This window comes from Engystomops pustulosus, chromosome 11 (genome assembly GCF_040894005.1).
Source record: "Engystomops pustulosus chromosome 11, aEngPut4.maternal, whole genome shotgun sequence".
In the NCBI taxonomy this organism is placed as follows: Eukaryota; Metazoa; Chordata; class Amphibia; order Anura; family Leptodactylidae; genus Engystomops; species Engystomops pustulosus.
In genome coordinates, this window is record NC_092421.1 from 20,043,507 (window position 1) to 20,187,685 (window position 144,179).

At 43.9% G+C, this 144,179-nt stretch overlaps 3 protein-coding genes across 6 annotated transcripts; 1 reads left to right on the forward strand and 2 right to left on the reverse strand.

The window, feature by feature from the left end:
* Positions 1-6,003: 6,003 nt before the first annotated feature.
* PANK1 (pantothenate kinase 1) lies at positions 6,004-36,507 on the reverse strand. 3 transcript variants are annotated; one of them, XM_072131127.1, is made up of 8 exons: positions 29,581-29,666; positions 28,907-29,019; positions 17,894-18,246; positions 13,643-13,896; positions 12,143-12,319; positions 11,545-11,668; positions 9,011-9,136; positions 6,004-8,005 (listed from the first exon to the last, which is right to left on the reverse strand). In XM_072131127.1, the coding sequence occupies exons 2-8, from the start codon at positions 28,932-28,934 to the stop codon at positions 7,946-7,948; spliced, it is 1,122 nt and encodes a 373-aa protein (XP_071987228.1). In that variant the 5' UTR covers positions 28,935-29,019; positions 29,581-29,666; the 3' UTR covers positions 6,004-7,945. The 3 variants fall into 3 exon arrangements, with proteins under 3 accessions (XP_071987228.1, XP_071987229.1, XP_071987227.1); XM_072131128.1 differs by lacking the exons at positions 28,907-29,019; positions 29,581-29,666 and adding an exon at positions 36,367-36,507; XM_072131126.1 differs by lacking the exon at positions 28,907-29,019 and having other exon boundaries at positions 29,581-29,957.
* A 3,648-nt stretch (positions 36,508-40,155) lies between these two features.
* LOC140105984 (uncharacterized) lies at positions 40,156-43,131 on the reverse strand. Its single transcript, XM_072130113.1, has 3 exons — positions 42,644-43,131; positions 41,218-41,395; positions 40,156-40,513 (listed from the first exon to the last, which is right to left on the reverse strand). Exons 1-3 carry the CDS (start codon positions 43,028-43,030, stop codon positions 40,227-40,229), a joined length of 852 nt encoding a protein of 283 aa, XP_071986214.1. The 5' UTR covers positions 43,031-43,131; the 3' UTR covers positions 40,156-40,226.
* An 11,938-nt stretch (positions 43,132-55,069) lies between these two features.
* KIF20B (kinesin family member 20B) lies at positions 55,070-120,440 on the forward strand. 2 transcript variants are annotated; one of them, XM_072131374.1, is made up of 34 exons: positions 55,070-55,285; positions 57,103-57,270; positions 66,307-66,396; positions 66,473-66,577; positions 66,663-66,801; positions 72,983-73,167; positions 73,736-73,805; positions 74,383-74,613; positions 75,117-75,228; positions 75,442-75,513; positions 75,623-75,769; positions 76,392-76,554; positions 76,664-76,978; positions 77,059-77,198; positions 77,804-77,954; positions 78,638-78,845; positions 80,512-80,552; positions 80,645-80,764; positions 88,343-88,454; positions 93,222-94,326; positions 95,873-96,011; positions 96,717-96,839; positions 97,254-97,311; positions 99,477-99,602; positions 101,079-101,212; positions 101,369-101,524; positions 102,986-103,165; positions 103,525-103,644; positions 105,174-105,263; positions 105,535-105,744; positions 113,316-113,411; positions 116,310-116,430; positions 116,525-116,661; positions 120,161-120,440. In XM_072131374.1, the coding sequence occupies exons 2-34, from the start codon at positions 57,109-57,111 to the stop codon at positions 120,236-120,238; spliced, it is 5,436 nt and encodes a 1,811-aa protein (XP_071987475.1). In that variant the 5' UTR covers positions 55,070-55,285; positions 57,103-57,108; the 3' UTR covers positions 120,239-120,440. The 2 variants fall into 2 exon arrangements, with proteins under 2 accessions (XP_071987475.1, XP_071987476.1); XM_072131375.1 differs by having other exon boundaries at positions 78,686-78,845.
* The last annotated feature ends 23,739 nt before the right edge of the window (positions 120,441-144,179 follow it).

Genomic DNA, 144,179 nt, shown 5'->3' on the forward strand with positions numbered 1-144,179 from the left:
AAAATAATCTATTATATTCAATATGTTAAAGAAACAGTAGTGTATATACAAGAAAGCATCTCGGGCGACCCCTTTTTAGCATTTCCATTAGAGCACAGGAGCTGAATCTTTCATTGTATATGCAGATACGATTAAATATAACACTGTGGGGCACATTTACTTACATGCCGGCTGGAGTTCACCCAAAGTGCATTGTCCGACGACTGTGCCGCGATTCGCTAAGATCGTGCGCCCAATATCCTGCATGTGTTGCTTCCCTGCTCAGGTCTGACAGCGTTCACCTTCTTCTTCCTGGTGCATGTAAGTCAGGATCGGGGACAGGACCGGGTAAGTAAATGTGCCCCATTATCTATCCAAGTTGTTCGGGATTAGGCTTCTCCATAGTGTAGAGCTGTAATACCAATGAAAGTTCCTTGATGTTGCCCAAAAACTTTCAGATCACATTCATCGGCCTATAGGCACTCTGGTAAAGCAGAGGTGAAAAATATATTATTTTTGGGGGGGACATTTAAAAAAAACTTGTTATTGAGCCCTTCATTTAGTTTTGGAGTGCAGTGGGCGGCTATTTTCAGTAATTCTCAGCCTTCCTGATAATAAGTGTGTCTGCAGACAGGAGTGTTTGATATCTGATTAAAGGGGATTACTAGAAATCCTGGAACACCCCTTGCAGGCCAGAGGGTTTATTTTCTCTGCTTCGGCCTCATGGTAATACTCCAGTCTTCCACCAATTATTGGATCCACTTCATCCTAAAACTATGTTATCTGTGACAAAATGTCCACCCCTATCCTATTAATGACCTCTATCGGTGTAAGACCACCACTATCACTGATCATTGTGGCAGTAACGTTACACCCCTGTCGGAGCTGGAAGTCGAACACAGGGGCACATGTATCATTTGTTTTCTTTTACGACTTTTTAAAGTTGTCTAAAGTCGGGGAAAACTTTATCAGTGATATGTGATTGGTCGTTAGTGGTACAGGGCTGTAAAAATCCCCCTAGGAAAAGTAAGAATTGTATTTCAAGTGACTGAACAGAATCCTCATGGTTATCATAGGTTAAACATTCAACATGGCAGCGATGAGCAATCGGTTGCTATAATTCATGTTTAAGCGACTAGCTCCCTCTAGTGGCGATACCAAGGCAAAACCAGGGAAATTGATCAGATACTGTAACTAGCGATGAGCGGGTTTGTCGAAATTCTGATTTGAAAAATCATGAAACAATTTGGTTCTGGACCCAAACCCTGAATTTTAACACCCAAAAATGGCTGTCAAATGGGAAAAGGGGTGGTAAGGGCTAGAGGGTTTCATGATGGGAGCAATAACAGGGCAGGTGCCCTGACAAAAATCGTGTGCTGAAAGTACTTCAAATAATAACAAAATATAAAAAATTTAAATAAGAAATAAAAATAATAGCAGTCTTGGGCCAAGCCAGGTGGATGAACATCACGTGCCTTGCACATGTGCTCAACTTGTACAAAGCTTCCTGGCCAATTATGACGGAGCTGCCCCTAAAAGTGTGTGTGCCATCTGTGCACACTTTCTGCTTCTGCTCACCACCCCACCCATAGCTTCATATGTCATGCGCCAACCTGGTGGAATTCCACTACTCCACATTTATAGATGATGGAAAGGGTGTGTGAGCAGCAGCAGCAGCCAATAGTGGAGTTCCAACTAAAGAACAAAGTTGAAGTACTGACCATCATCACTTAACCACTAACCAGTGGGCCTCCATGAGGGACATTTGTGTAATGCGGCCAATAGTGTAACTTGAAGCTGATGGGCCCCCTAAGCCTCTTGGGCCTGGTTGCGACTGCACCCTCTGCACCACGCCACCCTCAAGTTACGCCCCTGCATGCTGTACTGCATTCAATGTGCCACCAATATGTACAATGCTGATGACACCATCATCCGCACTACCATCCCCATCCTTTTCCTGATAGAAAAAACCTGATGGAGGATGTTATGGTGGAAACAGAAGAGAAAAAGGTGTCAGGCTATTCCACACATGCCTTGCAGGGTGGTCTGCTACTGCATTTTCCAACCAGGGAACCGTGTAAGAGCAGGAGGAAGAGGAGCAGGAGCTTTTCTCTCAGCAGGGTCAACCCAGCGCAGCTCATGGGTGTAAATGGAGCATGGCTGGGGGGTTGTGAAGGAGACTCCTCCAAACTAGAACAGCTTGTCTTTGCATCTGGGCAGTTAAAGGATGTGCCAGTGGTAATTACTAGGAAAACTTGGATACAGTGAATACAGACTCAAAAATTTATGAATGTATGGATTTAGAAACCCATGGGGCACTGGATTCAATGTGCCACCAATCTGGTCAGTTCTGATGATGCAACCATCAGCGTTACCATCCCCACCCATCCTTTTGATGATGGAAGATCTAATGGTGACTACTTTTTTTTTTTTTTTTTTATGGATGCAGTGAATATATACTAAATTTAGGAATGTTTGGATTTAGCAAACTATAGCACTGCTAGTTTGAAAAAAAAAAAAAAACAGATGAAGTGAATATGGACTCTGCAAAATAGGGCTAAACTGTTGTTGCAAGAGTGCTCCTATTTTTCTAATTGTTGATGATGCAGTAAATTCTTACCATGACACTGCCCTGAAAAGGGCAATTATTTCCGTCTCTCAGAGCCTTCTCTCCTGACCTGCACTCAAAAGGGAAATTATGAAATAATTGAAGATTTCTGCATTTCTTCACTGTTCCTCCAACTACAGTTTCTCCGGGACATTATACAGCAGAGTCCTATGTCCCACCTAGCCTATTACAGCAATGATCATACAGGGAATGGCTGTGGTTACTGTGGGCCTGAAAGCTGGTTGATTGGGTTTGGCTTTGGAAAAAAAAAGTGGCAAGCTGAGCAGCAAAACTTCCCAAACGCCCGTGGATGCCTAACCCGCCATGTTCAGTACCAACTCAAATTTGGGGGTTCCGGTTCGCTCGACACTTATTGAAACTAGAGATGAGCGAGTATACTCGTCCGAGCTTGATGCTGGTTCGAGTATTAGGGTACTCGAAACGGCTCCTTGCTCGGACGAGTATTTCGCCTGCTCGATAACGAGCTTTCACTTAACGAAACACAGTGAAGAACAGTGAAGAAAACAGTGAACACAGGATCATTAAGGATCATTTAAGTGAAGAACACAGTGAAGAACACATTGCAGATGTTTCCATACATCTGCTAACTTAGACATTTTATTGCAGAGCCTTGGTCCCCTTGAAAAATGCTCGAGTCTCCCATTGACTTCAATGGGGTTCGTTATTCGAAACGAGCACTCGAGCATCGGGAAAAGTTTGACTCGAGTAACGAGCACTCAAGCATTTTAGTGCTCGCTCATCTCTAATTGTAACCAATTGTTAGGCAATGCAAATTTACAGATCTGAGACAGGAATATTACAGGTTTTCCAACCAATGTGTAAAAGTGTTCAAAGCTGTTCAAGATATTCTGTGGATTTTCAAATCTCTTGGATTTACTTTGCGCGATTGCTTCACGGTTGAAAAATCTACAGGTTACTGCAGATCTCTCCTTTATTTGTGCAACTTCACATCCCACACTTCAAATTCACAGAACAAAACATATTTTAATATTATAAATTTTATTTAAAGCGAACAAACTGTTGGCAATTTTTATGTAAAGATGAAAACGATGACATAAAATATACATTTTTTTTTTCTACAATGTATCACATATTAACAGATTTATACAGGCAGTCCCCGGGTTACATACAAGATAGGTTCTGTAGGTTTGTTCTTATGTTGAGTTTGTATGTAAGTCGGAACTGTATAGTTTATAATTGTAACTCCAGACAAAATTTTTTTGGTCTCTGTGACAATTGGATTTTAAAAATGTTGGATTGTCATAAGAACCAGGATTAACACTAAATCTTAAATTACAGGCACCTCTGATAACTGTTATAGTTGATTATTGTAGCCTAGGACTAAATTACAGTAAATTGCCAACATCCAGAGGTCCGTTTGTAACTAGGAGTCGTATGTAAGTCAGGTGTTCTTAAGTAGGGGACCGCCTGTATATAGATAGGACACACAAAGAACATCTGTAAAGTAATAAGCAATTTATTCCCAACATAAAAAGATGGATCACGCTTCATCCTATAGAATCTTTAACTTAAAGAAATTACAGAATATTTGAAACATATTATTCTATGATAAAACCTTCGGCTCCAGTTTTCTAGGGAAAAACAGTTTCCTTTCTACATATAAAATATGGCAAAATATTTTTTGATGATCTACAGACATGTAAAAAACAATTGACATAGAATTTACATAATCGCACAATTAGGAATTCTGTAAAATGTTGTAGAATTCAGACAAAAAAAAAAAAAACTTTAGTGTTTTTCTGGCCTGCTCTACTTCAAGGGGAAAAAAAGCATCATGTCCTAAATTCTTAGCATATTCTGCTATAATTATTGGGTTTGCAAGTCTGAAACCGTTTTACACACAGTATTTTTAGGGTACATCATCACTGCATTTTTTGGAACAAGTCATAAATGGATACAGCATAAAGAATATTTTTTATTTTTTGCAGCTTGTTTTTTCATTTATCACATATAGTCCCTTAAAGGGGTTTGCCACCACTATTTTTTAATTTATTTTTTTTGCAATGTGTGGGGCAGGATTTTAGGTAATTTACTAATAATAAATCTATTAAAAGTTCTCTACTTTTTTGAAATGTAAAGTGAAGCCCCTGCTGACCTCATTAGTGGTCATTCTGTCCATACAATGGAGGATCATGTCATCCAGAACCTTATGACAGTATTTATGAAAACAAGCTTAAAGGAAATCTTCCACCAGGATAAAGAATTGTAAACCAAGCATACCGAAATACTGGCGAGTGCCCCCTCTGGCAGGTTCAGCTTTTCTTTAAGCTTCTAAAGGACCTTTTTTTTTTTTTTTTTCAATAAAAAGGTTTCACAGTATGCAAACGAGCCTCCGGGGCTTCAGACTCTATAGATGTCAAAGGAGCTTGGAAACCCCCAAAGGCTCATTTGCATAATTTTAAAACCGCTTTTTCTTAAAAACAAAGAGCAGCTTCTGCCGGAGTGGCAGACACCAGTATGTCCGTGAGCTTGGTTTACAATCCTTCATCCTGGTGGTAAATTTACAATGTATGAGGGGTAGCTGATTAGATAAAATATATTTCTGAATCAGGAACTTTACATATCTAGAAAGCGATGGAGAATTACCAATAGATGTAGATCGAGGAAAAGTGGACAACCCCTAGTACCAGGGAGAAGACAGATGTTCCATAACGCTGCAGTGTTTTCCTGGCAGTTTTAGAAATCTCTGATTCCAAAGGAGACAAAAGACCTCATAGTCCCACCTTTCCTTCCATAAACTTACAGTGCTGTCATAATCTAAGATCATAAGGGACATACGGAAAGGGGGGGTCACATACTTTTTCGAAGCAGTGATTTATAGTTACAGTATGAATGTGCAGATATTTATTAATATCACTTTTATTTAAGATCTCCAGTCAGAAATTTCCATTATCTACATATTAAAAGGTTTGGACTTTTTAAAGGTCCTGAAAAAACAGGACCTTCTAGGTCTGTGAATTGTTCATTCTTGAGACGGCAATAAACAAGAGGCCAAGGTGTAAAGAGATGAAATATGAACCTGGGTGGTTTTTCTCTGATCCATGTTAATTTTCAGATTTCTTTAGTTTTGGTCAGCAAAGTAAAATTTCTCACATCCATCTAAGGTGAGACATGAGGTTTCTGCTATGGAGATGTGCAATTGCATAGGACGTGTTTTGATCTCCAATTTTGGCCACCGGTACATTGACTTTTAGTCTATTTTGGTTCCATTTTGAATCAAGGAAATGCCTAAAGTGCTACATAAGACACTAAAAGGAACCACGAAGATGGCCATAGCCATACACATTGACATGTTAAGTGGGGTGAAGAAATGGGCTGAAACTTTATTCCGTCCAACCTTTAGGTTCAGATGTCCCCCTTTTCCTAATTAGGGGGTTAGAGAGGGAGTTTGTTGAGATATTCAACAAAGCACTACGGAATTTGCGCTATATAAATAAAGTTTCTTCTTATTATTCAACAAGCTTGATCGGTCTAGTGGAATTGGTAATAAAAAAACCCAAAAAACTCTTGCGTCCACGATCACTACTAGTAATGAGAAACTATCTACTGCTTCCTGCGGCAAAAAATGTCTCCCATAAGAGCGGTTCACTTCGTGTTGGGGTCATGTGACCTGATCTCTAGATATATAGCAGCCTTTTCCATACGCATGACGCATATGACCCAGTAAGGATCGGCTCACTGAGACAATTGCGCATTTACACGCAGTGAAGATTCCAATAGCGATCCCCTATGGCACTATGGAAAGTAGTGTTATAATGACTCACAATGCCCAGGTTTTCAGCAATACTTCGGTTTTATACAAAAACATCAACAACAATCAACCAACAATATTAAAACTTAAAAAAAAGTAAAATATGCAAGGAAGTATTTTTCCATCTCCAGAACCACCGAATCCCTGTAGGTGCCATATTACGATCAGTCTCCGAGAACGTGTCCTATATTCTCATTCTGCCCAAATACCTTAAAATTTCACTAGTTCCATCAAATGTCAGATTAGTCGGGGGCCCAAAACCCAACACCACCATTGATAGAGATTGGAACAGAATCATTCTTGAGACCGCAATAAACAAGAGGCCAAAGTGTAAAGAGATAAGATATGAACCTGGGGGTTTTTTCTCTGATCCATATTAAATTTTCAGATTTCTTAGATTTGGTCAGCAAAGTAAAATTTCTCACATCCATCTAAGGGGAGACCAGACAGCTCCGCTCTATATGTAGTGGTCAAATCAGGCAACTACAAATAGGTTCCAATATTTTTGCTTCAGCCACAAGAATGAAAATTTCCTTCCTGTTCCTCTTAGTCTACATTCACACTGCCGTATGGGGGGGCGTATATACGGCCGATACACGTCCCCCCCCCATAGACGGAAATGGGCGCACGGCGCCCAACAGGAGCGGTACGGTGCAGCACACGTGCGGCAGCGTACCGCTCCATACCCCGGAAAAAGATAGGACCTGTCCTATCTTTCTCCGTAGTACAGCGCCGTGCGCCATGCATCTTTATGTAGAGGGGAGGGGGTGAGCTGTGCTCTCCTCCTCCTCCTCTCCCCGTGCGCTGCCATTGCCCGCTACGGTACGGTACGGCGGGCCACGGCAGTGTGCATGTAACCTTAGTCTGCATTTACACGGATGTATGCCCGCACAGCATGGCACGCCATGGAGAGGAGAGGAACAGTTTTCCATCAGACTCTTCTGATAACTCTCTACCCATGTCTCAGTGACCAGGGGGTCCTAAATCATTTATACATTTCCAGAAGGAATAACAGAGGAAATGCTCCGCAATCTCAAAGAATTTACAAAGAATTCAAGTATTTAGTAAAACGCTCCTGTCCAAAAAGCAGTCAGGACTATTTCTATGCTCACTGACACCGGATTAATGGACCGGAGGTGAGAGCAAATCAATATGTTGCATCGCATAGGCCTCATGGAAATCTCTCTACGTAAAGTCATTGCACCATCATGAACACATTGGATTATTTCACACTACGTCAGCAGATGTAGGAGGTTAAATCTGAGATTTTTACAGCAGCAGCCCGTCACACGGGACAGATTAAAAGGCTATATACAGAAATAAATAAAAAAAGAATTACTGCAATAAAAGTGTTTACCATCACTACAGTACATTTGGCCATGGCGCACCACTTTTTTTTTTTTTTTTTTTACAATAAAATGTACAGCTCTAAGCACAGTCTCTTAGTGTCCCTCTGGAGAAGTCTTCACTATATACAGGATATGACATGGAGATGTGAAATGGCTGGAAGAAGTCTCTCAGACAATGGCTTTCAGCAGCATAGACAAGGGATGTAGCGTCTTCTCTCAATGGTCGCCATTCATCTTGAAAAGCTCAAGCAGGGCACCGACCGCTCCAAAGTAACCCTAGAAGAGACCAATATACACAGGTCATTGAGGGACCTTACTATGAGTAAGTTAACGTGGTAGATTTCCTTTATACAGTTCTTTCAACCTGCAGCAGTGTTGGTCGACGCCCACATAGACATGCATGCTCAGCTGAGGAGTGCATGTGGTGTAAACTACAGAGAAAAGACACACTCAGCCATGAAGGACATGATTTGTATAAAGACCATGTATTTTGCTGTGAGCAAAAGTTAACTCTTGTGATTAAACCTCAGGTATTCTACCATGTTTGTCCCCGGTCTTAAAGGGGTTGTACCGACCTTGATTGTTCTCCAGACTATAGGGGATAACAATAGCATACAGGTGGGTAGGGGTGGGAATGAAGTGTCTTCTGGGCTTGCTCCATTCAATAGTACGAGACTGTTTGAAAAAGCTGAGCACAGTGCTTGCACATCTCAAAAGTTCCCATTTACCGTCTATGAGAGTACTGGAGACATCTGAGCGCTGTGCCCTGCAATTTTCTGATGGCCCAATAGTACTGAATGAAGCCACAAGATGCATACTAAACCCGCCGCTCCATCAATTAGCGAGATGTGCCCTTCATTCTCGGGATTTGTGAGAGAGGCAGAAACCCTCCAATAAAGTCCCCAATCCTACGGGTGGCAATAACAATCATAATAATATAAATAATAATAATTCCTTTATTTATATAGTGCACACAGCGCTGCACAAAGCATGACAAATTGGTCCCTGTCCCCATGGGGCTCACAATCTAAACAACCTAACAGTATGTTTTGGAGTGTGGGAGAAAACCGGAGGAAACCCACGCAAACACTGAGAAAACATACAAACTCTTTGCAGATGTTGACCTGGGTGGGATTCGAACCCTGGACCCCAGCGCTGCAAGGCAGAAGTGCTACTCAGCTACTTAGTACAACCCCCTCTGTGTTCTCGCAATAAATGCTCCCATTAAAGAGCCCTAAAATTTTATGGACCCCCCCCCCAGGAAACTCCTCTTCCTCTCACCTCATGTTCCAGAAATAGGGCTTTCAGTTGACCTTTGGACCAGTAATCCATGGCATAAGATAGCAGCTTCATCGAGATCATGTTGATTCGCAGAAAGTTCCCAACAAACAAAACTCTGTCAATGTTCTACAAAAGGGACGAATAGAAAAATATCAATGTAGAAAGATCTTCGCCATCAGCGATTGACCATCTAAAAAGGAATTCACTGTTCTAATAAGCTCCGATCAAGTTGTAGTTTTTGAGTTAAGATGTGAGCGGAGAAGAAAGCGGCGCAATCTTTAATAGTCGCCAGTCTCTACATACAACACTTAGTATGAACTGTCAGTGGACTCCAGGACACTCCAGCATAGATCCATGGACTGTGACTGCAGTCATCTTATTACCGTATTTTTCGGACTATAAGGCGCACAAAAAATCCTTTGATTTTCTCAGAAATCAAAGGTGCGCCTTATAGTAAAGTGCGCCTTATAGATGAACCGTACTTACAGACAACAGCTGCCTTGATTTGTGCACAGGTCTGCCCCCTGCTGGTCATTCATCCTTCTAATCCGGTGCAACTCATATATGAACCCAGACGTTTTAGCAGGCATTTATTGATTGTGCGCATTATAATCTGGTGCGCCTTATAGTCCGAAAAATATGGTATGAGTTATTCATGGCCTTCTTCTAAAATGTATGTGTAAAATTATGCTAATGAAGAACTGTGGAGGTGTTACCAGAGCGCCTACATGCTGTAGTTTCACAGGCTGTTACATTGTACATGAGCACTCCCCCTGCCACTGTGAAAGATTACATCAAGAAGGGGAAGGTAGTGTAACAGCCTGTGGAGCTGCAGCACAGAGGGGCTCTGGTAATCCCAGAAGTTTCCTTCATTGTTGATGACTAATTAAAATGTAAAAAATGTAATAGAGTGGATGCAGGATGGAATGATACTAGGATAGCTAGTACACATACAGACAAAGAAATGATCCGCAAATCCCAACTAAAGCTGAACCTTAAGTATAATATGCAGCAGCCGCGGCAGAACAGGTCGTGGAACCCGCAGGACAAGTCGCTGGATGTGTAGAAGGTTCTCCATGCTTTGATAGCCCTGTACAATGCTGCTTGAACTCCATGCCACAAGGCAACACTGTAAAGAAGCTGAAAGCAGAAAGACGATATCCTGTCCAAGAGTGTAGGAGGCTTCCAGATACAGAATTTCTATGTTCTCTCCCAAAATATGTGTCATCCATCAACAGGACACTCGAAGTTTGATCATATAGGCTGCAACACTATATCATTTGAATTGGGGGTTGCTAGTTCCCCCCACATTGGATGATGTTGGTCAAAAAGTTGCTCTAATCAATGTGTATGGATGGGCTCCAGGAATGGCAACATTTCGGGTCCATAGAAATCTGTATTGAGCCAAGCTGCAATTTTAAATAAGACCATTTTAAGACGTGGGGGCAGATCAAGTGGTCTTAAAGTCAGAATATTATTAGTTCCCCATGGCAACCAATCACAGCTCCGCTTTCATTTTACCAGTGCTCATGAATATTTTAAAGGGGAGCTGTGATTGAATATTTCTAGTTCCGCAACCAAACTTTCAGACCGCTTGATAAATCGGCCCCATGGTTTCTTATTTGTTAAAGGAAATCTACCATTTTGTTTTTATGTATTGTGAACCAAACATACCTTGAGAATGTTGTAGCAACACTGATGCATAAACACATCTTGTTTAATCCCTGATCAGAGTGGTGTTGCTCAAAAAAACAAATTATAAAATTCAGGACCTTGGGAAAGCTGGGTGCCCTGGCTTCTGTGCATAAACACATTACTTCCACATACACAGTCCATACAGGACTAATCAACCTGAGCCAGATGACTCATACACAGCAGCTGGCAGATGGTGCAGTGATTGATTACTTCTGCCTGTCAGGGACAACACAGCGTTCTCTGGAGCAGTGCATAATTAGGGTGAGAGGTGGGCACCAGGGCAGCCACAGGAGTGACAGAGCCTCATTATCATAATTTTATAAATGTTGTTTAAGCAAAACCACTCAGTTTAGGGATTAAACAAGATATGTTTCTGCATCAGTGTCGCTACAGCATTCTCAAGGCATGTTTGGTTCATAATGCATAAAAACAAATGGTAGATTTCCTTTAAAGCCTATTTCCAATGTGATTTACTCTCATCCTAAGCTTGCCTTAATATCCGTCCTGAGCGCTCCGAGACCAAAAATGACCTGACATGCAGTACCGTCTCTAAGCCGTAAGGGCGGGACATTCAAGCAAGCTTATGATGCGAGTAAATAAAATCTCACTCTCTCGTGGGCAATGGGCTTAATAATCACAGAAAAGTGTGCAATTACCAGGAGGTATAACAGAGGGACAAATAAGACAACAAGCTACAAGATTCTACTAAATCTGAACAATTATAACAACTCACTGGGAAGGTTTTATAAGAGCTTAGAATCAGTGGATAACGAAACCCAGTTGTCGACAAACCAGTTTCTAAATCCCCTCTCAATAGATGTAAAACACGTGAGCATTACCTCATTGAGGGCGCACATACGAGCAATAGATCCAATGTTGTTTGTAATGGTGACCAGTGTCGCTCTCGCCAAGTCCTCCTTACTTATGGAGTCTCTCTTCTCTTTGCTCATCATATGCCCAAAGCTTTTAAAGGGACAGAAAGCACAAACGTGTTATATATAATATATACACACACAAACCCAGTGGCGTAACTAGGAGAGACAGGGCCCCCTAGCAGGCTACTGCATGGGGCCCCCCTTCCCACTTAAAAAATATACATATTAGTATACTCACACATGCAAGTTACAATCACATAAATACACTCATGTGCATATACACACACATACAGTGCCATCTGCAACATACTCACATACAGTGTATACAGACACCATATACACATCACAGATACTGCATATATACATCACAGTATATGTTATATACATATTATACTGGACAATGTGCAGTACAATATAGATATAATGGTGCACATCTTCCATTGTTTATTGTGTCAGGTCGGATGACAGGGCCCCCTGACGCTGCGGGCCCCATAGCGCCTGCTATGGCTGCTACCGCTGTAGTTACGCCACACATATCACATATAAAAAGGATAAAATATACCTGGAGGCAACAGCAGTGCCCTGGAGGCTGAAGCGTTCGTAGTCGCCGCCATAGATGTCTTTCACCAGTTTATCCACATTTGTGCTGTCTCCTTTCGCTGCCATTTCCAAAGCTTCCTCAAATGTTTCACACCCAGTCAGCAGACAGCACAGGCCAAGGAATGTTCCCCCTCCCAGACTGAAAACATCACAGCAAAAGTGAGCACAAGTGATCAAAAAAATTATAATAATATTACTTTATTTACAAATCTTTCGATTTTATTTTTCCTTATAGATAAATGCTTTTTTTTTTTGTTTGCATCTTTTTAGAACCGTATTTTCCGGACCATAAGGCGCACCAAAAAATACTTTGATTTTCTCAGAAATCAGTGCGCCTTATAGATGAACCGTACTTACAGACAACAGCTGCCTTGAACTGTGCACAGGTCTGCCACCTGCTGGTCATTCATCCTTATAATCCGGTGCACCTTATATATGAACCTAGACATTTTAACAGGCTTTTATTGATGGTGCGACTTATAGTCCGAAAAATACGGTACATTAGCAGTATTGGCAGATCAGGGTCACCATAAATTGAAAAAAAAAAAAAAATGCATTGCAGTGTAGGTTTAATACAATGGAGCTCAAAAGGGAACTTGTCCCCAGATTTTACCTCTCGAAACTAACAGGGAGGGTATGAAATGTCCTTTCTAGATTTCCCTCTGTTACATGAAGTCTCTATTTTTTTTTAGAAAATTAAAAATCTCCTCCAATCATGTTAAAATGAGTGCCTAAGAAGAGTCACGGCAAGAGTGAGAATCACTTCGGACACTGTTTTTTGCTTAATATTAAAGAATCTTATCCATCACATCAAGCTGGTGGGTCTGTGATTTACAGAACAGGAGACAAAGGTTTTTAGCTAAAGCTTTCATTTCCAAATCGGTATTTAACATTGCATCTATGGTCCTGTAGATCACAGGACCGATATCTTAATGCAATCTGAAGGATTAAGAAAATTTTTGTTTCTAGGCATTCTAGAACTGGCATGACCCTTCCCCTGTAGCCTCTAAAAGGGACTCCTCTTACGCAAAATATGACTCTTCTCTGCTAATTTTCATGTGGATTTAGACTTTTAGGGAAGCAGGAGAGATTTCATAGAAAGGATATTTCATGCCCTACCGGAGGGGGCTGGAAATTTAATAGGGTACATGTAGGTTCAAAATAAAAAGCTAACATTATATATATGGTTTATTTTAGCTCCGAATATTGAATAATAATTTAGTTGGACTCTTGTCCGGAGCCCATGAGTCATTGGTGGGTGACCGCTGCTATAATATAAGGCGACTGCCAGAGCTGCAAACTGGGGCTGGAATTGGACTCTATTATTACGGGTCTGGCAGTGTGTATGAGCCCATAGAAATACATGGGGGGACCTGTGCTAGCCATTGCAACAACAGTCTAATACCAAAATCTGTGTGCAGGAGGCCTAACTCCTAGAAATGTGAATAAGAAGGAGATTCACCTGGTCCCAGTTACTCTTTTATAGTTGTCTTTCGAATACACGGCGAGAATACTGACTCCTGAACCTATGTTAACCAGCAACATGGGATACGGATTATCAAGGCAATACGGCTTCTTCTGACATTGTTCTGGGTCCGTCGGGCTGTCAAAGTAATAGCATTCGGGACGGCCATTAAAGCCGACAGAATCCACATAGAGCAAGCCCCGGATCAAGCAATCGAGTTCATCAAGTTTATGGAGCTGGAGGTCGGCGATCTAGAAAAGAGAGAAAAACCTAAAGGTTAATGAATAAGCAGGTAGAAGTAGAGCAGAGGATAGCGTCTCCAAAACACAAGGGCAAAGAGCTAGCAGGCGGCACTTTGCTCCCCTGGATATATTAGATATTGCATAAGAAACCCGGATAAACAAGTACAGAAGGCAATTTATTCCTACGCTGCACTTTGACTGGGACACTAGGACAAAAGCCACCGGGAGGTCCATAGATGTGATCAGAACGTGCAGGGTCTATGTGCTGTCCTAGGGTATATAACCTGCTGCTCTATAACATGCTGCTGGAAATGCTGTATTATATGCGCAATGTCTCATGTACAGGCGGTCCCCAACTTAAGAACACCCGATTTACAGATGACCCCTAGTTACAAATGGACCACTGGATTTTGGTAATTTTCTGTACTTTAGCCCCAGGTTACAATAAACAGCTATAACTATTATTAAATGTGTCTGTAATGAAGCTTTAGTGTTAATCCTGGTTCTGATGACAATCCAACATTAGAGAATTCTAATACATATTTATAATATGTAGACTGCATGTATGTGTTTTTCATTTATCTATTTGGATTCTTAGAGATCAATCCTGGAGTGCGCTGTGTTGCTCCATGGTGACTTTTTTTTTAATTGATTTTGAATTGGACCCAAGACGGCGGACGATAACTGATCAGAGTTCATACTGTATATTTACAGAGGTATTAATGTGGAATTAACGTTACAACAAGAGTAACAAGCTCTAAGGCCGTGTTCATGTTTGCCACAAGGTTGGGCAGTAATAAAGAAGTTTACCAAAGTAAGTACAAAGCCCTTAGAGGTTCATCCGTATAATACTTATTCTGGTAAACTTGCCCTCCTGGTCTATAACATGCCACCTGAAGATAGGACACGATGTACAATGTGTTCAGCTCCCCCTGCTCTGTAACATGCTGCTTGCAGATAAGTTACTATATACAATCCGTTTAGCTCCCCCTGCTCTGTAACAGGCTGTCTGCAGATAGGACACGGTGTACAGTCTAACATTCATACTGCAGATTTTGCTTGGTGTCCTATCTCTCCCTGCTCTGAACCTTGCGGCTTTAGACCGGTCCAGCATTAAACGAAACCTGCCATGAGGAATCTATGAGAAGTAGATGTGATGGTAGATTCCTCCTACCCGTCTCTGCCCTAATATGTAATTTAATAATCCTGGAACTTAACCAAACTTGTTAATTTACATATTACTAAAATAAAGTTTTTAACTGTAGAGCCTGCTGGGGCGTCTACCTGCCTTAGCTCCTAGTGCCCGGCCAGGCTAGGACACGCCCCAGTAGCCTCTGCAGGTAATTTACATATTACTAAAATAAAGTTTTTAACAAGTTAGGTTATGTTCCAGGATTATTATATTACAGATTAGAGAAGAGGCAGCAGGAGGAATCTACCATCACATCTACTTCTGATAGTAGATTTCTCATGGTAGATTTCCTTTTAAGGGGCGGCAAACTTGGCATTTGCCCAAGAGCCCTCTGCATGTGGACTTTTGTGGGCAGAGGATGTATTACTCTTAGCAATCCTTTGGTTGAATGCTCGGGTACAGATGCTTATCATCCATCTCCTGTCTATATACACATCCATCTCTGTTATAATTTGTCTATTTCCCATCTATATAGCCGTCTAACCATTTGTCTCGCAAACTTTTTGTCTGTCATATCCATCCTCTATCTAGCTAGCTATATCCATCAATCGATCTTCTTTAGATTTATGCATTTATAAATCTATATAATCTTTCATATTTATCTTCTATCATCCATCTAACTCATCTGTCCATCTCCTATAACATTCTCCTACAGTCCCATATTATAGATCCTTACCTACTACTGTGTGTAGCTATAAAGTGTCATCATTGTGCGGGGATAAAGGAGCTTCTTGCTGAATGTGATTGTTAGTAAATAATTTTATTATGGGGCCCCACCTTTAGTTTTGCCCCAGGTCCCACTGTCCAAAAGTGTCCCATTCTGTAGACAGGACACTGTACAATCTGCACAGCTCCTCCTGCTTTATAACTTGCTGCCTGCAGATTATACTGTATCTTTATGGCTACAAATTCCCTTTGAGTTTTACATGGGGATAAGGGGTTCTCACTGAAGGGAGAAGTCATATACATTAAATGGGTTGTTCACTTTATGCTAATAAATGATATGGTTTGTGTAAAGTAAAAGTTATCTAATTTTCCAATATACTTTTTGTATCAAATTCCTCAGATTTCTAGATCTCTGCTTGCTGTCCTACTATAGAAAGCTTCTATGTTTACTTCTTCCAGTCAATAGAAACCTGTCCATAGTCATGTGATGTCACACAGGTGCACAAGCCGCTATCACACTGCTCTAATTGCTCTGTATGATACAACGGCTTCTACACCTGCATGTCCATCACAAGACCAGGGATAGGTTTCTATTCAGTAAAGTAAACCTAGAAACTTCTACAGAAGGACAACAAGCAGAGATCTAGAAAACTTTGGGGAATTGATCAAAGTATAGAAGAAAATTGTACAACTTTATTACACAAGCAATATCAAATAACTGCAGAAAGTGAACAACCCCTTTAATGACTGGAGAAGTGAAAGGCTATAGCTAAAAAAACACAACATGTTAAAAGACAGGAATTAAAATCAAAAGGGACAAAGAAAAAGAGACTAAGGGATTGATACCTGGATAAAGTCTTAGCAAGTGTAGGTTTTACCATTTGTATCTGCATTCACATGCCGTGTCCTGTTATACAACTGGAGATGTTTTCGCTTACTTTGCCCTTTGGTTTGTTTCCCTGTTATACCTGTGATCTAAAGTCAAGGACTGTACAAGTAGTGAGAGTAAACTGAGGTGTGACATTTATCTTGGATTAGAGGCCAGATTGTTACAAGATAGTTACAAGATTGTTACCAGACAGAATCCAGGGAAATTGGAAGGATCACCACATTCTATGGTTCGCACGCGGGCGAAAACAACATGAGGGTTAGACCTCTCCACATTCACATTCAAGGCGAATCTTGTTCCTATTGTATAAATGCAGCAATGGTCATAATGGGGCACATTTACTTACCCGGTCCTGTCATGATCCCCGATCCGGATGGTCCGACGAAGATTAAGTCCGGCGCGATTCACCAACATCGTGCGCCCGAAATCCTGCATGTGTCGCACCTTCTTCTTCCCGGTGCTTGTAAGTGCATGTCTTGCGACACAATTTACGATGCCAAATCCTGCACGTTGTCAGAATCCGTCGGATCGCCCAACGGCCACGACCCCCGATTTGTGTCGCGTGAAAGCCGGCGCGCCAAAAACCCATTAAATGCGGCGCTAATCGGAAAAATCGACGGGAAACCCGACGAAAATGCGGTCCGCGGACCCTTGGTAAACGAGCCCCAGTGTGTACAGCCTTCAGTCTCTTTGGAAATGAAGTGGCATATGGCTCCATTCGCAACCCCTTAACGAGGTGCAGAGTTCCCAGTGATCGGACCCCCCGTAGATCAGACACTTACCCCCCTGGTCTTGTTGATTCTTCACAACAGACCCATTACTGGAGCTCCAGACTCACAGGTGGTCTGACAAATTAACTCCATGCGCTTGCAGGATTTGCTGGACTGAACCTAGAACTACACTGAACTCAACCCAGCCCGTCTATACGATTCAGCGTTCCTCAATTCGGACCGGAAATCCTGCAAACTCATGAACCGACAAACTTGCTCTTGGGCAAGTGTAGGAAATCTAGATCTCCTATGATAAGCCTAATAACATCCCCTCCTACTTTGTTGCATGTATATTTTGGTCAAATTCTGTGTTGTTATGGACTTTATGATAATAAGTTTCTCGGGAAGACAAGCTTTACGTCACTAGATATCAGCTGTTCTTTATCACGTGTCGTAGGCTTATAAAACGGGTGTTTATTTGGAAATTAAGTTGGACTTTGAGACCTTTTCCTAAGCACTTGTGACACCGTGCCCTTTTAGTCTACATACCGTCCTGAAGTCGTCTTCAAACTTGTAGGCCCCCCCTCCGGTGGCGCATAGTGTAGTGTGCAGGCTGGAGAAGTTCTTCTCGCTCCCCATCTGGATGAAGCGGTGCATGGCACATGAGGGGAAACGAATGAAGTGCAGATTGCCCTTGCGGCCGCACATGGTCAAGTTTTTCAGTTCCAAATGGACATCTCGGATGCCAGTTTTACCGTACGCAGTGTTTGAAGTCAAGTATTTCCTAATGCTCTTCAGGTTCTCAACCTCCTCCTGTTCTTCTTCTGCAGTGATATCTTTAGGCTCGAAATAAACCAGTTTCACCAATGTTCCGCCAATGTCCATTCCAAACCATGGGAAGGCTGAAAGAAATGTGCAAAAAAAAAAATTAAAAAAAAATCTCTTTTAGACAAAGGCTTCAATTGTTATTATTTTATACAAGCAGTGACTTGTTATACAGCAACTCTAATCCTACCCTAACCAATCCAATGCATAAAACCCTGTTTGTTCAGGTGACTGCACTGCGGCATCACATGACCAGGACTGATTTTAATGCTCCAAAGTAATGAGAACAAAGAAAGCAAATGGATTTCCTAAAAACTGAACATTTGATACAAAAGTCACAATGGAAATCTATATAAAAAGTAATGACCCCATTTGCAGATGTTGTAATAGCCTTTTAACTGGGTTTGGAACAACCTACTATAGATTTATGGTCAGTGGTTTGGATCCCTAAAGCCCACGACATAACATATTTAGGTGCAGGTTTTAAGAATCTGACTGAGGGATCGGGCAGAGGAATGTTGGATCCCCCGATATATCAGTTTCTCATGCACAGCACTCGATCGAACAATGCATGCACATGGTGAAACATGTGATCGCTTGGATGCTGGTAGTGAACGATTGGTGCTGGTTCCATCTAGATCCAGCACAGCCCAAATCGTGTCAAATGTCACAGAGATACTTCATTTTAACTGTGGATGCACAGTAAAATGAAAAAAATTTTTTAAAAACTACTGGAGGGTACAGTACTTTTTTTTAAATTTATCTTTATTTATTACTAGCATCTACCTATCCTGTACATCAGTAGCCAGCCTAAAATAGTCTTAAGTTTTGCCAAAAAGCCAAACAGTATTAAAAATTCTGTACGGTTACTCATTGTTAGGGTGCATTCACACGCACATATGAGGGACATGCCATGGCATACTCCATGTTTGCCGAAAGAATGGACATGCGGCATTATTTTCTATGGAGAGGTGAGCAGCACGCCTGCCATATGCCCATCCGACTACAGCTACATCCACCTGAATGCGGCCCAACAGTAAAAAGAAAGAAAAAAAGTTAAAAATTGTCAAAATTTTTAACCGCTTTAAAAATTAGCTTTGAATGTAATATTATAGACTAAGAAAATTCTGGACGCTAACGCCCCAATTTCCCCCACCCCCACGTAAAAAAACGGAAATTGTGTCCTGGCGCAAATTACCAACCCTGGTCCTTAACCCTGTAGGTTTATAACAGAACGTACCCAAACCAGTCTGTAGTACAATATACTCAGTAATCTGGGCACAGAGGCATTCATATACTGGAGAGGATTTTGGCCTCTTTACAAAACTGGTTAACATGAGAAAAGCCTTCTGTGTTGGGAAAAAGCGAGAACAGGATCCTTATTACAGCTCCTACAGCAGCCAACCAGGGCGAGGAAACATCGGACGAGCCCTCCCCGCGCCTGAATGCCCTGATAACTTGGCAACTAAGACAAAACAGCCAAGTGTTGTGATCTGGCTCTAAATATAGCGGTGACGGTATAATCACCACATGTAGCTGCGAGCTGTTCTCTCCGCTAGGCATGGGGTGAAATAATCACCAGATCATCAGCACGGCACAGCAACTACATAGAGGTATATGGATAGAATGCAATTTCCCCAAAAATCACCCGTTCTCAACTATGACATCTATAGCATATCCAAAGAATGGACAGCTTCAATTTAAACACATATGCGATCGGACCAAGCTCCTCCGCACAGCTTCGAGTTGCGTTTCAAAAAGCAATTCAAATGCAGTGTGTGAACGTGACCTTGAACCTGTGTGATTGAGGAAATTTGAAATTTAATATAGAGTAACGACCTGCAAACCTCACCTATTGGTTTAGGGAACCTGTCACCAGGTACCTCATTTTTATTAGACAGGTTGCATTGCAAATATGCCGTTCTGCGCATTTCTATTACAAGTGTGTTTTAGCTTAACTTCCACCCTGACAGAGTTCCAGGTTTGTTTTGGTTTGTCTGCATTAAAAAAATAAATTAAAAAAATAATAATAATATATATGACTGGTCTGCGCTGCAGACTCCTCAGCTCTCACCTTTTGTGCTCCTGTACAGCTCCTCCCTCTCCCACTGATGTCAGCTCAGCACACTGTGAGCTCTGTCCTTGTGTGAGGGAACAGCAGCACAAAGGTGGGGGCTGAGAGCTGAGGAGTGAGTGAGCAACACAGACAAGTCACTTTTGTTTTTTTAATGCAGCCAAACCAAAAACAAACCTGGGACTCCGAAAATTATTCTGTCAGGGTGCACGGTAAGTTATAACACAGTTATATTTTAATGCAAATGCAAAGAAAAGACATCTTTACAAAATCAGCTGTTATGGGCTTCTACAACCTATCCTTAGTGAAAATGAGGTGTATCCAGTATTTTCAGTGTCTGGCTTATGAAATGGACTTCTGAAGCACTAATAATAGCACAGATGTGAAAAGAGTTTAACCCCTTAAGGCAGGAGTACACAATAAAATGGGAAAAAAAAAAAAAAAAACACGGGTGTATGAGTCTGTATAGAGAATCCGCAGCAAATACATGAATGTGTGGATGTAGATGCAAGGTGATAGTATAGTTAAAAGTTTGTTGTGCTACGCACCTACAGGTCATTGTCAGTCACACGGCTAAGCAGGCAGGTGGTAACTGGAAGGGTGAAACGTGATCTGGGCTCCAGCCGATAGCTATCTGGGGGAAAGGTCTGGAGACATGAGGCACGAGCAGCAGGAATATAACCATTAGCAGAGCTCACGTTATCCGTACATGACAGCTAACGGCGTATTTACACTGCAAGATTATCTGCAAACAATGTGCGCTGTTCTAAAGTCGCAGACAGATCTGTGGTCCGTTTTTGCAAACCTTCAAACGATAACACAGTGTGTGTGACCCAAAATCCTAATGTGTCTACCTTGTATGGGCACAGGAGTGTTTCAAGGGCAGTGCTAAATAAAATTGCCTTTACAGAACTTTTCAGATCACATTGGACGGTCAGCAAGTCATGCATGAGACAATGGAGCTTATTTACTAATGTCCCGCGGCCGCATTTGCGTTGGGTTTTCCAACGTTTTTGGGGATGGCGCCAGGGATTGCGTCGCATGCGATCGGATTGTGCCGGCTTTCACGCAACACAAATCGGGGGCAGGTCGTCAGACGATCCGGACAATGCGAGGGAATTAACATTTAAAATTGTGTCGCAAGCACTTAAATGGACCGGGAAGAAGAAGGTGAACTCCAACGGACCTGATCGGGGAAGTGAAGGAAATCAAGCGCACGCTCACAGTGAATCACGGCAGACTTCATCCTCGTTGGACATTCTGGATCGGGGATCGCGCAGGGACCGGGTAAGTAAAATGTGCCCCAATGTGACCCGATGCCAGACTGGAATAACGTGTGCATAGTCACGATGTCATCACTGTACATCATCAACGGCTGTTCCCAATGTGTACTGCCATCGCTCATGGAGATTAATGAGAATGTACTCACGTCATTGCCACTTACCAAATGTATATTATAGCAGACTGTACCCAGCTTCTAGCTGAATCTGCAGGTTTATTTCTGTTCTCTACTCAAAGCCTAAAAAAATTCAACTGTTAAGGCACAGAACTCCAATAAGCCAAAGACTTAATATCAAGCCAACACAGAGTGAAAACGACATTGATATCACAAGTCTGTGCCACGACTGTGCCATGGATTAAAGATGTTCCTGTAGTAATTAACGTAGCAAGTCTTGTCACCACCTCTCCAAAAATTCTAAGGCCGTGTTCGCATGTTGTTTCAGATGCATTTGGGTACAAGCCCCTCCCACTTGAGTTTTGGATCCGAAACGCAACGTATGAGTGTGCTCCAACTACGCAGTTGATGCTGTGGCACCATAAGCTCTTAAGGGCGCGCTCACACGTTGCGTTTTGACCTGCGTTTTCATTGCGTTTGAAACGCATATACAACAGCTGAGGAGGGGTGATTTGCCTAATTACATCACTGTTTAACATTTCCGTTTACAAAACGCATCATAAACGCGATGTTAACGTATGTGTTAACATTGCATTTACAAACGTAAACAGTAATGTAATTAGGCAAATCACCTCTCATCAGCTGTTGTAAATGCGTTTCAAACGCAATGAAAACGTGACCAAAACTCAACGTGTGAACGCGCCCTAAGCCTTTTTGGAACCTAGGAAATGGCACATGGATTCACACGTGTCATTTTCATTGCATTTTAAAAAGGCTCCACCCCCAATCACACATAGTTAACATTATGTTTCCTGCACGTTTATTAAATGTTCAGGAAACGCAATGTTACCTCAGGCCGGTTTCCCACGTGGCTTTTTGTAGCGTTTTTAAACTCATCCAAAATGCAAGTGGGAGGGGTTTTGGCCAAAACGCTTATGTTTAAAAACCTGACTAAAACGGCACGTGGGAAATCGGCCTCCATGTGTTTTGGGAGGTGGCCAATCTGAGATAAAAGATAATTGGGATGGGAAGGGGTAGTGAATTGATATTAGGCTGTGTCCGCTTAAAGCTCGTTGGGGAGGAGTAACTCCCAATTGCAGATGCGTTTAGACGTAAACACTTGCTGGATAAAAAAGGCAAAACACCTGTTTGGTAGTTTTGGAAAGCAACACCCAGAGCAAAAAAATTAGGTTGAATGGAGCTTGAATCACGTTAGAAAACACAATTCAAGCAAAACTTATGGACATGGCTCTTGCAGCTTTGCAGAAGCCAACAACATACCCAAAGGTAGACGGAGGTGATGGCCACAAAATGCCCTTCTCCATTTCCATGGAAATGAATTAAGCGGTGATTAGGCATGCGTTTGAAGCCACATTTACATCTGGGTCTTAGAGACCTCTATTCCTCTTCCCTGAAATCAGACATTTAACTCCTGCTTGTGTAACAGTCCTATTTAAACGCTAAATGACAACTGTACTATGGTGAAAAGTTGTTCCAGGTTAAATCAAATCCAAATATGAGGGGGAATAAACAAGGTTTAATCTCCAGAGGCAACGGGGCTTTTTTTTTTTTTTACTGTGAGAACTGCAAATCTGTGGAACAGCCGAGCTCATGCGCTGTTCACAGTAGGGACAGCAGAGCGCTTTTAAGAAGGCTGTAGATACCATTTTACATCGAAAGAACATTGATGGTTATGTTATAATATAGAGTTCTTCCCTTAAATCCCTTCCTCACCCAATCCCTTCCTTTCCTTGGTTGAACTCGATGGACATGTGACTTTTTCAACGGTGTAAAAAATGTAACTATGGTTCCGTTTTTGGCCAAAGCTGCAAAAGGGTTTCCATTGAAGAGCATATCCTCTACTCTTCTGCACCTTGCAATATAATAATAATATTATATTATTATTATTATATTATAATGTATTTGTTACATCTGAAAAGTCATTGAAAATATTTGTAGTTCTACTACAAAGCATCTGAATTTCGTAGCAGGTGCACTGGTTTTGGTCCTCGATTAAACACTTTCCTGGTTTGTTATATTCACTCTGGGGATGGCGGTAATAACGTACCATCTTTGCACTATACTATCCCTTGTTAGAAACTGTCGCAGCTCATTCCACTTGAAGAAAGTTAAGCTCTTTCTACTTTGTTCTCCTGGTATACAGATCAAAATTTTCTGACGTGTCAAGTTTATCATTATGTGCCCTTTAATAACAAAGCATAGACTCAGTACATGTCCATGACTGATAACAGGACATCCCCCTAGGTCAGTGGTGGCTAACCTATGGCACGTGTGCCAGAGGTGGCACTCAGAGCCCTTTCTGTGGGCACTCAGGCCATCACCAGAGATGACTCCAGGTATCTTCCTGCAGTCCCAGACAGCCCAGGACTTGCTGTGCACAGAGATATATTAAAGTGACAGCTCTACCTGGGACTACCGGAGGAGTGGAAAGGTGTGGACAGATCTGGATTATCACTGTAGCTCCTGCTCCGGCCCTGACAATTCTTCCTGTTTATGGGACCGTGGGGGTAGGTACAATGATCATCCAAATTTCTTCTATTTTCTGCTTTATTGATGTCTTCAGGGGGCTAATATGAACTCACAAATAAAATTTTTGTGTTGGCACATTGCGATAAATAAGTGGGTCCTGGTTGTAGTTTGGGCACTCGGTCTCTAAAAGGTTCGCCATCACTGCCCTAGGTAGTCAACTTCAATCTTGGCAAATATCCATTGTAGAAGTTAACCAAGGGAAGGAGCTTATTTTATTAAGTGAATAGAGAAGTAATAAAATCCCTTTAATACATCAGGCCATGTTCACATTCATGTTTGATACAACACGAATAGAAAGGCAATAATAAAGGGGTTTTGTGTGCAATGGGAATAATATAACCTATTGTTCTGCCCTCTATGGCAGCCGGGTATTCCCATTTAGAGCATTTATAGCACATTCACAGTTGTACCATTTGAGGTGGTGGTTGTACTTGATGATCAATAAGGCAACAGGGCACATTCAACAGGGCACATTTCTTATAAAAACTTGCTTTTTTTTTCTTTATTTTTAACGTTCCCATGGACTTCTATGGGAGAACTCAAGCTGCAAACATAAGCAGGAATAGGACCTGCTCTAAGATTTCTACAGCCTACACACAGATAAGTGAAAAACAGGTGCATGTGTCCATTGAATAGCGCAGGTACATGTGGAGGTAGCCTAAGGTTAGAGGAAATCTACCACCAGGATGAAGGATTGTAAACCAAGCACACTGACATACTGGTGAGAGCCCCCTCTGGCAGGTTCTGCTTTCCTTTTAGCTTCTTAGGACCTTGTTTTTACAATAAAAAGGTTTCACAAATTAGCAAATGAGCCTCAGGGGCTTCAGACTCCATTGATATCAATGGAGCTTGGAGCCCCGAAGGCTCATCTGCATGATTTTTAAAACCTCTTTTTCTTAAAAACAAAAGCATACAAAGCTACAAGAAGAGCAGCTTCTGCCAGAGAGGGCACGCACCAGTATGTCAGTGTGCTTGGTTTACAAACCTTCATCCTGGTGGTAGATTTCCTTTAAGGCCACAGGGATCTAAAGGATCCTGCCTGTGAGGTGTCTGGATAGCGGATTAGTGAATACCGCTGTAGGCACCATACGACCAGAAAAAGGTGACTGCTACATGTTTTTACCATACATGTATCATAATCCTATAAAGCTATAATTACCACTATACAAAAGCATCTGTCACACATAAATTATGAGCTACTGCCTTTAGCACATTGCAAGATTTTCCCTCTCACGTGTCAGCCTGATAACCCGTTAGCTGCCCCAACCATGAGCTAGTAAGCCGGTGGCTGCCTCAACTACCGAACTAGTCAAGATGATGGGAAGGGGGGGGGGGGGTAGGTTGTAGCTGCCAAAACCACAGAGATAGTCAAGGGGGGGGGGGGGGGGGCTGTTGTGGATGTTTTTTTTCTGTTTAATAAACCTTAGATTAGATTAATCGTGTTATATTGGTGGAAGAGTTCAAATATTAAAACAGATAAAAAAGGTTGAACATAGACAGCCTGTATTCTGCAAAAGGGACTTTGGCAATGTGATTTTCCCAAGCCCACTCCATTCTATTGTGTGATAAATACTGCTTGTAAGGAGACTATAATTCCTATTGTATTCCACCCTGAGAATGTATTCAATACTCTGCTAAATATATCTCTGTAATTGGATGCATTGTAAGGCAACATTTACATCCAGGCGCAGGCAGAACCCAATAAGTCATTCTGTTACCATCCCCTGCAGACATGTAACTCAAGGGGTAAATATTCAATAATAGGTGGATGTAAGGGAATTGCCTGTCATGCAGTTTCATAATATTCCTGTGCAATTGCTTTGTTACCTATAAGCTTTTAACATCAGTTAACGGGTCAGACCGGGGATTTACAGTCTGGATCTACAATGCAATCACTGTATGTAATATAAACCAAGTTCCAACAAACACGGTTTATAGTCCAAGGACGAATGTGAAGTAGACTTTATTGCACTTTACAATCCAAGCCATTGTGAAAAAGTATTCGCCTATGTTCTGATCTATGTTTGCTTAACTGCTGCGTTAATGGCTTTCGACGGCAAAATCAGGATTTGCAATATGTTACTTAACTGCAGCAGCTTGCGGTGCAAAAATCACCCTGTGCAAAGCAAAGGCTGACCTTCAACCCCTCATCTCTGCAAAATCGCATCTGAAAATGCATTAGAATTTGGATGATATTGGTTGGTTTCTGGTGCCTGCGGAATGGTTGGATTCCCACTGGGGTCAATTTCATAAGCGGTTTATCTATGAAAGTTGCAAGTTATGATGTTTCAGGGCAACATTTTATTACAATGTTTGTAAATATCAAATTACTGTTGTTGTTTAGTACAACAAGTAGTTATATACAACAGCCTGCATGTGTGCCCATCGTACCTTAACAAGGCGGGCACACGTTGGCGCCAGGGAGAGGAGGAGGGGGTGAGCGCACGGTGCCGTATTCCGGGAAAAGATAGGACATGTCCCTTCTTTTCACGGGATACCAAATGGTACGTTGCCGCACTTGTGCAGCACCGTACCGTTCCCGTAGGGTGCCATGCGCCCATTGCCGTCTATGGGGGATGTATATATGTCACCCATACGGCTATGTGAATGCAGCCTTAGAGCTAACGGCCCAAAACGCCACGTGTGCCGCTGGCCTTAAGGGGGTTTTCCCACAAACACAAGGTAGGTCCTATCCACAGGATAGGGCCTAACTTGCTGAACAGTGGGGGGTCTCTGTGATGAGACCCCCACAGATCATAAAAACGAGGGGACCAATGGGGTCCCACACACACCTCCGTTGGACCCCTCATCACTCAGTCAGAGTAATGGAGAAGCCATTAATCTCTATGGAGCTGACCGGAGATCCAGGTAGTGCAGGATAAAGGCTCCTTTAAAAGGAATCTGCCCGTGCCCCAATAATCTGTTCTAAGAACCACAGGGCAAATGAGGAATTATATAGAGATTAGGGAATTATATAAACCATACCCCCCCCTTTATAGCCTATAGAACAGATGAGACAACATAAACTGAAAGTGACCGCACCTATTTACCGTTACCCATTGTCCTCACATTACCCGATACAAAGGGCCACTTAGCCCTCAGCTACATTGCTCATTCAGAACCAAAAGTTACCCCGCTGCTAATAACAAGTCACTCTGCAGTCACCAACACCATGTAAATATCCCACCAAACAAGAAAAACGTGCTTCACCCGTAGACAGGTCACAAGGACAACCTTCTTAATTAGGACTAATAACTGTGTGCGCTCCTTATAACTTGGCCTTAAAATCCTGAAGATATCTCAGCGACCCGCAAGTCCCATAATTTTTAAAATGATGTAAATGATTTATAAAAGTTATTTCTCAGCATTTACCCTCAACCCCCCCCCCAAAAAAAAAAAAAACATGAGCCTATATGCCAAACTGCACTTGAGCCCTGCATAGTAGAAGCGCTCATCCCTATGACAACTCTTCCAGTGCTGTGCTTCTATCAGTAGGAGTTATCATAGGGTCAAGATCACAGTGAATATTTTTGCAGTAGGAACACAAGACTCTGTATTTACCCAAATCTTTTTGAAGATCAAAATCCATCATGATAAACCAGGGGCACTTACTCATAGATCCAGGCACCGCAACTGTGGTAATCTTCTTATATTTGTTATCCATTGCCTCCTTCCTACTAAAATCAACTTTTAAGATTATGCTATTGAGCCAGAAGAGCCCCTCCATGCTGTAGCTTCACTGGCTTTTACACTGTCTCCCCTCCTGCTCCATCAGCACCTCACCCCTTCCTCTGCCTGATGTCATCTCACTGCAGAAGAGGAATGTACAGCACACTGTTAGGCCGCTGCACAGCGTTTTTGTTGCATTTTTAAATGCATCCAAAATGGAAGTGGGAGGGGCTTGGCCAAAACGCATAAGCGCTTCACATTTCATGTGGCCCTCCTGCTTTCATTTTGGATGCGTTTTATAAAACGGGACAAAAATGCCAAGTGGGAATTCAGCCCGAGTGGGAAAGTGCTCCTACCATGAAGCTCTAGCCCTTCTTGCTAATTAGCATAATTTTAAAAGGTGAGTTTAGAAGGAATGAGTCCCTGGATACAGGAGTGAATCTAAACTTTCTGCTGCCTGAGGCGAGCTGTAGAATGGCGCCTCACTCCACCCTAAAACTATATCAGTCTATAGTATGTGGGTTCTCTGTGCAGCATCTTAGACACCAGTATAGACGCTGGGTGAGCAGAGACACTGTTTTTAAGTGGCAGGTCCTGATGCTGCCCACTACCATGCTGCTGGTGTTGCTGCTGAAGGCGAGAGGCTCAACTCACCTCATGGCTGGTGCACCCCTAGTCCTCACAAGAAAAATATTGACAGTGATGTAAACTAGATAGGAGATTTGTTGAACCATATAGAAATCATTCCTTAACATAAGAAATAAGAATTTTAGGCAGAATTAAGAAGCAATGATTGTATATGTATGTAGAGATACCAGGAAAGTAGGTAGATACAATATACATCTATACAGTCTATAGGTGCTCATACACTTACACTATATACATCAGTGAACATCTTATCCAGAAATCCACATATACAGGACAAAAACTTCAGTTATCAGAGATGCTCATCATGATGCGATCTGATCTGCCCAATCAGTGCACGACTTTCCACAGTCCTGTATTAGATAGCAGGGTCTAGCTGCGCCCCTGCATCCTCACTACTTACAATGCCTCTTTCCGTCAGTCAGCTTCATGTTGAGCTCCGTTCAGACGCAGCGTTATCTGGCGGCAGTCTCGTCCCTACAGCTCCGCATCCCTGCACAGTCCCGTCTGGATTTACTAGGAACAAGGTCACAGATTTCTCTCCTGAACACAAATTGCGAAACGTCTCATGTTGTACTGCGCTCCATACAACTACAATAGCCGCGCTGCCCGCCTCCTGATTGGCTGAGCGCAAACCGGCCCCCCTGTGGTGTCAGTGGGTGTGTCCACGCCTCCGCTCTGCTGATTGGATGAGCCGGGCAGGCATTTAACTCGGCATTGATTGTAAGCAGTGCACTGAGCGATCTGTCACCAATCCATGCCCGACATGGGCAGTGCAGTGCGATCACCCCAAGCTCATCAGATCACGGATACTATTCATATTGTGATCATCAACTAGTGGGAATAAAATCGGCCTTTGTGCACACTAGGCCCTGTATTACAGCCCTGACTGTATCAGATGCGGCTTGCATACCGCACTGTGTGACCCGTCCCTAGCTGCTCTGCCTTTGATATGACTTTGATATTGCAGGCACAGAATGGGCACTGGATGTTACATGATGTGAGGTGTGGTGTGACACATGGGTACATGTATGGAGGATGGATACATGGCTGAGGACCACCATTGTAGCCACTTACGGGGTCTGCTCCTCCTGCCGGAGTCCAGTCTTCTCCTGATCCGGCTCTTCTTGGCCGGGGAGCCCTGCTGCAGGGAGTCCGGGGGTGAGCGCTGGTGGCCGGCTCCATGCTCGCTGGCGGCGGGTGTATGGAAGCCGTTCTGTGTGTACGGGGCTGAGGCCGCTGCAGGCTGCGCGGGATCTCCCATAACTGCAAGTAGAAGCCCGGGGAGGGGGCGTCAGCAGCCGCCCCTTCTCTGCTGCGTATAACCGGGCGCTGGGGACTATGAGACCGGAGACCGCCGAGGGGTCATGTCCCTGCTGCCAGTGCCCGAATGTAACCGCCAGTGCTGCAGCCCGCCGGTGACGTCACGCCCCGCCCCCTCGTGACAGCAGGAGCAGGCGCTGTATATATCACACTAGGGGAGCAATACCAGGATGATCGTGACGTCACTGGTCACATGTCACTCCAGATCATGTGACCGAGGTGATATAGGCGGGGGCGTGATTTCGTCACTTTTTCCAAGGTATAGTGGAGGGTCCTGGGAGCTGGGTGTAATGTGTGCGGGCGGCTGCAGGTGTGGAAAGGGTAAGATATGCAGAGAAGCCCGGGCTCCGAGGGGAACATAGAGGAGCCTTGGTAGGTGTGTGGTGAAATGTGAGGGCTCTAATGGCTACATACATTATAAATGGGTGGTACACGCTGTATGTGTGAGGGGTGCAGTCTATAACATGGGGGTACATGCTGTATGTGTGGGGGTGCAGTATATAACATGGGGGTACATGCTGTGTGTGTGGGGTGCAGTCTATAACATGGGGGTACATGCTGTATGTGTGAGGGGTGCAGTCTATAACATGGGGGTACATGCTGTATGTGTGGGGGTGCAGTCTATAACATGGGGGGTACATGCTGTATGTGTGGGGGTGCAGTCTATAACATGGGGGTACATGCTGTATGTGTGGGGGTGCAGTATATAACATGGGGGTACATGCTGTATGTGTGGGGGTGCAGTATATAACATGGGGGGTACATGCTGTATGTGTGAGGGGTGCAGTCTATAACATGGGGGTACATGCTGTATGTGTGGGGGTGCAGTATATAACATGGGGGTACATGCTGTGTGTGTGGGGTGCAGTCTATAACATGGGGGTACATGCTGTATGTGTGGGGGTGCAGTATATAACATGGGGGTACGTGCTGTATGTGTGGGGGTGCAGTATATAACATGGGGGTACATGCTGTATGTGTGTGGGGTGCAGTATATAACATGGGGGTACATGCTGTATGTGTGTGGGGTGCAGTCTATAACATGGGGGTACATGCTGTATGTGTGTGGGGTGCAGTGTATAACATGGGGTACATGCTGTATGTGTGGGGGTGCAGTCTATAACATGGGGGGTACATGCTGTATGTGTGGGGTGCAGTCTATAACATGGGGGTACATGCTGTATGTGTGTGTGGGGTGCAGTCTATAACATGGGGGGGGGGGTACATGCTGTATGTGTGGGAGTGTAGTCTATAACATGGGGGGTACATGCTGTATGTGTGGGGTGCAGTGTATAACATGGGGGTACATGCTGTATGTGTGTGGGGTGCAGTATATAACATGGGGGGTACATGCTGTATGTGGGGGGGCAGTCTATAACATGGGGGGTACATGCTGTATGTGTGGGGGTGCAGTCTATAACATGGGGGTACATGCTGTATGTGTGTGGGGGTGCAGTCTATAACATGGGGGTACATGCTGTATGTGTGTGGGGTGCAGTCTAACATGGGGGGTACATGCTGTATGTGTGTGGGTGCAGTCTGTAACATGGGTACATGCTGTATGTGTGTGTGGGGTGCAGTGTATAACAGGGGGGGGTACATGCTGTATGTGTGGGGGTGTAGTCTATAACATGGGGGGTACATGCTGTATGTGTGTGGGGTGCAGTGTATAACATGGGGGGTACATGCTGTATGTGTGTGGGGTGCAGTGTATAACATGGGGTACATGCTGTATGTGTGTGGAGGTGCAGTCTATAACATGGGGGGTACATGATGTGTGTGTGTGGGGTGCAGTGTATAACATGGGGGGTACATGCTGTATGTGTGTGGGGTGCAGTCTATAACATGGGGGTACATGCTGTATGTGTGTGTGGGGTGCAGTCTAACATGGGGGGTACATGCTGTATGTGTGTGGAGGTGCAGTCTATAACATGGGGGGTACATGCTGTATGTGTGTGGAGGTGCAGTCTATAACATGGGGGGTACATGATGTGTGTGTGTGTGGGGGTGCAGTGTATAACATGGGGGGTACATGCTGTATGTGTGTGGGGTGCAGTCTATAACATGGGGGTACATGCTGCATGTGTGTGTGGGGTGCAGTGTATAACATGGGGGTACATGCTGTATGTGTGTGTGGTGCAGTGTATAACATGGGGGTACATGCTGTATGTGTGTGGGGGTGCAGTCTATAACATGGGGGTACATGCTGTATGTGTGTGGGTGCAGTCTATAACATGGGGGTACATGCTGTATGTGTGTGGGTGCAGTCTATAACATGGGGGTACATGCTGTATGTGTGTGGGGTGCAGTCTATAACATGGGGGTACATGCTGTATGTGTGGGGGTGCAGTGTATAACATGGGGGTACATGCTGCATGTGTGTGTGGGGTGCAGTGTATAACATGGGGGTACATGCTGTATGTGTGTGTGGTGCAGTGTATAACATGGGGGTACATGCTGCATGTGTGTGGGGTGCAGTCTATAACATGGGAGTACATGCTGTATGTGTGGGGGTGCAGTATATAACATGGGGGTACATGCTGTATGTGTGTGGGGTGCAGTCTATAACATGGGGGGTACATGCTGTATGTGTGTGTGGGGGTGCAGTATATAACATGGGGGGTACATGCTGCATGTGTGTGTGGGGTGCAGTGTATAACATGGGGGTACATGCTGTATGTGTGTGTGGTGCAGTGTATAACATGGGGGTACATGCTGTATGTGTGTGGGGGTGCAGTCTATAACATGGGGGTACACGCTGTATGTGTGTGGGTGCAGTGTATAACATGGGGGTACATGCTGTATGTGTGTGGGGTGCAGTCTATAACATGGGGGTACATGCTGTATGTGTGGGGGTGCAGTATATAACATGGGGGTACATGCTGTATGTGTGTGGGGTGCAGTCTATAACATGGGGGGTACATGATGTGTGTGTGTGGGGGTGCAGTCTATAACATGGGGGGTACATGCTGTATGTGTGTGGGGGTGCAGTCTATAACATGGGGGGTACATGCTGTATGTGTGTGGGGTGCAGTCTATAACATGGGGGTACATGCTGTATGTGTGTGGGGGTGCAGTCTATAACATGGGGGTACATGCTGTATGTGTGTGGGTGCAGTCTATAACATGGGGGTACATGCTGTATGTGTGTGGGGTGCAGTCTATAACATGGGGGTACATGCTGTATGTGTGGGGGTGCAGTATATAACATGGGGGTACATGCTGTATGTGTGTGGGGTGCAGTCTATAACATGGGGGGTACATGCTGTATGTGTGTGTGGGGGTGCAGTATATAACATGGGGGGTACATGATGTGTGTGTGGGGGGGTGCAGTGTATAACATGGGGGGTACATGCTGTATGTGTGTGGGGTGCAGTCTATAACATGGGGGTACATGCTGCATGTGTGTGTGGGGTGCAGTGTATAACATGGGGTACATGCTGTATGTGTGTGGGGTGCAGTGTATAACATGGGGGTACATGCTGTATGTGTGTGGGGTGCAGTGTATAACATGGGGGTACATGCTGTATGTGTGGGGGTGCAGTCTATAACATGGGGGTACATGCTGTATGTGTGTGGGTGCAGTCTATAACATGGGGGTACATGCTGTATGTGTGTGGGGTGCAGTCTATAACATGGGGGTACATGCTGTATGTGTGTGGGGGTGCAGTATATAACATGGGGGTACATGCTGTATGTGTGGGTGCAGTCTATAACATGGGGGTACATGCTGTATGTGTGTGTGGGGGTGCAGTGTATAACATAGGGGGTACATGCTGTATGTGTGTGGGGGGGGCAGTCTATAACATGGGGGTACATGCTGTATGTGTGTGGGGTGCAGTCTATAACATGGGGGTACATGCTGTATGTGTGTGGGGTGCAGTCTATAACATGGGGGGTACATGCTGTATGTGTGTGGGGTGCAGTGTATAACATGGGGGGTACATGCTGTATGTGTGTGGGGTGCAGTCTATAACATGGGGGGTACATGCTGTATGTGTGTGGGGTGCAGTCTATAACATGGGGGGTACATGCTGTATGTGTGTGGGTGCAGTCTATAACATGGGGTACATGCTGTATGTGTGTGGGTGCAGTCTATAACATGGGGGTACATGCTGTATGTGTGGGGTGCAGTGTATAACATGGGGGTACATGCTGTATGTGTGTGGGGTGCAGTCTATAACATGGGGGTACATGCTGTATATGTGTGTGGGGTGCAGTCTATAACATGGGGGGTACATGCTGTATGTGTGTGGGTGCAGTCTATAACATGGGGTACATGCTGTATGTGTGTGGGGGTGCAGTCTATAACATGGGGGGTACATGCTGTATGTGTGGGGGGCAGTATAACATGGGGGGTACATGCTGTATGTGTGTGTGGGGGTGCAGTATATAACATGGGGGTACATGCTGTATGTGTGTGGGGTGCAGTGTATAACATGGGGGTACTTGCTGTATGTGTGTGGGGTGTAGTCTGTCTTCCCATAGTATTCCTACACAGTGTCCCTCCTTTGGCCCACCAGAATAAACTGTCCCTCATTTTAGCCCCCACATATAAAACCCCACTTTCAATAGGCACACGCACGCACGCTCGCCCACACGCCCCTTTTTCTATACCCCCCTGCTCGTAAAACCCTCTTTTGGTGGCTTTTTCAATTGCCCCCCCACTTATAATCCCTCCAATCGTGCCCCCTCCCCCCTCCCTTTTTTTTATATCCCCTAGTGGCTTATTTAAAAAAAAAAAAAAGTTCAGTCAATGTTTTCTAAAATAATAAAATCTTCTTAAACTCCCCGTGCTCCTGATTTATTTCATGTGTAATAATATATAAAATAAAGAAGAACCACAAAACCAAATCTGAAAGACTGTTCAGTTTTTTCCAGTGCAAAATGCTAATTTTTTTTATTTTTTTTTTATTTTATTTTTTGCAAAGATGATCTTTAAAGGGGTTGTCAGACTATTCCAAAAACTTTGCAGTTGGAACTTTGCCGGCTGCAGGAAGTTGTTAGAGCGGAGGGGCCGTGTACCTGGGAATGTTTGGGTACGGCCAACCTGCAGAGTTTTTAAAATTGTCTGACAACCCCTTTAATAGGGTCACACTGTCAAGTAGTTTTATGACTCGTAGAAGGTCACTTTCTGTGAATAAATATCTGTCTGTATAATGAAGCCGTTCCCAACCTTTTTGTAACAAGGGACCGGCTGCAACCAAAAATTTTTTTTCCAGGTAGTCCGGTTTCCCCCCTGACAAAATGTGTGCTCCGTATTTAGCTCCTACCCAACTCCAACCCATGTAATGCCCCCTGCCCACCGTGAAGGGGTTAAGCTAATCCAAGTTTTTACTCAACAACACACAATTCTGGCACCGCTGGTGTTTCTACAGCAGAAAGCTCCACGTCCACCGATGAATCATGAGAAATGTCACAGAAAACAATCTCACCAGCTCCAGCACCTCCCAAGCATCTGGATTATTGGATGGCATGTATTTACACGTAGTCATCTAATGCCTCCCCAGAAATGTGGGATGAACCCATACAACCAGTTGGGAGGCTGCTAGCGGGTGCTGCCTGCGCCACTTATCTCATCCTTAATACAATCTTTCTGGAAGTTATCCCATCTAAGAGCTTAGGAATTCTAGGATTCTGAGCATTGTCTTATGTCTTGTCGAAAAACAAGGTTATACACATAAAGTAGTCAAAAAAAGACAAGCATTTCTCTCTGATTTGAGTTGTCCAGAATTCAGGCCCGGCTGGAGGGGCCCACTTGGGCCCATCGGATCAATTGTACCAGTGTCGCTATAGAACACTGGTACAATTGATCACCATCCGGATCAATACTTTTCTGCCTTTATGCTGCACTCGTTGGGAGCACAGTATAGAGGCAGAATCTAAAACTCACCTGTCCCAGTTCCCATGAAGTGGCGCTCCGCATGTTATGCGACGGCTCTGAAGTCGGCGCACATGGTGACGTGTGCCGGCTTCAGAGCCGGCGCGTACAGGAGGCCCAGGCCGAAGAAAGATGGAGGCTGTTCGTGCGCTGCTCCAGGGGTACCAGGAAAAGTGAGTTTTTTCCCTTCCTGAAGGGGGTCAGTGTGTCCGCAGGGGGAGGGAGGGGGTCAGTGTGTCCACTGGAGGGTGGCCCACAAAGGGGCCTACTAATGCTCTGTCACCCATTAAAACCTGGAGCCGGCCCTGCCAGAGCTAGGAAAAGAAGGCTGCTGATGCAACATCCCCCACCGAGGCTTAGCCTTTTTCTATGGGTGGAGGACGCCAGGGTCCTAAATACCAGAGTGCCTGGCTAGTGCGGCTTGGCTAAGGGCAATGATCACGAGGCTTGGTATCAGGAGGTCATGCCCACAGACTGGTAGGTCTCCAGCAGGTGGTGTGTGCAAGAAAATGGAGGCAGAGATTAGCAGGGTAGGTGTCTCCCTGGATCAACCCTGGTTTGTAGATTGGGATCCCTGGTGATGAAAGATGGGGTACCCTTGATGGTATACAGCCTAATCCAGGGATCACTCACTGGCACATTGGTGAAGCATAACTTACAGTTCTTTGTTGGCCAAGTCCATAACAGCAGCAAATCTTCAGCTGGATGGAGGTAGATGGTTTCAGCTCAGGTCCTCAGGAAGGTGTGAACGCAGTTGGAGCAGAGTCCTTCTGGTGGAGCTTCACTTTAGGCCTCATGTCAGGGCAGCAGCCACAGACACCTCTGCTTCCTGGACTGCCCGACCCTCCAGGCTGACCTGGAACTTTTCAGTTACAAGAGGCTTTATAACCTCCCCTTGTGAGCTGGCAGGTCCCTTGTCCAACCAGCTTTCTCCTACCATCATAGTAACATGGAGCATACAATTGGACAATGAGATTAACACTTGCCTCCCAGTCACAGACTTACAGCTGCATACTAGATTTCCATGCTGGAGACTCCCTAGTGAGGTGATCAGACTCTTCAAGCTGCTCCTGACATGGAGCGGGACCAATTTCGCAACACCTACCTAACCCTTTGCATCGGCAGAGGTGTTGCACTATCACGATTGGTTACAGCCTGTATCTAACAATGCACTCAACTCGCGCCCCCGCCCGGCTCATATCGATACGGTTCAAAAGGTGAACGTGTGACATCACCCTAAGGAAATCCACCATTGTCATTGGATTTACTTTACTGCATCAGTGAGCAGTCGATTTAGGTGAGTATATGAAAAAACACCCTTTGAAAACAATGTTTTTTTGTGAGGCATCCATGGAAATCACTGAGCCAATAATGTTAAAAACAACCCCCATGTGACAAAACCCTAAGCGTCCCTGGTTTATCACAATGGATTTTGATTGTAGATTTTCTTAAAAGGACGTCTATCACCAGATCGAGGATAGTAAACCAAGCACACTGGTTTTTACACAAACAGGCGTTTAGAATTATGCAAATGAGTCTGAGGGGCTCCAGCCTCCATATAAGTGGATGGAGCTTGGAGCCCCATAGGCTAATTTGCATATTTTTAAAGCTCTTAAAAAAAAAAAACAGGGCATAAGAAGCTAAAAGAAGAGCAGATGCTGCCATAGGGGGCACACACCAGTATGTCTATGTTTGGTTTACAATCCTTGATCTGGTGATAGATGTCCATTAAGTAATTAGGCACTTAGACACTGCTTAAATGAGGAAGAAAGGCAGGAGAAAAAGGAGACAAACATATTTCTTTAATAAATTATATTATTGTATTTTTCGGACTATAAGGTGCACCATCAATAAATGCCTGCTAAAACATCTAGGTTCATATATAAGGCGCACCAGATTATAAGGCGCACCTGATTATAAGGATGAATGACCAGCAGGTGGCAGACCTGTGCACAGTACAAGGCAGTTGTTGTCTGTAAGTATGATTTATATATAAGGCGCACTAGACTATAAGGCACACCTTCGATTTCTGTGAAAATCAAAGGATTTTTTTGTGCGCCTTATAGTCCGAAAAAGTACTAAGTTTACTCTTCTGCACTATTCATTTATACAACTATCTGCAAGTTATCTGAAATTTCGTTTGTATGTTTATCCTGAAAATATCTGTTCTTCTTCCAATCTTTCTAAGTAAAAAGGGTTTAGGGTAGCTGTATAACATCAGCAAGATCCAGGGGCGTAACTATCGTGGTCCAGGGGGTGCGACCGCCACTGGGCCCGTTGGCAGGGAGGGGCCCGGGCTCGGCGATTATATTGATATAATGAACTATGACAGCCTCGGTCCGGGCCACCCTGTCATATATAACCTATTGCAGTCTTGCGCTCTGATGCTGCTGCGGCCTGATATAGAACCGGAAGTGACGTCATTACGCTGCCAGCGCTGGGCACCAGTCCCAAACTCCCTGGAGTAATGTGTATCTTAATTTATTTGGTCTATAATTTATGGGGGAATTATATCCCAACAGGAGGAATCATACATACTGTATGATTCCCTTATGAGATCTTCGGGTTATCATAGCAGGATTGCATGGGGGAAGGAATACTCATGAGGGAAACAATCAGCAGCAGGAGGACATGGGGGAATTGCCACAGGGGAATCAATCAGCAGCAGGAGGGCATACTTCAGTGTACAGAGCTGTGTGTGTTATCATTTTATGCAACTTTTGATTACATTTTCAGTGCTTCTATTTTTAGGACTGTACTGCCTTTTGATCACCTTTTTATTGAATTTTTTAGATTTTTCAAAATGGCATTTTTGACTTTGGGCGCTATTTTTCATTATGGGGATAAACTATGGGAAAAAATGTTATTATAATTTGATAGATCGGACCTTTCTGGACGCGGCGATACCTAACATGTGTATGATTTTTACTGTTTATTTCAGTTCTAGGATAAGGGAAGGTGATTTGAATTTTTAGGTATTTTACTTTGTTATTTTTTTTTTTTTTTTACTAACTTTAACCTTAGGTTGTCTGACTGATCCTACCATATACTGCCATACTACAGTACAATGTGCAAATTGTACATTGAAATAGAAGGGTTAAAATCAGACGGCCTCAGGTCTTTGTATATATGTAATTAGGACATAGTTTTTATCCCTGTAACATTATACTGTAAGTGACCGTGGTGTTTTTAGGGGCACAGTTCTGCGATGTACTGCACGGAGCTGAAGACGTCTTGTGGTGGATTCTGTAGCAATAATAGACGTCCGGAGAAGTTATCAAAGTTCTGGAACTGATGGCGAAGATTTGTCTGTGAGGAGCCACCAAGATGAAGACCAGGACAGATCAGAGGTAGAAGCTACGGAGCTTTGTGTATATAGTGTGTGTAGAGTATATTTGCTGTTAAGCCATGTTTTGCATATATAGTGGATGTGTGTTTATGTCTGTGGAGTGTATATATGAAAAATGTGTATTTTAAAGTATAATGTGCGGGATATGACCAGCAGCGAGTTAGGGGGAATCAGGGGGCCCTGATTCTAAGTTTGCACCGGGTCCCACAGGAGTCTTGTTACGCCACTGCCAAGATCTAGAGATTTCCTCTTGTCTTGCACGTGGAATATCAATCAACCGATGGAAGAGTTGCCATACCTCATGATACTTCATGGCTATTCAGTACTTTAATATATAAAATACAAATTCAACCGCTAGGAACCTGAGTAGTCGTCAGGACAGGGCCTATGCCAATGGTGGCGAACCTATGGCACGGGTGTCAGAGGTGGCACTCAGAGCCCTCTCTATAGGCACCTGCACCATCACCCCAGGGCAGGGTTCGCCAGACAGGACTCAAGGCCTCTTGCAGTCCCAGGCAGCCCAGGACCCTAGAAGGAAGCTACAATGATAATCCAAACTTCTTCTCCTTCTTTCTACTGTATTGGTGTCCTCGGGTGCCTATACAATTTAAACCTGTGACAGAGCAGGGAGTAATAAGTTACTGCTTAAATTGTCGCATCGGCACTTCGCCAAAAATGTGGGTTTTGGTGTCTAAAAGGTGTGCCATCACTGGCCTATATGTTCCCATGATGCCTGACCAGTGCTTAATTCATTTCTATGGGACTGTGGGGACTTTCAATCATGCACACCAGTTACCAGGACACACTAACTATTAGGAGTCCTGACAGAATTCTAGGCTTCTCCATCATATCACACACAGGTGTAGTATCAGAAATCACCTGACTATATACCATATTTTTCGGACTATAAGGCGCACAAAAAAAATAATTTTCTCAGCGCGCCTTATATATGAGCCGTACTTACAGACAACAGCTGCCTTGTACTGTGCACAGGTCTGCCCCCTGCTGGTCATACATCCTTATAATAATGTGCGCCTTATAATCAGGTGCGCCTTATTGTCCGAAAAATACAGTACTTAAACAAAGCCACATCATAAAAGCTGTTGTAATAATTTATTAGGAACATTCGGCGGTTTAAAAAAACTGTTCCGATATTTTAAAAAACGGTAATCACCAAGGCAGTTCTGACCCATTCCATGCATAAAACTTTCCAGTCCGCTCCATGTTTAAGCTGTCAATGATATCCATCAGATAGGATACCGAGCGTTCAGGGGAAAACAGCTTTTCTTTGGGGACATTTTTGTGGTAGGGTCTTGAGAGCTCTGTGTCCACGGTTCCCGGATGTAGAGAAACACAGACCACTCTCTTCTTCCCTCTGCCCAGCTCAATGGAAAGACATTTGGTGGCCATGTTTAGGGCGGACTTGGACATCCTGTAGCTGTACCATCCTCCTAGTGCTTGAAATAAGTAAAATAATATTATACAGAACATTCTTCAGTCACCCGTGGTGTATACATGACCTCCAGTCACTTTTACAACAATACAGATCATATCTGCCTTATTAGACCACAATTACCCGAAGAGTGACCCATTTACCAAATTAGATATTTGATAACTAAATGATATGTAAAACGTGTGTAAATGGAACAATTATTGTAATGATCCTGTGCTCCTCCTCCTCTATAACATGCTGCATGCAAATAGAACACTACTTACAATCTACTCTGCTCCTCCTGCTCTATAACATGCTGCATGCAAATAGAACACTACTTACAATCTACTCTGCTCCTCCTGCTCTATAACATGCTGCATGCAAATAGAACACTACTTACAATCTACTCTGCTCCTCCTGCTCTATAATACAATCCCTGCAAATAGAACACTTTGGAGAATCTGTTCAGCTCCTTCTGCTCTATAATGTGCCATCTGCATTTTCATAGTGCCAGGGTTATTTTAATGGCTGCTCATCCATGCACCCTTATAAGAACCATATCTAATGCCAGCACCTAGACTGGAAGCTGTAAGTTATAGTATTATTATAGTATCATATTTAGACTCTGCCTACAGCAGGCACCCCACTATCACCAGGGTAATAAGGATTGTAAATACACGACAGAGACAAAAGACTTAAAAAATGCAAAGTTGTGTGGCTTATTCTTACCATTATCAGATATAGAGCCAACTTTAGCGCTCATATTAACCAGCACTGCATTGTGCTGCTTGGACTTGTCAGAAGATTGGGCTCCGAATGCTCCTCGACCATTCAAGAGAAGTGGCGAGAAATACTTAGCCATCAGCAATGGGCCTATAGTGTTAGTAGCCAACGCCTGAGAGAGACCCTACAGCATATAGACATGAAAAGATCAAGATTAATCGAGCAACAAATTACCATAACATAGGTGACCTCTAATAGACAGCAAAACCACATTGACTTAGGGTGATGGCACACGTGGCGTTTTTGGCCCGTTTTTAAGCAGTCCGTCCAAAAACGCATGCGTTTTTGACCAGTTTCAATTAAGATAATTGGTCAAACCTGTCAAAAACTGATGCGTTTTCAAAAAAACTCATGCGTTTTTTTTAACGCATGCGTTTGACGGACCCAAAAATTCCACGTGTGCCATCGCCCTTAGGCCACGTTCAGAACTCGTTTTTAGCCCCCAATATCGTCAGGAGAAAGTAATTTGGCATTGCCGGTGTTCAAGGCGTTTCCCTAGTGAGGTCACTGTTCTTATGCATTATTTTTAAAACCTTAAAAGTTTAAGAAGCTTAAAGAAATGCAGAACTTGCTAGAGGGGTTTAAAAGGGTTAACAAGCTAAATAAGGGTGATGGCACACCTGGTGTTGTGAACCCGTTTTTAAGCAGTCCGTCAAAAACTGAATGCGTTTTTGACCAGTTTTAATTAAGATAATTGGTCAAACCTGTCAAAAACGGAAGCGTTTTCTAACACAAGTAAAAAAAGGCTTTAAAAATTATGCAAATGAGCCTGAGGAGCTCCAGGCACCATTAACATCTATGGAGCTTGGAGCCCCTCAGGCTCATTTGCATAATTCTAAAATACTTTTTTTTTTTTTTTGTAAAAGCCAGGACATAAGCTAAAAGAAGAGCAGATCCAGCCAGAGGGGGCACACACCAGTATGTCAGTGTACTCTGTTTACAATCCTTCATCTTGGTGGTAGATTTCCTTTAACACATGTGTTAACAATGTGTTAATGTATGTGTTTTGTTAATGCTTCTTAACAGTTGCGTTAACAGTAATGTAATTGGGCAAATCTCCTCTCCTCAGCTGTTGTAATGCAATATCTGCTCAGCTGTTTTGAACACATGCTTAGGACGGTGGCTTGCGTTTTTTGAAAATGCATCCGTTTTTGACCGGTTTTTCCAATTATCTTAAATAAAACAGGCCAAAAACTGATGCGTTTTCAAAGAACGCATGCAGTTTTTAACGGACAGCAAAACGCCACGTGTGTCGCAGGCCTTAGGATTGAGTCTTAAAAAAAAAAAAAAAAAACGGTGCCAAAGTAACCCAGCGGTCATGTCAGTTTTCTGGGATAAAATTGTTTGCAGTCTTCCTCTAGAAATGACTTACCTCCGCTGAGACCTCCCTGAGACTCGTCTCTCCCTTCCCACTGGGGTGTAACATGGCAGCACAGTTTATTAAAAGGTCCAAGCTCCCAAACTGCTGCTCTAGCCCCTGCGCAGTCTCCTGGAGGTCACTTTGGCTGGTTACATCCAGTCTCCGGATACTGAGTACATCTGGGTGCTGCGCTTTCAGTGCCTGCAGATCTGTGGCGGCCTGGGGGTCTCTGCATGTCGCTATGACTGTCGTTCTGTGCTTAGATGACACTAGGTACTTGCAGAATTGTAGTCCGATGCCCCGGCTGGCCCCCTGGATCAATGCTATCCCCCCAGACATGCTCACAAGCTGCAGGCTCTGTGCACCCAGGCCCTGCACAGGCTTATGAAACCTCCACATGGCATCACATAAAGGGAGCTGCAGCGCCACCTGCTGTCAAGACTGTAGTATGCACAACACAAGACTGACTGCTTGATTGATTGATGAAACCCCGGCTGCGGGCGGATTCCCGTGTGGCGTTTAAATGCATCCAAAATGTACTTGGGAGCGGGTTTGGCCAAAACACATCAGGTGGGCGCATTCACACGATGCATTGTGTCACATTTTTTGCTGCGTTTTTGATTCATTCTGAAAGCTTCAGCCTTGATCACATGCTGATAAAAAAAAACACATAACGCATAAAAAAAACCACAATTCTTCGCGTGAATGCACATCGTGTTGCGTTTTTGACACATTTGTAAAGACTGTTCCTTTTAAATGCATGTGTTGCGGCCCTCACGCATACATTTTTGACCAGTTTCAATTAAGATAATTGACCGGTCAAAAATGGATGCAATTTTCAAAAAATGTGTGCGTTAAAAACGGACCAAAAAACGGGTTCAAAACGCCACGTGTTGCATCACCCTTAAAAAGATTTTAAAAATGTACGTTTTTCTATTAAACTATCATTATCGGATCCATTTGAAAAAACGTTTAGGGCGCGTTCTCACGTTGCATTTTGGCCGCGTTATCATTGTGTTTGAAACACATAACAACAGCTGATGAGAGGTAATTTGCCTAATTACATTACCGTTTGGGCGCGTTCACACGGTGCACTTTGGTTGCGTTTTCATTGCGTTTAAAACGCATTACAACAGCTGAGGAGAGGTTGATTTGCCTAATTACATTACTATTTACATTTGTTAACACGATGTAAACACATGTGTTAACAAAACGCATGCGTTAACACAATGTTAACTAATGCGTTTACATCGCGTTTAGCTTAAAAACGGGCAAAAAAGCATTCCAGATCGGACCTACCATTTAATTATGGCACATGTGCCACGCTAGAATTACTAGGAGGCTGGAATCTCTTAATAATTCCGGTCTTAACCCCTTAACGCCACAGCCCTTTTTCAATTTTGCGTTGCCATTTTTCACTCCCCACCTTCAAAAATCTATAACTATTTTATTTTTACATGTACAGAGCTGTGCGATGGCTTGTTTTCTGCGTACCAAATTGAACTTCATAGTGATGGAATTTAATATTTCATGCCGTGTACTGGGAAGCTGGAAAAAAGATCCAAATGCAGTGAAATTGGTGAAAAAATGCATTTGCACCGTTTTCTTGTGGGCTTGGATTTTACGGCTTTCACTGTGCGCCCCAAATGACATGTCTACTTTATTCTTTGGGCGAGTACGATTACGGGGATAACAAATTTGTAAAGGTTTTATCATTTTTTATACATTTACAAAAATTAAAACCTCCTGTACAGAATGTTTTTTTTTATTTTGCCATTTTCTGGCGCTAATAGTTTTTTTTACCTTGCTGTACAGAGCTGTGGGTTGTGTCATTTTTTTGCAACTTTTGATGGCGTTTTCAATGCTTCGATTTTTAGGACTGTACGGCCTTTTGATTACTTTTTAATGAATTTTTTTATTTTTCAAAATGGCAAAAAAGTGCCATTTTTTACTTTTGGCTCTATTTTCCTTACGGGGTTAAATGCTGTCAAAAAATATTATTATATTCTGATAGATTGGACATTTTGGGACACTGCAATACCTAACTTGTTTATGATTTTTACTGTTTATTTATATGACTTCTAGGGAAAGGGAAGTGCTTTGAATTTTTAGGTTTCTTAAATACAATTTTTTTACATTTATTTATTTACTATTTTTCAGACCCCCTATGGTACTTTAACCTAAGGTTGTCTGATTGATCCTACCATACACTGCCTTATTACATTCTGGCAGTATATGGGGATTTTCCTCATCATTCATTACAATGTGCGAATCGCACATTGTAATGAATAGGTTAAAACCAGACAGCCCAGGGAGACCCGACATAAATAAACAGTAAAAATCACAAACACATCACAAACAATGGAAATGAAAAAATAGAAAAAGGCCAGGTCGTTAAGGGGTTAAACCGTTTTTTGGTGCATAACCACCAGATTTGTGGAACTACTACGTTATTATGCACCTATCCACCTAAATAGAGGGAGTGAAATACACTATAGCCGTGATATAAATGAATAACCTTTATTGAATTCACAAGTAAAAAAAGCATCACAGGAGAGATATAAAAGTAAAACCGCACAGGAGGTTAGTCCACAGGGAACAAGTGATTCAGTAGACAGAGGTATCCTCATGAACGTTACACCTTGAACAGTCCATAAAGTGCAAAATACATGTAAACATCGACTTGCAAGTGTAAACAAACATGAACAGGATGGTAAAGTAACAGTATTGCATAAATTGGTGATCAGTCTAAGGGCACATTCACATGGCCGTCTGCGGGGACGTACATGCGGCCGCATGTACGTCCCCATAGACGTCAATAGCGGCGCGGCGCAGATGCGGTGCCACATGTGTTCCAGGCATAAGAACCAACTCCCGCCAATCAGGGGAGAGGATTTGATGAGAGGCATAAGATCACCTGTGTTTGTGGCGCACGCTCAGATACATGTGTCCGCGTCAGCAGCAGGGTAGGGTGCGTGACGTCACGGGGGGGCGGAGGGAGAGTTCCGCCCCACGTGATCGGCCGGACCCATCCCCCGCTCGGAGACACAGGCACAGCGGTGAGCCAGGCATGCGCACTTAGGTGAGTAGGGCCGCAGTCACACGATCTGCTAGGCGTCCGTTCAAAACGCGACGCTAGCGCACAGGGGGCGGTCCTCGGCCCGAACGCACATGCGTTAACAGGGAAACGCATGCGATCGGCTTATCAATCGCATGCGTTTCCCTGTTAATGCATGTGCGGTCGGGCCGAGGACCGCCCCCTGTGCGCTAGCGTCGCGTTATGAACGGACGCCTAGCGGATCGTGTGACCGCGGCCTAAAAGTCTTAGCCGAGTAGTATATTTGTATAAACAGCGCATGGAGAGATCACAGTGTATAAATTACTGAACCCATCGCAGCGTGTAGTGAGTGTGCATACACAGAGACTGAGTGGGTAAACTAGCTGACCTTGCAGCTACAAAAGTGTGATGATGCATGGATGTGTATACGGTGAGAAGGATGATGTGAGGGTAAATGAATGTATATAAAAAAAAGATGAAGTGTATGAATAAGAAAGTGTGTGAGGAGAAGAGTGCGTGTGATTGTGTGAAAATGAAAATGTGGCAAGATAAAATGTAGATTGTGAGAGTATAAGAGTGTAGGGTGAAGGGTGAAAAAATCTATCAAATACAAATGTGGAAACTAGATATCCATGGCTGAAATAAGAATCCTGTGAGATGGGGATAAGGAGTGAACCCCCTTAAAAATGGGGGGGGGGGGCTAAAAGTAAATGCAAATAAATGCAGAGGTGCAAAGTGAATGACACACGTGAGGGGGACAAACGAAAACATCGAACCGATGGCGCAAACACATGTGAAGGAAAAAAGTGATATAAAGCGATTAAACTTATCCTCGCCATATAAGGGACAGCTGCAGATGGATGTTCCGGGTGTGATCCAGCAACCTACTTATTTTTGTGAAGAATTGACAAACAACAACATGTGTACAATGAAAAAAATTTTTTTGTAATGAATGAACAATAAAAATAAATTTTTTTGTATATATGTACATGTGCTTCTCAGTACTTTTTGTACATATTGAGTAGGTTTTTGTCAATCAGGTGTTGACTGGTAGCGGCCGATATCCAGTCTCCCCCTGAGGGCGCGTTCACATGTTGCGCTTTCGTCGCGTTCATAACGCGACGCTAGCGCACAGGGGGCGGAGTTTGGGGTGATCGCATATTCGTTTCCAGAGAAACGCATGCGATCGGGTTATCAATCGCATGCGTTTCCCGGGAAACGCATATGCGATCGGCCCGAGCCCCGCCCACTGTGCGCAACGTGTGAACGCGCCCTAAAAGTTTGTTTTGTGTAATTCACATTAAAGGGGTTGTCAGACAATTTTAAAAACTCTGCAGGTTGGCCGTACCTTTACCTTTCCAGGGGCACGGCCCCTCCACTTTAACAGCTTCCTGCAGCCTGGCAGCCCACCCGTCTCCTCTGCCAGCGCCTGATACAGCGTTGGAACAGGGAAGTGATGGAGGAGGAACAGTAAAGGGTTATTTATTTGTACAGCCCGTCTGCTTTCACCCTTTACCGACTACTACGGCGCGTCGGGTCGCGCTGCATGGAGAGGGCTCACGGGCCGAGCCCTCTCCATAGCCGGTGAGTCTTTGCTGCACAGTGCAGCAAAGTCTTACCAGTAACACGGCTTGGGCACCGCCATTTTGCCGAGGATAGTGGCTCCCCGTGATGTCATCAGGGAGCGGCGAACCGTTTTAACCCTTTCATTACAATGTGCTATCAGCACTGTAGTATGGCAGTATATGATAGGATAGATCAGACAACCTAGGGTTAATGTACTTTAAAGAGTCTGAATAGTAAAAATAAAAATAAGAAAACGTTAAAAAAAAAAAAAACCTTAAAAAAATCAAATCACCCCCCTTTCCTTAGAACTGATATAAATAAACAGTAAAAATCAAACACATCAGGTATCACCGCATCCGAAAATGCCCGATCTAACAAAATTTAATAATGTTCTTTTCACCACGTTTAACCCCGTAACGGAAAATAGCGCCCAAAGTCAAAAACGGCAGTTTTATTGCCATTTTAAAAAATATAAAAAAAATGCTATAAAGTGATCGAAAGGTCGCACAGTCCTAAAAATGCTAGCATTGTAAACGTCATCAAAAGTCGCAAACGATGACACCATCCACAGCTCCGTACACCAAAGAAGGAAAAAGTTATTAGCGGCGGAAGATGGCAAAATAATAATAAAAAAATTGTACAGGAGGTTTTAATTTTTGTAAATGTATGAGCACATTATAAAACCTATACAAATTTGGTGTCCCCATGACCATACCGACCCAGAGAATAAAGTAAACATGTCATTTGGGGCGCACAGTGAAAGTTGTTAAATCCAAGCCCCCCCCCCCAAAAATGGCACAAATGCCTTTTATCACTATTTTCACTGTATTTGGAATTTTTTTCTTGCTTCTCAGTACACGAAATGGAAAATTAAAAACCGTCACTATGAAGTGCAATTCGTTACTCAGAAAATAAGCCCTCACAGAGCTCTTTACGTGTAAAAATAAAAAAAGTTATAGATTTATGAAGGTGGGGAGTGAAAAATGGAAGTGAAAAAACTAAAAAGGGCCTGATCGTTAAGGGGTTAATGATCATATTTGCAAAAAGATTGTTCATTTTTTTTTTTAGAAAAAATAAGGGAACAGTCTTACACCTTATTCATGTGTAATAATATATAAAATAATCAGCAGAAAAGGGATTTCAAATAGATTTAATTTTTAGTATTTTATAAAACATTGCCTGGACAGGGTTGTCCACAACATAGGAATATCTGCCCAATAGCGGGGAGCATCCTCCTGCTTGCAGTGGTGACATCATGATGACATGCAGGAGGAGATATACACTGTGTGGGGGAGGCGAGGTGTCAGATGGTCACATTGTGCTGGGACATACAGGCTGCAAGTGTCTGGGGGTTCCGTCTGTCATAGTCTTTCCACACAGTGTAATGTCCCTCCTCATACAGCATGTACCCCCCCCCCATGTTATACACTGCACCCCACACACACACATACAGCATGTACCCCCCCCCCCCATGTTATACACTGCACCCCACACACATACAGCATGTACCCCCATGTTATAGACTGCACCCCACACACATACAGCATGTACCCCCATGTTATAGACTGCACCCCACACACATACAGCATGTACCCCCATGTTATACACTGCACCCCACACACACATACAGCATGTACCCCCATGTTATAGACTGCACCCCACACACATACAGCATGTACCCCCATGTTATAGACTGCACCCCACACACATACAGCATGTACCCCCATGTTATAGACTGCACCCCACACACATACAGCATGTACCCCCATGTTATATACTGCACCCCCACACACATACAGCATGTACCCCCCATGTTATACACTGCACCCCACACACATACAGCATGTACCCCCATGTTATACACTGCACCCCACACACATACAGCATGTACCCCCATGTTATAGACTGCACCCCACACACATACAGCATGTACCCCCATGTTATACACTGCACCCCACACACATACAGCATGTACCCCCATGTTATAGACTGCACCCCACACACATACAGCATGTACCCCCATGTTATACACTGCACCCCACACACACATACAGCATGTACCCCCATGTTATAGACTGCACCCCACACACATACAGCATGTACCCCCATGTTATAGACTGCACCCCACACACATACAGCATGTACCCCCATGTTATATACTGCACCCCCACACACATACAGCATGTACCCCCCATGTTATACACTGCACCCCACACACATACAGCATGTACCCCCATGTTATAGACTGCACCCCACACACATACAGCATGTACCCCCATGTTATACACTGCACCCCACACACATACAGCATGTACCCCCATGTTATAGACTGCACCCCACACACATACAGCATGTACCCCCATGTTATACACTGCACCCCACACACACATACAGCATGTACCCCCATGTTATAGACTGCACCCACACACATACAGCATGTACCCCCCATGTTATAGACTGCACCCCACACACATACAGCATGTACCCCCATGTTATAGACTGCACCCCACACACATACAGCATGTACCCCCATGTTATATACTGCACCCCCACACACATACAGCATGTACCCCCCATGTTATACACTGCACCCCACACACATACAGCATGTACCCCCATGTTATAGACTGCACCCCACACACATACAGCATGTACCCCCATGTTATACACTGCACCCCACACACATACAGCATGTACCCCCATGTTATAGACTGCACCCCACACACATACAGCATGTACCCCCATGTTATACACTGCACCCACACACATACAGCATGTACCCCCATGTTATAGACTGCACCCCACACACATACAGCATGTACCCCCATGTTATAGACTGCACCCCACACACATACAGCATGTACCCCCATGTTATAGACTGCACCCCACACACATACAGCATGTACCCCCATGTTATAGACTGCACCCCTCACACATACAGCATGTACCCCCATGTTATAGACTGCACCCCCACACACACATACAGCATGTACCCCCATGTTATATACTGCACCCCACACACATACAGCATGTACCCCCCATGTTATACACTGCACCACACACACATACAGCATGTACCCCCATGTTATACACTGCACCCCACACACATACAGCATGTACCCCCATGTTATACACTGCACCCACACACATACAGCATGTACCCCCATGTTATAGACTGCACCCCAACACACATACAGTATGTACCCCCCATGTTATAGACTGCACCCCACACACATACAGCATGTACCCCCATGTTATAGACTGCACCCCACACACATACAGCATGTACCCCCATGTTATATACTGCACCCCCACACACATACAGCATGTACCCCCATGTTATACACTGCACCCCACACACACATACAGCATGTACCCCCATGTTATAGACTGCACCCCCACACACATACAGCATGTACCCCCCATGTTATACACTGCACCCCACACACATACAGCATGTACCCCCATGTTATAGACTGCACCCCAACACACATACAGCATGTACCCCCATGTTATATACTGCACCCCACACATACAGCATGTACCCCCACCATGTTATACACTGCACCCCACACACATACAGTATGTACCCCCATGTTATACACTGCACCTCACACACATACGTCATGTACCCCCATGTTATAGACTGCACCCCACACACATACAGCATGTACCCCCCATGTTATACACTGCACCCCACACACACATACAGCATGTACCCCCATGTTATAGACTGCACCCCCACACACATACAGCATGTACCCCCCATGTTATACACTGCACCCCACACACATACAGCATGTACCCCCATGTTATAGACTGCACCCCAACACACATACAGCATGTACCCCCATGTTATATACTGCACCCCACACATACAGCATGTACCCCCACCATGTTATACACTGCACCCCACACACATACAGCATGTACCCCCCATGTTATATACTGCACCCCACACACATACAGTATGTACCCCCATGTTATACACTGCACCTCACACACATACGTCATGTACCCCCATGTTATAGACTGCCCCCCCCCCCCCCACACACACACATACAGCATGAACCCCCAGGGCCGGATTAAGGGTGGTGGGGGCCCCTGGGCGCAAACTGGTGGGGGCCCTTCCAACAATTTTTTTGGAGGTATATAGCCTGGCAGCCCCCTGTAGTATGTAGCTTTCCAGCCCCCTGTAGTACATAGCCTGCCAGACCCCTGTAGTATATAGCCTGCCAGACCCCTGTAGTATAAAGCCGGCCAGACCCCTGTACAATATAGCCGCCAGTCCCCTAAGGAAAATCTCCCCCAGCGAAGGCAGCGGTGTCTCACTGACACAGCTGACATTCTAGATATCTATGTGCGTTGCGGGTGGCCACGGGCAGTTGCGCATTGCGCACAGAGACAGTCAGCGACTCAGCTGAGCGGAGTTGCTGACTGTCGGAAACTGGTGGGGGCCCCTTAAAAAGTGAAAGTGGTGGGGGCCCCGGGGCTCAAGCCCCAGGAGCCCCTCCTTTAATCCAGCCCTGTGTACCCCCCATGTTATAGACTGCCCCCCACACACACACATATACAGCATATACCCCCCATGTTATACACTGCACCCCCACACACACACATACAGCATGTACCCCCATGTTATACACTGCACCCCCACACACATACAGCATGTACCCCCCATGTTATACACTGCACCCCACACACATACAGCATGTACCCCCCATGTTATACACTGCACCCCACACACATACAGCATGTACCCCCCATGTTATACACTGCACCCCACACACATACAGCATGTACCCCCCATGTTATACACTGCACCCACACACATACAGCGTGTACCCCCCATGTTATAGACTGCACCCCACACACATACAGCATGTACCCCCCATGTTATAGACTGCCCCCCCCCACATACAGCATGTACCCTTCATGTTATACACTGCACCCCACACACATACAGCATGTACCCCCCATGTTATACACTGCACCCCACACACACACATACAGCATGTACCCCCCATGTTATACACTGCACCCCACACACATACAGCATCTACCCCCCCATGTTATACACTGCACCCCCACACACATACAGCATGTACCCCCATGTTATATACTGCACCCCCACACACATACAGCATGTACCCCCATGTTATACACTGCACCCCCCACACATACAGCATGTACCCCCATGTTATATACTGCACCCCCACACACATACAGCATGTACCCCCCCATGTTATACACTGCACCCCCACACACATACAGCATGTACCCCCATGTTATACACTGCACCCCACACACATACAGCATGTACCCCCCATGTTACACACTGCACCCCACACACACATACAGCATGTACCCCCATGTTACACACTGCACCCCACACACATACAGCATGTACCCCCATGTTATACACTGCACCCCACACACACATACAGCATGTACCCCCATGTTATACACTGCACCCCACACACATACAGCATGTACCCCCATGTTAGACTGCACCCCCACACATACAGCATGTACCCCCCATGTTATATACTGCACCCCACACGCATACAGCATGTACCCCCATGTTATAGACTGCACCCCCACACACATACAGCATGTACACCCATGTTATACACTGCACCCCACACACATACAGTATGTAACCCCATGTTATACACTGCACCCCACACACATACAGCATGTACCCCCCATGTTATACACTGCACCCCACACACACATACAGCATGTACCCCCCATGTTATACACTGCACCCCACACACATACAGCATGTACCCCCCATGTTATACACTGCACCCCACACACATACAGCATGTACCCCCCATGTTATACACTGCACCCCACACACATACAGCATGAACCCCCAGGGCCGGATTAAGGGTGGTGGGGGCCCCTGGGCGCAAACTGGTGGGGGCCCTTCCAACAATTTTTTTGGAGGTATATAGCCTGGCAGCCCCCTGTAGTACATAGCCTGGCAGCCCCCTGTAGTACATAGCCTGGCAGCCCCCTGTAGTACATAGCCTGGCAGCCCCCTGTAGTATATAGCCTGCCAGACCCCTGTAGTACATAGCCTGCCAGACCCCTGTAGTACATAGCCTGCCAGACCCCTGTAGTACATAGCCTGCCAGACCCCTGTAGTACATAGCCTGCCAGACCCCTGTAGTACATAGCCTGCCAGACCCCTGTAGTACATAGCCTGACAGACCCCTGTAGTACATAGCCTGCCAGACCCCTGTAGTACATAGCCTGCCAGACCCCTGTAGTATATAGCCAGCCCCCTGTAGTATATAGCCGGCCAGACCCCTGTAGTATAAAGCCGGCCAGACCCCTGTAGTATAAAGCCGGCCAGACCCCTGTAGTATAAAGCCAGCCCCCTGTAGTATATAGCCGGCCAGCCCCCTGTAGTATAAAGCCGGCCAGCCCCCTGTAGTATAAAGCCGGCCAGACCCTTGTAGTATATAGCCAGCCCCCTGTAGTATATAGCCGGCCAGCCCCCTGTAGTATAAAGCCGGCCAGACCCCTGTAGAATTTAGCCGCCAGTCCCCTAAGGAAAATCTCCCCCAGCGAAGGCAGCGGTGTCTCACTGACACAGCTGACATTCTAGATCCTTATGTGCGTTGCGGGTGGCCACGGGCAGTTGCGCATTGCACACAGAGACAGTCAGCGACTCAGCTGGGCGGAGTCGCTGACTTTTCGGAAACTGGTGGGGGCCCCTTAAAAAGTGAAAGTGATGGGGGCCCCGGGGCTCGAGCCCCAGGAGCCCCTCCTTTAATCCAGCCCTGTGTACCCCCCATGTTATAGACTGCCCCCCCCACACACACACATATACAGCATATATCCCCCATGTTATAGACTGCACTCCCACACAGTATGTACCCCCATGTTATACACTGCACCCCCACACAGCATGTACCCCCATGTTATACACTGCACCCCCACACAGCATGTACCCCCATGTTATACACTGCACCCCCACACACACACAGCATGTACCCCCATGTTATACACTGCATCCCCACACACACACATACAGCATGTACCCCCCATGTTATAGACTGCACCCCCACACACATACAGCATGTACCCCCCATGTTATAGACTGCCCCCCCCACATACAGCATGTACCCCCATGTTATATACTGCACCCCCACACACATACAGCATGTACCCCCATGTTATATACTGCACCCCCACACACATACAGCATGTACCCCCATGTTATAGACTGCACCCCCACACACATACAGCATGTACCCCCCATGTTATAGACTGCCCCCCCCCCCACATACAGCATGTACCCCCCATGTTATATACTGCACCCCCACACACATACAGCATGTACCCCCATGTTATAGACTCCCCCCCCCACATACAGCATGTACCCCCATGTTATAGACTGCCCCCCCACATACAGCATGTACCCCCATGTTATACACTGCACCCCACACACATACAGTATGTACCCCCCATGTTATAATAGACTGCACCCCACGTTTATAATGTATACTCCAATGTGGGACTATGCAGCCATTAGAGCCCTCACATTTCACCACACACCTACCAAGGCTCCTCTATGTGACTCACTGCTCCCCTCGGAGCCCGGGCTTCTCTGCATGTCTCTCACTTTCCAGACCTGCAGCCGCCCGCACACATTAGACCCGGCTCCCAGGACCCTCCACCACACCCTGGAGCAGATGTACTCCCCATGATAATCGCTCCACACACTGTACAGATCCGTACCGCCCCCCTCCTATATAACCTCGGTCACATGATCTGGAGTGACATGTGACCAGTGACGTCACGGCTAATCCTGTTATCTCTAGTCTAGCGGCTAGTACACTGCCTTCTCCTCAGAGCAGCTTAGCCGCGCCTCTTCCCGTCATGCAGTTCGGTTGACGGCTGCGGATTGGAAGATTTTAAAAGTGAGACGGCGGTTCGGGCAGCGCTTGGCAGTGCGGAGCTCTGGGGGATGCGAAGCGGAAAGTGGAACCCGAAACCGCGTCACCTGAGCCGTGAGTGTCCGGGGGCGCTGTGTATGTAGCGGGGAGAGGGCTGCGTCATTTAACGCTGTACCTGCTGGCGGTGTCACCCTGGGGCACCTGCCGGGCGCTGGCCGCAGGGCGTGCACCTTGACTGAATGTGTTGCACTCCCTCCAGCCAGGGCACCCTAACATTACCTGCCGTCATCTCGCGCCTCATACGGATTTGTGGTCCGTATGTCATCCGTGTGTTCTATCTTTTGCACATACACATTGTTAGAGTGGCAGATTGAGAAATGATGGTTGCAGCTTGTCCTGAAGGTTCACATGATTGTGTTGCCTATAACCTGATCTGCTCACACGTGTGGGTGGTACGTGTGTAGGACAAAAACTGCGCCTGTGTACACGTAGCTGCAGCTCCTGGGCCGCGTTCTGTAAAGCCGCGCGGGTTGTACTGCGGCGCTGTCAGCTGCAGGCTACTATGGCACTGTGGGTTTGATTGCAGGACATGTTGCTGCCCATCGGTGTTCTGCCCCTGCTTATAAAGGCTGGCGCTGCCATCTGTACATTGCTGTGTGCTTGGTATAGCATTGGACAACCACCAGACAATTCTTTAAGGAAGACCTGTCAGGCCGATTCTGAGCACTCAACCAGCCACAGGTCCTTATGGATACAGTGCTCTGAATCGCCCTCTCAAGCTCCTTTATGGGTTATTACACTCCGGCTGCACTGCTCATGCGCTTTGGGTTACTGCGCATGCACAATAAAGCCAGGGACTAATCCCAGTTTCACAGAGCATCGTGAGAGAGCATCGCTCCAGAGACACAGCTGAAGATGCGAGTATGTTGTGCCTCTTGAGACTCGCATCTACCTAAAGACCTGATGCAGGCTAATTTGGGACTCTAAATCATGGGTCCACATGCAAAACTGGCGCCGCCATCTTGACTTTGATCGCTGCTCCCTGTGACCTCATCAGGGAGCGATGATCTGTTGCTATGACAGCCTCGGGTCAGCTTTGCGTCTGAGCCTTCATTAGTGGCACATTGGAATACATGATCAGTAAATTCCCCATATACTGCTAAGCTTACTAGCGCCCGAAGACTGCCAAATGAAGAAAATATATATATAATATATATTTTAGTACACAACGTAACTTTTGTAAGGGTACATTCACAAGCGGTATGCCCGACGTGCGGGCATTCTGCTGTGTGCTGGAGAGCAGGACGCCCTCCCTCCATAGAAAGCAGCGGCGCCCGCACACTCGCAAAATGTTAGAGCATGCTCTATCTTTGTGCGGTGTACAGAGCGGATCGGTGCCACATATGTGGCACTGTACCACCGGGACGCCATAGGCCTCTATGGGGACGTGTTTGCAGCCGCATGTACGTCCCCCAGACGGCCGTGTGAAAACATTATAAAACCTTTATAATTTGGGTATCCCAGTGATTGTTCCAAACCCAAATTTGACATTTGGGGCGTACAGAAAGCTGTAAAATCCAAGCCCACATGAAAGATCGGGCAAGTATCTGCTTTTAGACAGTAGTTGGCTTTGTTGGGGTCTAGTATACATCTTTATGCTCTAACTTCTGTATTATTTGTACAAGTCAAAATTTTGAAACTTACTCTGCCCAATAACGCAATTGCAGGGAGGGGTTAAAGACTTTAACAAGGTGCTGTTACACATTTGGGGAGGGGGGGGGGGGGGGTTCCGTGATCAAATAAGTGAATACAGACCTATGTCCTATATTGTATGTGTATGTACCCGGAGCAGAATATTTTGGTGCTGTGGAAGTGAACATTTTCTTTATCTTCTGTTGTTGTGTTTTTTTAATTTTTTTATTTTAACAAAGACAATCATGAATCCGCCTGAAGACAGTCGCCACCATCCAAGACCTTCCTATCTTGGGGATTCAATAACGTACCCAGAAGTGCATGAACCGCAAGAGTTTGATGACCTCAGAATCAACCTGTCAGAGCAGTTTATGTTATTGGAGGACACCGCATTCGATTCTACCCGGGTAAGGATGAGGAAAATGGAACTTTTATTCTGTTATACAAGGGTCACAGTAATCATTGGGTAACCAGGACCCTGGATGATGGCAGTAACAGGACCGGTCAGTTTTAAATGAAATCTACTATCATAATTCATCATGGTAAACCAGGGACACTTACTCATAGATCCAGGACTGTGACTGTGGTAATCTTATATTTGTTATCCATTGTCTCCTTGCTCCTAATATTAACTTCATTTTATTTTAGCAATCATACTGCCTGGAACTATAAGCAAGTGTCCCTGGTTTATTGGGCTTTATAATGTTAGAATTCCTTTAAAATTTTTGAAGTTGGGGGCTCAGTAAATGTCCAATCACAAAGCTCCTTACTCACAGCCAAACAGACTGCAGCAGAGGTCGCACTAACATTTTTCCAGAAGGGTAATAATACTCCTCTCACAATTTTTGAGGAGTATTTTTAACCCAGGAGGAGTACGAAATTTTCACTAATAAATGTATAACTCCCAGGCGTATATATAGTGTTAAGAGACATCTATTAATACAAGGAAAAAGTTACAGCTCCTGTTTTCTGTGCTTAAAAGGGTTTTCCCACAAATTCAAGTTAGGCCATATCCACGGGATAGGGTCTAATTTGAATTCTCAGGAAAACCCCTTTAGGGAGCATGCACACGTTTTTTATGCGTTTTTGATGCATCCAAAGGCTTCACATGTTGAAGTAACATTGGGTTTTAGCAAATGCAATGGAAACGCAATGTTACTTTAACATGTGATCAAGGTTGAAGCCTTTGGAATGCGTCAAAAACGCAATGCATCGTGTGAATGCGCCCTCAAATAGCAAGTATGTATTAAACGAGTGGTGCACAACATTTTTATGGTGTGTTCACACATGGCGTTTTCAAACACATAAGAACAGCTGAGAAGAGATTTGCATAATTACATTGCAGTCAACATTGTGTTAACAAAACGCTTGCATCAACGCAATGTGGACAGCAATATAATTAGGCAAATCTCTTCTCAGCTGTTGTGATGCGTTTGAAAACGTATGTAATAACCTCACCCTTAGGGCGCTGTCCCACGTTGCGTTTGCAAACGCAGACAAAACGGCGCCCACCGGGGCGGTCCGATCGCATCGACGTTTCTATGGAAACGCCTGCGATCGGGTACGAGCCGCCTGTGTTTTGCGTTAAATTAATGCAATGCACCAGCGGCTCGTTCCCGATCGCAGGCGTTTCCATAGAACCGCCGATGCTATCGGACTGCGGACCGCCCCGGTGGGCGCGGTTTTGTCTGCATCTGTGTTTGCAAACGCAACGTGGTACAGCGCCCTCAGGCTACATTCACACTACCATATGGGGGCGTATGTAAAACCACAAGCTTGTGGCTGTACATATGTCCCCAATAGATGGCCACACAGAGTGATACCGCTCAGTGACATGTCTCTCCCCGTGTTACGGCCAGTACCCAATGCATTTCAATGGAGAGGGTCGGGGTCACCTCCTCCTCCTCTCCATGGTGCAGAACGTACGCCTGCCTGGCTCTGGCCTGGCAGGCATACGTTTGTGTGAATGCAGCCTTATTGTCTACCCAGTGGACTATGGCTGACGGCGGCCCCCAGACCAGTCCGAGGCTGATGCTGCTGAAATTTTATTTAATTCGGTTTCTGCGGTTTGGGAACATAACCCTTTTTTCCCCAGCACCACGACGGCACCAACCAGAGAGGGATCCGCCCCCAGGGACAGGAAACCTGAGCTTAAAATCGTGCTCCTCCTATCCTGCCTCAGTGGTTTCCTGTCCCTGGAAGGGACCTGAGCTCTCTGTTTGTTTTTTTTCTAGAACCGCTGGTTGGCGGTTCGGTTTTAGTTACTTACCAGCGGAGGCCTCCATTCAGGGAGTCGCACCCGTGGTTGATCATCTCCGTCCGGGACCGGACGCACACACACCTGTGCTGGCGCATGATGGAGCGCGACCGGAAGTAAGGACGTTGTACTTCCGGTTCGCGGGGCCGCGTTTCGCCGACACGCGGCAGGATCCAGGAGGAGCCCAGGGATCGTAGCACTCCTCCTTGGGTGAGTGAAACGCCGGCAAAAGTTAGTTTTTGGCTTTGTTTTGGGGCTCTTAAGGAATTTTAATAACCCACAAGAGCCAGGACCGTACCGGAAGGGGGGGGCGGAGCCCTCTTGATAAAAAGACCGGGGCTTTCACGTGGACGGCGCTCTGACACTCTTTCAACATGGCGGAAAGACGTGATGCTCCTGAGCCCCTGAGGACCCCGACTCCGGTAATTCAGGGTGGTGAGTGTTCTTACTGTTTCTGTACTGTTTTTTTTTGACACTGATGCAAATTTTCCAAAAACTGCTTTTAGGGAGAAGAGGTCCCCAAAAAAGCCACTAAAAAAACCCACCACAGGGATTGTAAGATCTGTAGTAGAAAATTGCCTGTGAACCATGAGAAAAGTACATGTCCTTCATGCATCTCAAAAATTATGGCAGAAGAGTCTGCTTCTTGGTTGGAATCTTTGCGGACTGTTATTAGAGAGGAAGTACAGGTGTCGGTTAAAAATATCTTTGACCAACAACCTGCCTCCATAAGTAAAGACCTCCCAGGTCCTTCCTCAGCTACTCCCATGGAAAGGTTATCTGTGTCAGAGGAGGAAGGAGAAAAAGGGGATGATTCTTCGGCCTCAGAAGAAGAATTGTCGGGACGTCCTTTATTTCTGGCAGAGGATACGGAAGGGCTATTGAGGATGGTTAGATCCTCCATGGACATAGAGGAGAAAAAACCTCATAAATCAGTGCAAGACATAATGTTTGAGGGACTGTCGGAGAGGAAAAGGCGTACCTTTCCTATCCATGATACCATTCGTTCCCTGATCTCAAAAGAATGGCAGAGCCCCGATAAGAAATCCTATATCCCTAGGGCTATTAAGAGGAAATACCCCTTTGATGAGAACGCTACGTCCGGCTGGGGTCTTCCACCGAAAGTGGATGCCTCCATTATTAAAATTTCTCGTGGTGCCTCTTTACCTTTTGAGGATATTAATGCCTTAAAAGATCCCATGGATAGAAAAGCAGAAGGTTTTCTCAAGAAATCATGGGAATATGCGACCACTTCCTTCAGACCAGCAGTGGCGGCAACCTGTGTGGCTCGATCACTCCTGTTATGGTTAGACCAGCTCGGGGGGGATATCCAGAACAAAGTCCCTAGGGAATCCCTTAAAACCTCAATAGCAGGTATCCAAAAAGGGGCGGCTCTACTAGCCGATGCCTCTGTAGATTTGTTAAGACTTTCAGCTAGATCCGCAGCCTTGTCTAACTCAGCCAGAAGAGCTTTATGGTTAAAAAACTGGTCAGGGGATATGGCCTCTAGAGGTAAACTATGCGGCATTCCCTGCGATGGAAATTTTTTGTTTGGGCCCATCTTGGATGATTTGCTGGAAAAGGCAGGTGACAAAAAGAAGGGTTTTCCCACTACCTCTACCCCTAATAGACCCAGATCCTTTCGGTCCTTTCGGAGATCAAGGTACCAAAGGAGGGATAGGGAAAGCAGACCAGGTCCACCCAGACCCACTCAGCCAACTAGGGGTTATTTGTTTGGACAATAGCACTCGCAGTCTAGGCAGTCCACTTTCCGACCACAATGACGCGAGGCCCCAGGTGGGGGGAAGATTGTCCCACTTCCTCCCTGCCTGGAAACACATTTCATGCAGTCGGTGGATTCTCAATACCATATCCTGGGGGATAAAGCTGAACTTCAAGAACTTTCCTCCTCAGAAGTTCAGGATAACAAGAATCCCATCGGGGGAAAAAGGAAGCATGATGATGGCGGAAGTAACCGAATTGCTCTCCAAAAAGGTACTGTGCCCAGTCCCATTAGGGGAAGAACAGATAGGGTTCTACTCGACCCTATTCTGGGTAAAAAAACCAAGTGGGGCCCTAAGAACTATCATAAATTTGAAGAGAATTAAACAGTTTCTTACAGGTACCAGGCTTCAAGATGGAAACGCTAAAATCCGCGGTAAGTCGGTTATATCCGGGGTGTTTTATGGCGTCAATCGACCTTACAGACGCCTATTACCATGTACCTATTCACCCGGATTATCAGAAGTACCTAAGATTTGCGATTCAGTTAGGTCAAAAGATAATACATTTCCAGTACAGAGCCCTCCCTTTCGGTATCGCCATTGCGCCAAGGGTGTTTACAAAAATTGTCTCAGAGATGTCAGCCTTCATCAGACTAGATCAGGGGCTTTTTATACCTTACCTGGACGATTTTCTTCTGGTGGGACCTTCAGTAGAAGCGGTAGAGGGTCAAGTGATCAGGGTCCGAAAAATTCTGAATTTTCTGGGCTGGCTAGTAAATGTGGAAAAGTCAGAAATGATCCCATCCCAACAGAGACTCTTTCTGGGGGTTCTCCTAGACTCAAGTTATCAAAAAACCTTTCTTTCCAGAGAGAAACAGGGGAAAATAAGGGAAAAAATAACGAACATAAAAAGGTCCTCACAGACAACCATCAGGGAAGGTATGTCCCTTCTGGGGAGTCTAGTGGCCACCATCCCCGCAGTTCCCTGGGCTCAGTTTCACACAAGAACCTTACAGTACTTCCTTCTTCAAGTTTGGGACAACAATCCTTCTTCCTTAGACAGGGAGGTACACATTCCAGAAGTGGTAAAAGAATCTCTAAGTTGGTGGTTGAATCGGGCAAACCTAGAGCAAGGCCTCCCCTGGGTTGTAGAGTCAGAAAAAACTATTACTACAGACGCGAGCCCGGGGGGTTGGGGGGCTCACATGGAAGGCAGAATTTTTCAGGGCCATTGGAGCACTCAGGAAGCAACCCTTTCATCAAACAACAAAGAATTACGGGCTATACTAAAGGGGCTGGAAGCAGCTCTTCCATTCCTGAGGGACAAGAATGTTGTAGTAAGGTCAGACAACACTTCGGCAGTAGCCTATATAAACAAGCAGGGGGGAACAAGAGGTCCGCAACTCATGGAGATAACCTCTCACATCTTTCACCTAGCAGAGTCTCACCTAGCATCCCTAAAGGCGATACACATAAGGGGGGTGGAAAATACCCAAGCAGACTTCTTGAGCCGCAACGTCATCCGACAGGGAGAATGGGTCCTCAATGGGGAGATCTTCAACCTCATAACCAAAAGATGGGGGGTCCCGGAAATAGACCTTTTTGCCAGCAGGAAAAACCGAAAGGTAAATCGTTTTTTCTCCATAGATTGCAGGGATCGTCCGTTAGCAATAGATGCTTTTTCCCAAAATTGGGGAGACCATCACCTATTATACGCTTTCCCCCCAATGATCTTAATTCCCAGGACTCTAGGGAAAATAAAACGGGAAGGGGCGAAAGTCATCCTCATTGCCCCCTTTTGGCCTCGCCGTGCCTGGTTTTCGAGTCTGAGAGACATGACAGTAGCAGATCCATGGGTCCTGCCAGAATGGAAAGACTTGTTATCCCAGGGTCCTATCTGTCATCCGGAAGTGAGGGGGCTTCATCTTACGGCATGGCTGTTGAGAGGTTGATTCTTGAGAAGAAGGGTCTATCAAGTCAAGTCATTTCGACCCTTCAAAAAAGTAGAAAACCTATCACCTACAGGATTTACTTAAGAACATGGAAAGCGTTCTTTAGGTTTATGGGTCAGAGACCAATTGATATGTGTAGGCCAGATTTCGGTAACATTCTGGGGTTCTTACAACTAGGACTAGAAAAGGGGCTGAAACCGTCCACCCTAAAAGTCCAGGTGTCGGCCCTTGCAGCTCTGTTTGACCAGGACATAGCCAACCATCCTTGGGTGTCTAGATTTGTTAAGGCCTCAGTAAGACTCCGCCCTACTACTAGGTCAAGTTTTCCACCCTGGGATTTATCTTTAGTATTAAAGGCTCTGTCAGGTCCTCCTTTTGAACCCTTAGAAGAACTCTCTTCAAAACTACTTACCCTCAAAGTGGTATTTTTAGTGGCTGTCACATCGGCTAGGAGAGTAGGCGAAATTGCTGCACTATCCTGTAGACCTCCATACTTTAATTTATTCCCAGATAGAATTGTATTGAGACCTGATCCCAAATTCCTTCCGAAGGTAGTCTCAGACTTCCATAGATCTCAGGATATAGTACTACCTTCTTTTTGCTCAAAGCCTAAGTCAGATAAAGAAAAGTCCTTTCATAATCTGGATGTCAGGCGTAGTGTACTTCAATATTTGGAGAGTTCAGAATCACTCCGTAAGACAGATAGTCTGTTTGTTCTCTTTTCAGGGAAGAACAAGGGGAAAAGTGCATCATCAACGGTTATCGCTAGATGGATCAGGGCTACCATCCAGTTAGCATATGAAGTAGCCGAAAGAGCTATTCCAGAAAATATTCATGCCCATTCTACCAGAGCTCTGGCTACATCATGGGCAGAGTTCAGACATGCCTCATTAGAACAGATATGTCAAGCTGCATGTTGGTCTTCCCCCCACACCTTCTTTAAACACTACAGGTTGGATGTGGCGGGTTCTCTCGACCTTTCTTTCGGGAGGAAGGTTCTCTCCTCTATTATCCCTCCCTAAAGTTTTCTTCTCTGAAAATCTCTCTGGTTGGTGCCGTCGTGGTGCTGGGGAAAACAGGAGTTACTCACCGGTAATGATGTTTCCTCGTACCACGACGGCACCTGGTATATTCCCACCCGGGTGTTATTTCTTACTTTTTTCTTGGTGTCGGTCAATTGGGTGTCGCAAAAAAAAAAAAAAAAAAAAGGTGTATATATACGCTTAACATTCATATACCCACATACTACGCATGCATGGAAAATGTTTTCTGATGTATTAATGATGAATCTCTTCCAAGTCTCTGTAACCCACTGAGGCAGGATAGGAGGAGCACGATTTTAAGCTCAGGTTTCCTGTCCCTGGGGGCGGATCCCTCTCTGGTTGGTGCCGTCGTGGTACGAGGAAACATCATTACCGGTGAGTAACTCCTGTTTTTCATTATACAGGGGCACATTTAGGGAGGAACACATAATATATGTGTTCCCTGCTTTTCTTTTATATAGATGACAGATAACAGTGATCTAATGGTAAGAGCCCATTGGATCACTGTCATCAGTGATCTGTATACAGAGACCTGCAGAGAGGATGCACAGCACCTTCCCTGCAGCCTCTCACTGTATACAGGGGCTGCTGTGACAGGGGGCCGATTATTATCAGTCCCCTGTCACAGTACACGATCGGGCTGTCACATAGACAGCACGATCCTGTTACTGGCTGTGTGCACGATCGCACACCGATCAGGAGCACAGCCCCGGCAACAGATATCCCTCCCCCACCCCCCGCTCGGCTCCTCCATCTCCCACCCCCCGCTCGGCTCCTCCATCTCCCACCACTCGCTCGGCTCCGCCCCCACCACTCGCTCGGCTCCGCCCCCACCACTCGCTCGGCTCCCCGCGGGAGAGGCACTGACGGTGAGCTGGAAGTCCCTCCCTGTCCTGCCTCCAGCCACTCAGCGCTGCGATCCTGCAGAGAATATCTTGCAGGATCGCAGCCGGCAGTGTCACCGCTTGGAAGCGGCAGCTCACAGGAAGATCACCAAGCGTATTAATACGCTTGGTGATTTTTCTGGGGAGTAAATCAGCCTCTAAACGCGTCATCGCGACCTCTGGACTGCAGCATTTTATCCTCTGCCCCATAATATACAGGAGGGCATTAACCCCTTACCGACATGTGACCTAGTATTACGTCCCATGCCAGGTGACGAGTTGAGCCCTCTCCATAGCCGGTAAGTCTTTGCTGCATATTGCAGCAAAGGCTTACCGGTAACACCCGAGATCGGTGGCAGCCATCTTTCCGAGGATCGTCGCTCCCAGTGACGTCATCGGGGAGCGGCAATCCGTCGCCATGGTAGCCTCGGGTCTTCCAATGAATGGGGAGTAAAATCCACATATACTGCCATACTGCAAAAATACTGCCAGTCTGAAAAATAGTAAAAAATAAAAGTTAAAAAAAATTATAATAAAAAAACCTAAAAACTCAAATCACCCCCCTTTCCCTAGGAATATAAATAAACAGTAAAAATCATAACCACATTGGGTATTGCCGTGTCCGAAAAAGGCCAATCTATCATTTTTTTTTCACTATGTTTAACCCCGTAACAGAAAATTGCGCCCAAAGTCGAAAATGTTACTTTATTGCCATTTTAAAAAAATTTAAAATTCTATAAAAAGTGATCAAAAGGTCGCACAGTCCTAAAAATGATAACATTGTAAACGTCATCAAAATCCGCGAAAAAACCACACCTCCCAAAGCTCCGTACACCAAAGTATAAAAAAGTTATTAGCCCCAGAAGACGGTAAAATCCCCCCAAAAATTTTTGTACAGGAGTTATTTTTTTTAAATGTATGAAAACATTATAAAACCTATACAAATTTGTTATCCCTGTAATTGTAACGACCCAAAGAATAAAGTAGACATGTCATTTAGGGCATACAGAGAATTCCGTAAAATCCAAGCCCACAAGAAAACTGCACAAATGCGTTTTTTAACCAATTTCACTTTCTTTTTTCCCAGTACACGGCATGGAATATTAAATACCACCATTTAGAGGTATAATTTGTTACACAGAAAATAAGCCATCACTCAGCTCTGTACATGGAAAAATAAGTTATAGATTTTTTAAGGTGGGGAATGAAAAATGAAACCGCAAAAACGAAAAAGGGCTGCGGTGGGAAGGGGTTAAAATCTTCTGTGACTGTAAAGCCGTAGCCCGGAGACTCTTTTCTAACGCCCCCAAAGCATATCAGTGTGTAACGTGGTAATAAATATAGCTCAGGTAGAAAAATCTTGGTGACAAATCCATTTTAAGGGTAATTTCCAGAGAATAAATTCAATAAAATGTGATTGACGTGCAGTCATGATGTCTCCATGTGATCCTTCCAGCCGAGCATGGGGTCTGTTACTATAATTCTGCTCTGCCAGTCTGTCCTCTATCGGGCTGTGCAGGGTTACAGAGGTTTAGTAGCGGCTTATTCCTCATTTTTTGTGTAATGCTTTTTTTCTTTTCTAGAAAAGCTCGTTGGGGGATAAAGAGCCCATACAGGTTTTCCTGCGGGTGCGACCTCTAAGTGCACCTGAAATTGAGCAGAAAGAGTCACAGGTAAGATTTTTAGAGCTGTAGCTGGTGTTGATTTCTGCATTAGGGTTAGGGTTATGATAATCTTGTCTGTTCCCAGGACTGTGTCAGCATCCCTGAGCCTTGTAGTGTACTTGTGAAAGCGCCCCACAGGCAGAGTGATCAAGGCAGCAGCTCGGTTGCGCAGAAGTTTTCTTTTACCCATGTAAGAACCAGTCCGTGCCAAGTCCTTTTTATATCATTACCGTGACACCACAGCCGTCTGCCATTGTTTATTGCTCTTCATACAGGTCTTTGGTCCACAAACAACACAGAGACAGTTCTTTGAAGGCGCTGTCAAGAATCAAGTGCTTGATTTTCTGCAAGGACAGAGTCGACTGATATTTACTTATGGCGTAACCAATGCAGGAAAAACCTTTACATTCCAAGGTAAGGCCCAGGTTTTGAAATCGTGTGGCTGCAACCCCTTAGGGTGAAGACACACATGGCGTTTTTGGGCCGTTTTTACTAAGTGCGTTTTCAGATCATTAAAAACGCATGCGCTTTGGTCCGTTTTTCATTGCGCAATTTTGCACGTTTTTTAACGCATGCGTTTTTAACTATCTGAAAACACACTTAGTAAAAACGGCCCAAAAACGCCATGTGTGTCTTCACCTTTACATGCAGAGAATGGGATCCAGCCTCGGCAATGATTTGTGAGCTCAACTTTTAGAAGCACATACTAGTCTGGAGTCCTACATGCTTTAATTTGCATAGCGTTGACAATACTCAGTAAAGTTGTATCTGCTGCTAACAGGATTAGTAATGCTTAAAGGGAACATGTCACCAGGGACCTCATTTTCACTAAAGACAGGTTGCAGAAGCCCATGACACCTGCAGTGCAAATATGCATTTCTGCCTTTTCTAAGCATTTGCATTACATTATAATTGTGTGTTATAACTTACTCTTGCACCCTGACAAAATACTGGGGTAGTCACAGGGGCTGGACTTTGGTTTGGATGCATTTCAAAACACATGTAGCTTGTCTGTGTTACCCACTCCTCAGAGCTTGGCCCCCACCTTTGTGCTCCTGTCTAGCTCCACCTCCTGCTCCTTGTCAGAGGTCACATCCTGGTCAGCCTGACATCAGTGGGGGAGGGACAAGCTGTACAGGAGCACAAAGATGGAGGAAGCCTGCAGCTCAAACAGGTCACATGTTGTTTTTTGAAATGCATCCAAACCAAAGTCCAGCCCCTGTGACTACCCCAGGATTTTGTCAGGATGCAAGAGTAAGTTATACCACACAATTATAATGTAATGCAAATGCTTAGAAAAGGCAGAGGCAGATTTGCACTGCAGGTGTCATGGGCTTTTACAATCTGTATTTAGTGAAAATGGGCTCCCTGGTGACAGGTTCCCTTTAAGGCTTCTTACTTCTGAGTACTATTTTGTGTTCTTTCACTTACCAACAGAGTTCCTGGTATGAAAGGAATTAAAACAGATGGGGGAGAAGGCATTAACTTTTGCACAAATGTTTATCCGCTGCCCTCTCATCTTTCTGGAATGTGCAGGGTCGCCACTGTCTGGCAGATTTAGCGATTTTTATGCCCATCTTCTGCAGTTTTTGGTAAATGGCAAATTGTGATTATGGTTCTGCTCTTTTGGCCTGCTTTGGTGTTCCAGTATTTTGCATTTTAAACACAAGATGGCGCCCTGACTCCATGAAAACTTTCTCCTATTGGTTACTTGCAATTTTTTTTTTTGTAAGCGGCTTCTTTGTTCGAATAATGTTCTCTAGTGGAGATTCACAGAAAAAATATATATTTTTGTTCGCCCCCATAAACAGTTTCTCTCTTCTACACCTCCAGAAAGGGTCAAAACATGTAAAGTGAAATAAGGTCTTGAGATGGCTCACTGGTTTTATTCATGAGACCGGCATGAAACCACCTTTTTATAGCCATCGGTTGAGCCAGCTGATACTATAATTCACCACATAGCAGGGCTGCTTTCTAATTACTGACCTATTTCAGCTGGTGTCATGACTTGCCTTAGCTTTTCGTACCTTTTCTTACATTTATCATTTCACACAGTGAATTTCAGGTCAATATTGGAAATATTTTTACTTAAATTGAAACATTAATTTTTTCTTTTTTTTTAAATTACATGGTGTGTGTGTATGTATGTGTGTGTGTGTGTATGTATGTGTGTGTGTGTGTATGTATGTGTGTGTCTGTATGTATGTATGTGTGTGTCTATGTATGTGTCTATGTATGTGTCTATGTATGTGTCTGTGTCTGTGTCTGTGTCTGTGTCTGTGTGTCTGTGTCTGTGTCTGTGTCTGTGTCTGTGTCTGTGTCTGTGTCTGTGTCTGTGTCTGTGTCTGTGTCTGTGTCTGTGTCTGTGTCTGTGTCTGTGTGTATGTGTGTGTCTGTATGTATGTGTGTGTCTGTATGTATGTGTGTGTATGTATGTATGTGTGTGTATGTATGTATGTGTGTGTATGTATGTGTGTGTGTGTGTGTATATGTATGTATCTCTCAATCGCCAGCAGTTGACAGCGGCAATATACTGCAGCAGCATAGAAGATTGGGTTTAGGGTGCAGTCACATGTACCTCTTTTGTTTCAGTTTAGAAACTGAATCAAAGTGCACGCCACGGCCTGATTGCATATACATCTCTATGGAAATGCATGCAATGAGTAACCAGCAGCCGATGTCTTGTACAATACACCAGGTGCTGGTTATTGATTACATGTGTTACCATAGAGATGCAAATGCAATCGGTAACCAGCACCAGGTATACTGTTTAAATGCAAGACACCGGATGCTGGTTACTCATTGCATGCATATTTCCATATTCCATATACGCATATGCAATCAGGCCTTGGCAGGCCCTGTGCGCTTTGATTCTGTTCCTAAACGGAGTCCAAGCAGTACGTGTGACTGCACCCTCAAAAATATCACAACCACACACTGCATAAAAATCCAGTGACATTGGAAATGGTTTTGTTTGCCACAGCCTGGCCCACAACAGACCGAACCAAATGGGCTCATCTCTCCTCAGCTGTTGTAGTGTTACAAATTGCCATGTGTGAACACAACCTAACAAGGATTCTGCCTTATAAGCCGTTCTTCTGCTCCTGTCTTGATTCCGCGAAGCCTTTTTCTTGATTATTTCTTGGAAGTGGAGCTGTCTCTTCTTCCTCAATGCTGTGGAACATTTTGTTAGATCAAACAAGGGAATTCATCTTCAAGCTGCGCTGTAAAGTGAGGCATCGCTGTAGAACGTATGTAAAAGCCGCCGTTGTAGGGTTTGTAGTTGAGCTCCACAATCTGCTTTCGAAACGATCCAACAGAGCGGCTGTTAATGGGAGCCTTGAACTCTGGTTCCGGGAGCTATTTGATAGCTGCCGGATTGTTATGTCACCACTTGTTTACTGCAGTGGCAAGTGTTAATCATTTAAGAATAGTATATATCAAATGCGTTTTCGGCTTTTTTCCTCCCATATATATTGGAAAAGTCGTTAAGAAGTCATTGTCACAGAAGAGTAGTAATACTCAACGCCATGTTTTGAGGAATATTCTTATGCGGAGGAGGATGAACCTTGCAGTACTGCTAAGAATTCAAAAGCGTATGTACTAATGGATGGATATTAAGATCAGACCTGACCCATGTATTCTCCCCTTCCCCCACATCAGACTATTGCTCAAGCTGCTGCATTGTAAAAACATTTTAATTTTTTAACTTTACAGTTCAGACTAGGATTTGGCTTTGGGAACACATTTTATAACAGTGATCACAGTTATTCTGCATTCACATATATGCAGAGAGGACGCACATGGCATCTTCTCTGCATGTCTATTAACCCCCTCTTCTCTGGGAATCCTCGAGGTTGGGGGGGGGGGGGGGGATGGCTACCGTGACATTGACGGAGCTCATTTCCCTGTGGCTGCAGAAGGTCATGTCACTGGAAATCAGCTTATACTTAGAAGGCCATGTGATCAGGGCTCTGCTATCACCCTGTGCTATGCAGCAATAGAGGCTGCAGTTTGGGCCCCCAGAGGGGTAGGGGAATGGTCCAATGTAGGTTTATCTGCAGGTGTAATATTTCCTGTACAAGTCAGATGCTTGTACAGGTGTTAACACAACCTCTGCCTGGGTTAATCTATTTTGCAATGTGGGACCTAACATGTTTGTCTTCTTTTTGTGTTTAACCCCTTAATGACCGCCCTATCGGCTTTTTACGGTTGTCATTATGTTACTTCTTACGACGCAATGCCTTTCTACAGCGGCACGTCAGAAGATGATTTTGGGACATCGGGTGCTGCAAGTGCCGGTGTCGGGCTGTGATATCACAGCCCAGACCCGGCACTGACACCCGGGATCGGAAAAACTTACCGGGGGATCCGATCCCTCCTGCTGCAGCCCCGGGGTCCAGTGAATACCCTGAGGCTGCTGGCTCCTCTCTGCTCTGGGTTCCGCCTCCTGGCAGTACCCGGCTGTAAGTAACTGAGCACGCGCAGCATTGTACACTGCACACCGGATAAACACTTGTTCAAGCCCAAGTCTGAAATGTGTAAAAAAAAAAAAAATTAGAATGATAAAATGAAATGAGTCCCATAATCCCCCGAGTTGCACATAAAATGCAAATAAAGTGTATAAAGCACAAAGTACATGTTTGGTATCACTGCGTCCATATTAATCTGTACAATAAATCTAAATCGATATTGAACCCGTCCGGTGGACGACGTAAAAAAAACCCCACGAAAAACTTTGCGTAATATACCATTTTTCATTAAACACATCACAAAAAATGTATCATATTAGGGCACACAACTTTTTTTGATCACTTTTTAGAACGACTCTTTTCGCAAAAAATAAGCCCTCAACCAGATCTGTCAACAGAAAAATACAGAAGTTATGGCCCTGAAAAGTTGTCGATGGTAAAAACAATGCGAATTTCTCCAATATTGGTTTTGCTCGTTAAAATTGAGCAAAGATCAGAAAAACTCTATAAATGAGGTATCACCGTAATCGTAGTGAACCAGAGAATAAAGATAAAATATTATTTTTACGTTACAGTGAGCGGGGGGAAAAAGTGCTAAAAAGTGTATTATCTATACATTGTATATCACCATGCAAATAATAAGCCTCGTATGTTCCCATTACCAAAAAAATGTAATTTTAAAGCCTGTACAATGTGACAGTACAAATCTGCTGTGAATGGCGCTGCTTTCATTCTATACCCGGCCGTGCGTAGTTTACCACCACATATAGGGTGTCGATGCACTCGGGAGAAATTGGGCATCAAACGTTGCAGTGCGTTTCATCATTTTATTCATTATGAAACTGTCAGTTTTGCCCTAAACCAGTGATGGCGAACCTTTTAGAGGCCGAGTGCCCAAACTACAACAAAGACCTGCTTAATTATTGCAAAGTGCCAACACAGAAATTTAATTTGTGATTTATAATCCCTTCTCTGTCACAGTTTTCATTGATACCAGCACCTGAGGACACCAATAAAGCAGAAAATAGTCCCAGGTAGAGATGTCACTATAAAATACCTCTGTGCACAGCAAGTCCTGGGCTGTCTGGGACTGCAGGAAGATACCTGGAGTCATCTCTGGTGATGGCCTGAGTGCCCACAGAAAGGGCTCTGAGTGCCACCTCTGGCACCAGTGCCATAGGTTAGCCATCACTGCCCTAAACGAATGCATTTTCCAAAAAAATTCTAAAGTTTCTAAATCGCAGGTCCATATTGTTTTAACCCATGTGAAACCATTAAAGGGTTAATAGACTTAATAGAAGTTGTTTTACATACGTTGAGGGGTGTAGTTCCTATAGTGGGGTAATTTATGGGGTTTTACTATTATTTAGGCCTCTCAAAGTTACTTGAAAGCTGAGTTGTCCCTCAAAATGTGAGTTTTGGCGATTTTCATGAAAATTAGAAAAATGGCACCTGAAGTTCTGCACCTCATAACATCCTAGAAAAGTGAGAGGACGCATAAAATATCATCCCAACATAAAGCAGACATTCCCTAAATATGAATTATCCAGCTTTTTGGGTAGTTTTACTTCTTGTCTGGAAAACTGAACATTTCAAACTTGGAAAATGAAGAATTTTTTTACGAACTTTTGCCGAAATTTTTTTTTTTTTTTGGGCTGAAACGCAAAACTTATCACTTAAATTTTACAACTAACATGAAGTACAATGTGTCACGAGAAAACATTCTCAAAATCACCCGGATATGTTAAAGTGTTCCGAAGATATAACCAATTATCGTGACACAGGGCAAATTTGAAAAATCGAGTCTGGGCATTAAGCTGAAAACTGGCGTCGTTGATAAGGGGTTAAGAGGGGGGAGACTAATCTAGATATACTGCTGATCTGTAATGGTCTGCTTCTGTTGAAACAGACCTAGGAGTCTATGGTGGCTAATGCGCTGTGTTTCCATATCGCTATTGGGCTACTGCCATGCATTCTGCACCTTTCTATTTTCCCCTGCAATACATGTCTGAGGGTTTCCTACCCGAAACCGTGCATATTGTTTTCCTGATTCATAAAGGAATATTGTCACCCAGTGGTATTCGCAATTAAGGAATCTTAATTTTTGTCACTTTTATTCGCAGGCACCAGGAACGATGCAGGTATTTTGCCAAGATCCATGGAAATGCTTTTTGGTGCCATTAAAGGAAACCTTTACTCCAAGATGGATATTAAACCTCACCGATGCAGAGACTATATAAGGCTGACAAAGGAGCAAGTGAGAACCGAAGGCACTTTTAAAAATGGCCTCCTTCGTCACACAAAAGAGGTAGGTTGGCTAGTTCCTCTCGTTACTGTGTGCTACCGTTTTCTATGTTTTTTAATGGTAACATCCTCATATGGGGTCTGTGCTGCCACTAAAATTCTGATGTGTGCTTTTATGTTTGAGGGGCTGGCCCAATGGGCAATATTTATTACCTTACACAGATGAGTGATTCTGGGCAGGTAATTCAGATAATGGAACCGAAAGGACAGGTAATTAACCCTTTTATGACCGAGGGTTATGGATAAACAAATGTCCTGGTCATTTTTTGCAGTTCTAATCTTCTGTAAATGAGGTTATCTAAAAAATGTTTGAGTCCTTCACTCTGTGTATGGTGATTTGTAAAGAGTTAATGAGGTGCGAGTGTGATGCTTATGACATTTGCTGATCAGCTTTTGGAAGCTACGTCCTGGATGGAGCCGGCAGCAGCTACATGTGTGGTACAGCGGCTGTATAGTACAGTATGTCTTATAGGCTGCAAGCGTTCTCTAAAAACACTGTCCATTTGTTTTTTTTACTTTTTGATTTTATTTTTTTTTACTCAGGAATACTGTGTAAATTTTATTTTTTTAAGGTTGATCCTCAATCCAGTATGCAAAGTAACGGTAGGACCTCTGCAAATACAACAGACTTCCTCATCGATGGTAATTCCGTTCTACAATCACTCTCATTGTGGGGAATGTTACAGATAATGTATAACTTCAACCATTTGTTAATTGAAAGTATTTGTGAATGATCCTCCTTGAATGTGCGGTTGTACAATGGTTGTTTAATAGCCATCACATCAAGTGTTTCTTGTGAAGCTTTGTATTACAAAGGGTAGAGGAGAAATGGCCAGCCAAAAAAAATTGTGATAGGGCAAGCGATGTGCATGGCTATTAACATAAGACCCATCAGGGACCTCTCTATGCTTTGCTTGAGGAGGCCATCATGATGGATAATCCAGCTGTTTTGTTACTAGAAGTCAGATAAGCTGCTTACCTTTGGTCCAGTACAGGGCAGCCCTACCAAATGTGAAGGGCCTTGTCTACGTCTCCAGCATTCAATTGGTTGGGTACGGTAGACAGCATGGAGTCTAAATGGCAGCCAGTATCATCTCAACCTGATCTTTATGCTACTTGGACTTTGTCACAAGCTTTCAATGTCTGATATAGTTCATATGTGTTTTATTAAATGATTGGTGATCCCTAAGTTCTTAATATGCTCTTGTTTCTTCTACAGCTGGAGGACTCTCAAACTCTTCCACGTCCAACTTGAACACTTCAAATTCGGAGACTCAGGAAGAACATAGTAAATCTGAAGACTCAATGAAATATTCTGTATGGGTTTCCTTCTGCGAAATCTATAATGAGTGTATCTACGATCTCCTGGATTCTGTGTCTGGTGATAAGGGGTTTAAGAGAAAAACTTTAAAGCTTGCCCAGGATCTCAAAGGATTTTCCTTTGTCAAAGGTGAGCTATTTTTCTATAATCTCTTGGATATTAATAAAATGTATAGGACACCAGTGTTGCTCCTCTCATAGCTTGTTGTATGGTAAGAGAAGGGTCTCTGCGGTTTTTTTTTTAAAAGGCAGTGATCTCGGGTTCTAGAATTTGATGCCAAACTCCTTTTCCTAAGCTAAGCAAGTGTCATGTGCGTGTTCTGGGGCAAGAAAGTTGTGTAGCTTTGAGAGTAAAAGGGTGCGTAGGTTGGAGGGAGTGTAGCTGCTCAAACCCGGGGAGGTTCATGTTGCAACAGAAGTCGTTCATGAGTTAGGCTATGTATGGCAAGGTGAGTTTCTTAAAGTTGTGGTAATGAGAGGAAAGCATTAGCAATTGGGACCGCATAGAGCAGCCCAGTGGTGTAGGACCTGTTACTGCTAGAAGGGTGGTCTAGGTCAGATCTACTAGCTTTAGGCTGTGGACTTGAGGTTATGCCACCTCTCCAATGTATCCCTGCTTATATTTCTCTACAGATCTCCATTGGGTACAGGTTTCGGATGCTAAAGAGGTGTGTAAAATCCTTACCCTGGGAAAAAGAATGCAAAGTATCGCTTTCACAAAATTGAATAGCACCTCTAGTAGAAGGTAAGCAAAGTTCAAATCCAAGAAGGAAGGAGGATTTTCTGTTATGCATTAATATTCATAGACCATTTAAAAAAAAAAAAAAAAAAAGTGGGCTATTCACAAAAATGTTGATTTGTCGGAAATAAAGACTTTTTTTTAAAAGGCTAAAAAATATGCGTGTATGCCCCCATAGTGTCTATAATATCATGATTTTTACACCCTGTTTTTCTCTAGTCACAGTATATTTACAGTTCGCCTATTAAAAATTGAAGATGTCGGTGTCCCTCGAGTAGTTAAAGTCAGCGAGTAAGTAAAGGAACGATCTGTGACGTTTTGCTAATTCCCCTAAAACAACCCCCCCCCCCCAAAAAAAAAAATTAAAAAAAAACTTTCAAAAATGTGATGCTTTCTTTAGATTGACTATGTGTGACTTGGCTGGTTCTGAACGATGCACCAGAACTCACAATGTTGGTGAGAGGCTTAAGGAAAGCGGCAACATAAATACTTCTCTGCTGATCCTGGGCAAATGCATCAACGCACTGAAGAACAGTCAGGAATCAAAGTAAGTTATATATCTGTGTTGGCAGTGTGTGTTTGTGTGTGTACATATATACAAGGGTTTGGCGTAAAGAAAAAGATTTGTGTGTATATAAATCACACATTTAAAGGGACTTGGGGCACTTACCCATAGATTCAGGCACTGTGACTGTAATGTTATTGCATGGCCTCCTTCTAAACTCAACTTTTGCAATTATGCTAATGAGCCGGAAGGGCTCTGGAGGTCTTACTGGGGAGACCCTTTGTACTGTAGCTTCACAGGTTGTTACACTGTGCAAGTGTACCCTCCCCTACCCCCCTCCAAGGCTGTTCACTGCTGCTTAAGGACTAATGGTAGAAGTAAATGCTGCCTTCTCTTAAGATATTGCAAAGTTTCTTAAGTTACATTAATGTCAACGGTTTGGTTAAAAATATGTGAATGGATGGCTTCTTTGGAGAGGTGCGTAGAATGACACCCAGGACCCCCGCCAATGCGCAGTTACGCTAGTCAGACAGAAGTACTTTTTAGTTCTACTCTGGCAGAAAACTAGACTGTACTTTTAGGAGCTCTGCTTACAGTTCAATATAGTTTCTTGAATTGTATGTAATTTGTGCTGAATTCATAAATAACCCTTTGATCACTGTAGGCTCCATCGCCATGTGCCATTTCGAGAGAGCAAGCTCACCCACTATCTGCAGAACTTTTTCACTGGTAAAGGGAAAGTTTCTATGATTGTGAACATTAGCCAGGCTGCATCATCAATTGATGAGACCCTCAATGTCCTCAAATTTTCAGCTGTGGCTCAAAAGGTATGTAAAGTGGTCATTCTACGAAGTCTCATGGACCGGGAGTGTAACACTTACAGGAACTTGAATCTTCTCTTGGCTCTCCATCTCCTAAATGTGTTCTTCTTTTTAGGTTCTGATATTGGAATCTTGTCCGACTGTGGACAACGTATCACAGGGTCAAAGGAAGAGCGCCAGGGAAGTGTCTTTCATCATAAACAATGCAGACAACAAGAGGTGGCTGACACGTAAACGTGCAACCATACAGTGGGAGAGCTGCTTGGATGATCTCGTAGAAGATGGAGGCGATGAGGCCTATGTGGAGAACTCTGACGACCAAGATCCTCTGGACTGCACTAATCTAGAAGAGCAAGATGATGGTGATGATGAAGAGGAGGATGAGGAGCTAGAAGAGGACGAGATTATCATTAAGAAAGAGGATTATGAGGTATGTGACTGACGTTTGTTACGTTCTTTGTGATCACCATAACTTTCCTTGGCAAATTAGAACTTTATACTTGCATCTAGAAACTTCTGGCGCTTGTGGAAGACTTAAAAACGAAGCTAGTTAACGAGAAGAAAGAGAAAATACTAATGGAGCTTAACATAAGACAAGAAGTAGCCAAAGAGTTCACTGAACACTTCATGCAACGTGAACATGACTTCAGGTAAGTGCCACTCTCCGCTTTGTCTGGATCCCGCATTGAAGTCATATGAGAAAAGCAAAATACCGAATACGTAAAATGCATAGATCTGTGTATTAGGTTTTTCTTATCTTAATGTGAATTTTCTTAATGGGTACATTAGTGTAGCTTCTCTCCTCCTCTTGTGTACATCTTATTCATAGGGAGCACTTCACTCTTTTGTTCTACCCCAATGTTTGTGGTATAGGTGTGGAGTACATGTATCAGTTTTTCGGCTCCCTCTTTTTAAAGTTTCCTAAAGTTGGGCTTCTTAATCACTGCAACTTTTTTTCCCCCCCTTTGTGATACATTTTGAGTTGCCTGTTTTGTGTTTTTTATATCCTTGGGGCAACTAACTTTAGGTGCAGAATCAAGCAGCATACTAAATAGTTGCAAGCTGCAAAGTCTCACAAAAAGTATGCAATGGGAGTGATGTCCTCCAGTGTAATTTTGATAATTAAGATGCATGCAATGAAATAAAATAAAATCTGTTGTTAAAGTGCACTGCAACACATTTATTGACGTGGAAGGGAAACTGCCAAACCATGTTAGTTTTAGTGTGAACAAGTCTTTTTTGCTTTTCGTTGTAGTGAACGTTTGCAGAAGGAGAAGGAGTTATTAGAAGAACGTTGTGATGAAAGAATGCAGATCTTTCAGGATTTGGTCAAAAAGTGCTACAATGAAGAGGAAGATGAAGAGGAAAGTACTAGGCCGAGCAACGGCACAGAAACTGCTGCCCAGGTGTGACGGGTCTTGAGTTTGGGGCTTGTGTTCAATTAGTATCGAAGGTCACTGCTTCCTTATTTGATTCCGGCTCCCCCCCCCCCCCCCCCTTCCAAATCATAAACCGAAAACTGCAGTTGTCATTGATGGCATATCCACGATATATGACCTTCTCTGATGGTATTTGTTTCTACACAAATTGAGAGGGCTTTGCATGTGCAGCCATCAAAAAGATTGAATGGCCTCTATTTTTGAGACCTATTGTAAGAGGCTGGTTATGTCCACTTCAGTAAAGTTTCCTTAATCGAGATGACCCATGCTGCTATGGTCTATGCATGGCAGTACAGGTTGCTCTGTCTTGTATACATGGAAGGGACAATGCTGCAGTCAGCTGGCTGGCAAGGAATGAAACTATGATAACCACATCCCTAGTGGGCGATGATCTGACACTGATGACCTAAATTAAGGGATTGCCATCTATTATAAAGCCCTATTTTCCCACTTTTCAAGTACTTATTGGGGATGCTTGCAGGTTAGGACGCCATCTTTTCCTTGTGGCACAAGAGTAAAAACTAAACCAATGCACAATCGATCATTGATCCCACTTTTATAAGGTTCTTTCAGTCTTTAATTTATATGAAAGATTGAGGCATGGTTTTATATGACCCCTTGGGAGATGAACTATGCTTTCTCCTTACTAGGCAGATGAGCCCAACCTACCTCTTCAAGGACTCTTCTCTTCTATGCAGAATGACTTGGCAGTGATAAAGAAGCAGGCACTGGAGGCTCATCATCATATTGCGTCTATCCATCAAGACCCGGAAGAACTTGAGAAGTTGGAAGATAAGTTAAAACGAGTTTCTGATGAGCTTTCTGAATGTCAGGAGGCCTTAAGAAGGAAATCTGCTGGTAAGTTGATAGTATGACTTATGAGCTGGGTACCTGGATTACGGCACTGGTTCCATACATGGGTTTTGCTGCCAGTTACATGACTGCAGCAATTATGGGCAATGCAGACTGAGGAGAGATGAACGCCATCAGGAGAGGGTGATCTGTCTGGTGAATGTGAATGCCGGTACTGAACTGGTAACATTGAATGTTTGTGACAAAAATCCCTTACATAAAATAAATTGCAGGTAGATAAAGTACAAGAAAAAAACTAAAGGATGGAAGCTCATGACTTCTGGCCCTTTGAAAAAAGGAACTTCTTCCAAATGTGTCTTGAATTTGAAACCAGAAATTCACTATGTACAACATATTCAGGGCTTTTTTTCCCGCAAAATTAGTATAAACCTTTCCCATTTCGGGTCAATTAGGATTACCAAATGCCATAATCGGAGAATTTTTTAAAGGCATTTTTATTGCTTTATGTAGAGTCAAGCTTACACCCTTCGTTTGTCTTTGCTACCATTGCTTTTAAGCTGGAGCAATTGTTTCTGACAAACCTGGTGTAATTGAGCCATGTTTTGTAGGCCACCTTTCTTGCACCTGTCTTTTCAGCTTTGCCCTGTAAATTTTTTTTTTTTTTTTTTTTTATAAATCTTTGGCAGATTTCCTTAGAGGATAACAATCCTGATAAACCAGGGACACTTACTCATAGATCCAGGCACTGTGACTGTGGTTCTTATTTGTTATCCAGGTCATTGTTCCTTCCTTAAAACGACTCCGTATTATGCTAATGAGCCAGGGGTGCTCTGGGGTTGTTACCAGGATCCCTCCATGCTGTAGATTCTCTGGCTGTTACACATGTGCGGGAGCACCCCTCACAGCTGCAGTAAGATTACATCAGACAGAAGGGAAGGCAGTGCTGGAAGATCAGGAGCTTGGGGTGAGGCTGTAACAGCGTGTGAAGCTACAGAGCAGAGGGGCACTGGTAACTATGCCCCACAGAGCCCTTTCAGGTAATTGCCATAAATCTAAGCTGATTTTAGAGGGAGGTCATGGATAACAAATATAAGATTACAACAGCCGCTGTACCTGGATCTGACTGGTAATCTTGTATTTGTTATCCATGACCATCTTCCTCTAAGGCTACATTCACACACATGTATGGGGGACATATATACGGCCGATATACGTCCCCCATACACTTCTATGGGCTCACGGCCCTGTACAGGAGCGGTACGGTGCAGCACACGTGCGGCACCGTACCGCTCCGTAGCCCGGGAAATGATAGAACATGTCTCCGCTCCGCGGCGCCGATGTATGCCCGCCATACTACGGTACAGCAGGCATACATCGTGTGAATGTAGCCTAAAATCCACAAAATCTGGCAACTTAAGTTGTCTGAAGTGAAACGTAGGGTGCCTTTGAAAAAGTCGCACAGTTGGCGCATTGGACATAAATAGTTTTTGTATGTTTTAAACTTCTTGAAATTGTGTCTAAATGGAAGACGTGACCCCTGAGGCCAGCCCTTGTCTCAGCTCTTGGATACAATGTAGGCCATCACATTGCTACCGGAGAGCTGCATCTGATGCCAGCCATGATGGAGAGGGCAGTATCTATAAATATTGTTTGGCTGCAAATCAATAGTGTTTGATCTGTAAATTTGTGTTTATCCCCCCCTTCCCTTCAGATCTTACCAGTAAGGTTAACCAACTTGAAGAGTCTGGCAAGGTAAGACCGGCTCTCTATACAGTTTTCGAAATGCATATCTCCATCTTCTCCAGTCACTGTTCTAAGCCCGCTCTTATACTTTCCGCTATTAGACTCTTCTGAAAATGAAACAAGAGAACAATGATCTTAAGGACACGATTCACCAGAGAGATGCTGAAATCGAGAAGTTGAAAGAACTTGTCTCTAAATGGGAAGCCAGAAGTGAAGATTGTGTAAGTACACCATGGAAGCATTCTGTCTTTATATTTGGGGACGAAAAAAAAAATATAAGACCTGTCATTGGCTTCCTCCACAGGGTGGAATCAGCCAGTAGAGTTTATATGGGGTCTTTCACACCTTCCACACCAGTACATCCTGCTAATAGGATCACAAGGAAAGTTCATTAGTATGCAAAGGGAGAGTTTAGCTTTAGGTTTTTCCCTCCAAAATTGGAACAAAGAAGGTAAGTCAGACAAAGAAAAATTTATATACAGGCGGTCCCCTACTTAAAGGGGACCTACCACCACGATTCTACCTATAATGGTAGAACGGGTGGTAGGTGGATGAATGGGACATAAGGATAGCCCTTTTTGGGCTAATCCTTACGTCCCGGCTATCCTTTTGTAAACTTTAATCAGTTGATATGTTAATTTAATTAAGCGGCTACTGGGGCGTGGAGTAGCCGGACATGAGGCTACTAGTCGCGGCTACTCCACGCCCCAGTAGCCTTGTTCCTCCGCCTACCATGTAATCTTCGCCGCGCATGCGCAGAACGCAGGATATTCGCACGAGGGCGCGCAGCTACGAGAAGCTGCGCGCCGAAGATTACCCGGTAGGCGGAGGAACAAGGCTACTGGGGCGTGGAGTAGCCACGACTAGTAGCCTCATGTCCGGCTACTCCACGCCCCAGTAGCCGCTTAATTAAATTAACATATCAACTGATTAAAGTTTACAAAAGGATAGCCGGGACGTAAGGATTAGCCCAAAAAGGGCTATCCTTATGTCCCATTCATCCACCTACCACCCGTTCTACCTTTAGAGGTAGAATCGTGGTGGTAGGTCCCCTTTAACCCCTTCCCGACATTTGACGTAATAGTACTGCATCGCGGGAGGTGCGTTCCCGCAAAATGCAGTACTATTACATCAAGCTTCTGGCGCCGGCTCCTGAACGGAGCCGGCGCCAGAAGCTGCGGGTGTCGGCTATATATTATAGCTGACACCCGCCTCTAACACCCGCGATCGGAGATTTCTCCGATCGCGGGTGTTAACCCCTAAAACGCCGCGGTCGCGCTGACCGCGGCGTGTTAGAGGCATTTAAAGGTACTAAAAACTGAATCGGACCCCCCCGCGGCGCTTACCGGGGGGGTCCGCTGCTCCGATCGCAGCCCCGGGACTGCCGGTGCCCGGGGCTGCGAGATCTTGATCCGGAAGCCGGGTCCTGCCTTCTGGCAGGACCCGGCTGTAAGACACTGGGCATGCGCAGCATGCTCAGTGTCTTACATTACACAGTGCAATACATCTGTATTGCACTGTGTAACCTGTAAAAAAAGCTTGAACAAGTGATCAGAAGATCACTTGTTCAAGCTTAGATGTCAGTCACTGTAAAAAAAGTAAAAATAAATAAAGCTTTTTTACAATAAAAATAAATAATAAAAGAAAGTGAAAGTCCCCCCAAACACCACATTTCCCTTTACACAAGTAATAAAGTATAAAAAACACTAAATCACGAAAAAACCCCACTTATTTGGTATCGCCGCGTCCGTAACAATCTGTACAATAAATCCTAATCATAATTGGACCCGCTCGGTGAACGTGGTAAAAAAAAAACCCCAAAAACTTGCCAAAAATTTAAACTTTTTATCAAATTGCTTTACAAAAAATGTTCTAAAAAGTGATCCGAAAAAGTTACAAGCACCAAAATGATACCAATAAAAAGAGCAACTTGTCACGCAAAAAATAAGCTTACAACCAGCTCCGTAAACCAAAAAATACTATAATTATGCCACTATAAAAATGGCAATACTAAAACAAATTCAATTTTTTCTATTCTAGTTTTCCTTCAATAAAATTGGACAAATAAAAATAAAACTATATAAATGAGGTATCACCGTAATCGTAGTGATCCGTAGAATAAAGATAATATATTATTGTTATGCTACAGTGAACACCCCCCCAAAAAAAATGCTAAAAATCCAAAACAAGAATTGAAGATTTTATTTTCCTCCACACGTAAAAAGTTAATAAAATTGCTTCAATAAGCTAAAAACCCACAAAAATTAAGTTTTTTTTACAGTGCATCTCGTCTCGCAAAAAATAAGCCCTTATTTGTCTAAATTGCTTAAAAGATAAAGATTGTATAGCCTATTCCCAACGAGCGTTGTTATAGAACGGTGCGGCGAGTAGTGACTTTCCAACACCGGTCAGGGTAAGACGGCGGCTGTTCACTGATCGGGGTAAGACGGCGGCTGTTCCTGACAGCCATCCATCCTGCCCCATGGACCAGAAGGGTTACGTTCCCCCCCACACACCCCCAGTTTATTATCGCTGCTATTGGCTCATCAATTCAGACGAGCCAATAGCAGCGAATTTACTTATGACGTCAGTAATACCGGTCACCATGTCTGTAGACACGGTGATCGGGGCAGGGTGGCGGCTGTTCCTGACAGCCACCAATTTTGCCTTGCGGTCCAGAGGGGTTTTGTTGCCCCCCTCTGTCCATGTTTGCCGCTATTGGCTGGTCGATTTGGTCCAGCCAAAAGCAGCAATATTCGTCACAATGGGCATCGCTAGGGTGAATAAGAGCAACACTTGGCGATAATTTCCCTACTAAAACGAAGAAAAGTGCTGGCTGTGCACATTGTTCAGATGATGCTGTACAACTCTTACAAGCTGTTCCAATGTGCAGGTCCTGCCGTATCATTTCTCCGTTTTCAAGAGGAACATATTAGGAAACTAATATTGGGACAAGAAGGATGGGGCCCCAGTACCTCTGGTTTAGATGTTCCTGTGTTTTGCCAGGACAGCATTTTCCCGGTGAATTCTGCTGCTTCTAAACGTAGGAGTCAATAAAGAGTCTGTTCCAAAAGAGGAGTTAGGATGGACACTATATACTAAGGATGGACACTATATACTAAGGATGGACACTATATACTACTAAGAGACCTGCGACACCTCCAGAGTGACAAAAGTTTAGTTGGTCCCTTGATATATTCTACCTCCTTATACGCAACACATTCATAATTCACGCCCAACCTATTGTGAATTAATTTCAGTAAAATGAATAATTGTAACAACTGTTATGTCCCGTTGCTCCCTGTACCCCTCCATTATTTCATAAGGGGCGCCACATAACGGGCACTGAACTTTCCAGAAATAATTGCAATTTCCATCTTGGACTCCATTGCACATCATATTTGGAAACCACCTATATGTTCAAAATGCTAATTTCACCACGTGTATTACACTACACCACATATTACACCTTGCTAAATTCCCCAAGGGGTGAACATTCAACAATTAGGGTCACTTTTCGGGTTTTCCTCTGTTTTGGTACCACTACGGCTCTCCAAATGTATCCTGACACATGTGAAGGATTTCTTGCAAATTTGGCCTCTAAAAGACAAACATCCCTCTTTTCCTCTACTGTACCCCCATAAAGCATTTTATATGCACATGTGGGGTACTTCTACACTCGGGAGAAATAGTTTTACACCTTTTTTGGGGTTATTTAATATATTATCCCTTGTGGCTTACATAAATTAGGGGTAAAGTGACATTTATAGGAAAATTTTCACCTTTTTAATGATTAGGGCCTAATTGGATCATTCACCTGTACGGGCAAATATATATATTACACATTGCAAAATTCTCTAGGGGGTGTGCATTCAAAGATTAGGGTCACTTTTCGGATTCTTCTCTGTTTTATACCACTAGGGTTCTCCAAATGCATGTCAAACATCTCTGTCAAATTTGGCTTCTAAAAGGCAAACATTCCCCTTTCCTTTTACTGTGCGCCCATACAACATTTTATATACACATGTGGGGTACTTCTACACTCGAGAGAAATAGGTTTACACATTTTGGGGGGTTATTACATATTTTTATCCCTTGTGGCTATAAAAAATTAGGAGTAAAATGACCTTTATAGGAAAATGTTCACCTTTTATCTATTTAAGTCCTAATTAAATCAAACACCTTTACGGACAAATACACATATTACACCTTGCTAAATTCTCTAAGGGGTGTGCTTTCCAAAATGGTGACAGTTGTTGGGGTTCCCCTCTGTTTTGGTACCACTACGGCTCTCTAAATGCATCCTGACATATGTAAAGGATGTCTGTCAAATTTGGCTTCTTAAAGGCCAACGCCCCTCTTTCCCTTCTGAGCTTCACTGCGTACCCATACAACATTTTATTTGCATGTGTGGGGCAATTTTATACTCGGGAGAAATGCTAGTACACATTTTTTGGGGTTGTTTCATCTTTAATGCCTTATGGGATACAAAAATTAGCCGTAAAAGTGACTTTTTTGGGAAAATGTTCACCTTTTTCCTTTTAGGGACCTAATTGAAGCAAACACCTGTAGGGGAAAATACACATATCACACCTTGCTGAATTCTCCAAAGGGTGCACTTTCCAAAATGGTGACACTTGTTGGGGTTCCCCTCTGTTTTGGTACCACTAGGGCTCTCCAAATGCCTCCTGACACTTGTAAAGGATGATTGTCATATCTGGCTTCTAAAAGGCCAAAGCCCCTCTTTCCCTTCTGAGCCCTACTGTGCACCCATACAACACTTTATATGCAAAAGTGGTGCAGTTCTGTGCTTAGGAGAAATAGTTTTACACATTTATGGGGTTGTTTCATCTTTTATCCCTTGTGGCTTACAAAAATTTGGGGTAAAAGTAACTTTTTTGAGAAAATTTTCACCTTTTTTCACTTTTGATTGAATCAAACACCTGTTGGGGAAAATACACAAATTACACGTTGCTAAACTCTCCAAGGGGTGTACTTTCCAAAATGGTGTCTCATGTTGGGGCTTTCCTCTGTTTTGGTACCATTATGGCTCTCCAAATGCATCCTGACACATGAAAACTTTTTCAGCCATATTTGCCCTGCAAAAACGAAACAACGCTCTTTCCATTCCAAGTGCCCCCCTGTGCCCGTACAGCAGGGTACAGTGACAAAATGGGTATTGGCATGCTCAAGAGGAATTGCCCTCAACATTGTAAAATGCACTTTCCTTTTTAACCCATTGTGAAGGTGCAAATTTTAGTGTTCAATGAATCTATAGTAAGATAAAATTACATTTCTCTAATTTCACTTTCATTTATCTTTCACCCTCATGAAACGCTCAAAGGGTTAACAAAATTCCCAAAGGTTGTTTTGAATATTTTGAGGGGTGTAGTTTCTAAAATGGTGTCATTTGTGGGGGTTTCTTGTCATGTGGGCCTTATAAAGTCACTTCTAACTAAATTGACCCTCCAAAAGTAGGTTTTGATGATTTTCGTGAAAATCTGAAAAATTGCACCTAAAGTTATAAGCCTCCTAACATCCTAAATAAAGGAAAAGATGTTTGAAAAATGATGCCAAGTTAAAGCAGACATATGGAAAATGTTAGTTATCAAGTTATTTTAGTGATATGACCAACTTTCCAAAAAGCAGAACATTTTGAATTTGGAAAACATTGTTTTTCTCAAAATTTTTGCCAAATTTCCATTTATTTCATAAATAAATACTAAATATATTGATTACATTTCTCAACCAGCATGAAGTACAATGTGTCACGAAAAAACAATCTCAAAATCAACTGGATATGTTAAAGCGTTCCAAAGTTATAACCACTTAAATAGACACATGTCAGATTTTAAAAAATGGGCCGTGTCAGGAAGGTGAAAAGTGGCTTCAGCGTTAAGGGGTTAAGGACACCCGACTTACAGACAACCCATAGTTACAGACAGACCCCTCTGACCTCTGAAGCTCTCTGGATGCTTTGCTATAGTCCCAGGCTGTAATGATCAGCTGTAAAGTGTCTGTAATGAAGCTTTATCGATAATCCTTGGTCCCATTACAGCAAAAAATGTTTAAACTCCAATTGTCACTGAGGCCAAAAATTTTTTTTTCTGGATCTACAATTATAAAATATACAGTTTCGACTTGCATACAAATTCAACTTAAGAACAAACCTATGGAACCTATCTTGTACGTAACCCGGGGACTGCCTGTATATATTTTTAATAACTTGCAGCTATGAGTGCCTTCTAACAGTATAGTGTCAGGGGGCTTAGTCCTATCTTCCTTGTGAATTTGGGGACTGTACCACTTTAGGAACCTCACTGAATCGAATAACTTCACAGCTTGGTATAAAACTCTCATGTCTAATATGGGGTGATGAACCAGGTACAGGACAGTTAAACTCTTATTACATTATTATTACAATGGTACAATAACAACCTCACAAGGGGCGTTGGGAACTCAGAGGGAACACAGAGAACCTGTGAGGAATTGATAGAAATTATATTGAAAAATTGATTTAACTTTTTACTTTCAGCTAATGCTATTGTTTGTGTATTTGGACTGAACAGATAACACTACTGATTGAATATGAGGTATATCAATCCTCTGCTCACATTCTGTTTAAAATAAATAGAAAAATCTCTGCCTCATTAGAACTTTAACGTATCAATTTTTATTGAGTTATGGTCAAAACTTGGTAGAAAAATTTGCCAAAAACAACTTATTTCAGGCTTTTTAAGTTGCCCTTCCAGGTGGCAGTATCTGCCACCCGAAAATCAGTGGATTGCACTAAGGTAAAGTCACAGGAGCATAAATTAATCTCCCAATAGTGACGCCTTAACGCTCAGCAAGTTGTGTTTTTGCATCAGTCCTAACGATGCAGAAGGGAGTCTCAGTGCGCCAAAAAAATGTACATTCTGCCAGAGCAGTGCAGGGGGCCCAGATTCCCGAAGAACATGTGATACATTTCATTAATAAGTGGTCGAATCAGGTGACACACTCAGTTGGAAATGTCAAACTGATGTTTTAAAGGTCTTTAAAAACGCAACACATTTTGGGGAAAAGTACCCCTTTTATCAAATGGACAAAGACTAAATGGGATAAAAGAAAATAGGGAGAACAAGGAAGAATCCTAAAGGGAAGGGGTATATAAAATCATAAGAATACAAATAGTTGGTATACAATTGATTGGTATTTGTGAACATGAAAATTACAGTGTGTGTATATATATAATATACCTATATTCCACTTTTATATTTTGTACTATCTTGGCACAACCACACACGTTGAGCATAATATTCACCCTCACATTCAAATCTATACTCAGATGTCACACTATTAGCGCTCTCTGTCCTTTCTTGCAGATCACTACTAGATTTCGTTAATCGGGCGCCCCTTGCGCTATTTGTGATAGATGTGGGCCACTGTATTTACACTCCATTTTTGCCACTGAAATGTTCTATGTAGTGGTACCCGTGCTTGAAATAGTTTAATATCCAACACTCTAAAAATAACCTACCCCATGTACTCGGCCGTTGGTGCGGGGCCAGGCTGTTTGTATCCAGATGCTTGATGGCGTTGCACCTGCTCCATCTTGCTTTTATATGGACACAGCGTCACTGCTGGACCTCCATACAGTGACACACTACACCACAGCACCAAGAAGTCCCAGCCAACCCCTCTACACTCTGGTTATTTGTCAGCTCTAATTAAGTGGGGTCTGGTGCTCACAACACCATGAGGGCCACTTGTGCATTACTTCTATGCCTCAGCTCAATAATTGCCTTTTGGGTTCACAGGAGAAAACTCTGAATACCCTAAGGGGAGAGATGGTGAATGTCAGAAGCTCTGAAAGTCGAAAGCGGCCACCTGCTCAACATTCAGCTGAGGATCAGCCACCTACAAAGAAAGGTACCTCATATCAGCCAACTTCTCAAAACCCATTCGCTTATGTCTCAACACAGAGGCAAAATGCTGCAGAGCGTAGACGTTACCGCCTGAAAAGAAGAAAGTCTGGCTTTACAAATGACTTAAAGTGGCGTTGATAAAGCACTTAATCTGCTCGATTGTTAACTGTGCAACTTTGTTAAAATAAATTATTTTTTCTATTTGCTTCTAATTTTTCTCTACTCTCAAACTAACAGCATGTACCTTCTACCCCCGAGTAACACCTTGCCTGCGCTTCCTTGCACAGACGCTATGCTTGACACCTTCTCTATCAAGAGATTCCGCTGATTATGGGTCCAATTATAGGGAAACTGTCACCACAATTTTTACCTTGTTTTGCCCCCCCCCCCCCCCCCCCCGGTAGGGTATGAATGGAATTCTAGAAGGAGCTTTTCATGCCCTCCCTGAGTAAGCTTGTAGTTTTTAGTGTGTTGAAGGGGAACCTGTTACTAGAATTAGTAATAACTCTGTTAGTATGGTGGATTATTCTGGAGAGGCCAAAGAGGATACTCCAGTTGGATAGCAGTAAAGCTTGTATTTTCCATACAGTATATTAATAAATATCCCACTTTATAATATTACCACCAGCAAACATGTATCTAATGGCAATTAAGTTGAAACTAGCACATCTTTCCCAAGCAGCAAATGGTAGTGAATGATGGGATGGATTGTAAGTTCAAGAATCAGGTGGTTTCACAAAATTTATGTGCAATATAGAGTACAGTAATGAGTAAAATTCCAAACCTACCTAATGCACGATACACTGGTTGGTGTCCACCCTGAGCAGGCATTTAGATCACACAAATACCTTGTCAAAGATGTGTGTAACTCATTTTAGGTGACGCCAGCCTGTTCATAGTGGTTTTTGTTCCCCGTCCAGCCTCTTGATTGATCTCTGACCGTGACTGGTTTCTGCTGATGACTTTTCGGATGACATGACTTTCTAGAATTCCATAATATGTAAAACCTCACCCATGTACCTGCAGATATATAACCTATCATACCCTGGCCGAGGGGGCTACTAGTTGAGCGAGGTAAAATCTAGTGGCTGGTCCCCCAGAAGGGAAACTAACTGGGTTCAACTGTGGCTCAAAACCATTAAAGGGGTGTTCCTATTGCTTCACTGGTTTTCTACATGTTTCATAAGCTTCTATAGAAACATGGACAGTTCTATCCGCAAGAAATGTCACACAGGTGCATGGCTTATTGTAAGGGTGGCGAGTGTGCTGCATGTCTGTTGCCAATCCATTGCATGTTGCTTCAGTTTGCTCTCCGTCCCCCACAAAAAATTCAAAGTTTGAAATTGGTTGAGAAGTGGGGTGTTGCGTTTTCTAGCCTCATCACTGAGGCCGGCAGCACACGTGGCATTTTGAACCCGTTTTTGGGCCGTTTTTAACCAGTCCGTTAAACGCATGTGGTTTTTTTGAAAACGCATCCGTTTTTACCAATTATCTTAAAACGGGTCAAAAACCGATGCGTTTCCAAAGAGCCCTAACCTACAGCTCTGGTTGCTAATACGAGCGAGCTGTGCACCTGTGACATCACATGACATGGACAGATTTTATTGCCCGGAAGTAAACCATTCAACTTCCTGTGGAGTGACAGCTGATGACAGGATGCATATTGGAAAATAGTATAACTTCGTTATACAATTCTGTACTGAAATGGACAACACTTTTAACCCCTCACCACTAGATCCTAGCTTTGTCCATGGCCTGGGCAAATGTCTCCATAGTGCGGCTTCCCCTGCTCTTCTTCGCTTTCCTTATCTCTCCCTATTTGCTTATAGTAACTTAATTGAAATAGCCTTTTTGCTAAAAACGGATCGTCTTCTGTTCCTTCTTTTAGCCGAAGTTTTGCTTTTTTAATTACCTTTTATAGGTAATTGGAAAAGCTTCCTTTCATTGTTTAAGTAGTTTCCAGACTCTTTGAAGGACTGTCCATAAAAATGCATTTCATTCACTTGTCGTTGTTTATTTAAAAATGGTTTGGAGCAATTTGTGGCATCTAAATGAAAAAGCAATTTTCTCAGGATTAGAGAAATGTTGTCTTGTATAAAATATGGCAAACCTTAATCCCATGCACATAGGTGGCAGTCGTGCTGTGTACCCAGCATTCAGACGAATTGGGCAGGGAAAGCCCAATGGGATTACCACCGCAATAAATGTTATGCCTCATTCGCCACTAACCCCACTTCTCCAGTGCATTTCTCTCCAGTTTTGAAACATCTGATTGCAATTTCTTTGTAAAGGTTGAAATCTAAATTGTGAATAAAATATTGCTCTTGCCCCTTTGAAAATTTGAGCTCTTTCTGGCAAGGGTCTTTAAGTACACTTTTGCCTGAAACCAGATTACAATTGTGTATGAACAGTCAATTGGGCCCTCTTAAAGCGAATCAGCAGTTTTGATCAACACTTGGGGTATAGTCACACAAATGTATAGGGGACGTATGTGTCCCCCCCCCACAGACGGCAATGGGCCCACGGCGCTATATGGGAGCGATACGTTTCTGTAGCCGGGAGAAAGATGGGACTTGTCCTATCTTTCCCTGGAGTAGGGCGCGATACGCCATATATCACTATGGAGAGGTGCGGGGATGAGCAGCACTCAACACCTCCTCTCCCCGGCGCCGTGTGCCCGCCGTGCTACGGTATAGCGGGCACACATTAGTGTGAATACAGCCTTTGTTACTTGTAGCAAGACTGAAGGTAGAATCCTATTCCATCGAGGCAGGTTTTTTTTTAGCCTGAATAGTTTTCTCTGCACTGTGCGGGTCCACATCTCCTCCCCTCTGCTAGGAGTAGGAGTTTTATCAAGATTCTGTTTGGATCCTTACAGCAGTTACTCAGAGCAGGGGTTGTGGCTGTGGAATAGTTCATTACAAAGAGCAGAAAGCTCTATAGACCCGCCCAAACCTGGATTAAAGTCCACTTTTCACAGTCCTGCTGCTACCTGCATTAAACACAAATGTAGGGTTACACAGATCTTCAGGGACTATACCTAGTACTGTTGACTGATTATTATGGTCAAAACTAACTGATGGCCAATTCCCTTTATTAGTTTTTGTGCACTAACTATCATGAGCCTCTTCCTTTTCCCCTTTTTTATTTTTTTATTTTTTTTGCAGCAGTCTTCTGCACTCACACAGGCACATGGCTTTCTTGCTAGCTACATGGAGAGCATCACCTGACCTCCAACTTCCTCCAGACTGAGCAGGGAGCAGCAGCCCCTCCAGGAGTTGGTCTCTATAGAATTTTTTGTTTACATAATCTATGGTCTCATAGCATAGATGGAGACAAACTGTCTTTTGAGGGGGCTAAATTAAAGGGGTGTTCCCATTTCAGCAAATTAATGTTGAAAAGTTATACAATTTTCCAATATACTTTCTGTATCAATTTCTTAGTTTTCTAGATCTCTGCTTGCTGTCCTTCTATAGAAAGCTTCTATGTTTACTTAAATGGAAATCTGACCATGGTCACACAGGTGCGCGGCTCGTTATATCAGAATAATCAGGGCTGTGGGTTATAACGAGCTGTGCTGATCACCTGTGTGATCATGGTCAGATTTCTGTCCACTGGAAACTGTAAACAATGAAGATTTCTATTGAATTACAGCAAGCAGAGATCTAGAAAACATTGAAGAATTGATACAGAATTGAAATGGGAATACCACCTTAAGGAAGAAAGTAAAAAAATATATCCTGCATGTTGGCAATGAAAATGGGCAAAGCTGTCCTACCTCACAAGAGCCAAAAACCACTGTGCCCAGTTGCTGATGCGTCTTTTCTGATGAAGTAAGGTAGCTAGCCTTTCATTGAGGCAAGAAGCATTGCTTAAAGAAAATCTAAAATCAAAATCCATCATAAACCAGGGACACTTATTCATGGATCCAGACACCGTGACTTATTTGTTATCCATGGCCTCCTTCCTTCTAAAATCTATCCCCATTCTACTCTGTGCTCACTGCTGCAGTGTAATGGCTTGTGAAGCCAGAGCACAGGGGTTCATTAGAATTTTTTTTTAAAGTTGATATTAAAATAAATACACTACAGGCGGTCCCCTACTTAAGGACACCCGACTTACAGACAACCCCTAGTTACAGACAGACCCCTCTGACCTCTGGTGAAGCTCTCTGGATGTTACTATAGTCCCAGACTGCAATGATCAGCTGTAAGGTGTCTGTAATGAAGCTTTATTGATAATCCTTGGTCCCATTACAGCAAAAAATGTTTAAACTCCAATTGTCACTGGGGCCAAAAAAATTTTTTGTCTGGTTCTACAATTATAAAATATACAGTTTCGACTTGCATACAAATTCATCTTAAGAACAAATTTTCAGACCCTATCTTGTACGTAACCCAAGGACTGCCTGTATAAGATTAACACAGTCTCATTGCCTGGATCTATGAGTAAGTGTCCCTGGTTTATCATGCTTGATTTTGATGGTGGATTTCCATTAAATATCACTGATTTTAGAAATGGATTTAGGATTCAAAGAATTCAATGGTACGACCAGATATATACGGACACTCTTCTATTCTCTTAGATCGATCCTGCAATATCATCTTTCTCTGAAACCCTAAATTGCAGCAGTTGTCTCGACGGCAGACCCGCAGTCTCCATCCATTTCTCCCTGATAATCTCAAATTTGCTATAGTTTCTTTTTGGATAGAAAACGTATTCCAGCCTGATTACATTATTTACCCTGTTTATACTAACTTGTGCTTTTTAGATTTTATAAATCCTAATGACAATCTGAGGAAAAGTGACGAAAAGCACAAAGCTGCCTCGCAGAACGGAGATGACATCGCTAGGCTGCGTGAACTGGAAGACGTTAAAATAGAAAACGAGAAATATAGGGTTAAAATGGTGAAACTTTCCCAGTCCGTTACGGAATTAGAAGAAAAACTTGCTCGATACGAAGAGAAGATGGTTGCATTGGAATCTGATAATGAGAACATGGTTTCCGAATTGCAGAAGCAAAAAGATCTGACGCACAGCATGGAAGGAACGATCAACACGTTGAAGCTGGAGGTAGATCACGGCCAATTAAACATTGCCAATAAGGTTGCCCAGGTCAAAGCTATTCAAAGTAGATTAGATGACTTTGCAAAGACTGATTCTAGCCAGGACTCTGGTTCGGTGGAGTTTCTTAATCTGACAGATCTAATAGAAGATTCATCCAAGAGGAACCTCCTCGGGCAAATTGAAAATCAAGAGGGAAAAATGGCATCTGGGCGCGAGAGCACCTTTTATAATGCCATAGAAGGTCTCTGGAACAAATGTCAAGATGTACTTCGAGAGTCCTCCAAAAAGAACAAGCAGTTTCTGCGGCTTGAAAAACAATTGGATGACCTGAAAACCGAAATGGCCGCTCTTCAGAATGTAAAAGAGCAGGAGATGTCCTCCCAAATCTCAGTCCTCAAGGATAAAGATGAACTTATTGTCCAGCTCCGAGAACAATTGATAGAAACAACCAGGCATTTGGAGAGTCTTAAAAAGCAAGAAATAGACTATAAGAATGAGCTCTTATCAAATAGCCAGCAGATAAAGAACCTGCGACTCCTTGTGGATTCTTATAAAGAGAAGTCTGAAAAGCTTCGCCATCTGGAAGAAGAGAGCAAAGAAAAATCTGCTGCCATTGAGACGCTGGAGAAACACTTGGCAGAAGTCCAGGCCCAACACATGGATTGTGAAAAGAACCAGAAGAAATTAACTGATGAGAAGAAGGAATTAGAACAAAGGATACGAGCGGTGCAGGAAGAACTTGCATCTGCGGAAGCTTCTAGGAACGAGCGGGAGAAGCGTCTCAAAGAGTCAGCGGGAGATACTGAACAGTAAGTGTGATGGCTCGGCAGTGTCACGCCTGCTTCAGTGCCTTCCATTGTTTAACAGTCTGGGTGTATAGTATTCCTTAAAGTGTAACTAAACCTTTAACAAAACTACATGAATCAATATGATAGTGACCCTTGTAATATACTTTGTTAAAGGGGCTTTCCAGGTTTTTAAATATGACATAGAGGGGCATTTAAACAATATATACAGTATTTTTTGGATTATAAGGCGCACCATCAATAAATGCCTGCTAAAACATCTAGGTTCATATGAGGCGCACCTGATTATAAGGATGAATGACCAGCAGGTGGCAGACCTGTGCACAGTTCAAGGCAGCTGTTGTCTGTAAGTACGGTTCATATATAAGGCACACTGGACTATAAGGCGCACCTTTGATTTCAGAAAATCAAAGGATTTTTTGTGCGTCTAATAGTCCGAAAAATACGGTAAATCGCATATACTTGCCTTTCTCCCAGCTCCTTTCTCCCAGCTCCCTTTATCTGCGGTGCTGACGGTCACTGACAGGTCTTTGCATACAGAGACCTGAGAGTGGCGGCCCAACCACTGCCCCTGCCTCACAGATACTGGTGCTTTAGTAGGGATGCAGCAGTGGATGGGAAGGCACTGTGTAAAGAAGACTCAGTAGTGACAAATGAGGTGAACGGGAGCAGGGAGAAAGGTAAGTATATGCATTTTATTATTCTGCAAGCCCCCTCCCAAGCCATATATTTAAAGGGGTATTCTCGTCTGGGCATCCACGTTCAGTTGCTTTAATCTGCCATATGTATATATACATTTCTTCAATTAGATGTTATTAAATAAAAGATTCCTGTGTGAAGATAATTTCTCCATATGATCCCTTTTAGAAACAATAGTGTGTCCTTGGATACGGCCACCTCTGCTGGAGGGATTGCATAAAGAAACAAAAAGGTTTTGTGTATGAAATGTCCGGGAGTTACTGCTGGTCCTACAGCCGTCCTGTGGTAATGAACGTTGAATCCAGCTGGTGAGGCAGAACTCAATAGCGCATGTCTGGCCACCACAGCCAAAGTGTGAGGTGGTCGTATCCGAGGAAGCTGTCTTGTTTCTAAGGGACAACATTGCTATGTTTATGAAAAGAAATGTTTACATATGGCAAATTAATTTAATTAAATGTGAATGTCTAGATGGGAAAACCCCTTTAAAATAATTCAAACCTGTACAACCCTTTTATATACACATGAATACATGTGGGTGAGACGTGCACTGCTGATCCAAGGAAAACACATGAGGCCTTAACTTGATGAGACATATTTGGGCTGAGAGAGGACAGAATGGGATTTTTTTTTTGTGAATTTTCTGTTTTCTTTCTACTCTAAAGTTCTTTATTTGTAGTAACTTAGATATTAGATTCTTTCTTTAACCTGAATGGAATTCTCTTATTCATGGCTTTATAACAAAGGCTGTGACTGTGGATGTAAGAAATGATGGAGGAGATCTCCAGCCTCTGTCTTGTGTAGAATGGACTAGAAACCTTTCTCCTCCGCCTTGTTTTGTTGTGGTGTGCAGGTTACAGAAAGACCTTTTGCAGAAGGACAAGCAATTGAAATCTGTACAGCTCGACCTTCAGAGGAAAGAGGAGGACTACACCGAGTTAAAGGAGAAACTGGCTGATGCCAAGAAACAGATGCAACAGGTGGAAAGAGAGGTCAGTCTTTCCTCATTTTGCATATTCTGCGATTTATATATACAGGTGGTCCCCTACTTAAAGGACACCTGTCATCAGGTCTCTGCCACTAGTCCTGTCACTACTACCTGTTGGAGCAGCTCACAAGGATCCATCACAGCCTTTATCTAGTCATATCATACATTAATCATTGTAAAATAATCTTTTGTTATGTAAATGAGGCTGGTCACATGGTCAGAGGCAGTGATGTCACCCCTGTTCCCCCTCCCCTGTCCTCCCCCTGCTCATGTCTGTGTGTAATGTATAGTAAAGCATAGTTAGTGTATCTGCTGACAGGCTCTCCCTCCTCATACAAAAACACAGACATCAGCTACACAAGTACATGTTCTGCTATAACATGGCTGCCTGGTGCTGTTGTCTCCTATACACACACAGGCTGCAGGGGGCCGCCAGCACCAGGAAGCACATGGAGCAGCCATTACACCATTATACAGGCTGTCAGTCATGCACTGGGGGTGTGGCTGTGCCTCCCACTCATGAATAAGCTGGACAGCTTGAATATGCTGCCCAGAGCCTTTAGATCCATTAGCATAATTTTCAAAGTTTATTTCAGTAGGAAGGAGGCCATGGATAAAAAAGGTGACAGTGCCTGGATCTATAAGTATGTGTCCCTGCTTTTTATCATGCTTGATTTTGATGGTAAATTTCCATGAAATGTTGTTGCAGATTTCTACAATGCGTGAAGAGAAGAAAACTCTAAACAACAAAATCAATGAGTATGAGAAGTTGAAGAAGCAGATGTCTTGCGAGCTAGAAGTAAAGCAAAGGACAATTCAGCAACTTACAAAGGTTTGTGAGTCCTTCTGCACTTTGTACTGTGTAGCAAACCTCTGACCTAATGGGGAAGTCACTACGATTTATCTATCTGAAGCAGTGGGCCCCTATTCCAATGTATGTCCAGTGGCTGCTGGGTTATGGGTGTGCCTTGGGGAGCATACTTTGGGGGGAAAAAAGTCAAAATCATGGCATTTCTTGGATTTATTATTTTTTTTAACTGAGTTTTTTTCTATATATTTTTTTTTTAATAAAAACTAAAGACAAGATGCCTCTCCCTACTACATAAAAACCCCTACAGATCAGTCTTTGAATTAGTTTCCTGTATAGATTACTGTACAATGACACAAATATACTGTGTGTGTGTATGTATACATCTAAAAAATGGATAAATACTACTATTGATCGATACTATACACTATTTAATAGGAACAGCACAGTGAGAAAACTGAAAACGCTATGCCGCTTTACCAGAAGGCTTGTCAAGGTAATGAGCTTCAACTTATGATCGCTGTGATATTTAGGAGAGTGAACATGGGCTATGTGTATGTATGGAGACTGACTGGTTTGAAGTAATTCGAAGCTACTCTGAAAAAATTAATCACATGGTTATCAGAAAGTGACATATATAATGTAAACCTTTTGTTGCCTATAGATTAACTTAATAAAATACTCTAGGACAGTGGTGGCGAACCTATGGCACGGGTGCCAGAGGTGGCACTCAGAGCCTTTTCTGTGGGCACTCAGGCCATCCCCCCAGCACAGAGTTCACCAAACAGGACCAAATCCACCGAATTTTCCTGCCTTCCCAGGCAACTGCTCTCAGCGCTTTTTTAAAGTGACACTTTATTGACTAATTGGAAATGCGGGGAAAATTAAAAGGTTTTGACAAAAGAACTTTGGAGGTCATCGTGTTGGACAAACCATTCTAACTGTACAGAGAGACCCTGGAGAGAAGCTACAATGATGGTCTGAATTTGCCCTTCTTCTTTCAAGTGTATTGGTGGCCTCAGGTGGTCGATACAATTAAAAAATGTGGAAGAACAGATAGCAATAAGTTACTGCTAAAAATTACATGTTGGCACTGCACAGTAAATAAGTGGATTTCGGTTGTTGTTTGGGCGCTCGGTCTCTAAAAGGTTCGCCATCACTGCTCTAGGAATACTGCAATGTGGTTGTAGTTACTGTCTACTTTGACTAATACTACACACAAGAAAACAGTAAATGAACCTTTGTGTCAATCTGCCATAGTAATTGGAATACTTTGTTGGAAACGTCGTGTAACTATTTTCATAATGATTCTTAGCAAGTTGTCATATGTGATTTCCCATTTTAAAATAGAACACTGCCCATATTTCACTGCTCGCCCTTTACTTTCCAGAATTATTGCATTTTTCTGTTCTGAGCTGCTTGACATAAATCTAACTCTGCAGCAGAGAAGTGGGTGGAGTCTAAACTCTTCCTGTCTCTGCCCTAAAGCGGAGTTAATTACAAGCTGCCCATAGTTCCCATTATACCTTGTGTTCTCTGGTGAAGGAAGTTGGAAGCAAATCAGATTCCATGAAGTCAATCTACTGATCTCAGCCTAAGGCTACATTCACACTGCAGTTGCCCGCTCGTACCGTAGCGGGCAACGGCAGTGCACGGGTAGAGGAGGAGGAGGTGAGCGCAGCTCACCCCCGCCCCTCTCCATAGAGATACATGGTGCACGGCGCCGTGTTACGGGAAAAGATAGGACATGTCCTATCTTTTTCCCGGGTACGGAGCGGTACCGTGCCGCACGTGTGCTGCACCGTACCGCTCCCCTAGGGCGCCGTGCGCCATTTGCCGTCTATGGAGGACGTATATACGTATATACGTCCTCCATACGGTAGTGTGAATGTAGCCTAAATCTTACATGCAATATCTGTATAGTCACTATGTAGGAACTGATGAGGAAGAGGGGAGCCCTCCTGCATAATAATAATAATAGTGAGGCAGGAGTCTTCTGCATTCATAGAGGCACAAGACTCTCTTGCTAACTACATGGAGAGCATCACCTGACCTTCACCAGAGTGAGCAGGGAGCAGCAGCCCCTCCAGAAGTAGGTGTCCCTAGAATTGTTTACACAATCTATGGTCTCACAGTACAGGTCAGCACAGATGGAGGTGACAGAATACAGGCAGTCCCCGGGTTACGTACAAGATAGGGTCTGTAGGTTTGTTCTTAAGTTGAGTTTGTATGTAAGTAACAGTATACTTTATTATTGTAACCCCAGTCACAATTTTTTTTGCTCTCTGTGACAATTGGATTTTAAAAATGTTGGATTGTCATAAGAACCAGGCTTAACAATAAATCTTCATTGCAGACACCTGTGATAACTGTTACAGCTGATTATTGTAGGCTAGGACTAAAGTACAATAAATTACCAACATCCAGAGGTCTGTTTGTAACTAGGGGTTGTATGTAAGTCAGGTGTTCCTAAGTAGGGGACCGCCTGCCCTAGGTCAGCTATACAGAGAAAGTTACAAAGATCTCAATAATTTCCATGTACCATTTAGTAATCTTCTATATGCCGTGCTAGGATATATTGCTGTCCATCTGTGACGTAGCTTAGCATAAAGAATACAGATTTCAGGTGGCTAAAACCGATTTTGTTTCTTTGGGTCTCAGAGGTTAAAGCAAAAGAAAAGATAATTGAAGACATGAAGCTGACACTTATCGAGCAGGAACAGACCCAGGAAGAACAAGAGCAAGCACTCGAAGCCAAAACCGCAGAAGCCGAGAAATTGGCTGAAGGTAAGTGGTTCGTATGAAAAAGCAGTTTGTGTTCACTTAGACGTTGCCTCACTATTAGTTTGTGTATCGGCAACAGATGAAAAGTAAGAAGTTGGAGGAGCTGCAGAGATCACAAACTTAATTATCTTTTAGCCTCCATTCACATTGCCTGACGTAAGTGCCTGAATCTTTCCCAGTCCATAGACAGTGATGCCTTAGGCTGCCTGACTTTGTACATGCCTGTTTCTATCTCAAAGGTTAAAGGCTAATTACAACTTTTATGCAAAAGAAATCAAATCAACAAGATGCTAGTTGCCTGTAGTAACATAAGTGCCACTTAAATTGGTGTTTTTTGTACTGAGCTTTTCTTGCTACGAATTTATAAATAATAATTTCCAATTTGCAATTATTTCTACATCCCACGGTTGAGCTGTGAGAGTTACACTAGCACTGGTCACATGTTATCTGCTGTCTCGGTCCCAATGCACAAGCACTTTTCTCCTCCTCCCTTCATCACTTATGCAGCAGGGCTAATATAGCAATAGATAATGCCAGATAAACCCTTAGTTATAGTGATATATAAAGACTAAGAAAGATATTTTTTGCAATGTTTTGTATTTTATCTATTGACACTGCAACATGTTGGAGGAGATGGAGTAGTGAGTGTGCATATAGAGGAGTGGGATGTGACTGGTGGAGGGACGGAGCTGTCTGCACTGAGATGCCAGGGGAGCAGCAGGATTGAGCTCTATCCCACAGAGCTGTCTGCTGTGAGATGGCAGTGGCTGTGGAGGAGAAGCATTGGGATTGAGCTGTATCATCTCACAGCATGCAGCTCAATGTTAAAGTGGTTGTTAATGAGGGAGGGGAGCAGCAGGATTGAGCTGTATCTCACTGAGCTGTCTGCTGTGAGATCGGAGCGGCCCCGGGGGAGAAGCACTGGCATTGAGCTGTATCATCTCACAGCAAACGGCTCACTGTTAAAGTGGTTGTTAATGAGGGAGGGGAGCAGCAGGATTGAGCTCTATCACACGGAGCTGTGAGATAAGAGACGATGAGGCTGAGTAAGGGAGGGGAAACCAGCAGGTTTGATCCGTATCACTGAGCTCTATCTGTATTGATGGTTTTTGGAGGGGGGGGGGATGAAAACACCTTTAAATGGCATCTGGCAGGAGATTGAAGCTGTAATCGAGGGCTACCATAAAATCCTTTAAAAAAAAAAAATCTCTCGCTGTGAGCAGCCATGTGTAAGGACTCGCACAGTCATGTTCAGTGCAAGAGTTTGACCTGCGTTTTCCATACTTAAGACTCCACTCAGACCTTGAATATCTGAGTTTTAGACTCTACTTGAGTACTGAGTAAGTGATTGATGAAATCTGGGACTTTGAGAGCATCACTGATTCCTGGTTTAGCTGTTCTTAGTCACATGTCATGTTGTGCGTGTTATTGTCATGAAAGAATATCTGATATATTCCTGTATTATTGTCCTTTATACAGAACTGGAGCAGTGGAAGCAAAAATACAGAGAAAAGTTATTGGGCAAAGAGAATGTTCTAGAGCCAAGCCGAGAGACGTGTAATAACACAGAAACCAGCAAGACAGAAGTGATTAAACTACAGAGCCAACTAACGGTGCGGATCTTGGGTTGTGGTGATACTGGAGTTGTTACACGGTCGAACTTTAAGATGTTTTTATGTGTGCAGATAATTTCACTCCATTTTTAGATAAATATCATTTTAATCATTTTTTTTTTTTAATTCTTTGATGTCCTTTTGGTTAATTTGTAGGAGCTGGAAGAGAAATTCAACAATGATAAAAAGAAATGGTTTGAAGAAAGGAAGATTCTTATCTCGCAGGCAAAAGAATCTGAGAATCAGAGGAACAGAGAGATGAGAAAATTTGTGGATGACCGGGAGCGTTACGGAAAGCAGCAGGCGGAAATGGTAAGCGATTCATAGTGATGTGTAGATGGGGCAGATGAGTATATACTGCTATATACAGATAGCTTGGTACTAGACTAGGAGTGCGGGATTTATCAGAAATTCAGCACATCATTGCATAACATCATTATGTAACTTTATGCCTCCTCTTAGATGGTTTTCCTTTAGACTAGGTTGAAGCCTCTCCTTTTGTACACGCTCAGTGTATACATAGATATATACTGGCCAGACGGAGGTAAAAACTATACCTTGGTCTGCCAGTATTTATTTCATAAAAGCAGGATGGAATGCTGTAGCAAGCCATGTCTTTCCGCCCTGCTGCCTCCAGCTGAGTGTTGTATAGGCTCAGCATAGGTCATTGAAGTCTAGGAGGGGGTTGATGCAACAGTACTGAATCTTTCCAGCCTCTGATGAGTGGCTGAGTAGCTTTCTAGGAGGGAAGAAGGCAACCCCCATGGATGTAACTGGGGGACAGTGACCTCACTGGGGAAGCAACCCCAGCATCGGCAGCAGTCATTCATTGACTGCTGCTAATGTTCGCACATCGTCCAGCATTCAGGGGGAAGCAGGAGGCACCGAGAGATGTACCCTGCTGTATAAGGACGCGTGTGAAATCCTCCCAGCATGTTCTACCACTAGGATAAAGGTTCGTAAATCAAGTACACTGACATTGTGGTGTGCGTGCCCCCACTGGCAGGATCTGCTCTTCTCTTACCTTCTTATGCCAGGGCTTTAAAAAAAAAAAAAAGTTATGCAAATCAGCATTTCATAGGTGTTAATGGAGCTTGGAGCCCCTCAGACTCATTTGCATGATTTTTAAAGCCTTTGTTTGTCAAAACAAGGGTTTAAAAAACTTAAGAGTGGATTCTGCCAGAGGGGTCACCTCAGTATGTCAGTGTGCTTGGTTTACAAACCTTTATCCTGCTGGTAGATGTCCTTTAAAACAGAGGATCAAAATGTGGTGTGAACTTGGCCTTAGACTGTGATTATCCTAAATCACATCTCCTATTAATTTTGAAACTATCAGTGCAACTATATATCTTAGGTGCGCCTTTTGGGGTCCTTACGCTTGACCTGTTAAAGTTTTAGGCTTTAAGTGGCCAATCCCTTTAATTGATTGGCCTCCTGCACATAAATGTGCAGCAAATGTTTTCTTCTATGGACTCATACACACCGCTCCCTGAGCCTCAAATTGTAGAGCAGGCCCTATTCCTGCACCGCTTTGGGGAGTCCTTTCTACCCTTTAATGACATGTGAGCGTACCTTACACACCAATGACACAAGGGCCACCGCTCTGCTGTTTGCAGCTGGAAGGCAGTAACTATCGGGTGAGGGTCTGCATACAAAGCTACAGAGATAGTAGCACCATGCACACAGAGTACATGCATCTGTATAATCACGTTCTATGTAATGTTGTTGGACCTGTAAGTCTTATAGGTTACTAGGAATTGCTTTCCCTTACAGGAACAACTCATCGCTCAGCTGGCGGAAAAAGACAATACGCTACAGAAGTGGCGGGAAGAAAGGGACAAACTTGTCTCCGCGCTGGAAGTGCAGCTGAAAGCCCTACTTTCTAGCAATGCAGAGAAAGAGAAAGAAATTGAAATGCTAAAGAGCTGTAGAGGAGAAGCGCTTCCTCCTGCGGTACGTGCACGATGTTCAACCAAGGTCCTCAGCGCTGCAAGGCTGTAGGGCTAACCACTGAGCCACTGTGCTTCCAATTAATTACTTAGTTAGCCGTGCATATGAAAGGACGCCTTGTAATACTACATTGCTCCTACAGTGGCCGCTGCAGAGTATAGTCCTGACTTGGTGTTGGAAGTCCGACTGCTCTATACCAGATGGCGTGAACCCTTACATTTCATAGAAGCTAAAATCATTAGTATTTATTATAGAATAGAATGTTTTTCAGGCGTGTTACTGATGCTGATCACCTATTGCTCAACTCTGTGCACATTTATTATTTTTAAGATTAAAATGGAGATTATTCCTTATTTCTGTAGGAATCGTCCACTGTGGAAGATCTGAAGAGGCAGCTGAAGGAGCATCAGGACAAACTATCCAAGCTGGAACACCCCCAGCCCATAGCCCCTGCCACAGCAGAGAAGGAGGAGAAAGTCGCTGTAAGACTATATTCACTTTTAACTTCAGGGTTTGTTTTTATTTTTCCCCGCTCCGTCTTGATCTGCTGCTCTGTCCTGTTTTAACCCTTTTGTGACAGTTTCATTGACGCATGAGAGTCCAGGTCTCACTTTTTCTTTTTTTTTGCAGTTCTCTTCTTCTTTAAATGATAGGTTTAAAATTGCTATCAAATCAACAATTTCTACTTTCAGGACATTCTAATCTCTTTGGTAGAATAATTTTTATAACATGTTTTTGTTTATAGAATTAGCAAATGTGGTAATATATACATAATAAATATATATTTTATATTAATATATATTTTTTTAAGGGGTTGAGTTGTACATTGCACAAATTAGATTGAAATGAACATGTTTGATGTCAGGAAAGCTTCATGCTAAACTGTCCTTTTTACCTTTGTCTGTCTGAATAAACGTTGCATTTGGCAGTAAACTCTCATTTTGGAGAGCGCACTATACATTCAGAGGATGTCGTTGGTGGCTATGGGGGGATGGATGCCACTGTAGGGAATCCATCCCCGGTCTCTGCTGAGCATACATTGTGTGTGTTTTTCCTGTCATTAAAAGCCTAATTATGTCACTCATAGACACCTAGAACATAAGCTTCAGCAAATCACGATCTGCTGATGATGTTCAATCGGGGGCGAACTTCACCGGAGAATGTATCTCACTGTATGTGCAACCCCCCCAGTCTAAGGACACTTTGGGAATCCTCCTGACATATCATTACAATGGACGGCATAAAACAAGATGTGAATCTAACCTTAATTATTTGCCATAAATAAAGTTGGTTAAACAGGTTTAAATCGGCAACCGTATGTGTAGTAGCTGGTTGTGATGAAATTATTATATGATACTTGCTCATATAGTAGTGATTCTGTTAGTCTACATGGTTCATCTGAACATTTCCCCTTGTGAAAATTGTATTAAAAGAAATCTACCTTCAAGATCCATCCTGATAAACCAGTTTTGATATTTAGGGCCTCCTTCCTTCTAAAATCAACTTCTATAATTATGGTAATGCATCCAAAATTCTCATAGGGTGTTACCAGAGTGCCTCCATGCTGTAGGTTCACAGGCTGTTACACTGTCTCGCCCTCCGAATTGCTCCTTCAGCCTGGTGCAGTCTCTCATAAATCCAGGCACCGTGACTGTGGCAACTTTTATAATGATGCTAATAGTCCTGAAATCCTCTGTGAGTGTTACTAGAGCCTGTCCATGCTGCACCTTCACAGAAACTCTCCCCTCCCGCCAATGTGAGAGATTGCACCAGGCTGAATGTGCAATTCGGAGGGCGAGACAGTGTAACAGCCTGCGAACCTACAGCACGGAGGCACTCTAGTAACACCCTATGAGCATTTTGGACGCATTATCATAATTATAGAAGTTGATTTTAGAAGGAAGGAGGCCCTGAATATCAAATATAAAAATATTGCCTCTGGTTTATTATGCTTGATATTGACAAACAGAGCCAACAATTTATTTATTTATTTGTTTTTTTTTTGTCGTAGGAGATGAAAACACAAGATAAATCTACAATGTCCTCCCGGGAAGAGAAGTCTTCTGCATCCAGTCCTGATGATTCGGCATCTGATACTCGGGTGAGAACTTCCTCCGACCTATGGAATGGAAATAATTGGATTTTAGGACATACCATGTCTATGTTGGGATGTGATGCTGTAGTTATCTCACATCATGACTACATTCTCTGTTCTTCGGAGCCTTTGTACCGTGACCTGACAGCCGACTGCCAGGCGATCCCATTTATTAGGCTCCGTTATAGGCAAGGACAGTCATTCCTGATAAATCTCCTTTTAGATCCCTCCTTGTCTTGTTGCAATTTATAATAGGACTGACACCTCTATGTTCCAGTCCCAGGATGGATCGGACACGGTGTTGGATTCCTCTATGATCTCTACAGAGAATGGAAGGACCAGCAGGTTTCCGAAGCCGGAGATGGAAATCCGTTTCAGCCCAGCGAAGCCAAACAAAATGGAGGTGAAACATCATGGGGACGACTCGTCCGTTACTGTGAAAATATCAAGACCTGCTCGAAAGAGGAAAAGCACAGACATGGAACAGGTAATGATTTTTTTATTTTTTTATTTTTTTTCTTTAATTCATTCCACAATTAACCCCTTCAGTACCGATGGTCATTGGTGCCAGAAAGACCAGGTCAATTTGTGACGTTCTGCTGATCACTTCTTTTAAATGACGATATCTCTGGAAAAGGCTTTACATATCATAACAAATTTTACCTTTTTTTCCAAGACATGTGAGACTTTATCTTGATACAATAATTTTAATTAACTATTTAAACTTTGTTGATAATTGACAACAAATGTTAAAAAATCTTTTTTTGTCATTTTTCCAATTAATTTTTTTTTTTTTTAAGTATCTTTTGCCAAACTATCAAACTATGTTATAAATATGTATACCATTATTCCATCACCCATCCCCAGGTTCAGCTACAGATGCAGAGGGTGCAGGTACTTCTGCAATAATGAAAAGGGAAAGTGTTTCCTGCAGCCTCTTCTATATTCTGCTGACCTGCTGGAGGGGGCACACTTCAATCTCCTATATCTCCTGAACCCTTGCACCTAGAACCAGAATCCTGGTCTCATATTAAACAGGAGAGTTTCCTTGTTAATATGATATGGATTGTGTATGGATGCTCAACATAACTGGAGTTATCCACTCTTAAATTTACAATCGGCAATAGAAAGCTGTACAGAAAAATCTACTTTTTTAGTACAACTTTAAGGGTGGGTTTCTCTGGCTCATCCATACACAATCCATATTTCGTATTAAAGGGGAAATTCTCCTGTCTAATTTGATTTGTGTTTCTAGGTGCCAGGGTTCAGGAGATATAGCCATTTGAATTTGGCCACTGTCATGACGTTAAAAAAAAAAAAATGTCCTTTCTGAAATCTGTCACAGTAAAAGCTGCTGTATATTTATGTGGAGCAGTGCAGAAGGGGTTAAAAGATTTTGGCTACACTAAAGCCGTCAGGGATGGGATGTTTGTGGCCATTTAGGAGGAGATTCCTGTGATCCCAGTACTAATCCCCCCTATATGTAGACTGGGACTGACGACCGTGCAGAGGAAGTGATTCCGATCACCATAGCGATTTATAATGCTAGGAGCCCCTTTATTGCCTGTGGGACATCTGTGCCGTACTGAAAAGTATGATTATAGTGTCGCTGCTGGGACTCATTACATTATATATACCCGCGATGCTCAGAGTCCCTCACTCAGCACTGTGTTTGGTCCATAAATCCGACCATCGCTGGATCAAGGAATCCCAAACTGGCACGATCCCGATCAGGTGAGAAGGTGGGTCCCCTGTAATTTGCATAAAACCTCTTTAAGACCTCATCCACAACAGCAGATTTTTAGCTCTGCATAACAATCATTCTTTAAGACCACCCTCCTAACAGATCACTTTGTGGTATGTAAGACCCTCCTGCAAGAATGTGAGGTCTTGGGTACCCAAAAATAATAGCACATCTTCCCTTCCAACCACATACAGTAAGTGTATGAGCGTAGAGAGGTAATGATGCTCTGCAGAATACATGTAACATTGCGGAGTAGGATCTGTCACTTGGTCCAAACATTGTGACTGTAATAATTGTCTCTTTCTCTAATTGATTTCTTTTCTTCAAGACTAAAATGCTTTCAAGCTGCTGGAAAATTAGATGTAAAGAGACTGAGGGGTCTGGGAGCTTTTGTCAGGTATTGAATTTCCTTCATGTCGTGGGTGAATTCATTACCTAGAAATCATATTTTATTTAGACCCCCTGATAAGCGTGTGTTTTTTTTTTTTCCCTACGTTTGGTTTATTAAAGGAACAGTGGCCAATAGCGAAGAAAAGACGGTAGAATGTGTGAAGGGCCGAATTTACCATTTATCTCCACCTAGAGGGAATTAAATCTTTAAATTAAACTTACAATTTCAGGGGTAAAGAGGTGGGTGGTAGCTTTTATAAAGAGTAAAGGTGTTGGCTACTTTATATAAGTTTTCTTGTGATTTTATTTGTTGAGAGGGTGGCAGGATAATTGGGTACCATATGCAAAACACTGGGAAAACCTATTGACTCCAGAATAAGCCTAGGTTGGAAGTGCATTGGTCACAGCCACCCCCCAGTATTTAGGAGCCAGTCAACCCGCCCATGTCCTCTAGCATATAGGAGCCAGCCACCCGCTCAAGTCCCCCAGTATACAGGAGACAGTCAGCCCATGCCCCCCCAGTATATAGGAGCCAGCCCCCCCATGTCCTCTAGCATATAGGAGCCAGCCCGCTCAAGTCCCCCAGTATACAGGAGACAGTCAGCCCATGTCCACCCAGTATATAGGAGCCAGCCCGCTCAAGTCCCCCAGTATATAGGAGCCAGCCCGCCCATGTCCCCCCAGTATATAGGAGACAGTCAGCCCATGTCCCCCCAGTATATAGGAGCCAGCCCGCCCATGTCCCCCCAGTATATAGGAGCCAGCCCGCCCATGTCCCCCCAGTATATAGGAGCCAACCTGCCCATGTCCCCCCAGTATATAGGAGCCAGCCCGCCCATGTCCCCCCAGTATATAGGAGACAGTCGGCCCATGTCCCCCCAGTATATAGGAGCCAGCCCGCCCATGTCCCCCCAGTATATAGGAGCCAGCCCGCCCATGTCCCCCCAGTATATAGGAGCCAGCCCGCCCATGTCCCCCCAGTATATAGGAGACAGCCGGCCCATGTCCCCCCATTATATAGGAGACAGCCGGCCCATGTCCCCCCAGTATATAGGAGACAGCCCCCCCATGTCCTCTAGCATATAGGAGCCAGCCCGCTCAAGTCCCCCAGTATACAGGAGACAGTCAGCCCATGTCCCCCCAGTATATAGGAGCCAGCCCGCCCATGTCCCCCCAGTATATAGGAGCCAGCCCGCCCATGTCCCCCCAGTATATAGGAGCCAGCCCGCCCATGTCCCCCCAGTATATAGGAGCCAACCTGCCCATGTCCCCCCAGTATATAGGAGCCAGCCCGCCCATGTCCCCCCAGTATATAGGAGACAGTCGGCCCATGTCCCCCCAGTATATAGGAGCCAGACCGCCCATGTCCCCCCAGTATATAGGAGCCAGCCCGCCCATGTCCCCCCAGTATATAGGAGCCAGCCCGCCCATGTCCCCCCAGTATATAGGAGCCAGCCGGCCCATGTCCCCCCAGTATATAGGAGACAGCCGGCCCATGTCCCCCCAGTATATAGGAGACAGTCGGCCCATGTCCCCCCAGTATATAGGAGCCAGCCCGCCCATGTCCCCCCAGTATATAGGAGCCAGTCAGCCCATGTCCCCCCAGTTTATAGGAGCCAGTCAGCCCATGTCCCCCCAGTATATAGGAGCCAGTCAGCCCATGTCCCCCCAGTATATAGGAGCCAGTCAGCCCATGTCCCCCCAGTATATAGGAGCCGGCCCGCCCATGTCCCCCCAGTATATAGGAGCCGGCGCGCCCATGTCCCCCCAGTATATAGGAGCCGGCGCGCCCATGTCCCCCCAGTATATAGGAGCCGGCCCGCCCATGTCCCCCCAGTATATAGGAGCCGGCCCGCCCATGTCCCCCCAGTATATAGGAGCCGGCCCGCCCATGTCCCCCCAGTATATAGGAGCCGGCCCGCCCATGTCCCCCCAGTATATAGGAGCCGGCCCGCCCATGTCCCCCCAGTATATAGGAGCCGGCCCGCCCATGTCCCCCCAGTATATAGGAGCCGGCCCGCCCATGTCCCCCCAGTATATAGGAGCCGGCCCGCCCATGTCCCCCCAGTATATAGGAGCCGGCCCGCCCATGTCCCCCCAGTATATAGGAGCCGGCCCGCCCATGTCCCCCCAGTATATAGGAGCCGGCCCGCCCATGTCCCCCCAGTATATAGGAGCCGGCCCGCCCATGTCCCCCCAGTATATAGGAGCCGGCCCGCCCATGTCCCCCCAGTATATAGGAGCCGGCCCGCCCATGTCCCCCCAGTATATAGGAGCCGGCCCGCCCATGTCCCCCCAGTATATAGGAGCCGGCCCGCCCATGTCCCCCCAGTATATAGGAGCCGGCCCGCCCATGTCCCCCCAGTATATAGGAGCCGGCCCGCCCATGTCCCCCCAGTATATAGGAGCCGGCCCGCCCATGTCCCCCCAGTATATAGGAGCCGGCCCGCCCATGTCCCCCCAGTATATAGGAGCCGGCCCGCCCATGTCCCCCCAGTATATAGGAGCCGGCCCGCCCATGTCCCCCCAGTATATAGGAGCCGGCCCGCCCATGTCCCCCCAGTATATAGGAGCCAGCCCATCCCCAGCCTAAAATAAATAAAAATCTACTCACCTCCAACGTTCTGTCTTCTGGAGCTCAGGCTCTTGGTGCCCACATATACCATGACGTCAGCCGCTTGCAGACATCATAGTGTGTGCTGATGGAGGTGTACACACTGTCTGCAAGCTGCTGGCCTCATGGTATGTGCGACGCAGCCCACATGGACATGGAGACGGGGCTTCAAAAGACAGAAGAGCACCTGTGGGGAACGTTGGAAAGGTGAGGTTTTTTTTTTTTTTAAATAGATAAAGTGTTATGGTTTTTCTGCACATTTTTCGTGCGAAAAACTCTGCTTATGCACAAGTCTATCTGGTGATTTACCATTCTACATCTATTAAGTTCTGCTCTGCTTTCCTGATATGTTAAGTGAAGCCTCCTGTCTTTTACCTCATCCTGTCCATAAGATGGCCACAGATGGAGGGTCCGTGACAAATCTACCTTCCAGGACCTTAAGCTTTTATTCATGACTGCTATCATAAGGTCCTGGAAGGGAGATTAGTCGCGGACAGTTAGAGATCACATAAATAGATGAGGGAAAGGACATTTCTGAAGCAGTGGGATTTACTTATCAATAATGTGGTGCAGAACATTTATGAGATGTATAATGGTAAGTTACCTAATATCCTGCACCCTCACAAATTACAGAAAACATGAAGTAGCCGACTCCTTTAAGATTTTTGATAAGTGGTACCAAACCTGGCCACAATGTGACACCATTAGTCCTGACTTGTCCTTTAATAAATTTTCCCAAATATTTGGTCATCCTCTCCATGGGACCTTATTATAGACCACACTAGTTTATTTTCTTACACAACTAACCGGCTCCATGGTCTTCATCCTCTTCATGTTACCGTGTGCAAAGTGTTCTCCAACAAACAGCGACACGATCTCCGATTTAATGAGAGGCATGAAAGGAGTATTCGCCTGTTCTGAGAGTCCAGCAGACAATCCAGGACCTATTTATTATAGATTGCCTACAGTTTTCCAGAAAGCCTGATTTTAATAATGAAGGTTAATTAAGAGAAACACTTGCAGAGATTAAGAAGTGAAGACTCTTTGTAGCTGCGCCCCCCCCCCCTAATCTCACATGGATTCAAATGTTCTTATTTAATTCAATCTGCTACTGGGTAGAATTACTTAAAGAACAAGTAAAAAGTTTGTGTCTATCAGATATAGACGTATAGGAAGTTCTGCTGATCCGCATAGAAGCATTAAAGGGGTTTATTTGTGCATTTACATGGATGGGCTATCATACCTGGCTGCTGTAGTCCACCGGAAGTGCATTGTCCGATGATAATGCACTGTGCCCCCTAGTGGCAAGACAATTTGACAGTCAAATCTTGCGCTCAGTCCGAATCAGTCGTGCGTCAAAATACCAACGCAGACACTTGTTAAATACCTGTCCAAGCCGAGTAATCCCCGAAATAGGTGCACAGTCTGACGAAAGTGAGCGGCGCGACCCTTAGTAAATGAGCCCCATAGAGTCAGAACCAGTTGACTCCGCCAAGTGTAGTGGCCGAAAGCTGTAACTGCAGCCAATGCAGCAGCCGTCCCTCCAGTCAGATTAATGACCAATCTTGAAAATAGGCCTTCATTAAAGAGAGTGGTTTACATATAAAAGTTTCATAGGACAGGTTCTGTACCCCAATACGGTCACCCATATTGCGCTTACCTTGGTAAACTTTCCCTTCTGTCCATAGGAACCATAAGTCACATGACATCCTGCAGACTCTTCTCAAAGCTGATGGAAGCAGTTTTATTTAAAGGGGTATTCACAATACAATACAAGATTATTTAATATGGATAAATACAAAATAACGCATTCTCTATTTCACTGTTATTACCTCTACTAACCCCTAAGCGCACCACGACGTTATACTACGTCCCTGCGGCTACATGCTAAGCGCACCGGGACGTAGTATAACGTCCAGCTTCTGGGACCGGCTCACGAACGGAGCCGGTACCAGAAGCAGCGGCTGTCAGCTGTCTATCATGACTCCGATCGCGGGTCAAGCATGACCGCGGCGTGTAAGGGTGTTCCTGCTGTGGATCGGATCCCCGTGCCGCTTACCAGGGGATCCGATCCTCTTCTGGGCAGCCTCGAAGTCTGCCTAGTGCTCCGGGGCTGCCCATCCGGGTCATCTGCGCATGCTCAGACAGTTTACACTGCTCTACAATGAAAAACTATTGTAGAGCAGTGTATTGAACTTGAACCAGCGATCAGTCTTTATCCAGGGCATCGGGCGGAAGGCACAGTGGTGCTGACAGTGTGTAATAGCTAAGATGGCAAACCTGAGAATGTCATTGTATGTTATATGCATCTCATGGATCTCATAATCTCTCATCTCTGTCTCATCTGTCTCATCTCTTTTTTCTACATGTCAGATACTAGTGAAATTTCAGAAGCTAAATGAAAGTGTATATAAACCTTGTACCCTATTAATCTAAGCACATTGTCAGCACATAGCATCTCTTAGGAATCATAATGTGTCTGAATCACTGAGTGATGGGAGCTAAAACAGTAATAAAACTGAGTAAAATTATGAAGTAGGGGTTAAAATGATATTTATTGTATAAACCTCACTAGCGGATTGAAATTTTCTTTCATGTGAGATATAAGTGAAGAAAAAGATACAATGAGAGAAGTAACTGGTCCGCTTTAAAAGGATTCAACATTTTGATTGTTTATTTGTTTATAGCCCAACTGAGGGGACACTACAAATCCATGATAATAGAAGCCATCTTCATAAAAATTCTGAATGTACCTATTAGTAGGCAGCATGTTATAGAGCAGGAGGAAGAGAGCAGATTGTATATAGTGTCTGCATTCAGTGTATTTATAATACTGATTTTATTTATCCTGTTCTGTCACGTTTCACTTTTAACCCAGATCAGCGGAGAACTTGTTCTAGCAATGTATTCCCTAGAAATAAGCCATGTAGCAGCACATAAATCTATCATCTACATTGTGTCATGTGCATCTATTAAGCCACTTACTTGTCTGGGTACATTGCATCTTCTGCCCATGTCGGGCCATGTCCATTACCTTCCATATACTGTTGTATTCATCCTGCACCATAATACATGTATACATGGAATGGAAGTGCTTTATATCAAGTATTTTACAGTCAAGTGATTTCTCCCTGGAAAAGCTAATAACACGGTGCAGCAGGAGCGGTCACCTCCTGTCATGTCCTTTTTAGTACATTCCAAATCTGGTCACTAGAAGCAGAACCCCCCCCCACCCCCCCCCCCTTTCCCCACAATTGTTGACAAGAGCCATTCCAGCATGTAATAAGCCTCACTTTCTCTTTGCGATTAGGATGTTGTGAAAAGCGAGAACAGGAAAAATACACGGAATAATAAAATGACCCCATCGTCCTTGGCAAGTCCGGCGTCGAGCATCTACAGCTCAAAGGTTTGTGTTTTTTGTGTGATATCTGACATTTAAGAAGACATTGACTTGTTACTACTAGGTGGGCACAAATGTCATCCCATGATCACGATTTAAAGTCCTCTGAAGCCTCATTCATTGATTTTCTTCTGTAAGAAATTGCATCAAAATAGGTTTATACACGTATAATGCATGTGCAAGGTTCCTTTTGGCACATGACAATGTACATGACAAAGTAGTATTATAGGGTCATATCTAGGTGGGGTTGCTGCTGTTTAAAGAGCAGGTTTTACCCCATTAAACAAGTAGTTCCCTCATGTGGGATATGACATTTATTTACTAGAAATTTTATATGAAATCTCACCTGTTTATCAGCCCCCTCCCCCCAAAGTCAGGTAAATATTACTCTTCTCACCCCATTTGCACATGAGATGAGTTAAAGATGATCTGTCACCCTAAAATATGCACTAGAAGTAGCAGTATATTTTAGCATTTTTAGCAGTGTTAAACTGCGAGCTTTATTGTAACCCTTGGATAAAGCTAGCAGAAGTTGCATTGCCATAGCCTCAGAACAGCGGACCGAGCTTACAGCGGTTTTCATGAGGAGGCGGTCCGAGGTGCTGCTTCTTCCCCGGACCACCCTTTACAACGCCATAGGTTGGCTGTGACTGCCAGCTTCATGCAGCTGTCAATTCTTCCTCGGACCGCCCCATCAGGGTTCCGATGAAGCTAGCAGATTATCACTGCTAAAAATGGGGTAGCACTAGGAGCTGCTTACTTTGGTAAGCAGCTCCTAGTGCATTTTTTAGGGTCACAGGTCCTCTTTAAGTATAGTGGTTGCTGGAGTAGTGTCACTTCAGTAGCCCCTATCTTCTATTCTATAGGACAGTGATGGTGAACCTTTTAGAGGCCGAGTGCCCAAACTTCAGCAGAAAAACCCACTTATCACAAGGTTAGAGTTGAGCAAACAGACGTTCCCATTTGAGTTCGGCCTCAAGTACTCGAAGTATTGCCAGATTGGCTGCCGAACAGTCAGTCTGGCAAACCAACGCCCATAGCAACTAGTCATGGCTATTACCGGCCAGGCGGACAATAAACAAAAGTTTAAAGTTGCTGATGGAGATGAGCAGATCTGGGAATGTCGTGTCCTCTGATCTCTATCAGCAACTTATTGCTCCTGCTTTTCCACAGCTGTCAGTCACATTGCTGCCTAGAGGACACCAATAGTGTTGACAGAAGGAAAGGAAATTTGGCTTATCATTGTAGCATCACTGCAGGGTCTCCTTGAACTGGAGAACGCTCAGGACGGAAGCTCCAATGATAATCCAATCTTGTCCACACATTCTTGCTCCTTCTGCAGTCCCAGGAAGTTTTGCCGGCTATATACCACTGGGGGGGCTGTCTGGCAGGCATGCTATATACCACTGGGGGGGCTGTCTGGCAGGCATGCTATATACCACTGGGGGCTGACTGGCAGGCATGCTATATACCACTGGGGGCTGACTGGCAGGCATGCTATATACCACTGGGGGCTGACTGGCAGGCATGCTATATACCACTGGGGGCTGACTGGCAGGCATGCTATATACCACTGGGGGCTGACTGGCAGGCATGCTATATACCACTGGGGGCTGACTGGCAGGCATGCTATATACCACTGGGGGCTGACTGGCAGGCATGCTATATACCACTGGGGGCTGACTGGCAGGCATGCTATATACCACTGGGGGGGCTGTCTGGCAGGCATGCTATATACCACTGGGGGCTGACTGGCAGGCATGCTATATACCACTGGGGGCTGACTGGCAGGCATGCTATATACCACTGGGGGCTGACTGGCAGGCATGCTATATACCACTGGGGGCTGACTGGCAGGCATGCTATATACCACTGTGGGCTGACTGGCAGGCATGCTATATACCACTGTGGGCTGCCTGGCTATATATTAGGGAGGCTGTAACCAATGCATTTCCCATCCTCGGCTTATACTCGAGTATAAGCCTGACCTTGGGTGGAGGTTTTACTATAGGTAAACAGTGGAGATATCACATGAGAGGGAATTCATACCCTAGTAGTTTAGTGGGGTAAAATCTGTTAAAGTTTGCTATAAGGCCCAAGTAGGGTTACCCATTTCATACTCACCCTGTTAGATTTTGCCTCTGCTCATGTAGCTCCCGGGCAGCAGGATTTGGGGCTCCTTGTGACATCCTCCGTCGTTCCTCTGGATGTCCAACTTTACCCGTTATACGTCGCAGTGCGCCATATATCGTTATGGAGAGGGGCGGGGGTGAGCAGCGTCTCTCTGAGGCGCTGACCTATGCCCAGCGTGCTACAGTACGGCAGGCACATTGCTGTGTGAATGTAGCCTTACTGGAGGGAGAGCCATAGACATTTGAACACCCTGCAGTCACTGCTATGACACTTTTTTTCATATTGATACACTTAAGAATTCACATAAGAGGGGATTCTAGAAAGGACATTTCATCCCCTAGACCAGTGATGGCTAACCTTTTAGAGCCTGAGTGCCCAAACTTCAACCAAAAGCCACTTATTTATTGCAAAGTGCCAGCACAGAAATTTAAGCAGTAATTTATTTCTCCTTGTTCTTTAACAACTTTCAATCGTTCAGCCTCCTAAAGACACCAATGCAGGAGGGCAAATTCCCCTGTCATTGTAGGAAGATTTTGTAGGCAGATTTTTTGAGTCCTGTCTGGTGAACTTAATGCTGGGGTGATGGCCTGGGTGCCCACAGAGAGGGCTCTGAGTGCCGCCTCTGGCACCAGTGCCATAGGTTCGCCACCACTGCCCTAGACAGCGTCACCTATTCCTCCCCTCTGACCACTCTAGCAGATGTATCAGCACTGTTGTACATAGAAATAATATAACCTCTATGTGGGACTTGACAAAACTTTCTGATTACAGAGACAAACACTAAAGAAGCAGGCGTCTACTTCCAGCACTGCCTCCTCTCAGAAAAAGGACGGCACCTTACAGAAGCTCGGGGAATTTCTACAGAGTTCTCCTTCCATCTTTCAGACAAAAGGTATTGTGCACCTGCAAAGTCTTTTACACAATCCCATGAAATCTGCACTGATTTCTAGGTAAGGAGATTAAAGGAATGATTCTTGGTTTTTCAGCAAAAAAATTCTTGGAGACTATTGGTGCACCTAAGAGCACGGATTGCAGAAATGCGGATGAAAATAAACCAAAAAGATCTCGGCGAAAATTATACACTACGGAAATCTCTGCTCCGCTAGACATACCGGCTCATGCGGTGAGTAGTCGTCTGGGTATCATATCATAATGTAGTAAGTCCTGTGAGGGTGTAGTCCTATGTAGTCAGTTGTACCTTGCACAGCAGAGACCCCCGAGCAGGTTGGACTTAGGTAGTCCATATAATTAAAGGGGTTATCCACATTACCACAGACGGTATATTGGCAAATTGTTCATTATGCTAACAATATCAAATGCTTGTTGAAAGTGGACAACCCCTTTAAGGACAGACTATTGATGACATTTTCTACCTATACATCATAGTAAAGTAGAACCAACCAGTTTCTGTGATCGGATGTATATTGGTGCCTCCTGATGGTAAATAAGTTGAGTTTCCATATGTTTAATCTGTTCCCGCATAAGCTGCAGAGCTACCAGGAGTCTTCTCTAAGGCCTAAAGCAAACAGCCGTAAATGGAGGCCGTGAGCTGGCGCACAAACTGCGGCAAGCCTGCGGTCGCCATTGGCTTTCATTATGTATGGGTCAGTAAGCATGCCCTGTCTCACCATGTCCGGGCCCTACACTTACCCTGGTTTGCAGCCTGTTTAAAGTACAATATTGTGTGCCCCATAAAGGAAATTTACCATCAAAATCAAACCTGATGAACCAGGGACACTTACTCATGGACCCAGGCACCGTGACTGTAATCTTATATTTGTTATCCATGGCTTCATTTCTTCTAATAGAAACTTTTAAAATTCCGCTAATGGGTGGGTGTTTCCAGAGCCCCTCAGTGCTGCAGCCTCACTAGCTGTTACAATGAGCACAACATGTCTCTCCCTGTTCCCTCCCTCCTTTCTCTGCCTGTGCAATCTAGCAGCAGTAGGAAGTGCAGGGCGTGGGAGACCTGCTCTGCTTATTGTAGCAAGCAGTGAAAAGACATCGCTGAGGGGCTCTGGAAACACCCTGCCCCAGAGCCCTCGGGCTCCTAGCATAATTTTAAAAGTTGATTTTAGAAAAAAGGAGGCCATGAATAAAAAATATAAGAATATTATAACGGTGTATGGATCTATGAGTAAGTGCCCCTGGGCTTGTTGCTTGGTTCAGTAGTTCTGGTTTCAGTCCGGTAACTCCTACACACATAGTTAGTTTGTCGCAAAGGGTCAGGTTTTGGCAAATGCATCCAGAAATCTTTCTGTATCTACCAGATCTATCCATAGGATAAGTATGTGTCATGTTGGCTCCATAAGTATTAAGTCTTAAGTCTTTTTTGTGGTATATGTATATTTATACACACCAGGAGTCTGTGCCAGATATATTCCAGAATTGGAGACTCTGTAACAGAATTCTGGTATAATTTGTGCCAAAAGCCTTGTATAACATTTAGGGTTTTTTTTACCATCTATTGGCAATTTTCTAACTCGTACGAAAAAAGGGGTGCGCCAAAACGTAGGCCGAAATGTTTGCTATAACCATCTGCAGACCAGCACGTTCTGCCTGTTGTAATGGACCCGCGTGTAGGTCTGATCCCACGGACTGAACACATCACACAGGATGGGAGTCCCTGCATCATACAGAAATATGCAAGGAATCCCCTTCTGCTGCCCAGACTGCAGCACCGGTACAGTGACTTACATGTCGGAGGGCTAAAGTTAGATTTATCAGCGTCTGAATCCTTGCTTCACAATTATCAAGGGTTTTAGGCTCTTATTACTAGTATGAAAAGGAAGAATGCATCGAAGATTATACGAAGGAGACAAATTTTGCGCATTTCTTTTCCCAAAACAAAGTCAACTAATTGGAGATGTGAAATGTAAGACAGGACGGTCTTCTACTACACTGCATACATCACCCAGCATCCGACACTGGGGTAATGTATCAATGTGTAACACATAGGACCAGTGGATCTATCACTGGACGATGCTTTGCATCTATTAGCTGGGCTGGTTTATGCTTTAAATTTTTTGGTGCACAAACTTTTTTTTTTTTTTCACCACGAAGCCACACCCCTTTTCCAGGTAACTATTGAAACTGCCTAAAAAGGGTCCAGCTTATTGCACTAGAAACGATGAACTTTGCACTCCTACTTTTATTGACTTCTATCGACTTGAGTGACTGTTTTAGTAGATTGTGGCCGGTCACCGTTGGTTCCATAGATGACGATATGATGTACTGGCAGCTTGCGTGTAGACCTCTTTCTTAGGCTGTTTTCACAAGACCTGGGAGTAGCATACATTGTGTAGAGGGGCGAGTGCTCCTCACCCCTCCCCTCTCCATAGGGATACTGCACGGTGACAAGTGTGTGTGCTCCCTGTACCGTGACCGCACAATGTATATGATTATTTCCTATTACTCTGCCCCTGATTATTGGGGCTGCCATCTTGCCTGACCTCTAGTAACGGCATTTAGTGATTCACTTTACTGCCACCTCACGGCCATAGACATCGATGGCCTCTAGCAAGTCATGAAGGTCTATGGAAATCTTTCTATGTCGTCTGTTATTAGACTTGTCCTAGTGCAGTGGTGGCAAACCTATGGCACGGGTGCCAGAGTTGGCACTTGGAGTACTCTCTGTGGGCACCCAGGCCTTCACCCAGCACAAAGGTCACCATTCAGGACTCCTCCTCCTGCAGTCACAGGCAGCCCAGAACATGCTGTATGACTTAAAGTGACTTGGAATACAGGAGGAGCGCGGAGGTGTGGACAGAGCTGGATGATCATTGAAGCCCCTTCTCACGGCCTGTGATTCAGCCGGTTAAGGGGACCTTAGAGGGAAGCTACAATAATACAGGCAGTCCCCGGGTTACATACAAGATAGGGTCTGTAGGTTTGTTCTTAAGTTGAATTTGTATGTAAGTCGGAACTGTATACTTTATAATTGTAGCCCCAGCCAGAATTTTTTGGGTCTCTGTCACAATTGTATTTTAAAAATGATGGGTTGTCATAAGAACCAGGATTAACAATAAAGCTTCACTGCAGACATAATTTATAACTGTTATAGTTGTTTATTGTAGCCTAGGACTAAAGTACAGTAAATTACCAAAATCCAGAGGTCCGTTTGTAACTAGGGGTCGTCTGTAAGTCGGGTGTTAAGTAGGGGACCGCCTGTAATCCAAATTTCTCAAACTTTTTACTGTATTGGTGTCTTCGGGACGCCAATACACTTGAGTCTGTGACACAGCAGGGGGCAATAAGTTACTTTAGATGGGCATTTGGCACTTTGTGAAAATATGCGGCTTTAGGTTGTAGTTTTGGCACTCGGTCTCATCGCTGTCCTAGTGTATTGTGATGGATTCCAGGACACAAATGGGGCAATAGTATATAGTCACATGAATAGTGGATAATGTCGGGTCCCATAGTAGTAAATGGCACGGTGGTCAAACATACGTACCACTGCTATATACACATTTCAGGACATTGGTTGAAATCGAAGCAGTCGGACCACTGGTGGTGATGACCTGCAGAGTAACGTGTATAATCTATGGACTGCATTGTGACGACCGGCAGAGCTATCTTGTACAGCATCAGGAATATTTTTGACAATCCCGTTTCTTTTCCAGATCATCATGGACACTAATGAAAAGGAAAGCGATCACCTTATCATGAAGAGACGTCTGAGAACAAGAACTGCCAAATAGACTCTCCATATCTGTGATTATCATCCTGTGTATAGTATAATATGTATATAGGTGTACGAACAGCTTCAACTTTCCTATAAATCAATTATTTTTTTTTTGTAAAGCCCTGTATGTAAATCCTGCACCTTGTATAATGTAGTCATGCACAAGTTATAATTGTGCATTATGGCACATCAGTCTTAATAAACCTATTTCCATAAAACGGGCCTTTTTTGTAGCAAAAAGGATGAATCCAATGAATTCATCACAAACGAAGGAAAGAAAAAGGGGATGCATATGTATCAAACAAGGGAAAGATTTTATTAAAGTATCACAAACAATAGATAAAAACCATTAAGAGTCCACCTTGGGACTTCAAAAACTATACAGACATGATCACAGGGATGACCTTCTTTATTTTGGGACATTCAGCATTACGCAGAAATAGAACTTGAATGCTTCATACAATGACCCAAGGTGTCATGGGGAGTCATCCGAGTCCTGGCTTGACTAATGTGCAATGAGAACATTATAAGCTGCCTTCAACAGCTGCCACCAAGACCTGATGTACCTGGACTATGGGGCGTAAAATCTCCCAGGTACCTCAGTTGGACCCCTCGACGCTCCGGGAGAGTAATGGAGCAGACGGCCGCACATGACTGTTCTGCTCCATAAATCTCAATGGAGCTGACAGAAATTGCCGAGCACCACAACAGTCCTCAATCTCTGGTGGTTGGCTGATAGGCACAAAGCTGGAAGCCATATCTATCACAGGTGCCATTATTTTCTACACCAAGCATGGATCCAAGTGCTTCCAGCTCTCTAGCTGGTATTGGTCAACCACCCATTAGACATTGAGTGCCGGGCCATTCACATTCTGAAATTTATCCCCTTAAGGACGCAGGGTATTTTCGCTCATTTCTTGCTCTCCATCTTCACAAATCCATAACTTTTTCATTTTTCTGTGCACAGAGCTGTGTGAGGGCTTATTTTGTGCGTAACAAATTTTACTTTCATGTGATGTTATTTATTATTCCCTTCCATGTAGTGGGAAGCTAGAAAAAAATTCCAAATGTGGAAAAAATTAAAAAAAAAAATAACACACGTGCGTCATGTTCTTGTGGGCTCAGTTTTTACGGCTTTCACTCTGCGCTCCAAATAACACCTCTACTTTTTTCTTTGGTTCGGTGCGATCTCGATGATACCAAATTTATATAGGTTTTATTGCTTTTTAATACATTATCAAAAATTAAACAAATCTGTACAAAAAAGAAAAAAAAATTGCCATCTTCTGACGCTAATAACTTTTTCATACTTTGGTGTATGGAGCTGTGCGAGGTGTCATTTTTTTGCAAAATGAGCCAACGTTTTAATTGCTACCATTTTGAGGACTGTGCAACATTCAGATAATTTTTTATTACATTTTTTATATCATGTTCAAAGGTGTAAAAGTTGCGTTTCGGACATTTGGGCGCCATTTCCCGTCTCGGAGGTCACCGCCGGTTATAACCGTTTTATATTTTGATAGATCAGGCATTTTGGGACGCGGTGATACCTAATGTGTCTGATTTTTACTGTTTGTTATGTTTTATATCAGTTCTAGGGAAAGGGGGGTGATTTGAACTTTTAATATTTTATAATTTTTTTAACATTTTTAAACTTTTTTCACTATTTCTTAGCCCATCTAGGGTACGTTATTACTGTATTGCAGTATATGGCATTTTTCCACATGATTCATTACAATGAGCCACTGGCTCATTGTAACGAATCCTCAGGAGCCATTCAGCCTCGGTTCTCACGAAGACCCGAGGCTACCATGACAACCGATCGCCACCCCCTGATGACGTTCGGGGGAGCGACGATTGAAGGTAACATGCTGCCGGCGGCAAACAACAGGTTGACACCCGCGATCGGTGCAAGCACTAACCACAGGTTAAAATGATGGGTCTTTGCTGCGATATGCAGCAAAGCCCATCTCTGTATGAAGAGACCTCAGCCCGTGAGCCCTCTTCATACACCCTTCATAGCTCCGTGGCGGATATATCCGCCACGGAGCGTGAAGGGGTTAAATAGCATTAGTATGTGGATCACTTGCTATTGAAGTTGTAGTAACCATCTGTATGGAAGACCTCATCCATAGTAAGTAAAGTAGAAGTACGGTTATGCAGAATGTATACCAAACTATTAATTTACATAGGATAGATGGATTTTATAACCTAGACTGTTGTCTTTCCTTGTGAACAGCCATTTCCTATAGTACACTATTAGCTAATGACATTTTGTGTTTGAATATCTTGGAAATAACTGGGAATGTGGGCACAGGTAGTTGTTAGTCCTGAAAGCTTTACCTATGAGTTAGGATAATAGAGATAATGTATCATAACAATCAAGTGGTGTGATGATTCCTACATTCTAAAGACAGGATACTGTATCCCATGTTCCATTTATTGTACTTGTAGGTTACTACTGCCCATTAGAGAAGAGTCATACATTTAGAATGTGTTTATCAGTATATGATATGTCATAAAACGATACGACTGAAAAAAACAACTCTTTTCTCAAAAAAATAAGCCCTCAACCAGATCTGTCAAGAGAAGAATACAGAAGTTAATACAGGCGGTCCCCTACTTAAGGACACCCGACTTGCAGACAACCCATAGTTACAGACAGACCCCTCTGACCTCTGGTGAAGCTCTCTGCATGCTATTACTATAGTTCCAGACTATAATAATCAGCTGTAAGGTGTCTGTAATGAAGCTTTATTGATAATCCTTGGTCCCATTACACCAAAAAATATTTAAACTCCAATTGTCACTGGAGCCAAAATTTTTTTTGTCTGGATCTACAATTATAAAATATACAGTTTCGACTTACATACGAATTCAACTTAAGAACAAACATCCGGACCCTATCTTGTACGTAACCCGGGGATTGCCTGTACTTCAATATTGGTTTTGCTCAGTAAAATTGAGCAGAAAATACATGAGGTATCACTGTAATCGTAGTGAGCCAGAGAATAAAGATAAAATATTATTTTATGTTACGATGTGTGCTAAAAATCCAAAATAAAAATTGATGATTTTACTCCCTCCAAATGAATTATCTATACAGTGCATCTCAATCTGCACTTATAAGTTTGCATTTTAAATGTTATCGCCAATGCAATGTGACAAGACAAATCCGCTGTGAATGGCGCGGCTTCCATTCTATGCCCGGCCCTGCGCCCATACAGCAGGTTACCACCACCACATACGGGGTATCAGTACTTTCGGGAGAAATTTGCCGAACATTTTTGCTGAAACTTTGCAGAACATTTCATTATTTAATTCATTGTGAAAGTGTCATTTATGTATTTTCCAAAGAAAATTCTAATGTTTCTAAATTGCACTTCCATTTTGTTTTAACCCCCTGTGAAACACTAAAATGGTTAAAAGACGAATAGAAGTTGTTTTACATACGTAGAGGTGTGTAGTTTCTATAGTGGGGTAATTTATAGGGTTTTTTAATGCCTATTATTTAGGCTTTTCAAAATCACTTGAAAGCTGAGGATGTCCCTCAAAAACGTGAGTCTTGTCAATAATTTCAAATGAGAAAAATCTCACGTAGAAAAATAGGACACATTAAAAGGCCATGTCATCATAAAGCAGACATTCTCGGAATGTTGGTTATTAAATGTTTTGGGTAGTATAACTATCTGCCAGGAAAGCAGAACACTTCAAACTTTGAAAATGAAGACTTTTTTTATGAACTTTTGCTAAATTAACATTTTATTTTTTTCAGAACGAAATACAAAACAAATCACTTAAATTTTACAACTATCATGAAGTACAATCTCAAAATCACCAGGATATGTTAAAACGTTCCGAAGATATAACCAATTATTGTAACACATGTCAGATTGTAAAAATAGAGCCTGCTCATTAACCCCCTTCACGCTCTGCGCATGCACAGAGGTGCTGGAGGTGTATGAAGAGGGCCCATGGGCGGAGCTCTCTTCATACAGAGGTGGGGTTTGCTGCATATTGCCGTAAACCACCACCGCTAATACCCACGGTCGGGTAATAACGCTTCCGATGCTGCTGGCAAAGCGTGTGGGTGCCGCCATCTTGGTTCCAATCATTACTACCCCGAAAATAATCGGGGGCGGCAATCGGTTGCCATGGTTTCTGCAGATTCGTTACAATGAGCCAGTTATTAATTCTCACTTAATAACTAGAGCTCATATTTGGGCACAAATCTGTCTCTGCATTTTCTCTGAACTGGTCTCTTTGATGAGGTTTACCCATTGACCAAAAATCCTAATATGCTTCATTATAAGACCACTGTCTCAACACTAAAGCGTCCATTAGTTTATTGCCTGTGTCAAATAATGTTGTTGCCCATTTCTTCACTATTTTACACTATCACAGGGAAAGAGAAGAATACATTGTGGAACACTGAAATGGGTAAGTTGGCTGCTTGTTGATTTAAATGCCTAGCACTAATGGATTTCTCTTGTTTCCTTGCTGTTTGGATAAATAATTAGTATTAGGATTATTATGTAAACTATAGGAACAGCAGCCAGGCAGAAGGAGACTGAGCAGAGCACGAAGATGTGGCAAGAAGGAGGTATAATCAAGGCATCATGGGACTTGTAGGAAACTGCCATCAGGTAAATTTTACATAGCACTTACTGTTCACTCTTTCTAACCAGATAATTGACAGTTTTGTAGATCATGGAAACTTGACCCTACTAAACTCTACTAAACTATGGACCCTACGAAACTAAATACCACCTTCAAGTAGGTTATGAAATACTAGCATTCCCTCTTTTATGTTAAAACTGGCATGTTTACATATTAAAAAATAAATAAAATATCACTTGGGGAGAAGAGTCACTTTTAGAGGCAGGAGGAATATCTTTGGTTCTATTGTATCTATTGCAATATTTTTGGGATCATATTAATCTGTTTTAAAAAAACTGGTGATCCGGGGTGTTGATGGGGGTGGGGGTTATACCCAACAATTCTGTGCGATTTGTCCTATTTTATATATACAGGCAGTCCCCTACTTAAGGACACCTGACTTACATACGACCCCTAGTTACAAACGGACCACTGGATATTGGTAATTTATTGTACTTTAGCCCTAGGCTACAATAAACAGCTGTAACAGTTATCACTGGTGTCTGTAATGAAGCTTTATGGTTAATCCTGGTTCTTATGACAACCCAACATTTTTAAAATCCAATTGTCACAGAGACCGAAAAAATTCTGGCTGGGGCTACAATTATAAAATATACAGTACAGACTTACATACAGATTCAACTTAAGAACAAACCTACAGACCCTATCTTGTACGTAACCTGGGGACTGCCTGTATTCATGTTTATTCACAACTGGCGCTAAAACTGCCTTTTGCTTCAGTAGAGTCTGTTCAATGCCAGTCTTTTCTTATAACCTAGATCAGTGGTGGCGAACCTATGGCACAGGTGCCAGAGGCGGCACTTAGAGCCCTCTCTGTGGGCACCCAGGCCATCATCCCAGCATGAAGTTCACCAGACAGGACTCAAAGAATCTGCCTGCAGAATCTTCCTACAATGAATAGCGAATTTGCCCTCCTCCTTTCAACTGCATTGGTGTCTTTAGGAGGCTGAACGATTGAAAGTTGTCAAAGAACAAGGAGAAATAAATTACCGTATATTCCGGCGTATAAGACGACCTGGTGTATAAGACGACCCCCCTACTTTCCTGTTTAAAATATAGAGTTTAAGATATATTCGCCGTATAAGACTACCCCTTTTCCAACGCATACAAAACACCGGTAAAAATTAAAAAAAAAACAGATTTGAATTTAACATGGTCCTTTTTTTAATGTAAATTCTTATGACATGCAGGTATATAGCCGGAAAACTGTCGCTCATAAACATAAGGCATACAACAACAACATTACCATTACAGCACTGCCCCCAGTAGTATACAGCACTGCCCCCGGTAGTATACAGCACTGCCCCCGGTAGTATACAGCACAGCCCCCGGTAGTATACAGCACAGCCCCCGGTAGTATACAGCACAGCCCCCGGTAGTATACAGCACAGCCCCCAGTAGTATACAGCACAGCCCCCAGTAGTATACAGCACTGCCCCCAGTAGTATACAGCACTGCCCCCAGTAGTATACAGCACAGCCCCCAGTAGTATACAGCACTGCCCCCAGTAGTATACAGCACAGCCCCCAGTAGTATACAGCACAGCCCCCGGTAGTATACAGCACAGCCCCCGGTAGTATACAGCACAGCCCCCGGTAGTATACAGCACTGCCCCCGGTAGTATACAGCACTGCCCCCAGTAGTATACAGCCCAGCACAGCATTAAAAAAAAAAAAAAAACTTATATACTCACCCTCCGGTGGCCCCGCTGTGCTGCGCGGCTCGTCTGCAGTGTTCCACGCCGTCTTCTTTCTTCTGCCGGGCGCCGCCATTGATCTTCCCCGGCAGGCGCCTAGTATGACGCGCCGCTGCTGACGTCATACTAGGCGCCGCCATGCTTTTCCCCGGGGCGGCGCCTAGTATGACGTCAGCAGCGGCGCGTCATACTAGGCGCCTGCCGGGGAAGATCAATGGCGGCGCCCAGCAGAAGAAAGAAGACGGCGCGGAAGACTGAAGACAGCACAGCGCGGACATCAGGGCCAACGGAGGGTGAGTATGCGCTCCAATGTCTTTTTGAGGCTGCCGCCAGCTTTTTGAGGCTGCCGGCAGCCATCGCTGCTAGCACCGATCGCGGGTGTTACCGGTAAGCCTTTGCTGCAATATGCAGCAAAGACTTACCGGCTATGGAGAGGGCTCGGCCCGTGAGCCCTCTCCATGCACCGGGACCCGCCGTATAAGACGATTACCGGCGTATAAGACAACCCCAGAGAAGACAGAAGATTTTTCTGTCTTCAAAAGTCGTCTTATACGCCGGTATATACGGTACTGCTTAAATTGCTGTGCTGGCACTTTGCAATAAATAAGTGGCTTTTGATTGAAGTTTGGGCACTCAGGCTCTAAAAGGTTCACCATCACTGACCTAGATCAACAGCACAGTACTTCTCGTCTTTTCATAAAAATTTGTATCTGATCACATGATATCACAGTATGCCTCCATGGAGAATGGGGAGGAGTAGAAGTCCATGGATTTTTTTATTTCATTTTATTTCATGTGATCAGATACAAACATGGGGTAGATTTTGCAAATGTTAGTGGGTAAAGGACCTCAGATGACTTCGTCCTGGTGAAATGAGATAAAGACCTAAATGGTGAGGAGGCATGGGGAGGAACTGTTGGACTCGATCAAACAGGACACGCCCCCTCGGACTTGCTTCTAGATTTGGTTGTATGCCGGGTCAGATAACAAAGTTGATTTTATTGGGGATGTGAGGGAAACAATTTTTGCAGGTGTCCGCTAGCTAATAGGGCTCTATGGGAACCTGCCACTAACTGTATTTGTGATAAATGTAATAGGCTCCCTTTAAGTGTGTGAACCTCACTATACCATGCACATATAACAACTGTGTAATGGTGCGGTCACACGTCGCATTTAACGCATGCGTTTAAAAATGCATTGCAATAGCTAAAGAGTGATTTGCCTAATTAAACAGCTGTTAACACATGTGTTAACAATGCGTTAACAGTTGTGGTTTGTAAACACACGTGTTACCATTGCGGTTAATGCATGCATTTGTTAACATAATGTTAACATTTGCATTAACAGAAGCGTTAACATTAGCGTTTTGTTAACTGTTAGCTGTTTAATTAGGCATATCTCAGCTGTTGCAGTGCATTTTTAAATGCATGCGCTAAACACGACGTGTGACCGCACCCTGTATAGTCAGAAGACTTAACCATGGGTTCCTGCAGAGCCGGATTTATCATTTGCTGTAGAGCAATATAACTAACGTCTTGGAATGGCCGGCTCAGCCCTCTCCTTTCTTAAAACTGTAAATGTTCCCCATCGCTGGCGCAGACAATGCACTGAAATAAATTTTAAAAGTGATGAAAATGACATCTGATATTTTCTTTCTGTGTGAAATAGAAGTTACATATCCAGAATCCAGAATTACGTAGATCAAGCAGCCCAAAATAATCACTAATAAGACTGAGTCAAAGGCTGAAGATCTAATTATATGTTCTGTCAAGTGAAAGATGAACGATCATATTTTTTTTTTAAATCACATCGTGTCCTGATGGAAACGTCTTCAGTTTCTGGGAAATCGGTAATTCAATCTAATGTCATTAAGCCATTTTTTTTATACTGTCTCACGCGCTACACTCAATTTTCTAGAGTCTTGTATGAGAAAGCAATAAAACTGATGACTCGTTCATCTCAATTGACTCATGCACACGACCAAAACTCAGGGCAGGTCCTATTCCTGTTGGAGTATAGCAGCAGTAGCTTAATGCTGGAGGAACTATATTGTACTGACAGCAGATGGCGCTGTCCTGTTTTGCATCTGTGCTGTCTATATATACAGTCTGCTGTTTTATGTTGTGTACTCTCTGGTGTTCTCCATTTTGCTCTCAATGGAGGTGTTATATATGTGATGCTTGTTGTTCATTCCTCAATAAAAGGAACACTGTTTGTTCTCCTACAATGTCTATGTGCGGGTGAAAGACAGAAAACTCTGCAATAGGTTATGGGCCCAGACACAGAAAGGAACAGGATAGCACACAGCGGTGACCAGTGACACCAGGAACGGGTGTAACTACAGCGGTAGCAGCCATAGCAGGCGCTATGGGGTCCGCAGTGTCAGGGGGCCCCGTCATCTGACCTGACACAATAAAGAATGGAGGGTGTGCACCATTATATCTATATTGTACTGCACATGTCCAGCATAACATGTATATAACATATACTGTGATGTATATATGCAGGATCTGTGATGTATATATGCAGGATCTGTGATGTGTACATGGTGTCTGTATACACTGTATGTGAGTAGGTTGCATACGGCACTCTGTGTGTATATGCACATGAGTGTATTTATATGTGATTGTAACGCGCATGTGTGAGTATACTAATATGTGTATTTTTTAAGTGGGAAGGGGGGCCCCATGCAGTAGCCTGCTAGGGGGCCCTGTCTCTCCTAGTTACACCACTGACCAGGAACCTTCAAGCATATTCTGCATACAAGTAAGAGACAGTCCATATATAAATGAAGAAGCATGGCCGGAAACTCAGAGCTGAAACTGACAGTGGCCAAACTAAATAATAACAGCTAGGGAAGTTTAAGGTGGAGATGTTACTGTCCAGGGACGACCTATGGGAGGTTATTACTATAGACAGCCCAGAGGTCAACTACCAGGAATGGCACAGGAACACTAGACCGGACAGATCTACAATCTGATAGTGGAAGATGAGCAGCTTATTCACATCAGACATGAGAGCACTGCACAAGACATGTGGAAAGCACTGCAAAAACTGCATGAAAGATCCAGTCTGAATAGTAAACTAGTCCTGCTCAGAAAACTGTACGATATGAGGCACAATAAAGAGAAGGACATGCAGGAGCATATAAATGCAATGCTAAAGGTAGCCGCACAACTGAGGGCAATTGGTGAGGACATAAAAGATAGCAACATAGAGGCCATATTGCTGTGCAGTCTACTTGACACATTGGGGCACATTTACTTACCCGGTCCCTGCGCAATCCCCAAGGTGCACTGTCTGACAAGGATGAAGTCTGCCGCAATTCACTAAGATCGTGCGCCCGATATCCTGCATGTGTCGTTTCCCCGCTGAGGTCCGCCGGAGTTCACCTTCTTCTTCCCGGTGCATGTGAGTGCATGTCTTGCCACACAATTTTAATTTTAAATCCTGCGCTTAGTCCGAATCAGTCGGGTTGTCTGACTGCTACGCCCCCAGATTTGTGTCGCATGAAAGTCAGCGCCAAAATCTGATCCCGTGCGCCAAAAACCTCTGTTAAATGCGGCATAAAATGGAAATAGTTGGGAAACCCGACGGAAATGCGGTTCAATCAGTGCACTGATTAATGCACTGGAGACCAGACCTGAAGCACACCTGACATTAGATTTTGTGAAAACCAGACTAATAGACGAATACCAGCAAAGAAAGGAAATCATGCAGGACTCTATAGAGAGTGACATTGTAATGGTTCTTAAAGCTGCAGAGACAAGATACCACAAGAAGGAAACAAGAACATGTTTTAGATGCAACAAACCTAAAGAAGGATTCTACCATATGGAAAGCAGAGCAACTGAAACAATATCCAAGGTGGACAAGACAAAGGATTCAAGCCACAATCTCTCATCCGTGTGCAGATAATTGGAATGGCACCTTTAAAGCGACAAGCAGTCAGATATTACAAGGCTGGTGCATCGACTCATAGAACTTGACTCAAGTAACAAGGAATCAATCTATCTTGCAGATGGAAGCAGAATAGATGCAGAGGGATCCGGACATGGGATCTTAGTGTGCCCCAGTAAAGATGGACACAACTTGGCTGCACCACGGAATGTGTTATATGTACCCAGCCTAGAAATGCCTTACAGATAAAGGGCTCAATGTGAAATTTCAAGGTAAAGACTGTGTCATCTTGAATGGAAGGCAAGTGATAGCCATCGCCAAAGCAGATGTGAATTTATATAACCTCAACACCATCAAGGAACAGGTGAGATACTGCACACAGGGACCCAATAACTGCATGCACATGTGGCACAGACCAGTGGGACACAGACATCCAAACTGCATACAAGAAATGCAAAGGCTGAATCTAACAAAGGATCTAGTAGTGTCCACGTGTCCATTTACTGTTAGATGTGAATGTTGCATTAAATCCAAAGCCACAAGAGCAACACTTCCCAAAGCAAACCAGAACCTCAAACCCCCTGGACCTAATACACAGCGATGTTTGCGGCCCTATGAGAATGCCTAAGCCCAGTGGCAACAGATCTATAGTGACCTTCATAGATGACTATTCGAGGTATACAGTCGCTTACTTGATAAAGACCAAAGATGAAGTTATGGATAAACTGCAAGACTGTGGCAAAGACAAGCAATACGTTTCAAAGAAAACCTGTGATACTTTGAACTGATTATTGAGGCGAATTTGCAGGACACACAATAGAAAACTATTTGAGACTACAAGGCATAGAGCATCAAAAGACGGTCCCATATACTCCTGAGCAAAATTGGGGAGCTGAAAGAAAGAACAGGAACCTGACTGAAATGATCAGATGCATGCTAACTGACTAATTTCCTACAAAATAGACTCTTCTCTAAAACAGTAGAGAAAACTCCATATGAGCTGTGGCATGGTGAGAAACTGGTGAGAATTTTTGTTGGATACAGTGATTACTGCAAAGGATACAGAATCCTAGACCCAAAAACAGAGAGAGCTACCATTAGCAACAGTGTAACTTTCGCAAAAGTTTTAAAAGATGGTGTGATGACATCACTGGAATCAGAACAGAAAACTGACCAGACCACTAGTGTGTCTCCTGAACAGATAGCTGAAATCAGCTCAAGCCCAAATGCTAAAAGTGAAAATACACAAAGGGGTACCAGATGCAGAACCAAGGCGAGCCACAAGAGAAAACAAAGGTAAACCTGTACGTCTCTCATACAAGGCAAGCATGGTCAGTGCACATGAACCCACATCATGGGAAGACATATCCTATCTTCCAGAATGGGAAGCCAAAAGGTGGAGAGAAGCTTCAGAAGAAGAAATTAGATCCATGCATGACACCAAAACATGGACACTGACAACACTACCACCCGGGAGAAAGGCCATAGATAGACTGTAAATGGACTTTCAAAGTTAAGTATAATACAGAAGTCACAGTGGAACGGTACAAAGCAAGACTCACAAAAATATGGAGAGGACTATGAGGAGACATTTGCTCCAGTAGTGAAACACGCCACGGTAAGAACCTTGCTCGCAATAGCGGCTACAAGGAGAACGCAAGTGAAGCATTTTGATGTGAAAGCAGCATTTCTGAATGTCCTCTGAATTGCCTGAGGACATTTACCTGGAACAACCACAAGGATTCAGAGATGAACAGAGACCAGACCTGGTATGTAAACTTCAGAGAAGTATCTACACATCTCCAGTATCTCGCACTGTTCCTTTCTATGACACCAATTTACAATTCTCTAGCCGCTCCCACTGATTAATATGTGAGAATCTGTCTGACAACTCTATAGCTGCCATTATATAGAATGTATTTATCTCAATCATGAAGTCTGTACAGATTCATTTCCTCAAAGGACACACAAGTGTAAATACAACCCGTTATGGCAGCGGCCTCATTCATCATCTGCAGACCATTGTCAGACCCATTCATCAATGCGCTTGTTATAGAAAATACTAATAATCTATTGCAAGTAAAAGATACTTCTACAGATTGATGACCCACCTGTCCTATGACACTACTTAGAAGGGAACACATTCCTTCCAGACACCATATACATTGGAGACCACAATGAGAGAACACACAATTTCCTAATTGTCAAAGTCATTGGGGGATATTTATCAGGACCTCTGCGCACCGCCAGCCTGAAATAATCACAAATCATAGCTTATTGCTAGCTTTTGCGATTATTTGCCCCGATCCGCCACCTTCACGCCAGTGGGGTGTGAAGTGGGGGGGGGGGGGGCGCGGCCGGACGGGAGTGGAAAAGTCGCCGGCTGCGTTTTTTTCTGCATTTGCATGTGCCACACACATTGGAACATTACCCTTTGCACTGATAAGAGGCTGTGCCGTTCCAAAGTGACAAATGCAAGAGAGGATAGTATAATGCAGAGAAGCTCCATTGGTAATTGTTTCAACACTGCAGTTGGAATTGCTCACCAGTTCAGCACTGAAGAGAGTAAGAATTTTGCTCTTCAATGTTTGGAAGTTGGAATAATCCCCTGGAATAACTAAAATCTAGTTGCCATAACATGATACTTTTGTTGTCAAAAAAGTCATAGATGCCCTGAACTTATACAATGCATCTACTAAAGCATATGGCAGCAAGTTCCACAGTCTCACTGCTTGATCAGTAAAGTATTCTCCTCTATAATGATAGTGAATATATTTCAAGACACTGGGTCACATTTACTAAGGGTCCGCTGACCTAAGCGGGGGAAGCGACACATGCAGGAAATTGGACGCACGATCTTAGTGAATCGCAGCAGCTCCGAATCCTCGTCAGACAACGCACAGCGAGGATCGCTACGGGACAGGTAAGTAAATGTGCCCCAATGTTCTTTATATGCAAAGATTTAAAAAGATCACATACCATCCAACTTTTCTCCTGACGAGAGAACACAAAAAATGTTTTTGCGTAAAGCCATGATCCCTACTATTCCACTTTCCCCCTACATTGTGGCCCCATATTATCTGCTCCACATCATATATCTATGGAAACCATATTGTTCCCACAGATCTGCAAGGCTGTGAAGCCGACAGGTGCAATAACATAATCACATTACACCTGTCAGTCTCTGCCGCATACAGCCGTCCTTCCCATGGAGTCCACCTGCTGCCGACTCCTGAAGTAGACGCAGTCTGTGTGATGCCATTATCACGATGCTGCCATCTTACAGTAGTGGATACTATTGATTACTGTAAAAGCCTTCTGGGAAAAAGGGGCCCATTCTTATATCTCAATAAGCAAAACAAACATATTGTATGTAAAACGTATTTCAATTATTTGGGAGTCTTGCCCCTTTGGACTCATAGAATGGAAATTCATACAAGTGTATAAACATAGAAGACAGACACACTGCATACACAACATACATAGGTATATATGGAACGTACACGCATCGGGACCTGAACGTACACCTACTGGGTAGCTGGATTCCCTGGTACCTGAGTGGCTGGCTTGTATTGTAGCCTAGTGCAAGAGTTAAGCCACATATTGCTTAGTGCAGGAGAACAGGCCTCGTCCACTCCCACCTGGGCCAGTGAGTAGATGCAATAAGAGGGGGAGAATGCAGTATGGTGAAGGGATCCCCCTGAGGTACTCCTGGTGTGTGGTAATATATCCCCGGGCAAGTGGTGAAGGGGAGACCCATGGGGGCAGATTTACTTACCCGGCCCATTCCCGATCCAGCGGCGCGTTCTCTGCGGTGGATTCGGGTCTTCCGGCGATTCCGCCGTCCACCAGATGTCGCTGCTGTGCTGAAGAGCATCGGAACGTACTGGAGTACACCGAGCCGGGCCGAGCGAAGGTAAGCGCGCGCCGAGCGACAAATTATTTTTTTTTTTAAATGCGGCGATTTTTCCGAATACGTTGGGTTATCGTTCGGCCACGCCCCCCGATTTCCGTCACGTGCATGCCTGCGCCGATGTCCCACAATCCGATCGTGTGCGCCAAAAACCCGGGGCAATACAGGGAAAATCGGCACAAATCGGAAATATTCGGGTAACACATCGGGAAAATGTGAATCGGGCCCTTAGTAAATGACCCCCATGGTGTTAGCAGGAGCAAGGAACGAGTGGAGACAGAAATCATGGACAAAAATTTATAGTCTCTTTATTGGCAACCAAGCAACAGGTAAGAGGCTGTAAACTTTCCTCGCCGCAGACTCAGGAGAGGGAAACTAGGTCCTCTCTCTAGGACTGACAACATAGACTCTCTGCACTGCCCCATAAAGCCAGCCAGAGAAAATATTTTTAAACTTCCAGATATGGGTATTTCCATGGGCTCCAACGAATCACTGGCTTTGGGTAGCAAGAAGTATAACAGTTTGCAACATTTAATATCGACATGACATATTAACTCTCTAGTACACAGGCATATGATCTTGTAGGTTAGCAAAGGTAGCAGATAAAGAGGATTTCTAGTGTTAATAATCAACTCCTAGGAATAATGTAATACAGACAGCTGCACTCCCTAAGCTTACCCGGAACCAAGAGGAACTGGTTTGTTAGTAATGATCTGCCCAGCGGGCCATTACACGTACAGCACACACATTTGCACATAACATGTAGGTACAGTCAGTAAAGAGAAACACAGAGCACAGCTTCATGCACTCCTCCTCCCTTTCCCTCCGTCCATCAGCCATTTCATTCTGGAAAGCTCCTGTGGAGTGAGGGGAGGATCTAGAATGATGAGCAGATAGAGATCCGGTCAGGATCACTATGATGGTAGTTCCACCACCTCCTCTGTGGAAGAATGGACATGTTTGTAAATGTTGTGCCATTTAATATGGATAATAAAATTTTATTTTTATTCACCAGGGTAACAGAGGATTGTTACACGTCCTCCCCGGCTTGCATTTTGGTACAAAACCGCTTGATTTGCTTAGCAAATTGCAAAGGTTGCTCGGCGGTGATCTACTACTCAGGTGCGTATCTATATGGTATATTATCTTCAATATCCTATTAATTTGCAGTTCACCATTGGTTTATATTGTGACACATTCCTGCTTTGCTTTATGATATTTTTCAATATTCTTTTTACCTGTAGGGGGGATGCCTGTAATTTTTGATACCACCTGTGGAGAGTTGTCCTTGTTTTTTCTGGGTTTCTCTGTGCTTGATTTTTATGTTATCAAGTTGTAATGCTATTTGAATAGAGATTGAATTTACTCTTCGTTATAAGTTGCTTATACGTCTGATATTTGGCCAAAGACATAAGGAGCTAATTAGCTATGGAGTGTCGGCGTATGATGAAGTCCTGGCCGCTGTTGCCATGGTGGATACATTGGGGCTCAGTTACTAAGGGTGCGAACGCCACACATTCGTCGGGTTTCACAAATATTTCCGATTTGCGCCTATTGCCCCGGGATTTTGACGCACGCGATCGGATTTTGGCGCATCGGCACCGGCTTTCACGTGACAGAAATCGGGGTGGCTGTCCGACGGATTAGGAAAAACCGCGGAATTTAAAAAAGAATTTGTGTCGCAAGATCAGCACTCACATGCACCGGGACAAAGATGGGGAACTCCGGCGGACCTCGGCGCAGCAGCGACACCTGCTGGATATTGGGCGCACGACCTTAGTGAATCCTGGCAGACCTGAATCAGCGTCGGACAACACGCTGCGGGATCGCGACTGGACCGGGTAAGTAAATGTGCCCCATTGTGAAACTTGGACCTCCTGATACATCTTGCTAGCGCGCTGGGTAGTTTTGAATAATAACCTGTGAACATTCATGGGAAGAAGTTCACAGGTTTTAAAAGGTTCACGGGTGCAGGAAGACCCTCTGCCGCCCACTGCATCGGCAGTGGCGCCCCTTCACACCCCTCCTCACCCACATGGCGTGGAGATAGTCACAATAATAATTACATATTTTTGCATGGTGCAAGAATTTGCGATTATTTCAGTGTTTATACGCCACAAAACAGGCATAGCAGCACTGAGAAATACCCCCAATAGAGTGAATAAAACCAATATTTACAAATCATCAAGTAAAACCCCGGACCACCTTTAAAAATCCAGGTCCCCAGCACATCATTGATATATGAATTTTCCTCATCTCTATGAATATGTTAATCATTTATTCCATGATGTGTAAGTAGTTCTTTTGATTTCACGAACTGGAAATGTCAGACTCCATGTAGTGTTGTTACCCTCACATTATTGATAACCGGCGATGCTTGTGGCACCAAGGGGAACTTTTCTTACATCCTAAAAAAAAAAATCACATGGTGATTGAAGGAAAAATGAATTTTTTTCGGCAGTGGAAGATGACATTTTTAAACCCGTATCATTTTATAAACTTGAGCAGGATCACAGTGAGAGTCTTTTCAGGACGGTAATTGCGAGCACAGCGTGTGATAAACATTGCCGAGGGCCGGGAACATTTTATTATTGAAGAATGTAAAACATTTGGAAGTATATTTTAGTCGGATGTATACTTGAATTATTTTAAAGTGACAATACTGCAAAAATCTCTTGTGCTAATAAAAAATTCAAAGTTACGCCAAAATTGAACTAGTAATCCCATAAAAAGACGACCCATCAGGGGTCACGTATGACGGCTTGATAACATTCTAAATAGAAAAAAAAGGCTATTTTTAAATATTTATCATCAAAAGGTTTTTAACGTTGGGGTGTTAAAATTTTCTAAAAAACAGATTCTGGTAAAAAAAAACAAAAAACTATTTTGTTATTTTTTCATCAGACAGAAGGTGGCAGCAAAGGTAAATTTGATGTCTGAGGAAAGTGAACTATACACTATGAAAATTTTAGTAGAATGTTCTCCCTTTCTATGCTAAGGAAGGACCACCTTCAGGACTAGATGACCGCTTTGTTTTTTTTAGTGGTGGACACTTTTGACTGCACACAAATGGGAATCAATAGAAGTTCTCTAAAAATAGGAGCCGTCTTATCGGTGTTTGACAGCTAAATGCTTGTTGTAAGAAGCGTTATAGGTCAGTTCTAAGCATAGAAATGGCAAAAGTGTAGGACACTACATACAATGGGGCACATTTACTAAGGGTCCGCGGAACACATTTCCCAAATTCTTCTGTTGTGTGCCGCATTTAACTGGCGATTGTGTCGCACGCAATCGGATTTTGGCGCATCGGCGCCGGCTTTCATGCGTCCAAAATGGGGGGGGGGCGTCGAACGATCCGACGGATTCGGACAACGCGCAGGGTTTAACATCTCAAATTGTGTCGCAAGACATGCACTCACATACACCGGGAAGAAGAAAGTGAACTCTGGTGGACCTCAGCGCGGAAGCGACACATTCAGGATCTCGGGCGCACAATCTTAGTGAATCGTGCCGGACTTCATCTTCGTCGGACATTTCGGATTGGGGATCGCAACAGGACCGGGTAAGTAAATGCGCCCCATAATGCTGAGCTACTGCTTCTTCTTCTATGTAAAATGCTACACTATGTACAATCAGCAATTAGCTCATCCTGCTCTATAACATACTGCCTGCAAATTGTCAAAACCGCGCAGCTGCTCCTGCTATTCTGCCTTTATTGGTTACCATCCGGGCAAAGTCAAATTGTTGAATTGTTGCTATAAATGGGAGAGATTCTGATGGTAACTCTAATGGAGTCTACTACCTATAAAATCACCCAGACATTTAAAAAAACAGCACTGTGTGGGATATTTTATTAGCTTTCTGTTTTCCTAGTGATACATAGGATACATTCGGTGATCAATATAAGACTGGTGACATTTGTGACCTCTATGATCAGCTGATACCAGCAGTGGAATAATAGAGCCAAGCTAGAAGTCCAGCACCCTTCCCCATTTAGTGATCAGCGCTGGGAACTGAAGGTCATCGCTCTACTTCAAGGGAACTTGTCAATTTGGAGCATTAAACCCCCCACAGGACTGGTGGTTTCTGCCCCTGACAGCAAATATTTATACTGACCTCGGTCTGGAGCGCTCTGTACCTGCGCAACGCCTCGTATTAAGCCTGTGCAGTCTCCCTAAGGCCTTCTCCAAACATTTCATGCAGGTCTGATAGAGAAGCTCATAAGAAAGATGCTGGGAAGGCAATCCAATACAGCCGCATCTGGGGTGAAGCATCTGGCTGTGTCCAATGCAATATTTGGAAATTCCACTAAAAATCCATGAAAAACTACGGCTTCTATGTGGCAGCCCTATGCAAGCAATGTAAGGAGATGAACTAGTCTGGCGTATTATCAAAATTGCTCAGGGCAAATGTCCCCGGTGAGAGGAGCTTTACACACAGTGATAGGATGTGGCTCATTTATGTGATCTGTTCAATCGTCAGTAACTGAACTACAGTATCAAACCTGCACAACTGCTTTTATGTCATAGTAACGTGCTGTGCCCGACAAGGATACCAAGGATGAATGCCCACTTTATAGCTGGGTGATCAACATATTCCACTCATCTCGCAAGATAATGGTGGAAAACGCATCCGCGGCCGCTGCTGCATCTACGTATAGTACATGGAAGGTAACACTGGAACACACAAGAACTATAGAAAGAATAACTCATGTACACAGGTTTGGGTGGCACCTGCTGTGCAGGAAGGACATTGCAGATTTCTGAGGTGGTCCTGCAATCCAGATATAGCTATAGATTGGAAGGTCTAGGTCACACTTGAGGAGGGAAAGTGTGTGGAAAAGTCTCTTGGAAGAGTCTGTGGAGCCTCTGGACCACCGCGAGAGATGATGGTACTAGCCGCAACCCAAGACCAGAGTCTAAGTGGCCCCTGGTCTTCGCCAGAGCCCGCCGAAATGTGGGATGATCTTGCTGTGGCGGTTTGCCATCAGATCGTTCCACGGGTGCGACTAGGACCGCGGTGACAGTCAAGGTAGTACGGCAGGAAATGCAAAAAACAGTCCAAACCTGAGATGACAACAGGAAACACGGAGGAATACTGGTAACGCTGGCACGGACTGTAGATTCCGCTGGAGAGGAACCCTGGGAGGCATAGCAGGTCTCAGGATTGGCAGAGACAGAAAGGTACCCAGGAACACAGGAGGGCTTTCTCTTAGCAGGAAATGATGCTGAAGATCCGGCAGGGAGCGAAGGGAGGATTATAAGGGCGAGTCGAATTAGCCAGGAGGACACTGGCCCTTCAAGTTTTAAAGAGCGTGGAGAGGGGAATCCAGGCCAGGGAGCGGGACAGCGGCACCGGGGCTCGCGACACATGGAGGCCTGACAAGGATCGCAGGTGCATCTGTGACAGTCTATTGGTTCAGGAAGTGGAGAGGATCAATCCTTTGTGCAGAACAGGCAACATTTACATTATAGAGTTTTTTTTTTTCTTAAAAAGTGAAATATTTATAAAATAATGATTGTTTTTATCCCTATTGTTAGTGTGTGACTTGGGTTGATTAAAGCTTTCTGCTTGATGAGAAGAAAAAAAACTTCTGGGTGTAATTACGACACCTGCTGCTTGACTGTTGGCTAATCCACAGAGACTACAAGCGATCATATAAATTTGCGACTTTTGCAGTCGTTTTGCAAAGTTTGCCGTAACAGAGTTTTACACTGCTGTGCCAGATTTATCATAAAAATCCAGATGTGGACACTAGAAAAAGTCAAACTTTTTTGGTGCAGTCGCTGTAAGAAGTTGCAGTTTTATGTGCAAATAAACTCCAGTTCAAGGCAGGTGCAGGAAAGGAGTGGCTTAAATCTTGAGGGTGCGGTCACACGTTGTGTTTACTGCATGCGTTTAAAAACGCATTGCTACAACTGAAGGGAGATTTGCCTAATTAAGCAGCTGTTAACACCTGTGTTTACAAAACGTTAACCGCGACGTTAACACATGCGTTAACAATGCTTAACAATCACATGCGTTTACCACACTGTTAACATATGCGTTGACAATGCATTAACTCTTGCGTTTTGTCACCACAAGCATTAACAGCTGTTTAATTAGGCAAATCTCCCTCCAGCTGTAGCAATTCGTTTTTAAACGCATGCAATAAACGCGACGTGTGACCGCACCCTGAGAAAAGACTCAAAATGTAAGCATGCCCTCACTCACATGTATCATTTATCAACCACTAAGAGAAATTGGGCAAGCCCAAAGCCTTACAAAGCATCCCAAAAATTAGACGTTTCAAGACTTAAGGTAAATGTCCCACGTAGTTTGTGAAAAGGATTTGGCCCGTTTGTCCTTTTGGGGACAGTACTATTTTTGTATTTGTGTTGCCTGGTTTCTACTAAGGGTTTTCTACTATGTGTTTTCATCCCGATTTGAGTAGACGTGACTACCCCGTGTGTCTTGTGGAATGTGTACAAGCCTTGAACAGCCATCAGAGGGTCAATAGGTTTGCACTACATGAAAGCACGTTGAGTATTTGAAAGCTGAGGTCCGGCGATCACGGTGGGTTGGGGGCCGGTACAAAAGAAAACATAACTCACCTTTCCGACGCTCCCCCAAAGCTCTGCTGATGCGCCAGTGGGTGCAAGGCCTATGATGTCAGCAAGCGGCTGACGTCATAGTTTTTGAGCCTCCAGCTCGCTCAAAGCTGTCATTGCCAGCCAGACTGCTTCAGCGGAGCTTTGGGGGAGCCTGGGAAAGGTGAGTACATTGTTTATTATTTTAATAAGCTGGGCAGGGGCTGCTGGCTATGAACAGGAAGGGAGTGGGGCCGCTGGCTGTATACTTAAAGGGGGTGGCGGCTGGCTGGCTGGCTGTATACAGGAAGGGTGGCAACTGGCTGTATACTGAGGGGGCAGGCTTGCTGGCTGTCTACAGGAAGGGGGACTTGCTGGCTGTATACAGGGGGGCAGGCTGGCTGGCTGCATATGCGGGCAGCAAGCTGGCTGGCTGTATACTGGCGGGGCAGGCTGGCTGGCTGTATACTGGCGGGGCAGGCTGGCTGGCTGTATACTGGCGGGGCAGGCTGGCTGGCTGTATACTGGTGGGCCAGGCTGGCTGGCTGGCTGTATACTGGCGGGGCAGGCTGGCTGGCTGTATATCGAGGGGGCTGGATATATACAGGGGGGCTGGCTATATACTGGGGGGTGGCTATATACTGGGGGGGCAGGCTGGATTTATACTGGGGAGGGGATGGCTATTTACTGGGGAGGGGATGGCTATTTACTGGGGAGAGACTGGCTGTATACTGGGGGGACAGGCTGGCAATATACTGGGGGGGGGGCTGCTTGGCTATTTACAGAGGGGACTGGCTGTATACTGGGGAGGGGGTTGTACATTAGGGGGGGAGGACTGTGGCAATATACTGGGGGGATATCTGGCTATATACAGGGGGGCTTGCTGGCTGTATACTGGGGGGAGGTAGTCGCTGTCGGTTTTATATGGAATAGTAGTTATATTCACGTACCTAGGGGGCAGTATTATAGTAGTTATATTCTTGTACATAGGGGGCAGTATTATAGTAGTTGTATTCCTGTACATAGGGGGCAGTATTATAGTAGTTATATTCTTGTACATAGGGGGCAGTATTATAGTAGTTATATTCTTGTACATAGGGGGCAGTATTATAGTAGTTATATTCTTGTACATAGGGGGCAGTATTATAGTAGTTATATACCTGTACATAGGGAGCAGTATTATAGTAGTTATATTCTTGTACATAGGGGGCAGTATTATAGTATTTATATTCTTGTACATAGGGGGCAGTATTATAGCAGTTATATTCTTGTACATAGGGGGCAGTATTATAGTAGTTATATTCTTGTACATAGGGGGCAGTATTATAGTAGTTATATTCTTGTACATAGGGGGCAGTATTATAGTAGTTATATTCTTGTACATAGGGGGCAGTATTATAGTAGTTATATACCTGTACATAGGGAGCAGTATTATAGTAGTTATATTCTTGTACATAGGGGGCAGTATTATAGTAGTTATATTCTTGTACATAGGGGGCAGTATTATAGTAGTTATATTCTTGTACATAGGGGGGCAGTATTATAGTAGTTATATTCTTGTACATAGGGGGCAGTATTATAGTAGTTATATTCTTGTACATAGGGGGCAGTAATATAGTAGTTATATTCTTGTACATAGGGGGCAGTATTATAGTAGTTATATTCTTGTACATAGGGGGCAGTATTATAGTAGTTATATTCTTGTACATAGGGGGCAGTATTATAGTAGTTATATTCTTGTACATAGGGGGCAGTATTATAGTAGTTATATTCTTGTACATAGGGGCAGTATTATAGTAGTTATATTCTTGTACATAGGGGGCAGTATTATAGTAGTTATATTCTTGTACATAGGGGCAGTATTATAGTAGGTATATTCTTGTACATAGGGGGCAGTATTATAGTAGATATATTCTTGTACATAGGGGGCAGTATTATAGTAGTTATATTCCTGTACATAGGGGGCAGTGTTATAGTAGTTATATTCCTGTACATAGGGGGCAGTATTATAGTAGTTATATTCTTGTACATAGGGGGCAGTATTATAGTAGTTATATTCTTGTACATAGGGGGCAGTATTATAGTAGTTACATTCTTGTACATAGGGGGCAGTATTAAAGTAGTTACATTCTTGTACATAGAGGGCAGTATTATAGTAGTTATATTCTTGTATGCAAAGTATATATGGTATATGTGTATTCTGAAGAATACACATATACACAAATATTTGGCCAGCAGCAAGGGTTTAGGTACCGTTTGTGATGAACCCCATTTCTAAGTTCGCACCGGGCCCACAGGGGTCTTGTTATGATACTGGGGCCTAAGAGGGAAAAAATATAAATTGTAGTTGTGTCTTTAAGTGGACAACCCCTTTAATCCTTTACAAATACATGAAAATAAACATCTCTCCATTCCTGCTACCAAGCTCCTTTAAAACAATCAGTAAACAGGCACTACGATCAATACGTATCTTATTTTTTGAACATTCTCAACTCTTTTATCAAAAATAGAGCTCCAACCAATATGGAATTTTTTTTAATAAATAATAAATATTTAATAATGAAATATCTTTTTTTTTTTTAAATAAAAATAATTTAGCTCAGAATGTTTGATCCAAAAATAAAATGAGGATGAATGTTTTCCATTTGATGTTGTATCTTAAAGGACATCTACCACCAGGATGCAGGATTGTAAACCGAGCACTCTGACATACTGGTGTGCACCCCATCTGGCAGGTTCCGCATTTATTTTAGTTTTTTTATGACCTGTATATTACAAAAAAAAAGGCTTTTTAAAATTATGCAAATTAGCCTGAGGGGCTCCAGGCTTCATAGGTGTTAATGGGGCTTGGAGCCCCTCAGGCTCATTTGCATAATTATAAAAAGCCTTTTTTCTTAAAACCCAGGGCATAGAAAACGAAGAAGAGTGGATCATGCCAGTATGTCAGAGTGCTCGGTTTACAATCCTTCATCCTGGTGGTAGATGTTCTTTAACACACCAAAGGCTTTTAATGTTGTAGTAAAGAGTCTTGAATTTTAAACAGCAGCAGCAAAGATCTTCTATTACGGAGGACGGATATGTGATGGTCCCCTTTAATTCTGATGTATATTACATGTGTTGCATGTTATATGCTACCTGCAGCTGTCATCCAGCCCCTTCATGTTCAGCCCTGCGCTGTGATCTGTCTCTCAGATAAGTC

Coding starts and splice junctions, on each gene's coding strand:
- LOC140105984 (XM_072130113.1), bottom strand. CDS start 43,030: ATGTGGAGGTTTCATAAGCCTGTGCAGGGCCTGGGTGCACAGAGCCTG. Junction 41,396..42,643: donor TCAGGGAGGTCTCAGCGGAG/GTAAGTCATTTC, acceptor TATATGCTGTAG/GGTCTCTCTCAGGCGTTGGC. Junction 40,514..41,217: donor TGGCTCTATATCTGATAATG/GTAAGAATAAGC, acceptor ACTTATTTCAAG/CACTAGGAGGATGGTACAGC.
- KIF20B (XM_072131374.1), top strand. CDS start 57,109: ATGAATCCGCCTGAAGACAGTCGCCACCATCCAAGACCTTCCTATCTT. Junction 66,802..72,982: donor AAAAACCTTTACATTCCAAG/GTAAGGCCCAGG, acceptor TTTTATTCGCAG/GCACCAGGAACGATGCAGGT. Junction 97,312..99,476: donor TTACCAGAAGGCTTGTCAAG/GTAATGAGCTTC, acceptor TTTGGGTCTCAG/AGGTTAAAGCAAAAGAAAAG.
- PANK1 (XM_072131126.1), bottom strand. CDS start 29,767: ATGGGAGATCCCGCGCAGCCTGCAGCGGCCTCAGCCCCGTACACACAG. Junction 13,897..17,893: donor TTGAAGACGACTTCAGGACG/GTATGTAGACTA, acceptor TCTCTTTTCTAG/ATCGCCGACCTCCAGCTCCA. Junction 11,669..12,142: donor GGCACTGCTGTTGCCTCCAG/GTATATTTTATC, acceptor TCCCTTTAAAAG/CTTTGGGCATATGATGAGCA.